At 38.7% G+C, this 144,179-nt stretch overlaps 1 protein-coding gene and 1 pseudogene across 2 annotated transcripts; one reads left to right on the plus strand and one right to left on the minus strand.

Moving 5' to 3' along the window:
* The first annotated feature begins 14,300 nt into the window (after positions 1-14,300).
* Positions 14,301-76,584, plus strand: Map3k7 (mitogen-activated protein kinase kinase kinase 7). 2 transcript variants are annotated; one of them, XM_048353825.1, is made up of 17 exons: positions 14,302-14,649; positions 29,912-30,022; positions 32,930-32,995; positions 34,366-34,411; positions 36,443-36,581; positions 37,509-37,633; positions 40,569-40,697; positions 43,345-43,475; positions 45,195-45,276; positions 47,745-47,875; positions 48,476-48,605; positions 50,872-50,952; positions 58,610-58,674; positions 65,881-65,986; positions 70,526-70,587; positions 71,361-71,476; positions 73,642-76,584. In XM_048353825.1, the coding sequence occupies exons 1-17, from the start codon at positions 14,530-14,532 to the stop codon at positions 73,820-73,822; spliced, it is 1,821 nt and encodes a 606-aa protein (XP_048209782.1). In that variant the 5' UTR covers positions 14,302-14,529; the 3' UTR covers positions 73,823-76,584. The 2 variants fall into 2 exon arrangements, with proteins under 2 accessions (XP_048209783.1, XP_048209782.1); XM_048353826.1 differs by lacking the exon at positions 50,872-50,952 and having other exon boundaries at positions 14,301-14,649.
* A 48,900-nt stretch (positions 76,585-125,484) lies between these two features.
* On the minus strand, positions 125,485-139,056 carry LOC125357555 (annotated as a pseudogene).
* Positions 139,057-144,179: the final 5,123 nt, after the last annotated feature.

The raw sequence follows: 144,179 nt of genomic DNA on the forward strand, positions 1-144,179 counted from the left end.
CTAATTCTATGAGTCCTTCAGGACTAATATACCAATACATGCAATTTCCTTTTAATACACACACACAAAAGATGCAAAGCCAGGTGGGAGGAGAGTAAGGCAAGCAGACTGTTTGAGTCCAGAAGCTTATGGGTAGATTAAGATATATTAATAGGTGGATAAAAGGCTAAGCCAATGGATAAAATAAATATAGTGAAATGCTAATAATAGAATCTAGTTGGTAGATATTTGAGTGGTCACAGTAAAATGATTTCAAGTTTACTGTTATATTTGAAAACTTCTGTAATAAAATATTGGGACCCTTGATTCTCAGAAAGTTTGTAGTTTAAAAGGGGCCAAAATAAGCTAAAACAAGAACTGTTTGTATTGCACTTAAAACTAACCAAGAACCAGAATGGTGGGGGTGAACAAGGCCAGAATATCAATTTGTCTCATTTTTCTTGTCTCTGACTTTTGTAGGGCCATAGAGATGGTTATAATAATGCTTCCATCTGGAGATCAATCTTTCTCTGATATTCCAGCCATTCTGCATGTTAGGTGGTTTGTAAAAACTACACTCTGGAGCCACCTCAAATTCACAGACACCACATGTAAGACAAACAGCATAGAAACAGACACTTGCCTACATTCTTAGTCTCATCATTGGCTTTCATGTTGCTGTTCTTAGCCTCTTCTGCCTGCAGTCAGGCTTGGGATTCAGTTAAAGTGAACCAATGAGATTCTCAGATTATGCTGCCCCTTTCAATCTAGCTTTAGGGAGCTGTAGCTGTAAGGGCTATGTTTCTGTTTTGGTTCCCGTTATCTCATCAGGTTCCTGCAGTCACTTTCCCACTTTGGTGACTAAGGCCTAGCCTACTACATAAATAGATGATGACTGATATACTAGGATGACCCCTAGAATAGGCAGCTAAAGAACAGGACTAGAAAGGGTCTTTGACTCAATCCTCAAGAGCCAAAAAAAAAAAAAATGTTGAGAGAATTAAGGCTACTTCTAAGAAGCCAGAGGTCAAGACACATAGTTACTCAATAATATATTTAATCTCCACAATGAACTAGGCTCTATGCCAAGTACTAAGTAATTTGGGGGAGAGCAAAAGAGATATATAATTTCTGATCTTGCAGAGCTAGTATGGGCAAGAGCGGTAGTAAATAAACACTAATAGGTGAATGGATACATGTGTGCATACATCTATTATCATTGACAAATAGTAAGGAAAGGGCAGGGTAGTAAGAAAATATCAAGCAGACTCACATCAAATGGAGTAGAAAAAATCACTCTGAAAAAATGTTAGTTAATCTGTGGCCATGTGAATTCAGTAGAGGGGAACAGGAGGAAAGAAAGTTAAAGCAGAGGGGAAAATGCGAATGTTTCTGCAATGAGTAATGTTATAGGACAGGAAAAGAATGCTGGTGTAACGAGCATAAGCCAAGATAAGCAAACACAGGTCAAATTTTATCACATAGCCTTAATAAATGTATTATGGCCTTTAGATTTTCAGTGAAGGGAGAAGCATTGAAGGCTTTTAAGCAGGGGAATGAAATCTTCCCAAGTTCTTCCTAGCCCAGACTTGGATAGAATCCTAAGAATCAAATCTTCTGCAATTATACTATGTATATTAACACCAAGAGCACAGGAATTTTTGTCTGCTTTGCTCACTATCACCCATGTTAATAGGAGTTCAATAAATATTTAGAATTAGCATATCTCTCAGAATAATAGATCTTACTTATGACTGCAGATTTGGCGAATGCTCAATTTTATGCCTCTTTTTTCTTTTGAACATCTAACTATGCCACATAGAGAGGGCACTTCTTATTGATCGATAGCAAAGAAAAACTTAAGTTTTGACATAGGTTAAGAGCCAAAGATCCCTAGATAGAGATCTGTGTTTTAATTCTTGTTTCTTTTTGTTGGTGGTGGTGCTTGCATCATAAGTCTTGAAGAGTCAGGGAGAAAAAAAAATGGATTCATATAATCATAATAGTAACTTAGGAAGCCTGTAGATGCAAGTGAAACAGAACTGTGAAAGGTCCCTGAAAAGTGTTAGTACAAGACCTGAAACTTACTATTTCAATTAAATAAGTAGAGAGGTAGATTGGTGGGTTGTCTAGCACCACTAAACACATATGCAGACTGTCACTGGAATTCTATCTCTGTCCCTCCATGTTTTAATTCCTTTCACAGGCTTTGTTCTCAAGCAAGCTCTTCCAAAATAGTCACAAGTATTAGTAGGTACAGGATTACAGACTACCAACCCAGGAATTCTAGCAGAAAGACAATATCTTTCCCATAGGTCTAGCTAAAGTCTACTGGCTCTGACTGGCCTGAATAAAGCACTCAAGTGATGGCAGCAAAGGGAAATAGTAATCGACTTGGCCATTCTTTGATAATTTTCCTACTACTGAAGGGGATTCCAACTGTAATCACAGTATGGAGAGGATTCATTGTCCAAAAGAAAACCAAAACTTTAATGTGAAGAGAAACATCAACTACAGAGTGATAGCCATTATTTCTATGTGCAAACAGTATTAAAAGTAGAAAATGATTAGTAATATTTTTCATAGGATATACATGAATCCATACCTTCAAACAATGGATTCTACATATAAAAACTTTCTGTTGTGTTTCTTCAAGGTTCCTCTAGGTGACAACAACAGGTGAGCACTCCAATCAAAAATGCAAAAGGAATCCAATGACAATAAGAAAGCCACAGCTTTTCATTTATACGTGTTATTCTGACATATGACAGGAAAGCAGTACTATTTGTAAAAATTTTATTTGTTTCACAGAAAGTACTAACTTAATATTTATAATTTTAAAAATATTTTAAAAGATGCCCTAAGTAATTATCTTTAAAGATTAGTATAATTCCTGGCACATAGTAGATGTTCAATAAATTATATTCAGTTAGATGTAATCACTCCATCCATTTGTTGCCATTTATTTATTTATTATTTTTAGATATGGTCTCACTATATAACCCAGACTACCCTAGAACTTGCTATGTGGCTAACTGACTTTAAACTAACAATTTCCTACCTTATCTTCCTGAATGCTGGAATTACACATGAGCACACTCAGACCCACTGACTTATTTCCATTATTTTCAGCTAACAGCTTGAGGCATCACTTGGTGATTTCAAAGGGAAATTAATGCAGCAAAAAATGATGTGAATGTAAAGTTTGTGAGTGTGAATTTACATATACTAATGTTTATGTAGCTATAAAGTTGGAAACAAGGGGCTGGGAATGTGGCCTAGTGGCAAAAGTGCTTGCCTCATAGACATGAAGCCCTGGGTTCAATTCTCCAACACCACATATATAGAAAATGGCCAGAAGTGGCACTGTGGCTCAAGTGGCAGAGTACTAGCCTTGAGCATAAGGAAGCCAAGGACAGTGCTTAGGCCCCAAGTCCAAGGCCCAGGACTGGCAAAAAATACAATAAAAATTTGGGGGGCTGGGAATATGGCCTAGTGGCAAGAGTGCTTGCCTCCTAAATTTGCAAACAAATATTCTCAGCAGGATTCTATGAGTCATACAATAAGATATATGAATTCTCAAACCCGAATAAAATCTTACTCACTATCCATATTTGGTAGAATTTCACTGATATAACCTAGATCTTACTGTTGAACCAGGATAAATTGTAGGGCAATACAAACTTTAGGGTTTCACCTAAATTTTGACCATTTGGAACGGAGTATTTCATTAGAAATGGACAGGTGAAATAGAAGAAGGAAAGGCAGCCAATACAATGTGACTGCTGAAGCCAACACTTCAGCAGATGCCACAAGAAAGCTGCAAAAATCATTCCAGCAGAGTGTAAAGAGCCTGAGTATTTGTACCTGTACCACAGGTGGCTACATTTATGTCCATCACATGGGGAACGCCAATTTTTTCATGCACTCCCAGCATGAATATGAATGAAGTAACTTTTAGTAATGTAAAGGTAGCACTCCAACAAAGATGTAGTTGCTGGCCCTGGGAAGTCAAGTTTGTATGCACAAATAATAAAACAGTCAGAGGGGGTATGGGTGGGGAAATCAGAACGTCTGATACATTAGACAAGTAATGGCAATTTTTATATTGGTTATATAAAACAAAGACACTCAAAAGTAAAAAAGAAAGGATATGGAAATAAAATATAACTATTACTTTTCTTTAGCTCTGGGATAAATAGGTTTTGTTTTGTTTTGTTTTTTTTGGCCAGTCCTGGGCCTTGAACTCAGGGCCTGAGCACTGTCCCTGGCTTCTTCCCGCTCAAGGCTAGCACTCTGCCACTTGAGCCACAGCGCCGCTTCTGGCAGTTTTCTGTATATGTGGTGCTGGGGAATTGAACCCAGGGCCTCATGTATACGAGGCAAGCTCTCTTGCCACTAGGCCATATCCCCAGCCCGATAAATAGTTTTTAAGGGTATTATTATATAATGGTCGTTGATGTGTAAATCACCGTGCTTGATGAAGGAATATATGAATGATTTAATACTGTGCTTTCCAGAAACAGATACTATACACAAGATCAACAGTTATAACTACCTACTTGCTCTGATTTGTGAGTTCTGATTTATTGTTTAAAGTTCATTTCTGACTAACTAGCTAAGAAGAGAGAGTTTTTCCTTTGTGAGAGTCATAAGCTCCACTTTTAGCCATAAGGAACCAAGAATAAAGATTAAACCCTAGTGATCTTCCTTAATATAAACAGAATTATATAGCCAATAAAATTTAAAGTAAAAAAATCTGAATTTAAAAATCACAGGCATTCTAACCACTTATTCTCTACACATACTGAATTGATCGCATACTCTAAGATTCAATGTCATTTCAAAACTAAATTCTTTTTTTTTAATTTTTATTGTCAAACTTTGTACAGAGAGGTTACAGTTTCATATGTTAGGCATTGGATACATTTCTTGTTCTGTCAAAACTAAATTCTTAACACATATTTCCCATCATATTATATAGTCCTGCTAAATTCAGTTTCTTTTCCAAATTTATTTTTATGCTAGCTCAATATGCTTCAACTAAAGGCTAATTATCAATTTTGATAATATCTATTTCTTTATAAATTAAGCTGGAGACCCAGGATATAATATATTCTTTGTTTTCCAAAGAGGATCAATCCCAAGCTTATTAAAGTTGATAATGAGTCCTTTAGAAAAAGGTAGAAATCAATTCCAACCAGCAGAGTGAAGGTAAGCAACATCATAGGAAATTAAGACCAAACACAACTCCATTTTTGTTAGTCTAATAAAGACCATATGTCAATTAAAATATGCTACTATTTTTCTTTTAATGAAGATGGCTTATATCGATTAATAAACTTTTAGAATATCTTAATGAGGAAGTATAGAACTTACTCTCATTTTGATTGATCGAGATTTGCTTATTTTTATCTCAGAATGAAATTTCTCTTTAGGCTGTGAATTTCATACAGTGTTGATCAAGATAATGACATAATAACCTTAAGCAATTGTTATCTGTCAAGAAAACCAGAATTATTTATTAATAAAGTTAAGGAAATTTAGAGATTTAAAGTCCTTACATAAGCAGAATGATAATATTTGCTATTTTCTACTCTTCCCAAATTACCTATTTCTACTTAATACCATGCAGTACTTAAAACCATGGCATTACATTTAATGTACTCATTACAGTATGGGCCACTTTGCTAAACACCCTCAAGGATTCATTACTAGGGATTAATTAACCTTGCACTCTTTAAAATGTTTTACTCTGCTCAAATATCAACTTTAATTCCCTAAAGCAAAGACTCTATGTCCTTTATTCTCCAAATTTTAAGTATAATTGGCCTTAAATCAGTAGTAAATGATCAATAAAAATGCCAATAAGAAAATCACAATGATGAAACCCTAAAGTATAATTATCTTCTTAAATAAGTAAACAGAGAAACCCCCTAGGTATTTTTTTAGGGAAAAGCCATATTCAAAAAAAATCTTCAAATAACAAAGGTTATAATTTATCATTTGTCTTATGAGAGTCCAATATATCCAAAAGACATATAATTATCGGATAGTTCAGTAGATACCTAGAATGGGAAATTTAACTCATTATTTCAGGTAAGTAGGCTTCAGTGGCTTTAAAAGAATCCCCTAGAGATCATTTAAAATGGAAAGCTAGTTGTGTCTTTTCAGTAACCAGAACAATCTGATATGACAATTTCATAACGTATTAATGAGTTCACCTTCATCTGCACCACACATCTTAATATATGCCACTTCTTTCAAGTGTCCTTTTGTTCATCTATCACTATCTCCAGCTTAGCTGGCTTTCCTTCCTCCAGTGCCTCTAGGACCAGTAAATGATCACCAGTGGTCTTAACAAGTAGCAAAGTAAGCCTAATCATCCTTGGAAGGACTTTAAAACTGAGTTACTAAGTGAGAGCCAGTGACTCATATTTATAATCCTAGCAACTCGGGAGGCTGAGATCTGAGAATCGCAATTCAAAACTAGCCCAGGCAGGAAAATCCATGATGCTTTTATCTCCACTCAACCACCAAAAGGCTGGAAGTAGAACTGTGACTCAAGTGGTAGAGCACTACCCTTCAGCAAAAACAAAACAAAACAAAACAAAACAAAAACCTCAGAGACAATGCCCAGGCCCAGAGTGCAAGCCCCAGGACCAACACACACACACACACATACACACACACACACACACACTTACTAAATTTATAAAACCAAAGTTGACAAGATTAGGGTACCACACTGGAAAGTCTCCAACTTTAAACAAATAAACAAAACATGTATTAAAAACAAAATAGAATTATTAATGCCAATCTGTTTTAAACAAAGTAAAATGAGCCCATGATTAAAATATAAACAGTAACTTTTAGTTCTTAAAAGTTAATTATTCAGGGGCTGGGGATATAGCCTAGTGGCAAGAGTGCCTGCCTCGGATACACGAGGCCCTAGGTTCGATTCCCCAGCACCACATATACAGAAAACGGCCAGAAGCGGCGCTGTGGCTCAAGTGGCAGAGTGCTAGCCTTGAGCGGGAAGAAGCCAGGGACAGTGCTCAGGCCCTGAGTCCAAGGCCCAGGACTGGCCAAAAAAAAAAAAAAAAAGTTAATTATTCAAATTTGTTAGTAAAATAAATGTGGTTACTAACATGCGACCCCAAAGGATCTTAACATTAGCTGGACTGTTAAATACAAATAATAATCTAATAATGCTCCTGATCATACCAGACACTTGCTGTATCAGAATTTCTAAAGGTAATATTTATTCACTGAGCTAAATGATGTGGCTGACTTTTTCTGCTGAATTATATCATCTATTTCTGTTTCTCTATATAGCAATGGGCTATGAATGAAATGGACTGCTTACAAACAAGAATGCAAAGTAGGTCCTCTCAGACTTCTAGGTTTCACATTTACATGAACATTTACAATCACATTAACATTAACATTTTAGTGCTACATATTTTAAGCACTTATACTATATAACTTCGTATACAATTTGGTGTACTAAAAGATTTAGGCATGCCTTGATAGTTTAATATTTAGCAAAACTGCTATGATTCAATTTCCTACTAACAACTCAATGTATTTCAGTACTGATAGGAATTTAGCATAACTCATTTAGCTCAATACTTACCGTTAGCATGATTAGTCAGGTGTCAAATATTAAAAGTTTATCAGATTATATCTTCTTAAAACAGTTGAAGCTAAAGCTATTTTCGTAGGTTTAATAGCCGATGCTGAGATTGTCTTTTGCACTTCAGGTAGGCAATTCCATTAGGAATACTTGTCATAATTCCACTTCCTGAATTTCTTTTAGTACTTCTAATATTTCCTCAAACATATGAGTACTAAATATTGATTTCTCAAATTTATCAGGTGTGAGAGAACAAGTGAATACTGATGATCAAACTAAAGCGCTGTTTAAGGATGATTTTCCCATTAGACTTTTTCCCTTAACTTTAAGAATGCCTCTAGGCATAATTAAAAGACCCTGATACTTTTCCTGTACTGGGTGTTAAAGTTTAAGTGTGTTATATAATTGAGTTGATTAACAATTTTTAGAAGATTAATTAGCATCCCAACAGAAATTTAACAGAACTTTTCATTAATACCTTAATCTTGATAGTTCCAATTTCCTTCTCAGAGCACTTTGAATTCCCAGAGATGACTTCTAAATAGGGAACCTCTATTTACTTAATGGAGCTTTTCGACACCAAGAGTAGCTCTGTGGGGTGCTAGGGAGCTCAGAAGAAGATGTGAAATGGGCTGCTTACAAACAAGAATGCAAAGTAGGCCCTCTCAGCCTTGCAGGTTTCAAGCACTACAATATCCCTTCCCCTGATTGCAACTTCAGCAGAGTGGAGTGGTTTGTTTGTTGAAATAATGAATAGTAGATGGCTTCTGTTTTAGTGGAAAGTTTTAATTTGTGCTTCCCCGAGGCTGTATGAAATGAAATACCCTTATTTATTCCTGAAAATGAAGCTAAATTGCTTTTGGAATTTCTTCTGAGAAAGATCACCTAAAAACACCAATTTGACATATTAATCTGTGAAATACATTTCATGAATGCACTTTTGTAGGGAAGAGCACTATTTCCTTGAAGATTATTTTTATTTCTAAAGCATGTTGTTAACTGTTCCAGTTTGTGCTTTAAAAATGAATGTCGAAGTATGTTGTGATGTTTAAGCTTACTCCAAAAGCTCACAAAATAAAAATTTATTTATCTGACTGCATATTTTCTGTTAAAGTGTCAATTAATTCTGAAAGCAAGCATTAATGTTATAGTAACACTTTATCATCAAATTTTAACCAATTGTTTAAAATTGATTAAATAGTATTGTTTGAAAAGAAGAACTGAAGTTTACCCTTTGAGAATTAATGAAGAGAAAGTAACCTAAAACCTATATAGGGGTGGGGCTGCAATCCTAGCCACTCAGGAGGCAGAAATAGATGATGGCTCAAGCATAACCCTAAGGGAAAATCACAAGATCCTACCTAAAAAACAAACAAAGGCAAACAGGAGGTATGGCACAAGTGGTAGAGTGCCTGCCTACCAATTGTAATGTCCTGATTTCAATTCCCAGCACTTAAAAAAAAGGTAAAGATTAGAGAGATATTTAAAATAACAATGAGAACAAAGTATTTTTAAATCCTCAAATACTTTCAAAACAGTTATTACATATAATTGGTAGGCTAACTGCACACATCAATTAAGCTATGTATTAAATCTTTCCTCGTGATATTATACAAAATATTTTAACTTAATCCTCATACGTGAAATAAATTGAACACGATTTACTTAGAACTGTAATCATTTACTTTCAGAAAAAAAAGGTTAGGGGCATATTGCATTTCAAGTGATGTTATAAATCCTGAGATAATGGAAAACAAAACACAATTTCTGCCCCAGTGGAGCTAACATCCAACTGGCAGGTTTGAAGAACTGGGAGGAAGAGGTAGTGGAGGTCAGAAAATAAACATGGGACAAAGCAATTAAATAAGATGGTATGCAATAGCTAAGATGTAGTAATAAAAGAGAATTGAGTAATGGATAGAAAATGAAAGGGAAGGGAACTAGGAAACACTATGACTGTCTCTGAGATAGTGACTGATCTAAGTGGTAAGACAGAGACATCTGTGGGAAATTTAGGAAATAGCAAACCCAACCCAGGAATATCTTTCCTATAAACCACATAAACAGAGCATATAAATAGGAATCAAATAAGTACAAACAAGGTCTCCTAATATTTTTGGGTTCCAGAGAGATTGACAGAGACAGAGGTAGGGGCAGAGGCAGTGAGAGTGAGAGAATGAAAGGGAGAGTGGGGGAGATGGAGAGAGAGAGAGAGAGAGACAGAGAGACAGACAGACAGAGACAGAGAGAGAGACAGAGAAAGAGAGACAGAGAAATCAAGACTTTGTTTAGTCTTCCAAAGGACTGACTCAGGAAGAAACTTGTACATAAAGCTTTGACCCTACATGCCTGGAGCAGAGTTTTCATATGTTCCCATCTTATGAGGAGCATGCTACAAAAGAACTAGAGAAAGACATTTGTAAGTGTGAGACTAAAGAGAATCCTTTTGCTGAAACTAGTAGGTGGAATTGCATGTGAAAAATCATGAGCATGTTTTTTTCCCTTCACTAATCTACCTAAGCCAGCCTCCTCTCCTTCCAAGTTTATACAACTAAGCTATCCTGGGACAAGAATGTCACCTATCATCTGTCATAGGCACTGTTTTCCCCATAATCCCTCCAGAAAGGAAAAATAGAAAACTAGCAATTATTTTACATTTCATTAATTTCTATAAAACAGTCATTTTTAGTTTGCACCCAAATCTTCCATGTTGGTATTGAGTACATATACTAAGTTGGAAGTTTATGTAATTAATTTATGTGACAGAACTAAGATAAGAACAGTGTTTAAGGGATGAAACACAGAAATCCTCATTGCAATTAGTTCACTGACTCTCGTCAAAGTGTAGGGAAACTAGAACCATTTCAAAAGAAAGAAAATAAGATAACCAGAGAAATAAATTTACTTTTGTGTGAAAACATTAAATTCAAATATTCATCTCAGTAATATTCACAATAGGGAGATAATTAGGAACAATCTCAATGCCAACAGCAATTAGATGAAAGACATATCAATACTTTGATATTGATCAGTATCGATTGATCAATATTTTGTTGGTTTCTGCATTTTTGTTTTTTTGCTAGGACTGAGGCTTAAACAGTGGGCTGGGGCACTGTTCCTGAGCTTCTTCTGCTGAGGATTAGCACTCTACCACTTGAGCCACAATGCCCCTTCTACCTTTTTCTGAATAGCTTTTTTTTGGAGATAAAGAGTCTTACAGCCGTTCCTGCCCCAGCTGGCTTCAAACCACAATCCTTAGATCTCAGCCTCCTAAGTAGCTAGGATTGCAGGAATGAGCCACAGGTATCTGGCTGGTTTATACTCTTTTTAGTTCCAAAGATCTACCTTGTCTCTCAAGCATAGACCAGCCCAGATTATGCCATCACCTGAAAATGTACCACATACGAAATAACAAAATCCAAGAATTGTACTTTTTAATCACAGCCAGAGACCCATGCCTAAATTCAAAATCCCCTTGCTTAAATGTGGGTTTAATTCACAAGGTTCTATATCTTGTCTCAAAAAGTTTCCCCCATTGCTATCATTTTGCTCATCTTTCATTTAGTCCTCAATCCGATGCATCTGGTTTCTATCCCCTTATGAAAATGGCCCCAATAAATATGACTGACCTCTGACTCCCTAAATCCAATCAGTACATTTGTTTCAGAATATTTAACTTTTGGAAATTTCAGCACTCAACATGTAACAATTCTTTTCACCCTGACTTGTAAAACATTAAGTTTTTGTTTTCTACCAGTTTGAGGGGAGGGCAGTTCTTAAATCTCCACTCTTACCCCAATCATTTTATTTCTTAAGTGGATATACTCCCAAATCCAGTGAGGTCTGGCTTCTGACCTTATTTAATGAAAGCTAAAGAAATTAAGGGGATGCAAAGTCAAAACTGAGGTGAACCAAGATGAACTAATCAGCACTGTTATTTCTCTGGACTCAGACATTGCTTGATATTCTTTGGTTGCAAATGACAAAAGTACAATTTGAGCCAGTTTAAATGAATGAATAATTGGAATTTACTAATTTACATAAACAAATCATAGAATGCACTGCATCTTCGGAATGAATGGAGACAGAAACATGAACACTGCTGGGACTTTTGGTCTGTTATAACCTGGGGGGAGGGGGAGGAGAAGTATCAGGTAGACAAAACAATGAAAGAAAACACTGGACTGTACATTGGAGCTAATTTCAGATTAAAATGAATAGCAGAAGTCCAAATCAGTGGATAAAAAGCAGAAAGTTGTCTAGGGCTAATATCAACAATCATGTATGTAATTCACTTGAAAATGCAATGAACAAAAAGTATGCATGAATAGGCAGACTAATAATAAAATGTTAAAAGGTAAAATTTTGGTGGTTATATAAGGTGATCACTTTAAAAAATCAACTATTCTGTATATTTGACACTTTAGGCAAAAAAAGCTTGAGATGGGAGATCAAGCAAAACTCTCACTGTGATGATTAACCTTTATTTCAATCCTGCAGAATTCTAGTTCCTTCTGAAGGGATTAACAACAACAACAACAACAACAACAACAACAACAACAACAACTGATCTTACACTCCAAGGAAAAGAAGAACCAACAAAAGCTAACCATTTTTCCAGAATATATATCAAATTATTGGCAGCACCCACTGTAGTACTAAAATCAAGATGTTAAAGAGAAATTATATATGGACCTTCTGTGATTGCTCAAGAAGTGGCCGTTAGAATTTGGAAATGTTAAAAGAAACAATACTAAAAATGACATTGACATTATCTGACTCCATTTGATCATCAATACACTGTTCATTAATTTGAATGTAGCTTTCTCACTGGGATCACTGACTAGGTGATAGGATCTATTAGTGAAAAAGGAAATGCACAAAAGTATGTTTGTGGTGGGTGACAATTTTTTACCTTTGTTTTCGGCATCTCCAAGTTTAGGTGTTTATGACACATGTAATTGTAAATGACCATTTGGGCCAGAATTCAGGAAAAGTCTGAGTATTAAGATGGAATTGGGAATCATCATTGAAATGTTGTATGGAAAGCCAAGATCCTAGGAAAGAAATCCAGGAACTGTAAACAACGAGAAGAAATGATTTCTTTTGTCACCCAACAAAATATCATAGCCACTAGGCCTACAAATATAAAAGAACGTTTTTAAGAGCTCATAACTTCTTGATTGCTAAATAGTTAGGTACCTGCAATTCCAAACATGTTTAACTTACTTCTGTACAATTTACTTGTTTGGTTACTTCTTCATTCTCAAGTTCTCCACTGGTGTGACATTTGGGTCATTATTCACTTCCCTACTTTCAGACTGTCCCTTTTTGGTCTCAGAGCTTTTAATTCTCAGGAAATCATCCTTAAATCCACATTTCTAGTCCCATATTTCCCACTGGTTTCAAGTCAAACAACACAATAAAAATTTGTTGGAAGTAAAACATGGAAAATGCTATCCACATTGGAGACCCACTGATTTAGCTTATAGGGACCTAACTGTTTCAGTTTAATCTCTGATTTCTCCCATCCTAAAAACAGCGACAAATACTTAATTTGCAGATACTACTGCTAACATTAATATACAGATGTGTATGGCTACTTTAGTGCTATACCAAGACGCTAACTTCAGTTGAACACTATAATGTATGCCAAATTACTGTGTAAATATATTATCCACATGACCTTTCCAAATCTGCAGCAATTGGTCAGCACTTAACTTCCATCGTGTATCTCAAGTTGCACACAGTAACTCACTTTTCTAATCTCTCAGTCAGTATCAAGGACAAGACGAAAGTAACACACAGTTGTTTCCTTCCACGTACTACAGTGAAGAAATGTTTTGCAAATCTTCTTAAAGAAACAATTCAATTTTGCCTAGGGCTAAAACGGGAAAGTAAATGTCGCCACAAAACAAAAACCCCACAATCTGGAATATAAAAATGGCCCAGATAGTTAAGCATTTAGCAACCCATTTATTGCAGGAATGAACTAAAACTCTATTGTTCATTTCAGTTACATACTTAAAAGTTAAAATTAAGCTGGGGACAGATGGCTCATCCCTGTATTCCTAGCTACTCAAGAGGCTGGGATCTGAAGATTGCAGTTCGAAGCCAGCCAGGACAAGAAACTCCATGAGATTCTTATCTCTAATAAACTACTCAAAAAAGTTGGAAGTGGCGCTGTGGCTCAAGTGGTAGAGCTCTAGCCTTGAGGTAAAAAGGTCAGGGACAGACAGGGTCCAGGACCTGAGTTCAAGCCCCAAGACCGACAAGACAAAACAAAACAAACACCCACAAGCAAACACTGTATTTCGTAGAGAAGTGCAAGCCAAACACTGTACAGGAAAAGAGACGATATCACAAGTTTCATCTTTCCCGCCGGTTCTCAAAGAACCAACCCAACAGATTTTTTTCCGTCTCCTAGCGCTCTACTTCCGTCCGCGCACTTTCATGACGTCATCGAGCCAAATCTCGCGGTAACACCCGGTTGCTGAAGCCCTTTAACAAAGATCTCGCGAAATTTGTTCTACAGTTCCAAGAGCCCGTCTCTCTCCCGACCTCCCCCTTCAACTCCCCCCTCAACTCCCCCCTCGCCCTGTCCTGTCCTTCCTCTGTCTTTCCAAGTCACAAAATTCTGCCCGCCCCTTCCTCAAACTCATATCCCGCCTCCGGTTTCCGATTTCAGACCGGAACCGGAAGTTCCGTGGGCAGGGCCCTAAGCGGAAAACGCTGCTGAGCCGGAGCCGGGACACGGCTGTGGCCACCCTCTGGTCCACCGCCACGGGTCGCCCGGCGGCAACGCGGTACGGCTCCAGGCTGAGGGCCGGCCCGGAGGCGGGTGGGCGCGGGTCTCACCCGGGTCGTCCGGGCGGCACGGTCCCCGGGCCCCCCGGGCGCCACGGGGGATCATGTCTACAGCATCCGCCGCCTCCTCCTCCTCCTCGTCTTCTGCCAGTGAGATGATCGAAGCCCCGTCCCAGGTCCTTAATTTTGAAGAGATCGACTACAAGGAAATCGAAGTGGAAGAGGTGAGCAAGGCCCGGCACCGGGACGCAGGTCCAGCGGGTCCGGCCTTTCCTTGTCTCTACCCTGCCCCAGCATTGAAGGCTTCTCCTGGACCTCTTAATTCGTACGTCTCTCACTCTCACACGCTCTCCTCTGTCTGTTTCTGGTCCTCGCTGCTCCGCTGAGTGTGTGTGTGTGTGTGTGTGTGTGTGTGTGTGTGTGTGTGTGTGTGTGTGTGTGTAAGAGAGGAGAGAGTATGAGACAGAGGATAGGTGTGGAAGAGAGGAGTGTGTGGGAGAGGAATGTGTGTACGTGTGTGTTCACCTTGTTTGAGTAGCTCTTTTTTCTGCTTACTTTCATACTTTTACTGAGTTTAAACTTGATTCACCTCAAACAGAAGGGTAGACTGGTGAAAAAATGTGGTCCACCAGGTCTCTAACTGTAAGTGGTAAATTCGGCAAAGATTGTGGCCGTTGTGGAAAAGTCCACTTTTCTTGACATGGTGTCTCTAAGAGCCATATTTTTTGTTGTTTGATTTCTACCTCACTGTCTCCTATGTAGGGATACGTGATGCATGTTTGTTAAGGTTGTAGATCATCACATCTACAAGTGTTTCCACTAGGAGGAAATGGTTCTCTTTCTGACACCCTAAGGCAGTCCTGGTGCTGTTAAGTACTCTTCCACCAATTGGACTAATATTGAATAATTTCACTATTAGCAACATAGATCTATGATGAAGAGATGGCTCAAACACCATATTTTAAAGTTGATTATGATGACAACCAGAATATAACACCAGACCAGAAATTACGGTTAGAAAACCCCAATCCATTCTTTATTCTACAGTAATTTGCTTTAGAGCAAGGTGTTCCATGGCTTCTTTTCAGATCACAGAGTGGGTAGATTGGTTCTAATCACAACAAATTAAGTAAAAACTGCATATATCTATTTTAGACACACTATAAAACTAGTTAAAAATTTGGTTGGAAATAATATCTTCATAGTTATATGATTTGTCACTTTAAATGAAGCACTTTGTATTACACTGTGGATCCTGATATAATACTACAGACACTGAAAATGCATCTTAAAAATTACTTAGCAGTAACAGCATTTTAAAGTAGTTTAAAATAGCCAACTAACATTAAGTGAATACATTTTTCCCATGAACATTTTGGAATAATGGATTTCTGAATTATATTACTAAATTATACATTGTATATTTTGTCACATAAATTGACTTATAGAACATCTTGTTCATTAACATCCACATCTTAGAAAGTACTGTGGTGAGAAGAACAAGATATAGGGTGTTAGGAATATTCACTACATCAGCTTTGCCGCTTATTAGCTATGTGATTAGAAAGCCAGTTTCCTAACTCCTTTGTGCTATATTTCTTCCCTTAATTATAAAATAAGATAATAATTACTATTTCAATATGTCTGTGTGTAACAGATCCCATTAAACAATCTATACAAAACACTCAACAGATTGCCTGACATACATTATTAAGAAGCAGTTCCAGATCAGAACAGTGACCTACTTTAAGGTCACATTGCTAAAAGAAGACCTGTATTTTGAAGAGGAGGAAAATTTTTGGTGTCTTACCCCCTCCACCCTTTTGAGACCATAATAAATTCCCTTTTCAGGAGTAGATCCAGCCTTCATGTCTAACATTCTTTTTTAAGGATAAAAATTCAGTGAGTCAGTATACAAGAATTGCAGTTTTTAAATAAGTGTTTACGTCTACTCTGGTGTACTATTATGCTTGCGGACTACAAATTGTTATATAATAAGAACTTGTACTTCATGGTTTACCAAATATTTTCACAGACTTGATTTGATTCTTGCAACTCTACTTTTTGCACATGCTTTCTAAAGCTTTTTACATTCTTTCATAGAACAATGCAAGTTACTAAGGAGACATTTATCAGTTTAGTATTCTTGTGTTCCCCCCCCCCATCATTTCATTTCCAGTAAGTTCCTAAGACCTTTCTTTTAATTTATTTATATCTCTGTCCCCAGGTTTGGCATATTTATGACATTCTTGGAAAATAGATTTTGTTTTCAGATTAAAATTTCTTTTATTGGGCAGTGATTTTGTCCCTTTTTATTTTCTGTGTTTCATATTTAGCACTTCACTTTTATATCAAAAATTCAATTCAGACCCTCCTAATGCTGAAATAGTTACATACTTTCATATTTTTCATTTGGGTACATTGAAAGTAATCTGTGTGACACTCAAAGCTATTTAACTTAATATTCTACTGTTAGGTTGAACATGAATAGAAAAACAAAGAAAGATGACCCAAACCAAGAAGTGTTTTACATTGTTTTCAGTATTTCCTATGGGCAAGTATATTGCATTTTACATTAAGAGAATACTGGACTGGAGGTGTATCTTTGTGATGGAGTGCTTGCCTTACATACCTGAGGCCCAGAATTTAATCTCCTAGCATCAAGAAAAAAAAGTAATAAAGTCATCCTCCTCAAATTAAAAAATGTATGTATACTCTATTTCTCAAATAACTATAATTGAGTCAACATTATATAACTAGAAATTTCCAACCACAGTCCAACTATACAGTTTCATAGTAATACATATTTCTTAGACATCAGCTGCTTTTAATCATTGTACTCCTCTATTATTATGACTCAGAATATATTTGGCACTTTTAAAATTCAATTTAATGGGGCTGGGGATATGGCCTAGTGGTAAGAGTGCTTTGCTTGCCTCATATACATGAGGCCCTGGGTTCAGTTCCCCAGCACCACATATACAAAAAACGGCCAGAAGTGGCGCTGTGGCTCAAGTGGCAGAGTGCTAGCCTTGAGCAAAAAGAAGCCAGGGACAGTGCTCAGGCCCTGAGTACAAGCCCCAGGACTGGCCAAAAAAAAAAAAAAAAAAAAAAAAAATCAATTTAATGATCAAATTATGCAAGTTTACAGCCTCAGAAATTTATCTAAATGCTGTTTTGGGCTGCTTTTAATCATTGTACTCCTCTACTATTATGACTCAGTAATATATTTGGCACTTTTAAAATTCAATTTAATCAAATTATGCAAGTTTACAGCCTCAGAAATTTGTCTAAATGCTGTTTTTGTTAAGTCATTCAGTTTTTAGCTTCATAGATCTGGGTGTAGATAATGTTAAAATAAATTGTGAACTGCATACATTGAGGTGACGGAAGCAAAACAGTAATAACTGATGTAGCAAGGTGGGTATTTAGGAAATTTACATGCTTGTACTGATATATTTCTAAAAATTAAAGGAAGTTGTCTTATTTTCCAGACTTGTGATTTCTCTTTTAAACTGAGGGATTGAACAAGATCATTTGAGGTCTCTTCCACTTCTAAAATGAAAACACAGTCATTATTTCCAATATTTTATGTCTGTTTCCACTGTAAGCTTAGAAGCTAAAAAGTTCCTTGAGGACAATGATCATGCTCTCCCAATGGAATTTAGTTGGTGACTAACTAGTATCGAGTAAACAAGCAAATGATAGCCCCATTTCATTGTTATTAACAAATTGTAAAGTTTGATTTGCCAGAAGCCACATGCCTAAGTAAACGTTAGAGCTTGGGAACTTGAGATTTCTAGATCATGAGTCATTTGCTCTCTTCACTGGATTTACAATGTCACTTTATAATGACACTTTATTCTGGGAATGGAGATACAGAATATGATTTCCTTTATAGTAGTTAGTCCTGAACATTTAGCAAGCATTCTACTCTGTACTTAAGTTCCACAAAAGATGAATAAAAGAGTACTTGATTATCTTCTTAAAAGCATCTGACTCATGTCTCCAATAAACAGATCTGTTTACTTCTTTATCAGGATTTTAAGTATGGAATAAAATAAGCACATAAGCCATCATTTGAAAGTTAACCACAAAAAGCTCCATTAAATGGGAACAATTTTTAAACTAGGTTCCAGATACAGTAACATCGTGGGTTACAGAAGTCTAAAATGACTTTGCTTTCGTTACCTGTGTCTAAAATGCTTCCAGAACTTCACTGTTGACACGCACCTACTGGTGAAGAAGGTGGTAAATGTCTGTAAATGTCTCTTCTTCCCTAGGGAGGCTATCCTCAAGCAACCTAGAGCTTCCTTTTCTCTATTATCCAGCCTGTTACCCAGCAGTCAGTTGTATGAGATGAATAATGTAAAGTGTCCTTTTCATATTTGTAACGCCAGTGCCTGGTACCTCAAAGTGAAATCTGGTTCTTATTCCAGTGTTGATTCCATTGCATTCCTGTTATATTTAGTAGATACTGTTGTTTAGCAGAAATAAAAGTTGCTATGAAGAGCCATGTGCTGGGAGTAGGCCAAGCATTGGTAGGGCTTTACTGAAGTACTAAAAAGGCTCTGTTTACAATGGTTGCTTTGTAAAAGAGACCCTGGAGGTTGACCTTAACTGTAGTATATGAGTAAGCAGAGTGGGCACATATAACCACTCGGACATTTACATGTGTTATTAAGCTTCATTTACAAGACACACAAAGGTTTTGTTTCAAAAGCTAAAATGTACTAGGAAGGAAATATGTAGAAAACTTCAGCAATGATACATATTTTGTAGGATTGGGATATAAATATGTGGTCAACTGGTACTAGAGAAAAACCTAAAATTATAGTGGTCTCAAATAGGATGAGTCTGTAGATTGTTAGCCACTATTTATTTGTAGACATACAAGACAAACTTCCATGTGAAACTGTATGACCATTGACTTTGATAGAAAGCTGGACTGGTTATTGTAGTATAGCAGTAGCTTTAGAAATCTTTTTTGTATCTTGCATGTGTAACTTAATTGATAGCTTGAGCATATTATTTGAAGGAAAGGCTTTTTAAATGGCTTAGATGTTTTATGGCAAGCTTTAAAAGACTGCAGAAAAAAAGACTAATGGAAGTTTTACTTTTATGTTATCTAGTTCATCTTGTCAGCAGATGGCAGTTCTGCCCTGCCATAGTTTATTAATAGATATTGAAGCCCTGAAATAGTTGAAGGCACCAACTCCTCTAATAAATGTAAGATCTATGCTTGTTCTGTCATGTTCCAGATTTCTAGCCAGAGCCATCACAGAATAGCCAGCAGTTTATTCACACAGTCCATAGAACAGAGCCAAACCAAAGTAACAGCTATAGTCATTGAACTAAAAATAATATGAATTGGAGACAATTAAGATGAATTATGTTGTAGTAAATTAAGAGCATAAGGGCATATATCCTTTTCCATTCAGTTTTGTTATTTAACCTTGTATGGTGGAATGAAGTAATGTTTTATCCTTAAGAAATTTGTCTTTCAAGTAATTGTATTAACACAACGAAGTCTGACTTTGTTGTGTAAGGATATTCTACACACCATCTCTTATATCCTATTGTATTTTTACTAAGAAATTAAATTTGTCTTTTGTATTTGATGACTAAAGCTGTAGACTCAACTAAAAGCTAAACTGTATTGGGATAAGGGTTAAGACTATCATAAAATAATTACTCTAAGACATTTTAATATAAAAACAATAAACTTAGCAGGAACAACTTGTCTTTTAAACCAGTCCTGTATAGGTTCCTCTTTTGAATACTATTGGGAGTATTTGTAGATCCATCGCTATGAATGAATTTGTATGAAGATACTTGTAACTTTACTACATTGTTTTTTACACTCTTGAGAAAAGTGGTTTGGGGGGAATAACTTAATTGTTAGTGATTGTTAGTGATAATTGTTAGTGATAATGTGTCAGGATCTATGTTATATTCAGATAAGAATATAATCTGAAAAGCACATTTACTTTGAAAGTTTGAATTTGAAATTTGATTTCAAATGAAATGTGGCTTTTTAAAATAGTTTGCAATTTTGAATTTTAGGTTTTTTCATTATCTGATTCAATTGCCAGGCTATCTCAGTAGTGGGTATCCATGCCACTTTTCCACCCACCTACTTTATTTAGTCAATCAAGTGAACTTTGGTGTGCCCAAATTAAGAAACACATAATAGAGTCAGTTATTGAACAGTGTGGACTTGAGGAACCTATAGAAGTTCTAGCTTCCAGAGGTGGGTTAATGTATGTCCTGAGCTTTCACAAACATCTGGATGGGAAGATTTGGCAGTCATGAGATTAGAAAACAAACTGAGAGAAAACAAACAGGCCAATGGCAGAATCCTAGAAAGTATGAGGAGCTAAAATGTGGACAACAAAGAATTAAAAACATGATACTATTTCTTAGCTTTTTTATTAATCACCATTTTGGTTGTTTTCTAATTTTTGTTACTATAAGCTAACTTGAACATTTTTTTTCATACCTGTCTGATTATTGCTTGGAAATTGTTCCAGAAGTAGATTCCTGGGTCACAATGAAAACACTACAGCTGTTGAAGTGTATTTTGATAGCTGTTACTGTCATCTGGCAAGTCAACTAGGATAGAGCATCCAAGAAGGCTCACTCATGCTGCCAGCATGAGTGCCAAAGTCTTCTGGGACCTCTCTTAGACATTTGACCAAAAGCTCAATTATCCTCTGTATAGGATTTACATAGAAGTTATGTTTTTTACAGCATGGTGACTGGGTTCCAAAGAGGTACGAAATGGAAAATGCTAGGCTTGTTGAGCCCTGGTTTTGAAAGTGTGTGTGTGTGTGTGTGTGTGTGTGTGTGTGTGTACATGCATGGTGCCACTATTGATGCTTGAACTCAGAGCCTGAGCTCCATCCCTTAACCTTTTCCACTCAAGGCTGATCCTGTACCACTTGAGCCACAGTTCCACTTCAGTGAGCCCTGGTTTTGAAAGTCCCTAAACTTCCACTTTACTACAGTTTAAACAATCCTGGAGAAACTTCATTTAAGGGAAGCAGATAGCCATTTTTCTTCCCAATTAGGGAGTAGCAAGAATAGAAAGAAAAGATTGATGACCATTGTCTTTGGAGACTATGCAATAAGCCCTTTATATATACAAGCCTCTGCTAACATCACATTATTCTTATTTCTTAAAGAACATAGGCTTTTTAAGACATCCTTGCTAAACAGTTAAAAAACCTATTTTGGTCAGCTGATCTTGGCTACTCAGGAGGCTAATATGTTTGGTTTATAGGTAGCGTAAGCAGAAAAGTCACTGAGATGCCATCTCCAAAAAACAATCAGCAAAAAGCCCAGTAGTAAGTATAGTTCAAATGGTAGAACACTAGCCAAACAAGCAACCCAAGTAAGTGTTCAAACCACAGTACTGGTGGGGAATAAAAAACAAAAAAAAACTTTTGAAGGGCTGAATGTGTAGTACAAGTAGCAAGCACAAGGTTTTCAAGGAATGCACAAGGTTTTCAAGGAATTCCGATTCTATTATCTCCAAAATTCTTTTGTTTTTTTAAAATTTATTTATTCTCAAAGTGATGTACAGAGTGGTTTCATAGGTAAGGTTGTGAGTACATTTCTTATCAAACTTCTCCTTCCTTCCTCATTTTTCTCCCTCCTACCCCGTTCCCCCCCCCCCCCCCCATGAGCTGTACAGCTGGATTACGGCATATAGTTTTGTAAGTATTGCTGTTGCAAATTTCTGTTTTGACTATTATCTTTTGAAAAGTTGATTGCTGCTATTTCTAGCATCCTTCTGAATAGCCTTTTCTAATGTTTCCTTTGTATAGGGCATTGGACAAGCACTTTCTATATCTGTAGGAGCACTGATGTTTGGTCACCATGAAACACATATAAGTAACTTTAATTCTTGGAGCTTTGTATTTTTCTGAAGTGAAAGTAAAAAAAAATCTAATATACTATCAGGACTATGATGATATTTACATTTTATACTTGTTTTTTAACTATATAATGTTTTATGTTCAATTTTTAATTCATTTAATAATATAATACAATCCTTAGAATTAAGGTATTGGTTTCAGCATCTCTTACAGTTACCAAAATTACTTACATAAAATGGCATGTTTGCATTATAACCTATACTTATCCTCCTATATTCTTTAAATCATCACTAGATTACATAAAGATGATATATAAATAATTGTTACACAGTATTGTTTAGGGAAGGGTAACCAGGAAAAAATCTGCACTGTTCAGTAGATCTGTTCAGTACATATGTACATTTTTTATTTGCTTTTGTTTTTTTGCCAGTCCTGGGGCTTGAACTCAGGGCCTGAACACTGTCCTTGGCTTCTTTTTGGTCAAGGCTAGCACTCTACCACTTGAGCCACGGCACCACTTCCAGCTTTTTCTATATATGTGGTACACTTTACCACTAGGCCATATTCCCAGACCATATATACATTTTTAAAAAATATTTTTAATCCAAATTTGGTTAAATATGTGGACAGAGAACTATAGGATACTGTATATTGTTTAACATATACAAGGTTACAGTATTTTATATAAATAGCAATATTGTACTACTTTAAAATGTTATTTCTTGAAGAAAAGAGTGAGGACTATATTATAATACCTTGGGGTTTTTTGTTTGTTTTTGTCTTTAATGCTACATAGCACTTTCTGCCACCTCTAATTCCCAATCATACTTATTCCCTTAAGGATCATCAGGATGGAATGAGGGAAGACAATAGCATCAGTCTGTCTTCTGTCCAGTTCATTATGGATATATGTGTATAACTACTACTATGACCTGTTATAACCTGTTTGCTTCTTAGGTTGTTCGGAAAAGCATGTGTGTGTGTGTGTGTGTGTGTGTACACGTGCATACGCATATACTGATTACAGTTACTTGTAAGTCCTCCCCCTTAAACTCAGTAAAGCATTTAACCTTGCCATATCAAGGATAACTTGGTTAATCTCAATATAAAATTCATCTTTCAGTTATTTCAAAGTTTAGTTGTATCACGTAAAAGATTTTATTTCTGCCCACCAGGATGTCTAAGTAGTCTTAGAGTTGTAAATAAGATTAAGAAGGAGGGAAGATTCTTTGGTTTATATAATGGCATCCACTGAAGTATCTTGTCTTTATTATTTTGTTAGTATTGTGGCCAAATGCAGTGACTCTGAAACTTATCAAAATCACCTAGAGGGTTTGATAAAATACAGATAATTGGACACTTCTTTCAGGGTTAGCAATTCTGGGTGGGTTGGAGCCTGAGAATTTACACTTTTGTAAATTTCTAGGTGATGTTGATAGTTTCTAAACCAGAGACTGTCCTTTGAGAGCCAGGGCTTTCATTGTTCTGTATCTGCTATCTTGAAATATTTTTTCTCTTGGTCTCATCAGGTTTTCCTGCTGCCTTATTAACTATTCCTTCTTAGTCTTTGCTGTTTATTTCTTCCCTATTTTATTCCAAAGATTAGGATTTTCCAAAGCTTAGTCCATGGACACCAATATTTTGGGTCTTATTTTGGGGGGATTTTGTTCAATTGATTTATTAGAAATATCAGCAACATGCCAAATACTCTCACATTTCTGTTTTTTTTCACATGACTTCTCCCTGAATCTCCTGACTTGCCTTTCCACCTTCTTACTTGCTAGCTACTTTTAGATATCAAATAGGCAGCATAAGCTGTATGTTACTGACACTCAGCCAAATTGTTTAGAAAAGAAAAATCTGCTTGCTTCAGTCTTAACCTCAGGTAAATCTGGACATCATTCATGACTCATCTCTTCTCCACATGTCCTGCTGGTTTGCAAATTTTCAGGAGTCTTGTCTACTCTACCTTTAAAACATACCAGAGAAATATCCAGTTTCTACATTACCCCCAACCTTGTCCTCATAGCTGTTATCTCTTTTGGGGGGCTACTATAATAGAGTCCCTTAATTTATGTCTTCTAGCTTTTCTGCATTTCTCCAGTTGCTGCACAGTGCACCTAGACTGAAGCCCAAACTCCTTTTCCTGGTGCATAGAGCCCCGTGGTCCAGGTTCTGCCTATCCCTCCATCCTTATCTGCCATTATTTTTTACTGTGCACTCCCACTCTGCAACAGCCACTCCACTCACTCTTGAGTAGTTCTCTAGGTCACCACTAACATGCCATCTTTCTCAGTGAGGCCTTTGCCTGACCATCTAAAATGAAAGTGAGAGAAAATGCATACACATGTATGTGTGCATACAATTATCCTCCTTCTTAGCACACTTACTTTCTAAAGTGTATATGCTTTTTTTGACTGAGGGTATGACTCAAGTAAGTGGTAGAGCATCTGTCCAGATAGTTCAAAGCCCTGAGTTCTCTAACCCCAGTACCATCTAACATCTCTAGCTTTATGTTGATTGTTTCTCCATAAGAATGTAAAAACAGCAAAGGCGGGGCTGGGAATATGGCCTAGTGGCAAGAATGCTTGCTCTGTATACATAAAGCCCTGGGTTCGATTCCTCAGCACCACGTATATAATTGGCCAGAAGTGGCACTGTGGCGCAAGTGGCAGAGTGCTAGCCTTGAGCAAAAATAAGCCAAGGACAGTGCTCAGGCCCTGAGTCCAAGGCCCAGGACTGGCAAAAAAAAAAAAAAAAAAAAAAAGCAAAAGCAGGGATTTGGTCTGGTTATTTGCTGCCATGTTATCAGTACCTAGAATGTTGCTACCCAAGATATGATTCAGATCTCATTGAATAAGGGATTAGGTTTCATTTCTCCTTAGAGTTTTGCATTATGGTTTGTTCTCATCCTGGTTGATTTCCCATTCATTCAAGAGTCACATTAGTAACTTCTTCAACTGGTCTTCCCTTCCTACTAGTGACAGACAGTCAAGACTGTCAGCTTAATTGAATTGAGAAGCTCCTAGGAGATTATCAAGGCAGCTGCGTGTGTTTGACAGGGTGTTTCCAGGGAGGACTGAGGAAGATTGGAGAGGAGACTTGCCCTGGATGTGTGCAGCATTGTCAGATGGGCTGGGACTGTGGGTGGCACATTTAGTCTTGAACTTCTTAACCTTATTTAGCATAACATGCAGGTAAGAGGAGAGGTCTTTGGTTCTTTATTTCGTTTTATTTATTTTTCAGTCCTGGGGCTTGAACTCATGGCCTGGACACTGTCCCTGATCTTCCTGAAGACTAACCACTTGAGCCACAGCACCACTTCTGGCTTTTTCTATTTATGTGGTACTGAGGTGATCCCAGGCCTTCATGAATGCTAGACAAGCATTCTACCACTGAGCCACATACCCAGCCCTGATTCTTTATTTTTAAAAATGTTTTTATTATTATAAAGATGATATACAGAGAAAGAGAGAGAGAGAGAGAGTATGTGTGTGTGTGTACACATTTTACCCTTGATCTCGCTATATTTATGCCATTTGAAAAAGTAAGACTTTTTTGTCGATTAGTCATGGGGCTTGAACTGGTGGCCTGGGTACTGTCCTTGAGCTTCTTTGCTCAAGGCAGCTCTCTACCACCTTGAGCCACAACATCACTTCTGGCTTTCAGGTGGTTTATTAGAGATAAGAGTTTCATAGACTTTCCTGTCTGGGCTGGCTTTGAACCATGATTGAGTGACTAGTATTATAGGCATGACCACTGATGCCCAGTGAGAAGTCATTTTTGACGCACTGAAATTTAATTCCTTAAGCATTCGAGTTCATGTTTATAAACTTCTTTCATTTATAGCTATTATTTCTATCCTATATTTTAGTAAGTGTGTACTATCTAGGACATTTTGCCTTATTGTCATTTTAGATCCTGTTATTATACTATGTGTAAAGTGTTACCACTAATGAGAATAGAGGTGTCTTGAGACCATGAACCCTCATCTTTCATGGATGTGCCTGTTTTGTTTTTTTATTTCATAGTATTCTGGACACTTGCATATTTCATTCTCATGGTTTTAAGTTGAACGCTTAGAGTAAATCATCGTCTCATCACTAGGTGGCACTTGTGGATCACAAGTAGTCATATGTACCAAACACAAGCTTTGTGATTCGTACACAATCCACAAATTTAGACAATATTTGAAATGCCTGTGTAGACATTTTTCATAATAAAAATGCAGTAAGAGGAGGCTTACTAAGTACTGGTTGCTTTAATGTATTTCCACATAGTTTAGTATATTAAATTCTTTGTAATCATTAGTTTGTAGTTGGTGATGATAACGATAGGCTAGTCCCAACCTATTGTGAGCATAAAGTTAAATTTTAGAATCTATTTATTAAAATGTAAGAAATCAATACTACAGCCTCTTATTCTGATTCATACCCAACTCTGAGCACTTTTGTAGTATTTACAAAAAGGCCTGTTTGTAATTTATGAGCTCTGTAGATAATAATTAAGGAGAATATAGCATCTTTGCTTTACTGTTGAAAACAGAAGCGCAAAGGCATTAACTGCTCAGCATTAAGAGTTAATAAGTAGACAAACTATACTCAGACTTAGATTCTGTCTGTTATTCTCATGGTAGCTAGTACCTATTCATACCAAAGTAATTGCCAATGCAATGACAGAAGTTAAATTTAGAATTTATTGGTAATTCCATGCTCTAAGCTTCAGATTTTGTCTTCTCTGAATAGTTTCTGACCAAGTGATCTTGGGTAAATTGCAACCCTGTAGCTATTTGCTTATCTTTGTATTTTTTTTTGCATTGCTAATTTTTTGACAGTAGTGATATTTGAACTCAGAGTCTTACTTGCTCTTTACTGACCTTTTAAATGGAAGAGGGGGTAAATGTACTAATTCACAAAAAGCCCATTCAGTAAATGTTAATCACTTGGGTGGCTTTACACATTGAGCAATATGAGAAATGTTCTTACTGCTTTGTATGATTTATGAAGTTTTAGCCATGACTAGAGTGTTCATGTATCCCAGATTATAATTACTGTCCTGGTGCGGTCCTTCGTGCCCCCTTACTACTCTGTGAAGTAACTCAATATTGATAATAAGTCATTAACTCTAGGTATAGTCAGCTTTATTACAGGCAAGTTTTGTGGGGGCTTATCTAAAGTGAAAGGTCCTCAAGGGAAGATATAACTGCTTTCTGATGTAAGAAGGACATTCATTATATATATTACAAATTAGTATTACTAACATTCTGCTATTAAATTGTGTAGCATTAAACTATATATTTGCTAGCTCTGTACTCATGAGAATTAGTTTACTTTTTTAAAGGTGGTTGCTTCATCTGTAACATGAATATAGCATTAGTACCTCCCTTCTAAAGCTGTATAAATGAGGCAGTCAATGTAAAACACTTAGTCCAGTGCCTAGTGCATAGAAGATACCTACAACAGGGAGATAAAGGCCTGATACAGGGCTTAGATGCATTGAAAGTTGAGAGATGGGAGAAGATGGTACTTAACTAAAGTACATACAGTGATAAAAATCTAATGATTTTGTTCTAACTGGTATCAAGCTAATTTTTTTGGCTCTATTGTTTTTCAAGCATTTCTAGAAATACACCAGCTTAAAAGAACAGTTAACCCAAATGATACATAGGCTTGAACAATAATATAAGACTGCTGTCTGTCTGTCTGTCTATCTATCTATCTATCTATTTCTTTATTTTTATTTTGTACTGGTCCTAGAGCTTGAATTCAGGGCCTGGGCACTGTCCTTGAAATTTTGTGCTCAAAGCTAGCACTCTACCACATGCACCATAGCTCTACTTCCAGCTTTTTTGATGGCTAATTGGAGGTAAGAGTTTGACAGACTTTCCTGCCTGGGCTGTCTTCAAAGTGTGATCCTCAGTTCTCAGTCTCCTGAGTAGCCAGGATTATACACAGGCATGAGCCACTGGCATCCGACTTTTTATTTTTTAATTTCTTAGGTACTGGGGCCTTGAACTCAGGGCCCAGGTGCTGTCCCTGTGCTTTTGTGCTCAAGGCTTGCATTCTACCACTTGAACCACAGTACCACTTCCAGCTTTTTTGGTGGTTTATTTTAGATGAGAGTTTTGCAGACATTCCTGTCCAGGCTCACTTCAAACGACAATCCTTAAGTCTTAGCCTCCAGAGTAGCTAGGATTATAGGAGTGAGCCACTGATTTCTGTCTTTATTTTTATAAGATCATGAAATTTAATCTATCTGATGTACATAGTTCATAACTTTTGCAAATTTACCTAGTTGTCAGTGTTCACAATGATAGGTTTTTGAACCTTGATGTGATGCCTGCTCCCCATTTACATTAATTCCAATTTTTACCCTCAGCACTAGCCTACTACCAATCTACTCTATTTCTATAGATTTTTTAATAGATGTTTTATATGAATGATGTCTGGTTTCTTTCACTTAGTATATTTTTAAAGTTCATGATGTTGGATGTATCAGTAGGTTTTTGTTTTATTTGTTGCTGTTATTTTCTTATGGTGGTGCTAGGAATTGAACCCAGGATTTAGTGCATGCAAGGCAAGTACTGTACATTAAGCTATGTCTCTAGTGTAGTAGCTCAATGTTTTTGTTCAATAATTGTAGGCTGGAAGTATGTGACTCACTGCTATAATCTTAGGTATTCAGAAAGCTGAGATCTGAGGATTACAGTTCAAACCCAGGCAAGAAAGTCCAGAGAGTCTTATCTCCAGTTAATGTCCAAAAAAAACAGAAGTGGTGCTATGACTCAAGTGGTAGAGCATCAGCTTTAAGTGAACATGTTAAGGGATAATGTCCAGGCCCTGAGTTCAAGCCCAAGTGTGCGTGCGTGTGCACATGTACACACACACACCAATAACAACAATATTCCATTGTATAGATAAGAGATGATAGCATATTTTGTCTTTCATTCATCATGCACTTTTACCAGCTATAGTTTTTTTCTCCTACTCAGTTCTCTTTCACTACTGTTACTTAAAAGCTGTTTTTAGGGCTGGGGATATAGCCTAGTGGCAAGAGTGCCTGCCTCGGATACACGAGGCCCTAGGTTCGATTCCCCAGCACCACATATACAGAAAACGGCCAGAAGCGGCGCTGTGGCTCAAGTGGCAGAGTGCTAGCCTTGAGCGGGAAGAAGCCAGGGACGGTGCTCGGGCCCTGAGTCCAAGGCCCAGGACTGGCCAAAAAAAAAAAAAAAAAAAAAAGCTGTTTTTAACTTCATAACTATAATAGCATAAAAATTTTATATTTATCATATGTTCTTGCTTTATATTTTTCTGAACTACCTTCTGACCCATTTATCTTGCTTCTTAAATATTTTTCTGTAATAAATAAATTGCTTTGCTTCTTCCTTGATGAATCTTTTTTGTTTGCTGTTTCTAGGTTTACTTGTGAAGGAAAAGGTATCTATGCCATAAACCTTTAAAAAATGAAAATATATTTACTTCTCTCTTCAGTTTAGTGTATTTAATAATAATACTTAAAAAGATTAGCTTTAGTGTTATACACCTGACTGACTAAATCTATTGGCTTCTGTTAATTCTTGTGGGTTTTTCTTTGAATGCAGGTTGTTGGAAGAGGAGCCTTTGGAGTAGTTTGCAAAGCTAAGTGGAGAGCCAAAGATGTTGCTATTAAACAAATAGAAAGTGAATCAGAGAGGAAAGCTTTTATTGTAGAGGTAAGTTGAGAGGCCATTTCTGCTGGGTGATTCTTTATATAAGATACTCTGAATTTACAACTGTGAAAGAATTACTTCTTGGTGATGTTTTTCTATATACTTGAACATCAATAATTTGGCTGAAATGGAGTAATACAGTAGGAACTTTTTTTTCCATAAAGTTTTAAAAAATATGTGTTTATTGATATTTTTCAAGTAACAATAATAAGGAGATTGCAACTTAACATGTCCGTCTATATGTATAAATGCATCTTGATTAGAATCATTCCTTCCATCATTTTTCCTTCCTCCCACCTTGCCCCCACGAGTGTCACCAGATTTTCTCGTTCCATTTTCACAGATATACATTGTCTTGTGATTTCACCCACCATTCCTCTTTTTACTTACCCTCTACCCCTCCCTTGCTCTAACTCAACACATGTTTCAGCTTCCTGGTCCTCACTGTATTAAACTCTTTCCATTTTTCAGTGGGATTACATCATAGGCTCTCATTCAATGTACATACGTTATTTAGTCCCATCATTTATATGTGCATATGACCACATAAGAAAAAAAATGAGACAAAACATACATACACCCTTTTTATTTTCCCTGAGCTTGGCTTACTTCACACAATATGATTTTTTGCAGATCTATCCATTTCCCTGAAAATTACAAATATTATTTCTCATAATAGATGAAAAAAATTCCAATCAATGTTTTTAATCTCTTATCTAAATATATAAATGGCCTCTTATAAACTTGGAAGTTATTTAATAATCAAGATTTTAAAATATACTTTATGGTATTTTTAAATATATGACATGGGAAAATGAGAACTTAATTGTGAAATGATAGCAGGTCTTATAGTTGGCTGAGTCAATTGAGAATATAAATGAATGGTTTAATGCCATCACGAAGGCAGTACATCCAAGGAGTCTGTCCTCAACTTTGTCTCAATCATAATTTATATTTATGGCTACATACAGTTAATACTGATAAAATGTCCAGTTGGCAGTTTTACAAATATGGATGAAATAGCATGTGTTAAATGCTACAATTCAGAAGTCAAAAAGATAATAATGGAATGGGAAAAAATATAATCAAGACTTACATATACATGTAATTTGAAGGTCAGGCCTGAGGATGTGTCTCAGTGGTAGATTATTTGCCAAGCTATGAAAACCTAGGTTCAATCTCTAGTATCACAAAACAAAAATAAACCAAAAGGGCGGTGGGCAGGGACAAGGTGCTTTCCCAAGATTTCATAGTACAAGTACAGAAGCTTAAACTACCAATACATACCTCTTCCTAGCTAATTTTCTGCTTCCCGGACGTAACTACTGTTAACCCTTCATTACTGTTTGGTACTATAGCAATCCAGATGCTATTTGCTAGCTACTTTCTAAAATAACAAACCTACTTTTCTGCTGGGATGCAATAAATTATTCATTGAGCTGTTTGACATCAGGGAAGGGATCCTTGGGTTTGACTGTTTAAATCATTTTCTCCCCAGTCCCATGTATTAATCTACATATATAGGTACTTGAAATTACTCGCCACTCAGTCTCTTGAAAATTGGATGAAATGAAAAATCTGGTTTTGCTCACTCCCATCTTATAATTCAGCTGTTAAGTCTAGTATCAATTATTGCTGCTCATTAGCTTTCTACCTCCAGAAATGTGCTATTTCTCATTCATATTGCCTTTGTCATTCTGATTTGCAACATCATCTTAGTAAAGTCTAATAAGTGCAGGAAAGAGCCAGGTGCTGTTGGCTCACACCTGAGTAGCTAGGGCTGCATAGGAGGCTGAGATCTGAGGATCACAATTTGAAGCCAGCCCAGGCAGAAAAGCTATGAGACTCTTATCTCCAAATCATCACCTAAAAACCACAAGTGGAACTTTGGGTTGAAGTGGTAGAATGCTAGCCTTGAGAAAAAAGCTCAGAGACAGTTTCCAAGCCCTGAGTTCAAGCCCCATGATGGACCAAAATAAAACCAAAGTAGCAAATAGTTACATTAACTTTCTACAAAGCAAAAGTCTAAAGGTATTAGTTGTAGATACACAGTAGCATGTAGTACTATAAAACTACAAGGTTTGGAGGTCTTAGTAAGCTTAATGTAAGTTTGCTGCATATTGTCAAAAATAAGGAAGAGGAGAAAAAAAGCAAAAAGCAGCTCTGCTTGGCCATGGGGGAAGGGTACATTAAGAGAATGTTTGAGATATAGATCAAGGGAAATGAGTACAGCTAGTGCCCTTTTTGACCTTTGTGAATTACTGGGTCAAAGAAGATTTAAAACTAGAAGAAAGAAGACCCAACAAAAGAAATCTATTTAAATTGCCGTAGCAATTCTAAGGCAATGAAACTCTTTACCCTAAGAGATTTTTTTTAATGGAATTGGAGACAACTGTCCACAAATGATATTCATTTTAAGTCAGATAAGCCAAAGTTTAAGTCATTAGCTGCAGGATTTTAAGCAGCTCATTTCATCCTCTCTAGACCTTAACTTTTAAGGTGTCATCTTTCAAATGGAATGGTAACTCTTACCTTGCAGAATTACAATAATTGCACAATATCTATAAAGTAAAGCAGGACCACACAGAGTAGGGAGACTATAGAGCCATTGCTAGGAAGGCAAAGGTAACCTAATGTATTAATGATTTTGGCAAAGTTAGTTTCTCCTATGTACTCATCAGAACTTTCATAACAGCATTTTGCATATTGCTTTGATTATATACATATCTATTTTCACATTTAAATTGTTGAGGAACAATGACTGGGCCATTCTGGGCAAGCACCTGATATTTCTAATGTCTGTAGAGCTTGCTACATGTTAACTATTAATTATTGAAATAATTTTAGTGATGCTGTGAAATCACAGCCTCAAAAATGATCACTTTTCAAAAAATCCTTAATTTGTTACAGCTTCGCCAGTTATCCCGCGTGAACCACCCTAATATTGTAAAGTTGTATGGCGCCTGCTTGAATCCAGTAAGTTTGTCACTTTTCTCTTGTCATCTTTTCTGTGAAAAATAACATTGCAGATGTGTAGTTATGAAGTCATTTTGATCTGCTAGCATAGCTGTATTTTTGAAAATACTGCTGTATTTTATGCAGTTATTTGTTCCTACTCTTTTAGCAAAAGAATACATTGGAAATGTTATTTTAGGCTGTCTTACTCAGTAACTTCATCTTCTTTTGATAGCCTGTGATAGTATCTACTTACTAGTTTTAAAAATAAGTCCCAAGGTCTTTGCTGGGCTTAGCTCTACCTCCGTCCTCTCCCGTGTGGTCCTCTATGGCCCTCGACGCATCCCCTGGCCAGTAGGGTGTGGTTGCGGGATGCCCTGCCCCCTTCCCCATACTTCCCAAGGAAAACAAGGTGCGTTGGGTCCTGGAGAACCCTCAAGGGGTGTTCTGGTTTAATAAGGGGGAGGGCAAATACACTTATACCAGCAGTGACACGCGAAGGAGAGGGACTGGCCAGGTGCCAACGATAGGCTAACCAGCGTGTCCATCACGGTGATGTCAGGGAACTTCCTGCAGAGGTGGAGACCTCTTGGCTCTGCCTCTGGCTCAGCCCGGCACTATCCTGACACACGTGCTTGCCACAGCGGCTTCTCTTCCACTTCTCTTCCGGTTTTGGAACCGGAAGGAGATGGGAAGGGCTAGCTAACAGCCTCCTCCGTCTTAAAGGAGTAGCCATCCCCTACGGGTCTTGTGATTGTTTTCATGTTTTTATTAGCATTCTTAGTGGGCTCCTAGAAGACAGGTCTTAGGTCTTAAGTTCCTTTTTTATTTTATTGGAGGACAGATTTATATTATTTCTGGTTTCAAGAGCTCAATCCATCATGGTAGTGAAGGTGTGGCTAAACAGAGCAGTTAACATTATAACAGATGGGAAACAAAGCTATGAAATGCAGAAAGGGACCAAGGCAAGATAATAATCCTCAGTGATGCACCCCCTGTGACCTACTTGCCCCAACTAGGCCACAATTCCTACCTTTCACCATCTGTTAATAATGCTATCACATTATGAACCCATTAAGAGATTAATTCATTTATTAGATTAGAGACCTCATGAGCTAACCATCTGTAGAAACTCATGAACCCATGCAGAGATGTGCTTTCCTGATCTCCCAGGTATTTTCAGTCTTATCAAGTTGACAGTTAAGGTTATCCATTACAAAAACCACAGACATAGATGCCCTTTATCTCTCTCTCTCTCTCTTGCGCCAGTCACATATAGACCAAAAGGATAATTTTAAGTGCATCCATAAGCTTACTGGTTGAATTCAGCTACCTTTGCAGGGCCTTAAGATGCTATAGCTCTGGTTAATTCTGATATATGTTTCCTTCAGGTGTGTCTTGTGATGGAATATGCTGAAGGGGGTTCTTTATATAATGGTGAGTGTCATTAGACTATCTAGTTTAATTTGAAACCTTCTAACATAAATTAATGTTCTTCACACCATTCATTCCAAAGGTAGTTATTTTTTTTAACTACAAAAGAGTAAAAACTAGAACAAGAAAAATGCTATAACATTAGTATGTGGTGTTTAGAAATCTGTCAGTTTTCTCAAATGATTGTACTTTTTATTGTACTAAAAGCATTTAAGCAAAGTAAAATTTGGTTTTTTTAAAATATATTTTAAGGTATCTATACTATTTTAGCTTAGAACTTCCTATTTCTAAAACTCTGGCTTTACTTGCATTTCATTCCACTTTATTTTGCTTTCATTTCAATAACTGAAATTGTGAAAACTCACTTCACAGAACATTTTAATTATAAAAATAAAACTTGATGAACCATTTATGACCTTTGGGAAACAAAAAGGTTTGTTGGTTTTTGTGGGGTTTTTTCATTTTTTTTCTGTTGTTTTTGCTTGTTCTGGGGCTTGAATTCAGGACCTAGGCACTGTACCTGAACTTTTTGCTCTACCACTTGAGCCAGAGCTCCACTTCTACTTTAGTCTCAGGGGCTTTCCTGCTTAGGCTGGCTTTGAGCCCCAATCCTTATCTTCCAATTTCTTGCATTGTGAGGATATAGACGTGAGCCACCAGTGCCCAACAGAAAACAAATTCTTTGGCCCTAAAAATGCCATCTTTTTCTATAAATGTATTTTCTCAGAGAACAAGTTACATTCAAAATTATTTTTTATTTATTTATTTATTTATTTTTATTTTTTTGGCCAGTCCTGGGCCTTGGACTCAGGGCCTGAGCACTGTCCCTGGCTTCTTCCTGCTCAAGGCTAGCACTCTGCCACCTGAGCCACAGCACCCCTTCTGGCTGTTTTCCATATATGTGGTGCTGGGGAATCGAACTGAGAGCTTCATGTGTAGGAGGCAAGCACTCTTGCCACTAGGCCATATTCCCAGCCCCCAAAATTATTTTCTTTTACACTGAAGGTATTTATTGCAAGAGGATTTCTTTCTCATATTTAAGTATGTCATCAGTATTTTGGCGGCAGCCTATGAACTATTATGCTTTTAATTCTAGCAAAGTTGAGGGTAGAATAAATTTCCTTCAAAATTATTTTTAACATTATTTTAATAAATGTTTCTATTTATTGCCCATATGTTTCCTATTGTTAGTGCAAATCTAGTATTTCATTGTTATGTTTGGCAAAAATACAGAATTTTGGCCACGGTACAGTTGCAACATCTAGACATGTCCGGCCTTTTATCTCCCATGTGGCCCCTTTCACCCTCACGCACGAGCTGCCTGACCAGCAGGTAGCAAAGCTGGAGTGAGGGCCATGTGAAAGCCTCGGACCCCTGTGTGAACGCGAAGACGCCCCTCCCCACTTTACTGGCTAAGAACAAAGGACGCAGGATGCGAGGGCTTCTCGGGGAAAGCTCCTTGGAATTCCGTTTAATAAAGAGAAGGGCAAATACATTTATAGCAGTAATGACATGGATCACCTAGCTAGGCATTAGCGTTTGGCTGATAAGCTGTCCATCCAAGAGGGTTACCCTAGGACCTCCTCCAAGGTTAATGTCATGTCCCCCTGGGCTCCGCAGGAGCCATTGTGGCACACATGCTCACAGATGGAGGGCCGGGCTGGTTTGGCTACCTCTTCAGGTAGTAGCCCAGTAGCCCCGGGGCGGGAGAAGAGGCAGCATCTTGGGACCACCCTCTCCCCTTCAATGCCAAGCTGATGCCCAACATAGACACACTCATCACACCTATCAATTGAAAAACCTGTGGTAATGTTTATTAATTTTACTTGACTGGCAGGTTACTCATATGACAGTTATTTGTTAGTTATTTTTAGATTTTTTCATCTTTTTTTAAACTTAGAAATGAATTAAAAGCACTAACGGGAATACATGTCGAAAAGTACCCAGTCATGTGTTCTGACAGTGCTTGCATTCACGTCGTATCTTTTGTTATATGCAATAAAGTTCTTTTTAGTTTGTGTGTCTCTTTTGCAGTGCTTCATGGTGCTGAACCATTGCCATATTACACTGCGGCCCACGCAATGAGTTGGTGTTTGCAGTGTTCACAAGGAGTGGCTTACCTACACAGCATGCAACCCAAAGCTCTAATTCACAGGGACCTGAAACCACCAAAGTAAGTCCTAATGCCACACTCTACCTTCTACCCACTCTACCTAGTTGAAAGTAATTGTTACATGTGACTTTTCTTTTTCCCTTTGGACTATTCAAGAAAGTTTCATTTTTAAAACTCTCCTTCATCACTTAGTCATTTAGTCTAACTTGAGAGATTTAGAACTTAAATATATAACTACATATAAAAAGTTAATAAAACTTATAATGAAAATGAGTCTCCCTATAACTGCTGTTGAATATTCCTATTGCGTATATGGCAGTTTTGTTACCCATTTCTTTTTGTCATCAAAAGTAAAACCTAATTGAAAGTAGCTACTTGGTAATTATAGTTGTTACAATAATTGGACCTAAAGAATCTTGAGTTGAAGTGCCTTCACAATAATGAAATCTAAAATAGGGAACATTGGGATGCAAAAAAAAAAAAAGCTTAGTGTTGGCTCTTGCCTAGCACGTACAAAGCCTTGGATTTGAGCTACATCAGGGGAAAAAATAAGCACTATTGTTTTTCTTCTGTATTTATTTTACTTAAGTTTCTTCAGTTAGCTTCTATAATGTTAATTTTTTTAATAATATGTGTTATGATTAAACTCCTGTTTTAGGACACTATAATGTTAACCTACAATAAATGTTTTAAACCCCATGTTTATTTTAACCTGAAAGAAGTTCATGAAAGATTATGAGCTAGAGATGAAGACATCAAAATGTTCATCTATAGTGTTCCTAAGAATTCTTAAGTTATGTTCTATTAATTTTTACTGATTTTCCTCTGAACTATTAGGCTGTTAAAAAATGAACAACTAACGTTTCACAGAAGTTTCATCACAACAGCCATTTTAACACTTGTCTGTCTCCACAAATGTCTCTTTATAAAGAATTAAATATTTTCTTTGCATCTTTTGATTGATTGGTTCTTTTTTTATTGTAACAGCTTGCTGCTGGTTGCAGGGGGTACAGTTCTGAAAATCTGTGATTTTGGTACAGCCTGTGACATTCAGACACACATGACCAATAACAAAGGGAGTGCTGCTTGGATGGCACCCGAGGTGTTTGAAGGTATATGGCAAAAGTGTGATATAACTGATAATCTATCACTCCTTATGAATATACTACTAGATTGTTCCTCTTTTACATGGCTTTATTTGTTCACTATATCTTATTATAAGACATACTGAGTCCAAAAAGGTATAAAATACAGCCAGTGATCCCAAATTTTATGACAAAGTTTAAATATTTTTGCATTTTTTACATAGATTCAAGTATACATGTAGTTATTGTTTATAGATTCCGAAATTGTAAAACTACCTACTTGCTAAAGTTTTTTGCAACTCCTAAATAAATATGTCTGATGTTTTCATAGTTATTTACAGACACTGCATATGTACACAGCAGTAAACATTTTGAGTCACCCACATTCCCTAGTGTGAAGTCAAAAAAGGCAATGCTTTGCCTTTTTAATTTTCAGCCTATTTAGAGCCCCTTTTCCCCTGTGTGATTTTTGGTGATTTTGCTCTTGAGAATGGCCTCAAATATAGTCTACCTAAGTAAGAACAAGAAGGCTGTGAATGTATACATTCGTATCTGAAAATGTATCTCTTAGATAATGTTCTTTCAGGCATGATTTACAGTGCTGTGAGTTCAACATTAGTGAATCAGTAACAGATGGTGAATAATATGTCTTTAAACTGAAACATTCATAAAACAAGGTTATCTGTTGACTCCTTGACAAAAATTTCATGACCAGAGACACACAGAACATATAACACTGTACTTCAATGATTCTGTGTTCACTATGACTTAGTAGAACCTAAGTGATACAAAAATGAAAGTCAGCTGTGTTTTTTCATCCTTCATATTGTTTTCTAACAATTCAAAATGAACAACCCTGAGACACTGGTTTCCAGTTCCCACTGGGATTTTTCTGAGTGGCTTTTACTTCTTCTTCACTAAAGAAGCTCATTTTTACCTTTAAAAAAAGAGCCCTCAATTTAAGCACAAATAGGAAATTAAAAACTAGTTCTAAATTAAGAACCAGTTCTAAAAGCATAGTTCATGTGGGCTGGGGATATGGCCTAGTGGCAAGAGTGCTTGCCTCCTATACATGAAACCCTGGGTTCAATTCCCAAGCACCACATATACAGAAAACGGCCAGAAGTGGCACTGTGGCTCAAGAGGCAGAGTGCTAGCCTTGAGCAAAAAGAAGCCAGGGACAGTGCTCAGGCCCTGAGTCCAAGGCCCAAGACTGGCCAAAAAAAAAACAAAACTAAACAAAAGCATAGTTCATTTGCTAGGTTTCTCTATAGAAACATCAAATTATCTTCTAAATAAGAGAATTTAAACTGAGGGTGAAGTGATTTATTTGCTAGGAACTGTGAATACCCACAAAAAAACAGACTGTAGTTATGCTTTAGTTTTTATTTTTTTTATGAGTTAAAAACTTTTTTATTTGTTTTAACCACCCCAAATAAGAATGTTATGCAATCATTTGAATAGTTATTTTACTCTAAAATTCAGTTAAAAAGTGACTACACATGTAGGTGTTAAATCAGTAATAATTTAAGTAATGCCTTCTGTTTCATACACAGATTTCATATATATATATGGAATTTTTAAAAATCATTTATTTAATATTCCTTTTTGTGAGTTACATTGTCTCGGTGTTACTATAGGAGAGCAAAGAAGATTTGTTTATGCAGAAGAGTAAATATTACTATTATTTAATATCACAAAGGCTGAACCCTTGTCTACATAAATCTCTGCATTTCTGAAAGAAGTCACCAAGTAGCACCTGGAGTTCAAATGAGATTACAGTGCTGTTGCAATCCTACATTGTTGTGTACTCTTATCAGTGTATAATTACTCACTCTTAGATTTGGTTTTGAAGGATATTTTTGTTTAGTTAGTGTTAAGGAATTTTGGGCTGTTTCTTGTGCTGTTTTATCCATCAACTTGATATTTCTGTGAATTTTGCTGCATAAACTTAAATGTTAAGGTTTTAATACTGAAGGAAAAGCAACAAAAACAGAACCATCTTTTGTTTTTGCTTTAATACTAGAATAGGGATCCATCAGAGAATGGAAGATTTTATTTAAGATTAGCAAATTACAAAGCCTAGGAGTTGAACACAGTAGTAAAATATATATGCTTTGAATTTTCAAATGAAAGGCCCTAAGTTTGATCACCAGCACTACAAACCAAAAAATTACAGAAATGTACACATCTCATACTCTGCTCCAGAAAAAATATGGGTATACATCCATAAAAAGGAAAGGTTATGGCTCTTTATGAAAAAATAGAAAATAGCTGGGCTGGGAATATGGCCTAGTGGCAAGAGTGCTTGCCTTGTATACATGAAGCCCTCGGTTAAATTCCCCAGTACCACATATGTAGAAAAAAACCGGCCAGAAGTGGCACTGTGGCTCAAGTGGAAGAAGGCTAGCCTTGAGCATAAAAAAGAAGTCAGCGACAGTGCTCAGGGACCCTGAGTCCAAGGTCCAGGATTGGCAAAAAAAAGAAAATAGCTGACTTTTAAGTGATTTTCTGAAGTTGCTGTTGTGTGTGTGTGTGTGTACGTGTGCATGCATGCATGCGTGCACACATGCACACACACGCACACTTCCTCAGCCTTTTCATTCACGTCTTGTACTTTACCACTTGAGCCATGCCTCCAGTCAGGCATTTTGTTTGTTAATTGGAGATGGGCTCTCAGGGCTTTTCTGCCTAGTCTGGCTAGCTTCAGACTGTAACCCAAATTTCAGCCTTTTAAGTAATAGAGAATGCAATGTGAGCCACTGACATACTCATGATACTTAATTTATTTCAAAAGATGCATTTCTTAAAGATTTAAGGTACTTCAGAAATAGTAATTTCTGAACTCTATGGTCATACCTTGTTTTTGTTCAGGTTAGCCATTCTTAACATATATCAGAGCAATTGTTTCTGTAAGTCATAAGGGGAAATGTCTCAAGATTTTTCTGCTTTTTTTTTCTAGGTAGCAATTACAGTGAAAAGTGTGACGTCTTTAGCTGGGGTATCATCCTCTGGGAAGTAATAACACGTCGGAAACCCTTTGATGAGATTGGTGGCCCAGCTTTCCGTATCATGTGGGCTGTTCATAATGGTGTGTAAAAGCAAAATTTATCTCTTACGTTGAAATATATAATTCTAACTGGGCTTGGTGGCTCATGTCCATAATCTCAGCTACTCATATGAGGCAGAGAAATGGGAGGATTTGGATCAAAGTCAGCCAGATCAAAAGACTTCATCTCATTCAAAATAAGTCAGGCGTGGTAGTTCAGCTGTGCAGGAGGCATAAATAGAAAGATGGCAATCCCAGGTCATCGCAGGCAAATATGAGACCCTATCTGAAAAATAACCTGAGGGTCAAAAGGCCATGGCATGGCTCAAGTGGTAAAGTTGTCTGCCTAGCAAACATAAAGTCCTTAATTCAACCCCTCCCGCCCAGTATGTATGCATGTATAATTTTTTGTAACCAGACTACTTTCTATTTCCAGTCTCTGTCTCTGAGCCCTAGAATCCTGCAGGACGGTGCTAAAACAGTCTTGGTCTCCACATGGGATAGAGAACATTTATTGGCTGTGCAATGATTAGGGAAAAGGCATCAGTGCTTATCCAGAGCCTGTAGTCTTAGATATGGAGAAGCATTGAATTGTACTCTGGAAAAAATAAAGGTATAAGTAAGGGTCTCATGTGATGGCACGCACCTACTTTAGAGGTAGAGACGGGAGGATCATGTTTTGAGACCAGCCCAAGAGTTAGTGAGTCCACATCTCAGCCAATAAGCTGGGCATAATTGTGTGCATCTGAAATCTAAGCTGGACATGAAACACAGGTAGGAGAATTGAAGTCTGAGGCTACCTCCAGGCAAAAACTCAAGAGTTTATCCCCCACCAATAAAATGAAGACAAAAGAAGCCTAGAGGCATGGGGGTCAGTTTGAGTACCTGCCTAATAAGCACAAGGCCCAGAGTTTTTAAAAAATAATATCTCTTGTGTTCTTAAGCTGTTGGCTCCGCAGCTCTTCCTGTAGCCTCTGCCTCCTATGGAAGCAAGTGCCCCGCCAAGAAGAGAAAGAAAACTCCCAGTAGAGTTGTTAAGGTCCAAAGAACACAAAGTGCCTCACTACCCCATTTTTTAAAATATCCACACTTATAGTATAAGCACTGTTGCCTCCTTTCACAGATTAGGAGCTTTGTTAAATGACCTGCCAGAAGATTGTGTCAGAAGATTGCTAATGGGCTGAATTCAACTCTTGGGTTTTTTTTTTTCAGAATCAGATGTTCATATTTTTAAGTCACATTGACTTACAGGCTGTGTTCTTGAATCCCTGTGATCCATTTATAGCTCTAGTAATTATCCATATGATGCTAAAATGTATCTTCATTAATAAAGTTACCCCATGTTTGTTTTGGCAAACTTTATAAAAAATTATTTTGCTGACCTTAGCATCAATCTGTTTTCTATTACTTCGTGGTAATCAATCCTGATGAATGCATTACGCTACACTATTCCACAAATGATAAAGACAGAGGTCTGCCTACTTGGGTCATTCATAGAATGGCCAGACAGTACCATTCTGTGCCACTTCTTAGTCATTTTCCTAGCTCCTGTTCTGTCTGTGATGTTACTGCCTATGGTGTCACTGCAGACAGCACTGGGACCTGAATGTCAAGTAAGGAGTAAAAATACTTCTTAATTGATCAAATTACAGAATCTCATTATATTTTAAGTCTTCCTTAAGTGGGGACAGTACTAATAATATTATAGGTGTAATAATTGTAAATTGGCAGTTTTCAACTAGTGAAATGATTGATTTACTGCAGTCAAAAGGTCTGTTTCCCACAAGAGGCTCATTTGCAAGTTGCTACCTTATCTGACTACTTTTTGATATGAAAGATGGTTTTTTTGAAACATGTTTGCAACTTAACAACTTAAACATTGTGGTTCTCAATAATGTGTTACAAATATTTTAACTTTTTTTTTTTTTTTTTGCCAGTCCTGGGCCTTGGACTCAGGGCCTGAGCACTGTCCTTTGCTTCTTTTTGCTCAAGGCTAGCACTCTGCCACTTGAGCCACAGCACCACTTCTGGCATTTTCTATATATATCGTGCTGGGGAATCGAACCCAGGGCTTCATGTATACGAGGCAAGCACTCTTGCTACTAGGCCATATTCCCAGCCATATGTTAACTTTTGAAGAGTGTAATTTCAGGCTAGGAGTGAGGGCTCTTGCCTGTAATCCCAGCTACCTGGGAGGCAGAGATAGGATGATAGTGGTTCAAGATTAGTCCAAGCAAAAATTTGTTGGCAGGACTCTCTCAGCCTAGCATAGTGCCTATAATTCTAGCTATGTAGCAAGTATTGGTAGGCTGATTTACCCCAAGCAAAATCATGAAGACTGTATCTGATAACTAAAAGCAAGTTCTGTGGGCATCAATCATGGCCCTGAGTTTTCAAACTCCATTATCACCTAAAGAAAAACAAAAAGGTTTCCTTTTGTGAAGCTATACATGGATAGATTAAAGGACAAAGAAAAAGTACTTTCCATGATCGAGAGAGAGAGAGAGTGTCTGTGTGTGTGTGTGTGTGTGTGTGTGTGTGTGTGTGTGTGTGTGTGTGTGTGTGTATTACAGCACATCTTAAATAACAAGATGTGTTAGAGTACTTTTTTGGAAGTGCATTTAAAAAAAAAACCTGTAACATTGTTTGGGTAAATGCTTGCTTTTCCTTCTCTAATTTTTAATTATAGGTACTCGACCACCTCTGATCAAAAATTTGCCTAAGCCCATTGAGAGCCTAATGACTCGTTGTTGGTCTAAAGATCCTTCCCAGCGCCCTTCCATGGAGGAAATTGTGAAAATAATGACTCACTTGATGCGGGTATCATCCTTCTTTTGAGGGGCTTTTGGTTTAGGGGGATTAAATATAAATTGAGTTTTACTACTTTCTGCTTTACAAGCTTTTCTGTATTTTCCAAGTTAACCTAGTCATTTATTATGTATTAAATCAGAAGACACATTTATTTTAGAAAAAAATCTACTTCTTTGTAATGAAAAGCTAGGATTCTAGGCTTATTATATAATGCTTATCAGATAGTAATGTGTTTGTTTCTGGACCCATTACTCATCTGTAACATGAGGGAAACAATTAGAAGATACTGAATTATTATCTGATAAGTAGGCTAAATTATATTGAAAACCTTCCCAAGACAGATATATTATGACCAATAACATGCTAAACTAAATTTTAAATTTCCTGATAGATTTTCATCAAAAATCAGTTAGTTTTATAGGGCACTAGAAAGCTTGCATTTTCAGGTACATTTATTCCGGGAAATTTTGATATTTGAGGTTTTTTTCTTACATTATTTTGAGTTTTTTCTTATGACAATAAAAAATAAGATTTTTTTCTAGGACATATGGAGCATTTTAATTTCGAACAAACCTGTTTAAAATAGTGGTCAGATTTTTCTATTCTACAAATCAAAACATGAGGATTAGTTGAAATAGTATAGGCTGTTAGTGTTTGGAACATTACAAAGCCAATAAGATTGTGTATCGATGAGCAAGTATTAATTTTGGAGCTTCTTTGTCAGAAGAATCTTGCACTCTTCTAAAATACAGACTAAGAATTCCTAAAATGCTCAAAGGTTTAGTTTCATTCAGTTGAAAATAAGCTAGACGGGCTGGGGATATGGCCTAGTGGCAAGAGTGCTTGCCTTGTATACATGAGGCCCTGGGTTCAATTCCCCAGCACCACATATACAGAAAATGGCCAGAAGTGGCGCTATGGCTCAAGTGGCAGAATGCTAGCCTTGAGCAAAAAGAAGCCAGGGACAGTGCTCAGGCCCTGAGTCCCCCCCACCCAGGACTGGCCAAAAAAAAAAAAAGAAAAGAAAAGAAGCTAGACAAAACAGCGTGAACTAACTGATTAAAGTTCACTACAGTATTTGAATGCTAACCAAAAGCATATAAATAATCCAGTAACTTAAAACTTTTGGCTGTATAAATTGTTCACGTTATAATTATATTCACATGTTTTTGAGAGTAATACTCTTTTCCTAAGTTCTAATTTTTTTATCCAGCAAATTTCATGTTTCCAACTCATAAAAGCACAACCATAATTTTATCTTCTTAATATTGAACCTATTAGTCTTAACAATTATTGTGTTACACCAGTCTCCATTACCAGACTAACAAATCATTGCAAAAATTTGGTAGTTTATGTCACTGTTAAGTGAACATCAGTGGTTACTACAATTATGAGGAGTGATATATTCTATTTCATATGTTCCTCTAGAGACTATGGTGTTTTCTTCAGGACTATCTAGACTGCATGTAACTTAGATGCTTAGGTAGGTACATGACATTGTCCACAGTTGGCTTTCAAAAAACAGTGTATTGTTATCATCTTTGTAAAATTACAAATTTAATATTCTACAAATTTAGTGTGTTCCTTAGGAAAAAGTCAAGTAGCATCTTTACTGCATAAGGTCAAATGTCACAACAAGTTAATTTTGATATACTCTTCAACTTAACTTTAATAGGATTTAATCCATGTAATGGAAATTTTAATTGTGATTTGCTTTTTTACATACAGTACTTTCCAGGAGCAGATGAGCCATTACAGTATCCTTGTCAATATTCTGATGAAGGACAGAGCAACTCTGCCACCAGCACAGGTAAATGGACAAATAGATTGGGAAGTAATATCCTGTTTGTTCAGGGGATATTCCCTTAAAATCTATTCCCATGAAATTATAATCAAGAAGCAACAGATGATGTTCTTATTTGCATTTTAATTCTTTCAATTTCTATGATTTACTGAGTTTGAGTTTCCAGATGCATCATTCTTCATGAAGTTGCCTAGTTTAAAAATTGTTTGAAACTGACTTTCAAGTCAGTCTTAAATTAACTTGCATAGTTAAGTCTGGAAAGATTAGCTATTGTATTGCTGTAAATGTCATTCTTAGTTTGAGAAACAATTTTTACATAGATACCGCTAGATCAATAATATTAGAAATCATTGCAAATGTTAGAACACATTTCTTGATTACAAAAACCCTGCTTCCTGGTTGTCTTCTAAAAAGATTCATTTATGAAGCTATGTTACAATTAGAAGTTCCTCAGTTTTCTAAAATATGAAGTGGTAGTGAGAATTGGTAGTTTGTAGTTACGATAAAATAATTTAGGAAAAATGTAATTCTCAAAATATATGACATTACATGATTTAATTACATTAAAGGTATGTGTTCTGATGGATCAATTGATCACACATACATATATTTACCTTGAACATAAAATTTCATTTTTATTGATAAATATGTTTACTAATCTATTTTCCCTGTACCATTACAAATAGTTGTATTTGTTTTAAGCTGCTTTACTGTTTTGCCAGTTATTCTCAAATTTCACTTTTACTGAATACCTTTGAATTGCTCTCAATTCTAATGTGAACTTCTCTGGAATCCTATCATTTGTTTATTCCCTTACCTTCAAATCCTCTTTTTGTTTCCATATTGTAACTTTCAGCCCATTGATCTTCCACCTTTTCACTGATCCTCAGCCCTCTTAGATTCTTTTTCCTTCATCTGTACACTTAATTCTAGCCAACTATTGTACTTGGCTTGGGAGCAGTATTCAGCTGCCTAGACTCTTTCTCAGACTTGCCTGACTAAATCACATGCCTTATTAGATTGTCAACACTAATTTTACTAATTGGGCTGTAGCTGAATGTGTTTGAGACAGCACATGTTGGCTATTGTCAAATGCCTATTTAGTGCTACTGTACAGTTGTACTGTACTCCATCTCCTCTCTCATACATTACTTAATTTTATACATTAACCTCTTCTGAAATTTCAAACACCTCTTCTCAGTTTTAGATGACCTTATTTGCTATTGAGAAAAATGTAGTAATCACAAGACAACATCTCTAACCTCCCTTGCTATGTCCACCTACCTACCTACCTGTATCTGAATCCATCTGTTCTTTTCTCTTGTTAATATGGCTAAACTACCCCCCCTCCCCCGTGCTTTTAGCCAAAAGCAGGTTTACTGCTTGTACATTAAAACCCATCTGCTTTCCTAGTAATTCTCTTTCTTACCTCATTAATTTTAGCCTTCCTAATGTGCTCATTCCCAGCGCAGATACAGTCTGTATTTGCATTCACTAGTTTCTCTCTTGCCATTCTCTATTGTATCAGTTCCACTCAGACTTCTTTTGCACCACTAGTCCACAATTGTTCTTGTTAAGGTTACCAGTTATCTCTATATATTACTAAGGAATAGGATTACTTTTAATTCTCATTTTATTTGATACAGTTCCCCCCCCCCCACTCACTCACACACACACACACACACACACACACTTTCTTTGGTTGTTCTCTTGAATACCATATTAGCCGAGTTTCCTCTTGCATCTCAGGTCATTTATTCTGTGTTCTTGTTGTAGTTGACTAGTTGGTTTGTTGCTCCTTTTCTCTTCTTCCTTCTTATTATTTGTGTGTCATTCCCCACTCCCAACTCTACTGTCTCTCTTTTCACTGGTTGGGATTCAAATCCAAGATTTTACTCATTCTAGGCAAGCATTCTATCCTCCCACCCCCTTATTCTTAGTTTTCGTTGCTGATTACTCCTCATCTTTCCAACCTAAAAATGTCAGAGTTAAAAGGCTAAGTCACTGGTCTTTTTCAACTATGTCCATTTCTTGGTAATCCATTTTACTATGGCTTTTAACACCATCAATTTTCTAAGCTTTTTCTCCATCTTCTACCTTAACGCCACACCAATAAATCCAGCTTCCAACTTGCCATCTAACAGAAGTTCAGACTTAGTATTTTCCAAACTGAGTTCAAGCTTCCTTCAAGCATGTTGATTTTCTGCTCTTCCTCATGTTAGTTAATTTCCTTCAGTTCTATAGCTTGAGGTAAAATCCTTGTTTTCACTATGTAGACGACTACTTGACTCCTATTTGTTCCATCCATGAATTTCATTTCACATAGGCTTGTTTAAGTGTCTTCATTATGTGAAAAATGTTATTTTATTCCATTCATGTCTTGCCAGTTTGGAAAAGAATTTGAATTACATGCTAGTCAATGAGACATTTATATTATTCTCAACCTCTAGTTGTAATTGTTTCTGATTTCCTAGGCTCATTCATGGACATCGCTTCTACAAATACCAGTAATAAAAGTGACACTAATATGGAGCAAGTTCCTGCCACAAATGATACTATTAAACGCTTAGAATCAAAATTGTTGAAAAATCAAGCAAAACAACAGGTTTGTTATGTTATTAAAAGTAAAATTGTATTGATGCCTTAGTAGTAGTCACAATATTGCCTATAATGTAAATCCTGCATTCTCCTGACGCAGACATATGAGTTTAAAGATAGAGGAGGTTTTCCTGCTGTGTATCACAATAGTAGTTTTTTTTCTCTTCTAATAGTTACTGTCTTTACTAACTGTATTGCCCTCTCTTTGTACAAAATGTCTGACTTTAATCATTAAAATTGTAAAATGAATATACTGTGGCATTTTTCTAAATCTATCATTTAATCTTGTGGAGATTTGTTATATTTTAAGAATTGACTCCGTCCATGTTTAGTTATTTCACTAATTATTCAACGACCTTTCATAAAGTAATTCCTGAACTTTCCCTCCCTTCCCCTAGCTAGGGTACTAAGTTGGCAGGGATAGGGTTCTTCCTCCTACGCTGCTCCAGAGGAACCTCAGTAATTCTGACTGACCTCTATAATTTTTTTTTCAAATTTTTACTATCAAACTGATGTACAGAGAGGTTACAGTTTCATACGTTAGGCTTTGGATACATTTCTTGTGCTATTTGTTACCTTGTCCCTCTGACCTCTATAATTTTGACAGAGTGAATCTGGACGTTTGAGCTTGGGAGCTTCCCGTGGGAGCAGTATAGAGAGCTTGCCCCCCGCTTCTGAGGGCAAGAGGATGAGTGCTGACATGTCAGAAATTGAAGCCAGGATCGCTGCGACCACAGGTAAATAGCAGCTGCCATGCTAGAGGAGTTAAAAAAAGATGTGTAAAATCCTTTGGGGCAGGGTAGTTGGAATTGTTTTAGTGAAGATCTTAGATTTCTTTTTGTCATACATTTTTAATCTGGAAGTAGGTTTTACAGTATGCTTTCTAATAAACTCCCTAACTATAATTATATATATACACACATATATATATCAAATTCTAAATAAGGAAAGCATAACTTTCAAACATTATTTGGATTATAAAATATATCTTCTTAGCTATAGATTTTTTCCAAGTATAATTCTTTCTGCTCATACCTGTGCTTAAAATCTAAGTAAAAATTGAAATGTGGTTAAAAGTAGAATGTTTACAGGGATTTTAAATTATTTTCTTCTACTAGGTTTTTGTGCTGAACTCAAATAATAAAAAAGCTTAAGTTAGCCAAAAAATACCCTTCAGTTATAAATATCATTCAGCTTTGCTGTCTGTTTTTCTTCCTTCCAGACAGCTAAGTTGGTTGTGGTTAATTCATTTAATAGTGGAATAAAAAAGAGTGATCGTTTTATTGGATCTTGAAAAGTTTAGCATTTACATTCCATTGAGACCCAACAACTTTTCCGGTCAGGTTTCATTAACCAAAAACCTCCCATAATGCCCTACTCTGAGATAAACACTTAATTGTTTTTATGTATTTGCCTCTAGACTTTTCACTATATATTTTATGAATATATATTTCCATGTATATTTGTGTATGTGTGTATTTTTTTTCCTTAGCTAACGAGGATTTCTTTTTTAGGTCTCATTTTCTCCATTTGTTTTTTCTGAGTAGACTATTCTAATTGTATGTGGAGCTCTTTAAGCAGTCCAGGTGGATGTCATACTTATCTTTAACTAATCTTGATCACTGAATTTATCAATTACCACTAAAATCCATTATGTAAAACAAATAATTCAAAATAACAACGTCTATATCACAAGCTTTTTTTTCACACATAAAGAAGATGAAAGTACACTCACTCCATGGTCATCAGACAACTGATCTTCTGTTTCTCCATGTCGCAATCCCTATTGTATTTTATCCTTCGGATAACTTGTGGCCCCAAAACAGCAATTATGGTCTAGTTATCATTGCCACATTCCAGACAGCCGGAAGGAGGATATAGGGAAAGAGTGAGAGGACAGCCAGGCTCTTTGAAGGAGCTTTTCCTGACAACTTCCAATCAGTGGCAGTGGCCAGAGTAACATGTTTAGATAACTACGCAGAACTTAAAAGGAAGAAAGGATCTGTAGTCATTTTTCTGGGAAGAATGCTGTCCTAAATAAAGCCAAAATTCTGTGGCTAAGAGAGAAGAAAAGAACACAGATTGGCAGACATTGCTATGCGAGATCTTGTAAAGAACTAGGGGTCTCTGCCACAGGTAGATCTTCAGAATCAGTCAAGTTGAGCAGAGACTACCAGCCATTGACAAACCCTCTGCTCTTCATGAGTCACAGGTATTTGTGTGAAGTGGAGTTAATGAGCTCTGTTCATAGAGACATACCTTCACACTTTGAGGAATTTTTACTATAAATGTCAATCAAGTTAGACTTTCTAAATACTGATAGTACCCTAAGACAGACTATAGTGTTATAGAAGTTTTATGTCTTTGCTAGCATTATTTTTCTAGTCAAAACCCCATTTGTGATTATTCTTTATAGAATAATATTTGACTAGGTTTAAGAATAACCACACACATTAAAATCACCTTGTCTTCTCCTCCTATATGTAGGATAAATGCTGTTGTACATACTTTTACATTTATATTTTGATTCATTAACTTGCTTAATCACTGAATTTTACTTTATAGTGCTCTTCAAGAAAAACCTAATTTTAAAGCCTATTCCTGTGCTTGTATAATTAAAACAAATATAGAAGCTTATTAACTCCTCTCTTCCCTCCCACTTTCCCTCCCCTTCCCTCATTACATATCAGTGGGTTCACTTAGGTAGATTGTTTCCCAAGAACACATGGGGACTTTAGCTTTCTCATTACCCTAAGGCTTTGTCTTTTTTTTTTCCTCCTGCTAATTAAAATCATTATGTGATACTTCTTGTATTGTTAGTTGTTTGCTCTTTAATCATGCCTTTCCTAAGCATGAATAAAAAGTGAGATAGTTCTGCATGCCATTCTGCATGAAATGTTATTATTAACATAACTGTCAACTATTCTGTTTTTGTAGTTACTCATTTTCTGTGTTACTATTTGTGGTTGTTTGCATGTATACTGTATATATGTGTTTTTGCAGCCTATTCCAAGCCTAAACGGGGCCACCGTAAAACCGCTTCATTTGGCAACATTCTGGATGTCCCTGAGATCGTCATATCAGGTATCATAGACCACCTAAGGTGGTCTAATCGCTGTGGGACCGGAATAATGATCCCTGGTACTCTTACAATGCTTCTTGCTCCAATTTTGATAGGACATGAATATCAATACCCTTGCATGCAGTAACTAGGGAGACAGATTGGAATTACTTAAACTGAAGTGAACTTGAAAATACAACCTCACATCTCTAGGAGGAACTTCCTTTTTCTTGGAAATGGACACATGAGCCTGAACGTATATGTACCTTTTTTGCACCCAGCAGAAAGAGGGTATGACTATTTGAAATTTTAGTTGCTCTTTGTCTCTTTTTCTTCCCTATGACTCTTTTATGAGCTTCCTCTAGTCTTTCTGTCCCACCTCTTTCTATTGGTAGCAAGTAGGAGTTGCTAAATGCCATTTTGTCTTAACCTCATAAACAGAAACAAAGTAAAACTAAATGAGATTTTCTGTTTTGTAGGGTATCTTGTTCAAAAATTTAAAAAAAAATGATAAATAATTCAGTCTGATTTTCATCAGTTACCAGGGAGATTTCACAAATTACATGTTTTTATACTTAATTTTTATGTGGCATTTTTTGCCTCAAATGTTAAATTGCTTCTATATCTCTATGGTAATCATCTCATAGATAAAAATCACTATTTTTAACTAAAACTTAAATTGCATATTGCCCTTCATTATTGATTAATATGTTAATTTTATCAAAGTTACCACTTATCCCTCTGCTTTAGGTTTTAAACCTCCTCCTCTCTCCTTAAAATTTTGAAAAGGAAATAGTATTTCCCACGCACATTCATATGTGAGACTTGAGTACATTCTTCAGTACTATGTGCTTCTTGTGTGCTTGTACTTTAGCTCAGTGTTTATACTGTGGCTAACATCTCATTATTGTTTTTTCCCCTATTAAATGTAAATCTCTGTAAGGACAGAGACTGTGTCTATTAATCATTATTGGTTGTGTATCAATAGTTATTAGTTCTGTGCTTCACATATTGATTATACTATCCAAGGGAATCTTTGTTCTGCCAAGTGCCATTTGGATATTTATAGCAGCATTTGAGGGCCATAAACAATTATCTAGAAAGGCAGACAGGCCTCTGCAGCTGATGAGAAACATGCAAGAAGTGTATGTCTTGTACAAAATGATATAGCAGCCCAGATACTTCCCATCCTCATTTAATAAGTAGGTGTTTATGAAGTAAATGAGCAAACCACTATTGAGCATCTTTCTTAGAAACTGGTTACAAACTACAATTTTATGGGCTAATTTTTTTCATACAATGCTATTTTGCATTTTTCTCTATCAAAGTGGTGTCTGGTTTTGAAACATTGTCAATATTGCTGTTCAAGAGTTGTGTTAGCTGGGCTGGGAATATGGCCTAGTGGCAAGAGTGCTTGCCTCATATACTGAAGCCCAGGGTTCGATTCCCCAGCACCACATATATAGAAAGTGGCCAGAAGTGGCACTGTGGCTCAAGTGGCAGAGTGCTAGCCTTGAGCAAAAAGAAGCCAGGGACAGTGCTCAGGCCCTGAGTTCAAGCGTCAGAACTGGCAAAAAAGAGTAGTGTTAGCCCATTTCCCACATATAATTTTTATTTGAAAAAGGGCTGCTTTAGAAATAGACAGTATTTGTAGTCATTTTTCTTCCATAATGCAAAGTATGCTTTAGAGGGAATGATACTCAGACTTAAAAATGGCAGTGCTTGAATTTACATACTGCTAAGCTATAATACTTCAGATGTTTGAGAGAATCAGGAAACACTAGACAAATAACACAGCATTAATATATGTCTTACAGGTAAACAGTAAAAAAAAAAATTCTATGACAATGTAGCCAAAACTGTAAGGGGAAAAAAAATGGAGGAGGAGAGGAAGAGAAAGAATGCTTGTTAACAACTGGCAGAATCTCATGGCGTTGTAGTAAGCAGAAGACAGGAATCCTACTTAACATCCTGCTAAGTACAGACAGCCCTCACAACAAAAAAGGTTAACAGTGCTGAAGCTGAGAAAACCTGGTGGGAGGCTTTTTGTAAAACAAGTAGTTTAACCTAGCCTTAATTGACCTTCACTGCAACTATGTAATTAGGTTACCAGATACAATTATAGCTATTTTACAGGTGAAGTAGTTAGAGCTGATGATGAACAGTTAAGTGCAAATTATTGATTAATATATATGGCGTTTTACTGACTTCATGTATAGAAAGTTTTGCCAGGTGCGACAGTTGATACCTAAGCAAAGCCAATATAAATATCAAAGTTTGTTGACTAGGATTTAGACCATTCCAACTACAATTTTATAATACATTTGTCTGTTGAAGATTGTAAAATCATGAGTTAGAATAGGTTTTGAGGCAAGAAAATGAGTTTTCTTAAATGTTTTCTATTAAAACTTGACTTTTAAAAGCATAATACTTTTTATAACTCATTATACTTTTATTTGAAGAAAAGGGAATATGTGACCAATTATTAAACTGATGTAAGTTTCTGTTTTTCCCCTTTAAGAGGACAATGAAATACAGGTCTTAGTTTTGCTTGTACTTTGTTTTCTCCCACATTGTTTCTTTAAATGTTACATTCTTTTTTTTTCCTACAAAATGAGATGGTTGTGACTGAGAAACTATATATATCATCACTACAATATCTAAATTTTACATTTTAAATAATTCCATTGTCAAAGATGAATAAGTGAGATGACTAAAATACACATAATCAGAATAAGAAATTACCTTTTCTAAATTAAAACAAATTAATTAAGAAAACGAATTTTATTAATAAAGAACAGCAGTTGTGCTGCAGTCTTTGCAAATAGTTGGTGCACTCCAGGAATCAGCTATGATTATAATGGATGTCAGATTCACTGGGAGGGCTGGGAATGTGGCTTAGTGGAAGAATGCTTGCCTAGCATGCATGAAGCCCCGGGTTCGATTCCTCAGTACCACATAAACAGAAAAGGCTGGAAGTGGCGTTGTGGCTCAAGTGATAGAGTGCTAGCCTTGTGCAAAAGAAGCTCTGGGACAGTGCTCAGGCCCTGAGTTCAAGCCCCAGGACAGAAAAAAAAAAAGATTCAATGGGGAAAAAAAGATACTATTATCCAATTATCCATGCATACACACAACCTGTAAAAGATCTCATTGAAACATTAAGCTTCTGTACCTTTTCCCACTCTAATTTAAAATTAATTCAACACAGTTTATACTAGCTTGATTGCTATTATAAAACAAAATGAATTTCCAGAATTGATTTACAGAACCAAAACTAATAATGCAATTATAATATAAATAAATCTTGAGAAAATTAGCTAAATTGGAAGCTATTACAGACTTACTTAAGCAGTTTTATTGACACTATTGTAATATCAATAACTTTGAATTTCTCTTAATTCAGACTAAATTATAATACTTGATTGCATTTTAAAATACTTGAACATTCTCTAATTCATTGTATTAATACACATTGCCTTAAAGTGCTACAATTTGAGAACTTTGAACAGTATTGCTTAATTATACCTTTTTTATTCCTAAGCCTAAAATAATATGGCATAACGTTTATGAGTGATAGAATGAACCAGGCACCAGTGGCTCACGTCTGTATCCCTAGATACTCAAGAGGCTGACATCTGAAGAACGTGGTTCGAAGCCAGCCTAAGAGGCTTTTATCTCCAATTAACCACAAAAAGCTGCTAGTGGTTCTGTGGCTCAAATGGTAGAGCACTACCTTTGAGCACAAAAGCTCAAGGACAACACCCTAGGCCTTGAGTTCAAGCCACATGACCAGCACCAAAAAAAAAAAATCATCATTGGAGGATTTTCTCTCTTTAATATTTGTAAGGATATGAGAACAAAAATTGAATATATTGATGGCTTTAAGTCTTATTGCAGTATAAGACTTTGAATTTAACTGGTATTCATTGCTCATAGTAACATTCTCAAAGCTGAAAAGGAACCTGAGAGTTTGGGGTTTGTTTTTCTTTTTATTCAGTGCTGGAGTTCAAAATCAGATCTTATGTGTAAGTGTCCTTATGATTCCAGCTCTACTTAAGTCTTTTAGCTGAAAAAAAAAAATCATCCAGTATTCACTTTTAACTTCAGTTGAAACATTTGGCTTTTATTATTTTGTCAAGAGTATGTTGAAGCAATAACATGGATTCATACATAGAATAAGGAAGTCCAAACATGTTTATGTTTAACAAGAGAATAGATGGATAGCTCGGTTTCTGATACTTAGATGTTGCTTTCCTTCAGAAGTTATAGATAGCTCAGTTATTGAGGGTGAGGAGGGCTTTGTAGTACATCAGGCAGCTGAAGGCAAAGATGCCTTTCAGAGACACCAGAGTATTATTTTCCTTTCTCTTCATAGGATGAGAATATAATCTAACACTGTATGTGGTCCAAGAACAGCTATGTAGACATGATGGAGCCTACCTCAAATCTTAGCATTCAAGGGCTGAGGCAGGAGGATCACGAGTCAGAGGCTAGCCTGAAGTATACTTTAGTCAATTCAAGGATACTTGGTGAGATCTTGTCTCAAACACCAGAAGTATCCATTCCTTAGATGGGAAGTGTGTGAATTGTTAAATATTTCCCTTTAAACAGTGTAGCATATGAAAAGACAAGAGAAAATGGAATAAAAGGAATTAAGGTTTCCTGCAGATAATGTCATCAGCAATTATAAACATTGGATTAGCGATGCTGGGAGCCGGAGAGACACTATATTAAGAAGTGTGATACCTGTTTCATATCTAATAAAATTTTACATTTATGATTTATTAAGTGGGAAGTTAACTTACTTTTTAAAGGTAGATTTTTGCAGTCTCCTCACCATATTGTAGACTACCAAGGTTATTAATATTTTTTGTAATCCGAAAATCAGGCTCTAAACTAGTAACACTGGTTATTATAAGGTCTGCTCACCAGGAAGTAATCATTTCACTGCTTTGACAGAGTTTTTAAAACCCACCTGAAGTTGTGCCTTCTAAGGAAAAGAAGTTGGTTTTTATCAAAATTAGTAGTGTAATATAAAACTTGTGGCAGAAACGAGTACATTTTAAAATTATATCTTCAGTTTATCATGAAGCAGTAGTTTAATACTGCAGTGTATAACACAATAGAAAGTTTTAAATTATATTTTTACGCATGAGAGACAGTTTTGTAATTTTTCATAGTCATGGCAGAAATTGCAATTTCCATCGGTGTAAGAGAAGTTTTTAGGAAAACTTAATTTTTAAATGAAGAACGTTTTAGGTACTTTAAAAAAAAAGTGTTAAGGTCAGAAAAATTATAAATTTATTTAAATCAGTTTTTTTTTAGAAAAACAAGAGTAAGCTGTAAGGCAACTATTTTTTGATATATTCAATGATGATTCAAATCCTTGATCAGGGAATCAGTTGTACTTAAGATAGCAATTTCTTTGAAGAGGTGAGTTCTGTCTTTGTGACATTACTTGAATGTCTGAATGGATAGGTAAGCTGCTATTCTTGCCTCCTTTTTTTGTAGGAGGATGGGGCAAGTGGGTAGTATAGGCAGGCCATGTGAAGTGCACTTTCTGTTCCTCCTACTTAAAAGTCATTTCATATTTTTCTCGATTATAAAGCCATGAAAGTTCCAGAATTTACCAAATAAAATACTCAGGGCATTTTCAGGCTTCAGATTCTGTGAGATGACATCTGTTTATATCATTTTGCTCTCAGTTCTCTCTCTCTTTTTTTTTAACACTACCATGTGTAGTAAAGGTTGCACATATCAAAGATACATAAAAATATAAACGGAATGCCTTTCTGAATTAATATGCAGTTGCAGAAAATTCAGAATCACAATTTTAAAAACTCACCCAGCAATTTTCATTCACAATAATAGGAGATTGATTTATTTTACATTCATATTTCAGAATTGTCTGACTTTTAAACTTAATATTGGAGCAACAAGTATTTGTTGATTGCAATCCTTTTTTGCTTTGTCTGAACCATTTGCCAGATGGTTTCTGCCATGGTTATGCTAATTAAAATGCATTGCCTAATACCGCTTGTTCTGACTCATGCTATAGCTGAAAGATTTCTCATTTTATGGCATTTGTTAACTGTCAGCTCTTTATCCTACTTCCTTGAAAGTTTTACTCTCTTCTCCTCCCTCCTTCCCTCCCCCATTTAGTCTTGAATTCATTTTCATTATTGTGATGGTGATGTAATGGCTTATAGACACTTGTGCTGGGTGGTTTCTCAGATTCACAAATGCTACTGATCTGAAAAGAGAATTCCAGACACTTTTATAAGACTGTCTCATCTAAGCTAATTTTAGAATGAGTGTGTTAAGTGAAATGTGCCTAAAATTGCTTATTAGTCATAGTAGATGGTATCCTTTTTGTCCTTGGGAAACAAGAATCATTAAAAGTATTCATAAAGATATCTTAGTGTGTCTGATTCAGTATGTGCACAGTTTGTTGTTTAAATTTGTAATGAACAGTTGGGATTTGGGGGAATGAAATGAAATTTGGAGTTCATTTGAATGCAGATTATACAAAGAATTCTAAAACCTAGCCTAAAATAAAAGAAAGTAATGATGACTTTTACTTTCTAGAGTAGCTATGAATTTTGCTTCTTGTATTCACTACACATATTATTGCATTAAAAGTTCTTATTCCATTTAAGGTCCATTTAGTTTTGTGCAAAACAACTAGGTCACATGGTTCAAGATGCTTAGTTTTACTGTTTTTTTTTTTAAGATAAGATTTTTTTTTATACCAGGATCAACAAATGTACTTTAAAAATGAGTTATTTGCTCATAGGATCGCAACTATAAGAGAGTATGTTCTGGATACTCCTCACTAATTAAGAAATTACATAATATAGCTTTCAAAGTCAAAAGAATTTTGAGTATTATGTCAGCTGTTACTCGGTATTTTAGTGTTTCCTTTTAAACAGCTGATCTCTCATCTTAGAAGATCCTGTATAAACAACCCTATTCCCAAATAAAGGTGCTGAGTGAAGCTCTTCTTTAATTCATTCCACTTAAATTTGTAGGATTCTTTTTTATTAAATTAAGTTTGTAAAATATGATTAGCATAGAAGTTCCACACTGTATATTTGAGAATGGAAAGAAAGTCATTCATCTCTGAGAGGAAATTGAGCTGTTATACACAAATACTGAATTACTCCTTTAGACAAAGACTAATAGGATTAATTGTAACTCCATGTAACAAATTTAAACCCAAGCATCCTCTTTGGCCCTAAAAGAAGATACTGCTGCCCACTAAAATCAGTTGTCCTACAACCTGCTAGCTGTCTTGCTGTAAAAACTGTAACGTAAGGCCCCTGAAATAGATGCCGTCATCACCTCAACCCCCAAGCATTCATCTATTTAAACACATGACAGAAGATGGTAGAAGACAGCTCCATAGCTGTTCGTGTGCTAGGAGTGTTATTGTATTAGGACATACTTCATTGTAAGCCAGCACCTTTTGAGTTAATGTGCTCTTGCACACACACACTCTCTCTCTCTTCATTTCACATTTTGAAAGATGTGTTTACAATAAACTCACTCATTTTTCTTGCCCCCACAAGCAATTATAGAGATCCAAGGAACAGCAAATTTCAACTTTCTGTTGTAGCAGTTACACCCTTATTACCTTTTTGAGTAGATTTCAGTGTTTTAATTTTTATTTTTTGAAAGGCAACGGACAACCAAGACGGAGATCTATCCAAGACTTGACTGTTACTGGAACAGAAACTGGTCAGGTAAGACTTCCTTTGAAGACTAATGGTAGAAATTAAGAATTAACTATAAGATATTTTGCAAAATTAGTTTATTAGTTGACCTGAAAATATGGTAGAGAAACTCACTGGTACTCAACTTACATACTTAATAAAAAATTGCTATAATTAATTTTACGTAAGGGGTAGTTTGCTTAAAACTGCATGAGAATGTAAATTATTCAGTAGTATTCTCTGTATATTATATGTTTTTCACATGTCTTAAAGTATTCAGTGTTGTAGTTTAATAATTTGTCATTGGCATTGTTCCTTCATGTTACCTCCTTTTCCTGATGAGGGAAATAAATGTTTCCTCAGTCAGATGCCCTTCTCTGGAGTCATCCAGGGCATTAGCAACTCCTGGAGAACTCTTACATCCTTTTAGTTAGCATACCCACTGGATTTGTGTTTTGTGAAATATTCTCAAGAAAATATTTGCTAAGCCAAGGGATAATCGTAACTATCCCAGGTGTATATTCTCTTTATGTCTCAGTGTTCTTGTAAGCTTCCACTGCCACTTTATCTTGATTTCTCTGAGGTATCCCGGACAGAGCTGTATCTTAAGCCATTATTGACTGTAGTAGTTGTAACTACCAGTTATATACAAGTAGCTTACTCATTGCTTTTTTCTGTTACTCAGCTTAATGCTCTTGACTTATATCATTTGTTTATCTTTTTCTCTAAAACAAAGGACTAATTAGGGATGTTTTTTGTTGTATGATTGAATTTATGATAATATGCATAGTACTTTAAATCTTAGAAAGTTGTTTTCTTATTTTCACTTTTTTTAAAATTTGGAGATTGTTGATAGTTCCTAATAAAAATTTGAGTCTTTTATACTCATCAATTATAAAACAAATAGTAAATGTCTTTGATTTTTATTTATTCCTGGAAGCATTTCATATACAACCCATAATGCTGACACACATGTACACATCTATCCTTAAAATATAGAGATACAGACACATTTTGTTATAGGTTTTGTGATTATCGGCTTGAACTCCTTATTTCTTTTCACTAGCAGTGTTTTCACCATACCTTTCTTTGAGAAGCCTCAGAATTTTTGGCTGTTGTTTCCCCTTTTTCTCCCTCAAATACTTGAAAGCTTTTGTCCATTTAGTAGCAAATAGTCTGACATCTACTTTGATTCTGTAGAGGCTTCATGAGCTCAGCCTTTTAAGCTCTGTTTACTATGGCTGTTGACATTCCAGTTATGAGAACCTCTAGCCAAGTATCTTCCCTTTGACTAGGAATGAGAAGCTTGCTCTACGACACAGCAGGAGTGGCTGCTACTGTGAGTGCTTTTCTCTTGACTCTGAATAAAAGCAGAGTTGTAATTCAGGACTTGATATCCCTATGCTAGGCCTTAGTCACTTCTTCATAAGTCCTGTGTAATCGTGATTATTTACTGTTTAACTACACCTAGTTAAACACGGGAGGCAAAGCTTTGGTTATAGAACAGTCATTTGCATGAATTGTCATAGACTAGTTAAAAAGATTTGGAACAAGGAAATTTGACATAGCAATAACACCTGTTCTAAAAGTGGTTGATAACAACCATTGTACAACTCGTGCTGAAAATCAATGTATTTTTTCAAAATTAAGTATTAAGTAAAGTAGTCCAGTGTCCAGTTCAGGATAAGAGTGGCAGACAGTAATGCTAATATACTATGAAATCTCTGATAAGTAACCAGTAATTTAGATCTCTTTAGTACTACAAAGATAATATGTATTATTTTAAGAGGAAAAGTATTCACAGTGTGAATTTCTAAAACTTGAAGGTGCAGTTCTTTCTGAAATTTGTCAAACAGTAATTAGGCAGAAGCTCAAGTTCTTTTGTTTCTGGCTTTTTGGGTTGTTTTTTTTTTTTTTTTCGTGGCCCTGGCAATTAATAAGGAACCTGAAGAAAATCTGGCCCATCCAGTACAGTTATCAGAGGAACTGGGAGGACTTACCAATAAAACTTAACATTATGGTAGTGTGGCTTGATTGGAGTTTCTGCTTGGACTCTTGTGATGAAATTTTAATAAAATCCTATGAACTTTTCTTCTATACACTGAAATTAACTTGGTTGGTTTTTGTACTTGTATTTTTTTTTTTGCACAGAATAGCCAACAATGCAAACTTCTTAATTAGCAATGTAAATCTGCATGTAAAAGATTATACCTTCATACTTTACAACTCACTTTCAAACATGGTTGTAATTAATCAGTTTATTAAGCACACTCATAATGTATTTGGCCTTCTCAGGGCTTTGAGAAAAGAAAGAAAGAAAAAGCCCTAGACAGCCAAGAACTGATCTGACACTGAGGTCTCAGTACTGGGCTTTATTATTGTCCTGTTTGACCTAATCTTCCCAAACACCAATATTAAAGAAAATTACGCTGAGACCATGGTAAGAAATGAGACAGAGCAAGTCTATTTTTATAATGTCTAAACAAAAACAAGGTGATGCCACCCATAAAATACTGAACATTGTCTTTCTCAATATGCTGCTTCTTCACAGTTTGGCTCCCTCCGCATCTGGTCTGATTTCTGTATGGAATTTGTCCCTGTTATTGACAGCAGGCAGTCCAAAGGGAATGGCTCCTTCTCTAAATCCTTCCCAAGTCTAAGTTCTCTAACAGCGTATTTCTAAAACCACCTTGTTGAGATACCTTTGAGGACCCCATCGAGAATGTTCTCTTTCGCTGCAACAAGCATTAAACGCAACTCTTTATGTTACTGATATATTCCAGGGAGCTTTTGGGGCAGATCAGAGTTACATGTTCTATTTTCTTACCATATAGAGAACTGTCATAATAATAATTGCCATTTGTTATACAGCACTTCTTATCAAGCAGGTCCTTAATTAATTCTCTAAATAGCAACCCTGTATAATGGGCACTTTGTATTTCTTCATTTGTCAATGACAAACTGAAGACTAGAGAACTTGAACCTAAGTCTCTGTCTTCTTTCATACTTCCAGTAACTTGTTATAACCATTTTTTTAATCTGAATTTGATTCCGCAGCTCAGAAACTATGTACACTATCATTCTGTCTTGCATAGAAAATTGGGTGTAATGTGTGATAAAAGTAATCCTTGTAAATGTTTAATATTTTGGTTTATGGAATTCTGCATCATCTTTTAAGGAGGTTTCAATGAGGTTTCATTATGCAGGGCTAACCCTTAATAGTGATATGATACAAAATTTGTACAGATGGCTGTACAAATCATTTTTATACATCTAAAATATGTATTGTCCAAGTGTGCCTTCGTACCTGTTTTGGTATCCATTAAAGATCTGTATTCAAAATTCCTCCAGAAGCAGCTTCCATCAGTGAAAAATCATGATTTCATAATGATAGTTATGATTATCTCAATGTTTAGGCACATTGAGTTTCTATATTGACTTGAGAATTTGCTTTTACTGGTCAAGTACATGACTTTGGGCTCCTTGATTCTCCCGAGCTTCCACATCCGTCTGGAGAGACTTTGTTACCCACCCTTTAGTTCTCACCACATGTGCAAATACCAGATACACAGTAAATGCTAGTCCATGTCTGCCTGCCTCCTAAGAGGCGAGCCTCCAATGGCCCTTGCTACAGCTTCCTTGCCCTCATGATGGTATTATTACTATCCAGAAATAAAATGAAAACAGCACTAGGGAAAAAAAAATCTTCTGGCATTTCATTCTTTATATCATGAGAAAATTTGTATTAAGGATCATGAAAAATATTTCTTTTCACTACCATTGTCTCATACCATTATACATTTCTATCATTATTTAAAGGATAGTTTATTATCCTACTTTGTCCATTTTCAGTCTGCATTTTAGTATAAATAAATAGCATGATGGTTTTGAAAAATTCTTGCTTCATAATCACCTTTCTACTGATTAATTTAAATAATAGTACAATTTTCTTGAAAATAATTTTAATTTAGCCAGAAATAAATGAACCTCATATCATTAGATTAGAAAGAATTCTTTTAGTAACACCAACTTGAATAGATTTAATTGAAGTGCCTGTGACTTCCATTATGGAGAAGTACCATGTGAATCCACTTTACCACTTACATCCCTTTTTAAACTATATTATGGAAATGCCACTGTAAATCAACTTTTAATCTCAGTGATTTCTGCTTATATAATTTTAGCAGCTGAGACTTCTGAGGGCTTTAAATATCTTTAAATAGTAGCACTGGGCAGAAGTTCTTTACTTAATGAAAACATTTCTCCAGTCTTGCAGGTGAGATATAACAAGCCTCAGTTTTATTTCTGTCTGTAAAATAACTCCTAATTCCTTTTTATAAATATACAGAGAAAATTCTTTTCCAAAGCCAATTCAAGTTCGTGTCTGTGGATGGTCATTTGTCCTGTAGTTTAAATTTGGCTTAGTGTTCCTTTGCTGGGTTCTCTGCTGGGTGGCATTTCTGTATTCTCTTAGCAACTTTCACAACCAGTCCTATGGTAAGTCATGTTCAATTTATGTCTTGCAAACCTCACAGTTTATATGGAATAGAATAAAGTAACTGTAAATGCCTTGAAGAAGAGCACAACTTAGATGAGTTCTAATAATTTGTAGCCCTCAGGATTTGGCCAGTGAAATTTAGAAATAGCTACTTTAAGAATAAGATGTTTTACATAATTGCTTACAAACAATAACATAAATTTATCTACAGACTACTTTGTTTATTAAAAAACATTTTTAGATATTCAAAAATAAAGTTTTGGTTTATTTTTAAGTATTTCTTTTGTATTTATTAATATTATCTTTGTCCATAAGAAATAGAACTGTTGAGGAACCAAAAACTTGTATAAAGCATTTTATGCCCAAGTTTATGATGGTATAAAAACTGACTCTCTCTCTTCATATATGTGTGTGTGTGTGTGTGTATATATATGTCCAAAATTCAAAGAGAAAAATCCTGTGGTACAGTTTAATCACTTATGTGCTTTATAAAAGGTCTGTGATTACAACGTGAAATTACTGATGAAAATCACGTGTGTCCCAGTTACATACATACCATATGGTTCTTGAATACATGTAGATCAGGATTAGAAGCTGGGAAGAAAGCAATGGCATAAAGAGATGGCTGGGAATGTGGCTTTGCAGTATAGTGCTTGCCTAGCATGCATGAAAGCCCTGGGTTTGATTCCTCAGCACCACATAAACAGAAAAGGCTGGAAGTGGCACTGTGGCTCAAGTGGTAGACTGAAGAAAAAGAAACTCCAGGACAGTGCCCAGGCCTTGAGTTCAAGACCCAGGACTGGCCAAAAAAAAAAAAAAAAAGGAGAGCGTCTGAGTGAATAACATCTACCTGTTGTCATTGCTGGGTGAAAATTTCAGAAGTGAATGGTGACAGCCAGTGTGTAAGCAGTGCATTTAGTACAATGTTAGGCATTTTTCATCAAATACAAGGTCTGACCATGCACAAAGGATGAGAGCAGCAAGAAGGATCATGTAATAGTGAAGGGAGGCTGAGGAGAGGATGAGGATGACCATGATATACAGGGTACTTCTATAAGGTTATTATGAAGGAAACTTAAATTTTGGAGATGTCTATCTGATACAAAGGTACAAATTACTTAGGTTTGAAAACTATAATACTTTTGAAATATTTTTACTCATCTTAAAACTAGGAAATGAAAGTCAGTATTCTTGCTTATACTATTCTTATTTATATTTATTTTATTTGTTTGGCAGTTCTACAAATCAGTCATTGTTTTAGTCACTAAATATTTTCAGTGTGTATACTTAGGCCTTTGCTTATAGATGATAAGCTTAGTTGTTGCTTATCTGAGAGAGAGAGTGATATATTGACTTCACATTTTTGTTTGCTGAACAATTTGAGGTTGGCACAAATTTTCTGGCTTCTTTTTGCTTAAGGGTAGCACTCTGCTACTTGAGCCACAGCGCCACTTCTGGCTTTTTCTATATATGTGGTGCTGAGGAATCAAACCCAGGGCTTCATGTATACGAGGCGAGCACTCTTGCCACTAGGCCATATTCCCAGCCCCTTCTGTAGCATTTAATAGATATTATTTCACATTTTTCTGGGTTTCCTGTTGCTTTGGAGAATCTTACTTGTATTTAATAGTAAGGACTGAGTACTCCTCAGTTGATATTTATGGGGCCAGTTGTTTATAGTCTCATACTTTGTTTTCAGATTTTGAAACACTTGCAACTGGGGATGAGACTCAACTCTAAACATGAAGCTCATTTATTTTTTATATGTACCTTATGCACATAGCCTGAAGGTCATGTTGTGTAGTGTTTTATAGTGTGCTTGGGTTTTCACTATTACTTGTCACATGAGGTCAGGTGAGGAGTTTTCAACGAGTGGCATGGCAGCAGCGCTCAAAAAGTTCCCTGTTTCAGAGCTCCTTTCCCTCTTTGGGGGGAAGGGGCCAGCAAGGGGAGTAGTGGGTTTCATTATAGTCCAAGCTGACCTCAAACCTAAGATCCTGTGTCTCAGCTCTCTTCATGCTAGTATTACAAGCCTGGCTTGCTGTGTGCTTTTGTTGGTAAATTTTTCTTTTCCTAGTTTACTTTTTTTCTTAGACATAACTGATCAGGGACTAATGGCTCACACCTGTAATCCTAGTTATTCAGGAGGCTGAGATCTAAAGATTGAGATTCAAAGCCAGCCCAGGCAAACAAATTCAAGAGCTATAATTAACAGCCAAAAGCCATAACTGGAGGCATGTCTCAAGTGGTAAAGCACCAGTCATGACTGAAAAATCAGAGCAAGAGCTTGAGTCTTTAAGTTCAAAAGAAACTTGCTCTGAGTTTTAGCTTTAAAGATTTCTCCAGTTCTGAAGAAATATTGTATATGAGTGCATATAAATTTCTACATATACATAGGAGGGTTTATTTTTGTTTTCCAGGCATGGTGTTTCAGGTCCTCTACTAATGAAAATTGAAGTCTGACTTGCCTCTAAATGAAAATGATGTCAAAAGTTACTTTTGGAGCTGGGTGCCAGTGGCTCCTGAGCCTGTAATTCTAGTTACTTAGGTGGTTAAGAACCAGACTGGTTCAAAGCCATATTGGGTAGCAAACTCTTCAAGACTTCTCCAAAAATGCCCAGCTGAAGGCATAGCTCCAGCAAAGTGAGCAAGGAAGGGTACTAAACAGAAGGTCCTGATTTAAAACTAGTTCCAACAAAAATGAAGTCACATTTTCTTCCTCCTGTCACTCCTTACAGGTGAGCAGTAGGTCATCCAGTCCTAGTGTCAGAATGATCACTACCTCAGGACCAACCTCAGAAAAGCCAACTCGAAGTCATCCATGGACCCCCGATGATTCCACAGGTGACCTTCTACTTCCTCACTGTACTGTGAAATTGAATCCATCATGATATAATCATGTGCATGTAGGCCTGGCATTGGCCTTTACCAAGACAAACATTACATAGTCATTGAGATTCTATATTAATAACACCAGCTACTTAGCAATACATTCTCAAATGTTGTTTTAAATACTTTGAACTATCTTGACCAACTGTAATTTTGCTTTCAAGAGCTAACATCTATTTTGGAGATAGTTAGGGAGTTTTTTCCCTAGTTAAGAAGCATATTTCGTTTAGTTTTTTTAGGTTTGAAAGGATATTCTTCATGCTTCAGTCTGTGCTTTTTTCTATTATGAGCCACGCTCCTGGGTGACAGTCAAAGCTTCAAATAACTAAGATCAAAATGATAAAAACAACCACCATCATCTTCATTTCAGTCTTAAGGACACAGATATCATTTGCCTTAGTGAGAATACGAATGTCTGATTATTAGTCTTATGAATCATTTTTACTGATAGGGAAACTTCATTACATAGACCTTTGAAAGCCTATTTGAGCCATAGAATTTCCCAAACATGAATAACTTGTCACAATGTTAATATTAAAACCTACCTGTCTGAAGGTACAGATGGAATCGTTTTGTGTTGGCAAGCAGCGAATACTACTACATTTAGTAAAATTAATTCTCACCTAACATCAAGAGAACACCATAACAAATACCTAGCAGTTTACTGAAATGAAATTTTTATTTATATTTTATTAGATCAGAGGAGGAAAGATGATCTCTTAGACCTTGGAAAATGAAGCCATTTGAGGTTTTACATAAGATCAGCTATTTTATTAATAGTTGCAATTAGATTGAAATTTAAAAGTCAGCTTTCTGTCTTCAGAAATGAAAATACAATACAAATATTTATAGGTACTTTTCATGGCTTAGTCAACTTTAAAATTTAATTTAAAAAATTAAGTGGGTGGCTTTTTTTCTGTGTCATGTACGAGGGAACTATGATTAGCCAGGGTGTACTATCTAGTTTTAGTAAGTTTAAATTTAGTGGTAGAAAACTCCTCTAAATTTCATCCCCATCACAGCTCACTGCTACTCAGCGCATTGTACAATTTGTCATAGTCATTCTCTTCTCCAGTGGTGAACAGGGAAATGATCTTGCCAGATGTTATCATTAACATTCAGGTGCTACCACCTCCTTTTGGTTCCTGAACTGAGAGAGTACTCTGCCTGACATTACAGCATTTGTTCAGATCTGGGATTCAAATTGGCAGACTTCCGCAGTTCAGCCTAGAATAGTTAAGACACATGAATCAACAATACAGCAGATTGTCAGTCACAGGAGTAGAATCAAGATTTCTTCAGGCATTTCCCATTACTGCTGTATACTCCTACCCTTCCACCCCGTCTTATTCTTTTCCTTTCCCATACCTAAAAATGCCACATAACAGCAATAGCTGAAAATAATGTGTGAACCCAGGCTGCTGTAGCAACTGAATTTTGTCTTTGCTTTGAAATGTTTTTCAGATGTCTCCCTACATACAATAATTTGCCCCTAATAAAGTATAAGGAACAAATAGTTAAGATGTTTTTCTTTGAAAAATTGACTGAACCAGGAAAAATTATTAGCATAAACATAAGTTAAAACAACCTACTTAATAAAGTATTTTTATATAAATATATGTATTTTATTTAATGATTTCTATGTACTTTGAGAGGAAAAACATAATTTAATAATCATAGCAGATAATGAACACACTTTAGTTTTAATTTATGTATAATGAATATATAAAGAATAACATCATCCCCAGGGGATCAATCCAGTGAGAGAAAAACCTAGACCAGCAGAGGGAGCTACAGCATGTGAAGTTTACAGAAAACGGAGCTGCTTCTATGCAAAGTACTTAGACACATAGGAGACATGGTCCATTCTCCATAACTATGATACAGCTATAACACACACTAATGGTTTACTCATCATATTACACTACTAAATTTACATTACAAGCTGAGTGCTTTAATAATTAAGAGAAAAAGCAGTTAAGATCTTGCATACTCCCATCCCTCTTTTTTTTTTTTTTTTGTGCTCATTAGTCATACAATAGAAAGGAGAGGCAGTATTCTCACATGAAGGGAACTCACTCTCAAAGAACATGAAATGACATCAAAGGCTGTATTGGGAAGAACAGAAAAGAAATTTTACCTAACTTAACCAAATCATTCTAAGTCTTAACATTTAAGTGGAATGTTAAATTGTATTAGCAGCTGAAACATTAAAAAAGAAAAACATACTTTTGGCCATAGCTCACACCTATAATCTAGCTACTTGGAAAGCTGAGCTGAGGTTGAGGCCATCTCAACAGAAATGGATAGGTGAGGGCTGGGGATATAGCCTAGTGGCAAGAGTGCCTGCCTCGGATACACGAGTCCCTAGGTTCGATTCCCCAGCACCACATATACAGAAAACGGCCAGAAGCGGCGCTGTGGCTCAAGTGGCAGAGTGCTAGCCATGAGCGGGAAGAAGCCAGGGACAGTGCTCAGGCCCTGAGTCCAAGGCCCAGGACTGGCCAAAAAAAAAAAAGAAATGGATAGGTGAGATGTGCACATCTGTGATCCCAGCCATGGTGTAAGATATAAATCAGATTTTGGTCCAGGCAAAAAGTAAGATCCTGTCTCAAAAACAAAAAAAGTGGCTCAAGTGGTAGAACATCTGCTTAACAAACTCCATTCCAAACTCAAACTCCATCACTACTATATGCTGCTATCATGTGACTAATTGTAGATATTACAAGATGGATGTTTAATTTCAATTTAGCTACAAGTGAGAAAGTGAAGTCTTAAGAATTTGGAGGAGGGGGGGATGAAGTTCACTTAGTTCACTGTGGAAGAGAATCAATTTAATATTTAGTTTGTTTTTCTTTAATCCCCAATGTAGTGAGATACTAATGTATTATACTTAGTTGTAGAGTGTGTGTGTGTGTGTGTGTGTGTGTGTGTGTGTGTATGACATCATAATGAGTTATATAAGGTGTCAGTAATTTAGGAAAGAACCACAGGTGTGGAAATATCAAGTTCAGAATGCAGAATGCCTTTTCAGGATACATAGTTTTTAGAGGAAAGTAGTTTCTGCTTAGGAACATAGGTTTGAAATTGCTCTTGAGGGCTGGAGAAAAGGTTGGCCAGAAAAATAAACCAAGTGTATTTCTTGTTTAACACTTTAGAAATATATGTGTGTTATTTAGGGTAAATGCCTCAAGGCTCTACTCCTTTTTTCCGTGGCATTCCAATATTTAACAAATAATACTTGCCCCCATTGAGCGGCTAAGATAGGATGATTGTGAGTACCAGGTCAACCCAGTAACCCAGGAGTCAGGGGACATTTTAATTTGAAATATAACCATTTTTAAAGTATATATTTATTAATCTTTAAGTTATTGTACAAAGGCTTTTCCGTTCAACATATTGGTTTATAAGTACTTTGTATCTTGATCAATTATCACCCCTTTAAACAATTGTCCTGCCTGCTTGGCTTCATTTGGTCTTTACCTCATTTTGTATAATTTTGTTTACTACCTTATTAGCACACTTAGTGACTGCTTTGTTCTTACTGTGGAGCCTAGGCTGACTTCCAGCCTACAGTTCTGCTTCTGCCTCCCTGAGTAGCTAGAATTACAAGCACACAGCACCACACCCAGCACAGTGGCTAAAAAAATGTCTAAGGGTTGGAAGCATAGCTCAGTAAGGGGCACTAAGTCCATTCTCCAGGACTGCAGATTTTTAGGAGAAAAACCTAGAATATCAGTCATCAATGAATTAGGAGATTTGTGAATGATCGGACCGCCTTAGTTTTTCATTGGGGTGAGTCCAGTGCCTTCACTGTTACCTCATCTTGTCTTTATCTTCACCGATCTTGTAAGTACTGTGGCAGTTTTACCTGATTGGAAACATAAAAGCCCTACATTCAACTTGTTCAGTAAGATTGGCTGCGTGCTTGAATTAACTTGTATGATTTCTGAACCTCCATTTACTTTCCATACTGTTTGTATGTTTAATAGACTCTGATTTTCTTCAGTGACTCCTATTAGATTCTGGGTAAGGACTTCACATTAAAACCTATATAAGTTGGAAATGAACCACTGAAAGAGATTATTTGCTTTTCCTCTTTTCCTATGGACACTCAGGTTGACCGTGCCAAGCACGCCTTCCTCTAAACTGAGCATGGTAACGAAATGGAAATAGAAAGGTCACACATCACTGCTTTTATTTTTGCTTAAACAAGGCCTTATTAAGCTTTAACATACTATGTTCTATTCGGTCAACTTAAATTTTAGGATATGCTTATACTTTATAACTGATATCCTCTGTTTTATCACTAAAATTCAGAAGCAGACCATTTTTCTTACCAATTGTAATACTTTTTATTTAATGTGTTACTTTAGGGGAGAAAATTATATTCTGTGTTTTCTTGCTTGAGTGTATCCGACAGGAATCATTGAAGTGTAAACTTATACTTTCCCTCACATAAATCCAAGTATTACTATTCTGTTTGAATTTCAGATACCAATGGATCAGATAACTCCATCCCAATGGCTTATCTTACACTGGATCACCAGCTACAGGTAAAGGAACACTTTCTCAGTGGAAGTTTGCTGCTTTCTTCTTAGGTAGTTTATGAGGCTGACAGTTGTGTTGATTTGATGGAGGTTGATAATTGCATGTTGATTTATTTATGCTTTTACTTGGCCTCCTTAAACCTTAAAATCAAATGAAAGGATTTTTAGTTAAATTAATCAGGTATAAAATTAACAGAATCGTATGCTTTTATTCTAACAGTCATCTTAAAATTATTTTCTGTCTTCAAAATTGCCATGGCATTTTCACTCTTTAATTCTAGTGCATCCCTAACATATGCTCATTCCTATTTAATACACTTTCTAATACATTCTTATATAAGAATACATTTCAGTAATTCCTTCTGGATATAAGAGCTGTGAACATCTCTTAGGAACCAGACATTGTGGTACAAGGCTGTCATCCCAGCTAACTTGGGGGCACTGAGGCAAGAGGATTAGAAGTCAAGGCCAGCTTGAGCAACACAGCCCAGTGTCCCCCCCCAAAAGCATTTCAGTATGATACAGTTTGTCCACCTGAAATATACCAGAGGTTTCAAGTACTCTAATCATAGCTCTTTGGAACAAAAAGAATTAAAACAGCAAACATCAACTTAAAGTCTGGGTTAACACTAAGATTTTCTAAGGCCTGGTTCATGCCTTATTTTTAAAAGAGAATTGCTTTGTGCTGTGAAAAATAAATTAACAATCTATTTCTTAATTCTCAGCTAGATACTGAAGTTGGATGTAATGATGTTTTAACATTCCTGATTTCTTTACAGCCTCTTGCACCGTGCCCTAACTCCAAAGAATCTATGGCAGTGTTTGAACAGCATTGTAAAATGGCACAAGAATATATGAAAGTTCAAACAGAAATTGCATTGTTATTACAGAGAAAGTAAGTTTTTTTAAATAAAAATAAAAACATAGAAGTATTTGGAGCTTAAAATATAGTGAGATGACAGCCTTGTTTAAAGACACAAAAACTTGAATTTTAGTATTAATCACTAAACATTTCAAGCTTAAAATTTATATTAAGTTTTAAGGATTGTAAAATATTTTTCATGCTAAATGCAGCCCTTTTGAAAATATCGTATTTATTAGTGCTAAAGAAAGTAAACTAGTGCTATGAACCCAAGAGTCTTATAGTTAAGATAAAGGTGTTTAGATTTATTATATAAAAGTGTTTTGCTTCATCCAGGTACTGGTGGTTCACACCTGTCATCCTACTTAGGAGGCTGAGATGTAGGGATCACCATTCAAAGGCAGCCTAGGAGGGCAGGAAAGGCTATGAGACTCGTATCTCCAATTAACCACTGAAAAACTGGAAGTGGAGCTGTGGCTTAGAGTGGTAGAGTGCTAGCTTTGAGCAAAACAGCTCTGGGACAGTGCCCAGGTCCTGAGTTCAAGCCCCACAACCCGGGGGGGGGGGGGAAGATGTATTATTTCCTTAGCCATACTTTATATCATACCTATTTTTCTGAAGAATGTTATATGTGTTTTTCTGAGATAGCAAAACTGCTTTCTTCTCATCCCAGGCAAGGTGTGGTAATAAACACCTATAATCCCACACTTAGGAAGCTGAGGCAGGTTGATCACAAGTCCAAGACCAGTATGGGCTATGTAACAAGACTTATCTATAAAAAAAGAAAAAGAAAAGAAAGAAATCCAATTTAGTCCAATTCCCATTGTATGTACTTACAGCTTTTAAAAAAAACACAAAAAGGTATCCATTTTCTTGAGTAAGTCACTTAATAAATTTTTCTACTTAAAATGCTGATTTATGGGTAGTGACTAAAATAAATGTTTATGTACAGTAATAGAATCCTCCTTGTTAATTTTAACCTAAATGAAAATTTTTACTTTCCAAAGTGGTCTGTGGAATTTTCTCTTTTTGCTTCAAAAAAGAAGAAAATAGGGGGCTGGGAATATGGCCTAATGGTACAGTGTTTGCCTTGTATACATGAAACCTTGGATTTGATTCCTCAGCACCACTTATATAGAAAAAGCCAGAAGTGGTGCTGTGGCCCAAGTGGTAGAGTGCTAGCCTTGAGCCAAAAGAAGCCAGAGACAGTGCTCAGGCCCTGAGTTCAAGCTCCAGGACTGGCAAAAAAAGAAGATAGTTTTGTTACAATGTATTGATTTAAATGAAATCAATTTAGTTTGTATCCAAAAGCTAAACCTAGGTAAGAAATTAAATATTGCAGTCTGGAAATAATCAAATTAATTGTAGTACTTCTAGCACTCTGAGAAAACCCTCCATTTCTAATTCCACACACACTTGCCCTACTTGAATCATCTGAAACAAGATCCGATCTGTGCTGGGGAAACGTGGGTGGAGCTGTGGGCTGTGAAAACCACAACAATTCTCATCAATTTTAAGTACTTTCAAACGAGAAATACTAGGAAGCTACTGTGTTTAAAGGCTTTGTATTAATTTATTCATTTATATCCAATAATCTCCCTTTAGAAACTAATGGTTAATGTCACCCAAACAAAGAGACTTCAAGAAGTTTGTCAGAGTATAAAAAGAATTCTGAGGATCTTTTGTGAAAAGTGTTTGCCAGTATCAGTTGCTTAAATGTAGCACTTTGTATTCATCTCATTGTTTCAAAATAGGAACTTCAGTGAGTTAGCATCCCTTTTAATTAGCTTTTAAATGCTCTGTTAGCAACCACTTACTGCTGGAGTTTCATAGGATTGTGACATAAGGATATGAACTTGAAAATATGGGAATAAAGAAGAAATATAAACTACAAAAACTTCAAGTGTTATTTCCCTATAATGAGATAGTTCTGAAACTTATTTTGCCACTTTATCAGCTTCACTAATTGTCCAAGTGAGGGCACGTGTTGACAGGATGATGGTATTTGTGTGGTTGCACCAGAGGAGTGGGTGATAGTTTCCATTCTAGCCCATAACCTCACTTGAGTAGTGTACTTAAGATCCAGAATGATAGACTCGTAAGAGAAATTCTCATTAATTGCTTGTCCATCATCACACAAGTTAAAGCCATGAATTTTTCCATCGTGTGTAATGCTTATTGTTGGTATTTGTTTTTAGGCAAGAACTAGTTGCAGAATTGGACCAGGATGAAAAGGACCAGCAAAACACATCTCGTCTGGTACAGGAACATAAAAAGCTTTTAGATGAAAACAAAAGCCTTTCTACTTACTACCAGCAGTGCAAAAAACAACTAGAGGTCATCAGAAGTCAACAACAAAAGCGACAAGGCACTTCATGATTCTCTGGGATTGTTAAATTTTAAAATATGCAAAGAAAGACTTTTTTTTTAAGAAAAGAAAAACCTTTATGACAACTCATGAGGGTTAGCTTTTTTGGTGTGTTCTGAATGCCAACTGCCTATATTTGCTGCATCGTTACATCGTTTATTTTCTTCCCGTGGCCAATATGCAAGTTCACTGTCTCATTGCATAAATGATGGCATCTGTGACTCAGATGCACAGCCATTCTCAGCTTCAGAACAGATGCCGTGTACTGTGGCTGTACATGCATGCTCATTGTGTGGAGGCTAGCCTAACCAAACACGGGAATCGAACTAGCTGCTACATATGCAAACATCCTTGTTCCCCTATGGGAGGGAGAACCTCAAGAATGGTTTGGTTTTTGTATCTCATCTCAAGAAACTAATCACTGTTTTTCCAAAAGATGGTATGCACCAAGTTAAAGACAGGGTATTATACATCTAGAGTAATTGGTGGCACATTATAGAAATACAGAACCTTTAGTGTGAGTTTAGAGCGAGGGCTTTGATGGCAGCACATCCTTGGGCCAGCCATGAACTTGGTCCCATTGTTTCCATCTGTAAAATATTTACAGGTAAGTGGCAGCTGCTATATCTAATGAAAGCAATTTGCCAGTTTTTCACTAGACTAAAAATTGTGATATATTCATTGAGCAAAATAGAGCTCTTTTTTAAAGACAAATATTTTTAATTCTGTGAGTGTTGAAACAATAAAGCTTTTGTGGCTAGTATTAATATCAAGTGAAATTGAAATGCAAAAGAGGATAATCTAGCTTAAATGATCATGTAATGATTGAATTGTTTTACCATATATTTGAAAATACTGAAATCATGGAAGATAGAAATTATTGCTTCCGGTGAATGGCTTGTGTTTAGATTTCTTTTTGTTATTCTAAATGAGGAATAACGCAGGCAACAGAAGTTAACAAAGTAAAAATAAATGAATCAAGTATCTTACTTAGCCTAGACATTAGAATCTGGCAAGCCCATTCTGCAATGCCTGCTGCCTTTCAGCACTTGTGAGAGAATTTCAGCACTTACAAAGAGAATGTTTATATTCTTAGCAGTACTTTGCTACCAACCTTCAAAGTAACTTAAAGGTAATACTATACTATCACTGAAATATAAACTATACAAGCTCTATTTTTTCAATTGGTGTTAATGTAAGTCATCGTCAGACTTGTTTTTATCATATTAATGTTTTATGGAGAGAGAATTAAAAATGAAGCCTAGTTTCTCAGATGGCTAAAATTTCATCATGATGGCATTATAGTTTTTGCTCTGTTTCAGATAAGCAAATTGATGAAGTTATCAAAACTATTATTAAAAATGCTAGAGCAGGCATTATTTTCCTATCTTCCCCTGAGTTTTATAATGAATCCCAGCTGTATACAAGCAATAAAGGTAAAGGTATGTTTTTACTAAGTTGTGTCATTTGTAGCTTTGGGGAACGAAGTGTCTTCTATCACTTAAGAAAGAGGAGGGTTATTATTCCAGAATAATTAGATTACTTAGCTGAAATTGGTATTGAGCTCAACGTTTTAGTGGTGAAATAAAACTGACATAGAAAGTAACCATAGCAAAGCCAAGCTGGTCCTGGCACTAGACATTAGTACATCTGTCACTCCACCAGAAGGGACCTGGTCACCTGTAACAGCATATCTAGATATGTTCAAGTGTGAATGCTAAGGCTTAGCTTTTTCCATTAGTATTTAGCATTACAAGTTTCAAATTTCTAGTCAATGATGTGTTTTGCTCTATCATAACATAGTTAAATGGAATTGTTATTATTATTATTATTATTATTACATGCAAACACTAAGTTTAAACTATCCAAATAGGTAAATGGATTAAAATGGTAGAGTTAGGCATAGTACCAAATACAAAAGGCTTTTGGGCAGTTGCTTATTTCTTTACAATAAATTCTTGGCAATTTTCAGTACTGTAGTTGTCCTGAACATTAAGCGCAGTTCAGCCTTACTCTGGTTTTAAATCATTTCATTGCCAGTTGCATACTTTCAAGTTCCAATTATCTCAAATGATGGCAAAATGACATGAGGCATCCTGGAAGTCCACAGCCAGTTTTATCAGTGTCTTCACACATCACACCTTCAGACATGTTTTCAAGGAGCCAGACTTGTTTTCCTACTACTCGTTTAATCATCTGTTTTAACTCTTGGGGAGCAACAATAACAGGAAAGCAAACAAGTCACTAAACTGTCCTAGTCTAAGATACTCAACCCCTGAACAAATACTAATTACACTGTAGTGGCATCTCCAGGGAAAGCAAGCAAAGCTTTTATCTAATTGAGGGAAATACTCAGCCGTAAAAATTGCTTTTTTGAGGTTGAATAAAAAGTCAGTTAAGAATGTTTACTTGATAACAATACAGCATATTGGAAAGATTTGTTTAAACGTTATTTGCTAATGTTTGACTGTTTTTTTCCTGAAGTATTTTAGCATATTAGATGTCGTTTCTTCAAGTTCCTATCATGTTCCTCATTTTAGCTCCTGCTCGTGGCCAGCGATCACAGGTCTGTGAAACTTTGGTTTCTTTCTGTAAATGTGTGTGGCTTTTAGTGCCCAGCACCTCTCTTCACTCGATAGTAAGTTCTAATTTTGTCATTCAGAACATTTTATGTAAAATGATGTAATGCAGAAACTCTTGTGCATAGTATGTAATGGAAGGAAGCTTTTTAGATTTATTTTTGTTTTTAATAAAATTCAGATTGTTATTCTAACCTGGTATGTAAAAATGGTGACTTCCTTCTAGCAGTAAATGAGCGATGAGGTGTTCTGTTTGTGCAGAAACTAAAAGAACCAAAATACCATTGTTCATAGGATATCCAACAGTGGGGTGCTGAAATAATTTTTGAGATGCTGAGTGATTAGCCAGTTCAGATCTTAGAATTAAGTGGGTGTTCTTCACAGTTCTAGGAATGTTTATATGAAATACAACACAACGTGTAAGTGGTTCTTGTTAAGATCTGATTTCCCCCAGTTTACCTAAGTTACAGTGAGTATTTCACTTCTTTGTGAACTAAACTAGCCTTCCGATTTACAGGTTGGCACTCATTTTTATAATTTTTGCCTTTACTTTTGTAAATCCATATATTGATTTGCTTATTTCTTCACTGTTTATTGGTCACCTAAAGACGCTGAAATTCTATGTCATGCAGAGTTTTGTGTCCATCTCAAGGAATTCCTACCTACAAGGTGCTAAAGACTAGCTTATTCTGTAGCTGTTTTTTCCATCATCTTACCTGATTTAGGTGGAATTCAAGCATGAAAATTCTGCCATTCAGCAGCCCAGGCTAGGAAAAGAACACAAGAAACATTTTCAGTTGAATGGCAAAGGCAGGGAATTAAGAGGTTTGTGGCTGCTCTATTGGTAGCCACAAAACCAGCAGTGAGAGTCCTGTGTCTTATAAGTCCACTCTAATCTGTGTCATTCTAGAATTTAAAATTCTCTTCAAGTTCTGAGCTGCTCCTCCTTTTGTGTTCACTTTATTTACCACTTTTCTCCCTTTCACCTGAAAGATGTGCCACAAATGGGCTATACAAATAAATGCTACCATGGGGCCTGGTCTGTAAACAAGATTTGTTCTCCAGTCTACAGGGAATTGAGGCATAACCTCCTCACTCACGCCCTCCCCCCCCCCCCCAACTTCTGTGTTTCTTGTTTTTGCTTCTTTAAAGAGGGGTTCTTTTAACTAGCAAGTGGTTTACATCTCACAGCCAACTGGGAAGCCTTGAGTCTGTCAGAAGTCAGCAAGACTCCATATTAACATACAAAGCCAAGTGTTAAGATTCAAGTCTGTCATCCAGCTACAAAGGGCATAACTAGGATTGTGATCTAAGGCAAGCCCAGGGCTAAAGAAGATATCCTATCTGAAAAATAACAAAGCAAAAACAGCACTAAACCTGTGGCTAAAATGGTAGCAAGTACAAGGTCCCGGGTTTAAACCCTCAAACCACCTGAGTTATATTGAGTTTTGACACCTGTCAACTTGCAAAACCACTCAGTAATCATCCTGAGCCTGCCCACTGTCCTCCACCCCTAAACGTTCTGTGTCCCTTTGCAGTCAAGCCCTAGACCTCAGACTGACTGGCTGACGTGCTTTCTAGTGACACACAAATGGCTTGTGTTCTCCAAAGTAGTACAGAAAGTAGTCTTCACTTTTTAAGTGTCCTTCTACTTGAATAGTTTAAATTCTTTTCATAGAAATTTTGAATTACATTGCATCTAGTAGCACTTAAAAGTCAGTGTTGGCCTTTGAGAAAGATCATCTCATTTAGAAGGCTGTAGATGTGATGAATATGGCCACTTCTGGCCATTTTCTATATGTGTGGTGCTGGGGAATCGAACCTAGGGCCTCATGTGTACGAAACAAGCACTCTTGCCACTAGGCCATATTCCCAGCCCCTTTGAAAACTTTTGAGGCACTATACAAAACCCTTTTCAGTCATGGTAGACGAAATCTTAAAAAAACGGTTATCTGAACGAGTCTGTGATGGTGCATCCTGGCTTGGTGCTCCATGGAAAGATGTGGTTATTTTCAGAGTATGTCATCCCTGGCGTTGAAGCGCCTAACTTCTGCTTTGTTCCTCATCTGCCACTAGGCAGTTCCACCAACACTGAGCTTCTGTTTAAATGAACTCCCTCCTCTTCATCTTTTGCAGCCTTTTAGATCAGTTCTAGCTACACATAACATGGGTCTTCCAAAATACATTAGGCTACCTTTCAGTGAAACTTTTGAGAAATGAATAGATAAATTTGAGTTGCATCAGAGTTTTTAAATTTCCAAGTCAGAAAATGCATTCTTAACAGGCACTAGTAGCAGATGCCTATAATCCTAGCTACTCGAGGCTGAGGCCTGAGGATCGGGCCTCCAAGCCAGCATAAAAGTCAAAAAGGTTCTTTTTTTCTTGGTCAGTCGTGGGGCTTGAACTCAGCATCTGGGCACCGTCCCCGAGTTCTTTCACTTAAGGTAGCACTCAACTACTTTGAGCCACAGGACTACTACCAGTTTTCTGGTGATTGATTTGGGATGAGTCTCATGGACTTTCCTGCCCATGCTGGCTTTGAACCGTGATCCTCAGATCTCAGCCTCCTGAATAGCTAGGATTACAGGCTTGAGCCACCGGCATCCGGCTTTCCAAAAGTTTTTGTTGTTGCTGTTGTTTTTATCAGTTCTTATCTCCAATTAGCCATCAGAAAGCCAGAAGTGGAGGTGTGACTCAAGTAGTGGAGTGCCAGCCTTGAGCATAAAAGCCAAGCCAAAGCCCTGAGTTAAAGGGGGGAAAATGCGTTCTTTTCCTCAGAGATGCTACAGAGCATCAGAGTCACTGATTTAAAAGCACCAGAAAATTACTGAGCAAATGCTGGATATTTATCTACTAAACAGCAAAAATGTAACTACAAAATGCAATTACTTTTCAGATTCTGTGTGTTTCTCTTTATGAACAGAAATAGAAACTTGTTTTCAATGGCCGTGTCATTCATCAATGGACTCACTCACTGAAAGAAGCCTGAAGGTGGGTACACCTTGTATACTTTGTATACCTTGTATACCTTGTATGGTTGGAGAAAGCGTGGTGATCCTCTTAGCATATGCTTTCAATCACTTTTAATCATTTCCCTACAATGGTCCCAACTAAATGCCCACTTATCGTGCAGTAGAATCATTGCAAAAAAAATGGTTTTTGTACATGAACCATGAGAAGCTTTTAAATAGTTCTTCTTTGAAAACTGACACATCTTTATCATCTAAATTGCATATGAAATCAAAGAACTTGTGTACTTAGAAAACAGATCTGCTATTAGCACATTCTTGGAAAAGCTCATGTCTGCCTACATTATTGTCTTCCTACTCGGGACTCTTAAGTCTAATGTGGGAAGATTGAAAAAGTGGTAAAGATTTCCTTGGCCTAAGCAACACATTTCTTCCCCTTCCATAGCTGTAGCAGAAAATTCTTTAATCTCACTGGTCCAGACCATACACATAATCTCCCCATATTCATTAGGACATAAGCTTGGCTGCTATCCAAAGCAAGGGCTTGAACAAGGTAGTTCTTTTTCCTAGAAGAAATAGGACTGGCTCAAATAGTTCTTATCTGAATCAGCCAAAGGGGAGAGCAGTAAAAGTAAAGGTCATTCACATCCTTTGACCAACACCCAGCCAGCTGCATGGCCACGCCTAGTTGCAGAGAGGCTGGGAAATGCCATGATGGAGTGGTATCCTTTGCTCAACTATGAACTTGGAGTTCTGTCAAGGAAAGGCTGGAAAAACTTGTGTCTTACCTGATCGTCGATGGCAATGATATCATTGAGTAGATCAGTTGCCAACAAAGACTGGGAGAGAATGGTTTCAGATGTTAAGCATTGCAGGTTTCCCCTTTTAAAAATTCTTTCCCTTTTAAGCTGAGCAGAGGGAACAGACATCCATCCCTGGGCTAAGACAAGAGGAGCCTGAGTCCAAAGCCAGCCTTAGACACCTAGCAAGGTCCTGCAAGGGGCTGGAAATATGGCCTAGTGGTAGAGTGCTTGCCTTGTATACATGAAGCCATGGGTTCAATTCCCCAACACCACCTATATGGGGGGGGGGGGGGCCGGTGGGGGGGGAAGCCAGAGGTGGCACTGTGTCTCAAGTGGTAGAATGCTAACCTTGAGCAAAAAGAAGCCAGGGACCATGCTCAGACCCTAAGTTCATAGACCCAGAATGGGCAAAAGAAAGAAAAAAAAGCAAATCATTTTCTTCCCTTTCTAATTGTTATCTATGTGGGAGAAAACCTTGTGCAGTTCTCTGACAGGTGTCAGCACCTGGGGCATTTGAAAAACAGCTGAGCAGGTCACAAACCCCCGGGCCCTTTGCCATGGGCACCACAGCTGGAACCTTGACATTCATCCCGCAGGGTGGGACTTCCTTTCCACTGCCATCCCATATGGCTCCTATAGGTAGGGATGGATTTGGGAGTGGGGTGATCCAGGGTATTTTCATAGTTTGGAGGGGAAGTATCCAGCACATCCCTAGTAAGAGGAATAAGACAATGAGCAAAAACTAAGATGTCAAAGTACACATTCTGTGGAAATTCTGCTTCAAAATGAGAGTGTAAGACTCAGCCTGTGACTTTATTCCAGCTCCCCAGGTGATTTGTGTTACACAAGTTTGAGAACTATGCACAACTGTAAGGCAGATAATGTGGATACCTTGGGTGTAAAATTTCCAGCTCCGATCTCATCTAGCACTGTGAATGCTGGGAGGATGTGAGAGAAAGATGAAGTATACCATATTCCTGAAATGCACAGAACGAGTGTACATGGAAGGCTAAGAGGACAGGCCTCAGCTGAGACAGCTTTCACCAACTATAGAAAGGCAATGCAGGATGTTTGTGGATACGTGAAGGCCTGGGAAAATCAGCTGTCTTTGTAAGAAAGGAAATGGGAACATAAGGAAACAAACAAAAAAAGGTTTATATATGAACTGCATCTTTTCTAACACTCCCAACCCTATAGAATAAGCATGTAAAGCCATACATACAATGACATTAAAAAAAAAAAAGAACTGAGGTTGTAGCTCCATGGTTGAGCACTTACTTGCTTAGCATGCTTAAGGCCCTAAATTCAGTTCACAGCACTGCAAAAAAAAAAAAAAGGAAAAAATATTAACATTGTGTTTGTCGTAGCCATGCATAAAGAAAGAACAAATTTTTACTAAGTAAGGTTAAAGTATAATAAAACTATGCTGTGTAATACTGGGTCATCATTGAAAAGTATGATAATAATTCTGCAATTGATATGTAACATCACCTATCCAAATTGAGTTAAATATTGACCATGTTGAATCCCTCAAAATATTAGAAGATTGACCTGCCAGGCATTAGGGTATATGACAATAGCACACATATTTTTTATGTGTCTTTAACTCATTGTGTAAATATTTAAAGGAGAAAACCTTATAATTACATAAAAACACTTATTTGATAATGTAAATATTACAATTGTAATGGAATTTTTCAAACTCAATAATTAAGACCAGCAGCCTATTAAATATGGAAAATTACTAATGTTGTTTTAGTTAAACTTGAAGTAAAGATTAGGCAAAGATGCACTTTTTCTATCATGACTCAACACTCACTAACATTTTAGCTAAATAAAAATAATTCCTTCTAGAATAATTAGTAAAATGCTGAAAAAATTTTAAAGTTAAAATTCCCTCAGAATATAAAATTGTATAGAAAGTTCATGAGACTTTAAATACTAATAGAAAGAACAGAAGCTGAGCATAGTAATATACATCTGCAATTCTCACTCAGGAGTCACGAGGATTATGGTTCAAAGCCAGCCTCTTCATGCATACAGGTAGTTTTCATCACTGCAGCCATAGGTGGTACACACCTCTCATCCCAGCACAGATAGGTGGATTGAGGTCCAGGCTGGCCTGCACATATGAGATCCTCTTAAAATAGCAAAGTCAAAAAGGGCTGAAGGTGTGATTCAAATGGTAGGCTGCCTATCTAGCAATGCAGCGGTCTTGGATTCAACCCTCAGTATGACAAAAAAAATTTAAGAGAAGAATTTGATAATATGGCTGTATCTACTTCTGCTACTTATTAACAATAGTTTTTCTCAATACTATTAATCAGAAGTAGAAACAAGATTTTTAAAAATATTAACTGACTGTAACAAATGAGAAAATACTTAAACTTTTTGATAGGTAATAGGAATTGCTCATGGTCTCAATGAATATAAAGCAAAACCTAAATTTAACATTTTCCTAAATGAGAAAAGACAAAATCTTTATATATATTTGTGTGCATGCAGCTTTTTAGTCTAATTTCAGAATCTAATGCAGTTGCAAGTAGACTTGTTTTAGATAAAAATGATTTCAAAATGGAAGTAAAATTTACATACAAAATATACATATTTAAATCATACAGTTTGATAGTAAGTATTGACAAGTATGGATAAATATCTACGAAACAAGATCCTAGGAATTTCTCCAACCCCAGAAGTATCCTGAGAGCCATCAGTAGCCCATGGCTCCTCCACCCTCATCCTTAGGCAACCATTGATCTGTGATCTATAATCACCTAGAATTTAATCATATAAGATAAAGACTTTTTGGCTTTTTTAAAATATTCAGCATGATTTGGGTATTCACCCAAGTTATTGCATACATTGTTCCTTATTATATTTACCCAGATTCCATTTATACAGGTCTAACTAACTTTATGTTATATATTCATTTATTGGTAAATCAAAGTTGTTTTCAGTTTGGGCTCTTATAAATGAAGCTGCCATGAATTTTGTGTAGATGTGCTTTCGTATATGTTTTAGTTAAATAGGTACTCAGAAGTGGAATTACTGGGTTTTATTTATCATAGGTGCATGTGTAACTTCTTAAGAAACTGCCAAACTTCTTCAAAGTGGCTGCACAATTATATATTCCTCACAGTAGTGTAGGAGAGGCCCACCTGCTCTCTTCCTTTCCAGCACATGGTATGGTGGCCAGCTGATTCATTTCAGCCTCCTAATAGATGAGTTATCTCAGTGTGTCTTACATTTGCATTTCCCTGATGATGAAGCAAGTTGAATATTTTGTGTCATGCGTGGCTTTGGGTGTAAATCATAAAGTGTCTTGAAATCTTTGCCCACGTTTTTAAGATTGAGTTGTCTTTTAAGATTCATTTGTTAGGTATCTATATCTATTACTCCTTAACAGCTCTCTGTCTGATAGTTGTGTTGTGAATACTTTCTCCTTATCTGTCATGCCCTATTTTCTTAATATTTTCAAAAGGAAAAAGCTTTCCTTTTTCATGAGTTTGGTTTTGGCTTTGTGTTTTGGTGTTACTGGAGTTTGAGCTCAAAGCTTTTGTACTTGCTAGGAAAGCCTTATACGAACACTTGAGCCACCCTTCTGTGCTCTTTGCTTTTAGGTTATTTTTTCAGACAGTGACTTGCTTTTTATTCTGAACCAGTCTGGAACCTTTATTCTTCCCTCTCAGTACCTGAGAGAACGACCAAATCCTGTGTTGTACCTTGCCTTCTTGACAAAGAAATGTAGTTAAAATTCTTTAATCCCTGAGTAAAAATGCCCAGTGTCTGGCTGGAAAGTGAGTATGAAGCAAGTTGCCTTCATATTCCATGCCTTTACCATCTAAGAAGTGGCTTTTAACTCTTTTCGACTTGTAAATGGGAGGTTTTGATATAAATTTATCTGCTGTGATTGTGGTAGGTTGAGCTTATTTACATTACAACAAGTCAAGCAACACCTCTTAGGGTTACAGCAGTGTAAGCAAGCCGCCATCATTTCCTTCTTGGGTCCTTCTCTCCTAAAGAATGATACCCACAAAAAAGGAGGAGGTGTGGAATTTACTCAGGCAAAACAAAACAGAGCTCCCAGGTTTGGGGGCGTCCCAACAGAAAGTTGCCAGCCAAGTGACTGCGTCTAAGGGATTTTATACCCTGTGCTGCACTCAAATGGGTACCAACGAACACACATGAGGCACAAAACAACCAATCAGAAGAGATGTGACATCACAGTGGACCTGTAACTTCAATCCTCATTCAGGTCCATTCCTCAAATTCCCACTCCAGGGTAATGGAGAAGCTAACTGGAGAGAATGCAAAATTAAGGGAATGAAGCCAGGAAATAATGTTCTCTGCAGCTGGGATTTTTTTTTTTTAATGCAGTTTCCAGGGTCTGATCTCTATTTATGAGATGGGCAGTATTTCTCTATTGCGAGGTGTTTGCCAGGAGCCTGAGGCCCTGCCTAATCTACCTACTATTTAACTAGTTTTAACTATTCAATTCCATGCTGTGCTTCTGATCAGGCCCTGCGGACAAATGACTCTTGCCAGAAGTAGAAAAACACTGCCAAGTGATATCTTAGTTTAAAGTTAGCTTCACTTATTTTCCTACTTAGGAGGCAACATATGAATCTCCTCTTTCCCATCCTAACCATGCTACCACCGTTAAAATTGTGCCACAAACTTAAGGGGCTTTATCTTAAAATCAACAGAAAGCACACTCTGGGATGGTCTATAAATCTAAATATACAAGAAAAATGCATTTCTTTGTCTTGCCCAAACAAGCTCATTGCTGAGCCAGCTCTGCTGCCTGACATGTTTAAGCACTGTTGCTGTCTACCATTGTTCCTTACAGCTTCATGTGGGACAGGAGCAAGCTGCCATTCTCCGTAAATAACAACCTGTCAGAGTGACAAGTGTGGAGGTGGTTGGTCTGAAATGCAAAGTATTTAGGCAGGCTGTGTTTTAGCAGAGTGTTCTGCTAAAGGTAAGAGGCAGATTCATCAAAATAAAAGCCATATCTGCCCCCAGAGACAATGCGTTTATTCTTTGAATGTGGGGGAAATATCCTATTTTAATACTTGTTTAATGAAACTTAGAAGTACTAAATATTAGGTATGTAAATAATTTCTTTTACTACCTTTGTCTCTGATTCTTTTATTCTGCTTTTAGGAACAGCAATTTGTCATCCATAAAGTGTGGTATTTTGCCTCTCAAGACTGTCCACTTCAAGCTCATTTTGAAAGCACATGATTTTCTCCTTTTGATTTTCTCTTGAATTACTAACATTTATCTTGTTAGGTTGGTGAGTGTCTGGCTAGAAAGAAGAAGTGAAACAGAAAAGAGCTGTCATAATGGAAACCAGGGTAGACTACTCACTGGTACAACAGTCTTTGATTTTTATGATTATAATTCCAAGAGGCGTGCCAGCTACTGTATACTTCTGCTTTCTCTTATATCAGCATTCAGAAAATTGCTGCAGGACGCAGGCAAGGAGCTGCAGTCATCAAATGAGGTTTGCTTTCGAGTCTGAACACAGACATGGTAGCTGACTGTGTAAAAAAAACAAAGACTTGGACAGAAGACTGGTTCAGATCCTAGCTGGCCATTAAGCTGTGGCCCATATCGATAAAATAAACACAGGGGGCCTAAGTCTGATTATGAATGTCTGTAAGTGCTCAGCATTGATAATGTTACCTTCATTCTCCACTAGGCCAATACCTTTCCTCTGTCACATGTAAGTCCAGTGTAGATGATAACAATATCAAAATTTTGCAGTGGAGGATAGAATTAACATGGACACATTGCTTCTTCTTTTCAAAACAGTCTAAAGCCTCTCAGACAGGATTTTGTCAACATAAACTCGGCACTTTTCGAAATATTTCTTTGATCTAGCATCAGTACATACCTTGTGAACACACTGAAGATCAAGCTCCCTGGGGAAATGTCTCTCACTACAAGGGAAGTCCTTAAGCCAGGTCATCGCTGCTGCGCTGAGTCAGGGATACATTTTCCAGGGCAGCAGGATGGCAAGTCTGGCAGATAAGATGGCAGGGTAGCAATTCCAGGTATGATATAGGGCCCTGCAAAGTCTTGCTGTGATAAAGAAACCTCAGGGATACCAAGAGAAACAGCTGTTTCCAAGTGTAAATTCAGACTGAACCTCATGACTTTTTAACAATTGTGGTGAAATTCACACAACAAAAATTAGCCATTTTACAGACTACAATTCAGTGGCATTTAGATCATTTACAGTGATTCAACCAGCAGCTTTAGCTACACCACATTTCCCAAATCCACTCACCACTAGTGGGTATCTGGGTTTTTCCATCTTTTGGCTGTTATAAAGACTAACTGAAACACTCACATGCTAGAATTGGAGAACCTGTTTTCAATTGTTGTGGGGAGCAATACCTAGGAGTGGAGTTGCGTGGTTGTATGGCAATTCTGTGCTTAACTTTTTGTGGAAACACAAAAATTAAAAGAAAACTTTTCCCTATTGGCCAAATCCCTTTCCTTGTTTTTTTTTTTTTTTATTTTCTTGTTTGCTTTGTGAAATTTCTGACCACATCTGATTTATTCTGCAGTGTATCCCCTAAGGCTAGTGAAGTGGCACTCAAAAATATTCACTGGCTGGAGAGAAATGAATGTGGGTGGGCTAATTCATAGTTTAGGTTACCCTGGATTGATTAGAGGAGCAAATATGACAGAGCCCATTGGGGGCTGCTGAGTTAATCACGGGTCTGTCTGGGCTTCTAAACCAGGGAGAGACCCACTTAGAAGCTATCATTCATCCCAGAGCCCAGCTCTGACTCAACTCAGGGCGCTGCACTGTTTGCAGGCATTCCCCTCCCCCACTCACCCATAAGTTCTTGGACAGCATTAAGTTTTCTTTAAATTGTACTGAGTAGATTCTAAGATACTGTTTGATGAATGAATATGAGCAGAGAAGCAGAAGCTATCTGACCTTGGCCAAGACATTTTCATATCTTAGTTTCTACAATGGTCAAAGACAGGGATGGTCCCTCCTCTTAGGGCTCATGGGGAAGATAAAAGAACCTGACAGGATCAGGACTGTCCATGGCAGGTATTCTCTAAGTGGTTCCCTGAATCCTTAATGACTCTGAAAATGTCATTAGAATGAATGGGGCTACACAAGGGCTCAACACCAACATTCTGGTGTAAGCTTGATGACAATAAGACTACCTGACTTGTTCACTTTGGTATCCCCCGGTAGCTACACAGTGTCTAGATGAACTGTCTGATAGATGGATGTTTAGTGATGCTCAGCAGAGAAATGAACAGTGTGTGAGCAAAAGAACAGAATTGGAGTCCATTCCTCAAAGACCCCGTGTCCCTCTGTCAGAGGGACAGGCACAGGAAGCACAGCGATCACTATGGTGCTCACATGGTTCCTGTTCTTTGTCCCTCCTGTGAGAAAACGGAGCAAAAAATACAAAAATGTCTAGAAATAAGGGCTTTTCCCAAGATCTTTCTTGGGAACATGAGCTTTGGGATGTTCCTAGTAGCCAAGTTTAAGGAGAAAGGAGACATTCCAGAAAAGCTACATGCCAAAGATGCACATGTAATTGGTTTTGTTTAACATCATTTTTTGTAACAACAGCAGACACATTCACAGATTCCAATTGGAAAGCATCGTTTTTGTTGTGGTTAAAATATGCAAAACCTAAAGTAAAGCAGTTTAACCATTTTCTGTGAATGGTCATGTTGAGTGCACTGGTTGTCACACACCATCGCTCTCCACCCATCCCCAGAACATTTTGATCATCCATTTTCAAAAATTTTTTTTTAAATATTTGTGTCTCACCTAGGAACTCTGTTTAAAAGTTGAAAGTTAGGAACCTGTCATTTTTTTTTTGTAAAAGCAAAAGGAGAAGCAAGAGAAAGAAAAAAATTCAGTATAATCATATGAAAGTTGCTTTCAAGAGGAATAAAGTGGCTGAATTTCCTGAGTAGAAAAGGTGCTCTTCAGATGTTTCCTATGCTTATAAACTGTCATTTAATTGTCATTTCTTTGAGGATCTGAGATTAAGAATGATACAGATCTAATGCATACCAATTACATTGATCAGCTAGCCCCTTCCTTCCCCCAACCTTCTAAATGGAGACATAGATACATAGATGCTACTTGAAAAGTTTAGACCATCACTAAATGTAAGCTGGTGATTATTTGTACCTTGTTTGTGCTACAGTTGTAGTCCAAGACTATAACCAAGCGATGATAGTAGGATGTCATAGATAAGACTGGAAATCCATTGACAATGAAAGTCATTTTTGCCAACAGAGCTAGTTCCTTTGTCTCCTACAGCTGACCTCACAGGGCACCTCCAAGCAGCCCAGCTCTGTGTGCTGCTTCTGCAGAGCCCATGCATTGAGGTGGGCCTGGACTACACAGACTCCTGGTCACTCCAAAGGCTGTACTACCACCCTACCACAGGACCTGACCAGATGCACAGCCTGCCAAATAGAGTAATTAAAATCAGCAGCATATTGTTTTGTTGTGCTTCCTACACTGGACAGAAACAAAGTCACTAAATTCAGAAATATTACTGAATAGCAAAGGTGAATGAAACCAGCAACCAGTATCAGGCATAATTTCAAAAGCAACTGCCTTGCTAAACCTTTAATAGAATTTCCTAGTTTACAATGCTGAAGATGAGAGCCAGTTACCATGGAAACTAACAGTCTCTATAGAGAGAGCTGGGTCTTTCTCTCAGTCTCTGTTCTTTCCAGAAAAGCAGAGGAGGAAGCAGGAAAAGACAGGCCAAGGATCTGGTACCAGAACAATGAAAAGAAGTTCTCATTAGTAAAATTTTACTAGGGATATTCAAATGGAGCCACAGCTCATAACCATGTCATTTTTTACTACTACAAAACCTTGAGTTAGCTATTAGGGGACACTAGAGCAAGATGGTAGTTAATTGACAATTTCTTTAATTGTTATTATTCAATTTGTAACATGTAAGACTCTCCAGTACAATAACATAAAAAGCAAAGAAGACTCACTTCTGTCCCTGCACACACCCTCTGAAGTAGCAGCCTATCTTTTCTGTAATTTTACCTTGTTTTTATGTACACTGAAGGGATATTAATATACAAGCCAAAAAAAAAAACCTTGTTAAAAAATGAACAAAGCTGGTGCAGTGGTTCAAGTGGTAGATCAAGTGCCTATCAAGCACAAGGCCCTGAGTTCAAACTGCAGTACCAACAAAAAGCAAGCAAAGAAAGGCAGGCAGGATGGTCTATACCTATACTCTCATCTTCTCAAGAGGCTAAGTTAGGATGATCACCCGAGTTCAGGGTATGAGGACAATCTGGTAAGATAATGAGATCCTATCTCAAAAGAGGAGGGCGTTGAGCAAAAGACTTCATTAGACATTTCTCTAAAGAAGATATTATCAATAGCCAATAAGCACCTGGGGGCGGGGGAAGCTCATTATCACTAATCATTAGCAAAAGACAAACCATGAGATTTCACTACACACCCTTTAAGGTAGCATATCATATCCATAGTATGTACATATGTGTGTGCATATAAACAGACACATACATACAAAGAAGCAGAAAAGTACCAGATACTGGCAAGGAGGTGAAAAATTAGGCCCCTTATGCACTGCTAATAAAAATGTGAAATGGTGCAGCTACTTTGGGAAAACAATTAAAAACAGGTAGGGCACTGGTAGCTCACTCCTCTAATCCTAGCCACTCAGAAGGTTGAGGTCTGAGGATCAAGGTTCAAGGCCAACTTGGGCAGGAAAATTCATAAAACTCTTATCTCCAATTATGCACCAAAAAAAAAAAAAAAAACAGAAAAAGCTGGAAGTGGCACTGTGGCTCAAGTGGTAGAGCTCTACCCTTGAGCAGAAATGTTCAGAAATGGCCCCTAGACCATAAGTTCAAACCCCTGCTCTGGCACCAAAAAACAGGCAGTGTGCACATACAACGGGATATTAATCTTGGAAATGACGGAAATTTTGACACATGCTGTAATAGAGACAAACCTATAAGATTTTGCACCAAGTAAAAAAAGCCAGTCACAACAGGACAAATGCTATATGATTTAACTTCAGAGTTCCTATAAGTAGTCAAAAGTCTAGTCTAAGTCAAACTACACAGTCACAATCTGGGAAAGTTGGTGGTTGGGGGGGGGAGGGTGAGAATCTGAAGATGAATGCTGGTAATGGCTCCTCTGGGAATTCTCCAGGAAGACTCAAAGACTCACATAACTATGCAGGCACTAGAATCACCCAGAGATTCTTCACGTGCAGTCTGGTAGTTCGTGCTGGGTGTGCACTGGCGTGTAACCACAGTGCCTGCACACGGGCTTGGCACGAGCTGCTGCCACTTGCATTTCCTCAAGTACTGCAACCACATCCAAGAGCCAAAAGGCAGAACAATACGAAGCACCGCGCTTTTGCAAGGTCTTCATGAAAGCAAAACCTTACACAAAACTGATTTCGCAAACTTTACTTGAGCAAAGAATGCTTAGAAAAAATTGGACCAATCTGAGAAGCAGAAGAGAGAGAACTACTCCATCCATAGCATGGACAATGAGTGTTTAGTGACAAGGCCAAAGGAAACAAGAAGTAAAAGGTAGACTGCTTGTTTCAAATAACATTTTTTAAAATAAAAGTTAAAGCAGACGGATCCTTACTATGCTAAAATAGCCTGTTTGGGTATTTCTTAATCTCTCTCCCTCTCCCTCTCCCTCTCCCTCTCTCCTCTCTGTCATCTCTTGATTCTATTTTGATTTGGTCTGGTGGCACCTAATGTAGGACTTTAGTCCTCTCAAAGGCCTCCGGTAATGCTAGCACTGATACTCCATCTCACCCCAGTTCAAGTGGCCATCACCAAGAATATAAGCAATAACTGATGCTAGTGGGGATGCAGGGGGAAAGGAACCCTAGTACACTCTTGACAAACTAGGATGCAACCTCTGGGGAAAGCAGGAGATTCCTAAAAAAAAAAAAAAAAAAATTAAACATAGAACTACCCAATGACCCAGCCATACCACTCGAGTGTGTATCCAAAAGATTACACATCAGGATACAGTGGACTTCAACACCCATGTTCATTGCTGCACTATGTGCCATAGACAAGCTATGAAAACAGCCCAGATGCCCTTTAATAGACAAATGGATCAAGAAAGGGTGATATATGTATAAATATAAAATGGAATTTTATTCACCCATCAGGGAGAATGATATTTTGACATTTACAGGGAAATGGATGGAATTGGAAAAATTTTTATGTTAAGTGAAGTCAGGCTCAGAGACAAAGGATACGTGCTTTCTCTTATATGTGGAAGTTAGATCAAAAATATAAATATATATGTACTAAAATAGGAAATACTTTGGAAGATTCCTATAGTGTAACTTCTCTGAACAACTAACAGTTTAACAAAACAAAAATCCAAGAAGCTGGAACATGTGTTATTGGAAGAGGGTTGACAAATGGAGGGAGGAAGGGTGGACACATGTAGTCACAATATTCAGTGTACATTTGTGAAAATGGAAACAGGTAAATTTAGGGGGATGGTTGGGTTTGGGAGAGTTGGAATGATGGAAAGAGTGACTGGCTGACATTGATCAAGATGAATTATGATAAACTGACATATTGAATATAAACTGCTTAAGGATAATATATTTTAAGTAAGTACAAAGAGACATGTAAGTATATGTCAACCTGTTGAGGCTTTCTTGGAGCTTTGCCTTCTCTGGTGAGCACAAAGCCAATCTAATACAGATTCTAGAAAAATCCCATTGCGACCAAGTGATCCTTACTTCCATAGTTGTGGGAGAAGCAGGTGACTTCCTGCCCAGAGAATACCAACCCATGAACCTTAGCCCACTTCCCTGTAACTAAGGCTCGGCTTTAGAGTTTCATCAGAATACACAGAGCATATGAAAGATTCTGGAAATCAGAGGTTCGCAAACACAACTCCAAAAAGCTGCTGATTTGCATTGATCCTCAGTGAAACACGGAAAATAACAATACTGTGAGTTCATCATAAAGCCTAATGGAGTCAATTTTTAAAGTCTAAACTTTATTCAGAGATAATTCCTTAATTTTAGTGTAAGGTATTTTGTTACTGCATCAATCTGATCATAGTGTTTTTATGCAGTCCTAAATTAGCAAGCTAAAAAGATGGCAATCCTATATTCATCTCTCTATATAAAGTTGCAAAATTTTAAGTGATCTGGGATTCTGAAAGTCTAGGAAATAGCAATTGGCTCTGAGTGGCCTAATAGTGAGTCTGTGGGTTCCAGGAGCAATGTTTGACAGAAAGGATTCTGGAGGAGAACCCCAAATTTATGCCCATGATAGTCCAGTTGCATGAATAAGCCCTGAGTAAGTTTGTTCCCAGAGTCTCTTAGTTTAACCAGCAAATCTAGTCCAGAATGCTTACTCTCTCCCCTGCCAGTGGGGAGGGCTGAGAGACTTGCTTGTTACACTGGTCAATAGCTGCCTAAGTGCTGAGTCGTATTGTGCTTCTCAGCAGGTCCTGTCATCACTGGAGCAAAAGCAGGAAGAGGGATCCTCCAACCTCTCAAGCATTTCCCAGGGAGTTCCTCATTTCCATGAGAAGAATATTCTCTAATTAAAATGCCACCACATTAAAAAAAAAAAAAGACAAATTGCCATCTAATTTCTCTTTGATCCGTTCTTTTTCTTTCCTCTACTTGGGTTGCAAGGTTTTACAGAAATTTCCCAAATGCTTTGAGTCTGCAGTAATTTTATTTCATTCTAATTAAACTTCAAAGAACAAAATGCAACACCACTATAACAAGCTAAGCTTTCTTTTTTTCTCTCACGTCTGCAGTAAGTGTTTTCAAGGCCTGCACTAGTTCCTGACATTGCGCTGAGTATGGGAGATTAAAAGATGATGGAAGAGCTGGGCACCAGTGGCTCATGCCTGTAATTCTAGCTACTCAGGAGGGTGAGATTTAAGAAACCTAGTTTGAAGTCAGCCTGGGCAGGAATGTCCATGGACAACCCCGAAATATAATAAACACCCCTGAAGAAGCTGGAAGTGGAGCTGTGGCTCAGTGGTAGAGCACTAGCCTTGAGCAAAATGAAGGTCAGGAACAGTGCCCTGGCCCAGTCAAGCCCCAACCCCCCCCCCCACACACACACACTCATAATGATGGATGGATAAGCCATGTTAGTAGTGGCTCAGACCTCACCTGTAATCCTAACTACTCAGGATGCTGAGATCTGAGGATCATTCCAAACCAGCAAGGCCAAACTAATCTGTGAGATTCCTGTCTCCAGTTAACCACTGAAACATTGAAAGTGGAGTTATGGTTCAAGTGATAGAGCTTCCGCCTTAAGTCAAATAGCTAAGAGACAGTACTCAGGCCCAGAGTTCAAGTCTTAGTTTAAAAAAAAAAATTATGGATAAATACTCCTTACTGGGCTCAATCATACGCAGAGCATTGTGACTCTGTGTGACATCAAATGCTACTACACCACACAGCCATTTTCTGCAGGGCTGTGTGAGAGTGACATGAGGCAGTAGCTGGCTAACACTAGCAATGAAGCTTGGAAGATGCCTAACACTTAGCAAGAGGCAGCAACCACAGCATCCCAGGCAGAAGAGGGATGGAAAATAATGTGGCCTGTGTGGCTACATGTGTGTGCATGTGTGTGTCTGTGAGTGTATGTTTGTGTTTCTATAATCAGGAAGGATCCAAGTGGCTGAAGTTTTGGAGTACTGAGTCCAACCACTTGCTCTCCATGTGTCCCCCTCTCCGCGCTCCCCCCCACCCCACTCCTATGATCTTGAAGAGATCAGAAGGCACTCACTATTTCCAACTCTACAGAAAGAAGGGCTGGGGGGAGAGATCATGTCAGATTCTCTCAGCATCTGAGGCATAAGGTGCCATCAAAAGCAGCTTAGGTCCTCCAGGGTCAGCAGAGGGGTGATTAGCACATGACTGTGTCTACAAGAAGGCCTAGAACTTAAGGGTGAGATGAGGAGGAAGATAGAAGGCACCAGATGAATCTGGGGCTTACATAGAAAATGGACCCTGATATGCCTGTGATAAGAACTAGATCCAATATCACAAGACCAAAGAAGGACATGGGAGCTTGGGCACAGGCTCATGCAAATCATGACCACTGCATTGATTCATCATGCTTCTACATTTCATCCTTCACATGAAGTTCTTGCAAATAGGTTTAAGGCCTCGACAATAGACAAGCAACTTGCAATCAGTACATGGCCTGACCTCCCAGTTGGCACACGATGGAGCCAAACAGTACTCACCCAAATCTGTGTGATCCAAAAGCCCAGGTTCCATTCCTCAGCACCACATAAACAGAAAAAGCCAGAAGTAGTGCTGTGGCTCAAGTTGGCAAAGTGCTAGCCTTGAGCAAAAAGAAGCCAGGGACATTGCTCAGACCCTGAGTCCTAACTCCAGGTCTGGGGGAAAAAAAAAAGTAGATGAATGTGTGTGTGTGTGTGTGTGTGTGTGTGTGTGTGTGTGTTTCTGTAGGAGTCTCAATCAAGAACTTGGCAACTAATGAAATAATACCACTTCCTTCCTCTTCATTACTGCTGTCATGGGCTACTTCTATGAATTGCTAGCATTGCAGTAAGCAACTCCCTAGAACACACACAGGTGTGACTACATGTGAAACATTACTGAGCCACTAAGTCCAGTAAGGTCCATCCAGCTTCCCGACAAAGCAGCATGGGAATGGCTCAAGAGTCCCTGAGGGGGGAGCGATGGTGCCTTGCTCACATTCAGAAGTCAAGCTGCAGCAGACACGTGATCACTGGATGCCATCTTCTTCTTCCTCATCTTTAAACACATGTTTCTAAGCTGGGCACTAGTGGCTCACACCTGTAATCCCAGCTACTCAGGAGGCTGAGAACTGGTGATAGAGGTTCAAAGTCAGCTGGGGCAGGACAGTCCATGGGACTCAGCTCCAATTAACAAGAAAAAAAAAAAGCCCAAAGTGAAGCTGTGGCTCAAGTGAAAAATCATTAATCTTGAGCAAAAATGCTAAGGGGCAAGCCCCAATACTGGGGAGTGCATGCATGCAGACACACACACACACACACACACACACACACACACACACACACACACACACCGTATTTCTATAGAAAGAACCTGGTATTGACATGCCTACTACTCTTCAAAAGCTCTGTCCCAGTGTTCTCCCCTATGGAATGGACATTCATGACCAGGAAGCTGTCACAGAACATGACTGTGAGGCCCAAACAAGAGAAAGAACAGAAAGAAGGGTTTAAAACAAAACAACCATTGAGGCACTACACAAGAACCTCGATGCTACTCTGCAGGTGTCTTACCATTCTTTTTCTAATTTAGAAATTATCTTTTTATTAACATCCTATTATTATAACTCCATGTTTCTTCTAAACTATTACAGGTCCTCTGAGGAACCCTCTGTCATTCACTTACATCCATTCAGACATCCAACAAACAGGTCCACATAGAACCTAAAGCAAGATTGCATGCATTCAGATGGATGTACAAAATATGACATATGCTCTCAAACATACTTATTCCTCTGTACTAAACTCAAAGGACTACTTGCTAACTCAGGTGAGAGGAGAAAGAGATTTGCGCCATCCCTTTAAAAGATGATTATTTAAAAACAGAAATTGCCTGGAGCAATCGACTGAAAATCATCAGTCATTGCTGCAGCTCAAATGGAAGGAGCCATCTAATTCTTAGATATGTAGGCACTCTTCTAGTAATCTAGCACACACACACACACACACACACACACACACACACACACACACACAATGGGCCTGGTTCAATCTTCGACTCACATTTTGATTATTTAAAAGGATATCACGGAATTTTATTTTAATGGTAATTGCAAACTCACGCAGAAAATGTAAATGCCCATTTCATGATTAGCTTGCAGCATAAACCCTGGCTCCTATTAATGTATTCCAATTTGTAATTCTTTTCACAGTATGAGATTTGAAAGCTGTGATTAAAATTAATTAGGTTAAGTAAAGTTTATCCCCCCTGAGCACTGCTATTGGGAACAAGCAAGAGGAAAATGCGAACTACATCTGGCTCTGCAGGAAGCAGTGTCTTCACAAGAAGGCGGCTGACTCGGCTCCCCCCACAGAGGCTGCATGCTGCTTATTTGGCATATCTCAAGCACTGAGTATCTCCTCAAGGAGCTAATTGAACTATTAAACTATTCTTTGCTGGCTCACAAAACCACATAGGCTGTGACTACATCTTCTTCAAAAGGGATATTCGGTAGATTCATCAATGGTTTAAACACAATGGCTCTTGGGGTGGCAGTGTGCATGAGGGGTGAATATCAGATACACCTCAGGTAACAGTGGGCACCATGGGAGCGGGGCCAAACAATAACAAAACCGAGCACTGCTTTGTGCATGACTGTATTGGGTAGAGCTCTACTTGCTCCCATCGGCCATCCTGACCAGGATTCCTTATTGAAGTCCTGTTTCACAGGAGGATGCTGACTTTAAGTGATATGCTTAGGATCGGAGTGCTGGAGATTAGATCCAGGACACTAGCATGCCTTTCCTGTGCTCCACTCTTTCTACAACTCTAGTTAAAACAAAATCTTGCTAGCCACTAGTGGCCATGCCTGCAATCCTAAGCTACTCAGGAGGCTGATATCATGTTTCAAAGCCAGCCAGGATAGGAAAGTCTGTGAGACTCCAATTAACCACCAACAAGGCATAGGTATGGCTCAAGTGGTAGAGTGTGGAGTGAAAAAGTTTGGGGACAGATCCCAGGCCTTGAGTTCCAGCCCTCATACTGGCATATGGGTGCACATGTGCGCACACACACACACACACACACACACACACATCTCACCCTATACCGGCTATTTACTTTTACAACAGGTTAATGCCATTAGCAAGTTTCAGCTGACAGGAACTAAGGCAAGGTTTAACAACTCCAGGATGATGTCATAAACCCATTACAGAGAACATAGGGTTTTGGAGGCCAGGCCAAGACAGAATGAAAAGGAACATCTCACTTTGTATTCAAGATCTTCATCAGGCACCTCAGTTACAACTCCCCAGCTCTGTATTTCAGCAGCTTGGCCCGTTCCGGGACAGGCCTCTGGCTTCACAGTTGCCATATGAAGGAGGAAATTATTCACAGAGAAACCCACAGAAGCATTGCTGGATATTCTTAGGGCCAGGCATTCAATTAAACAAGCCCACATTAAAATAAAAAAGTCTCTACAGATAAAAGTACATTCCCTTGAAATCCAGAAGTTAAATGAAAGATTGTTTTCATACGGGATCATTAACATAAAAGGAAAAATAAACAGCATGCACTTAGAAGTCATACAGATATGAGAAAGAGAAGAAAAGACGGCTACACGGTCAGCTCGTAGCCACAATCTAAGTGGATGTGGGGTTAAATTGGGGTGGTTTTCCTGCATGCTTGGCAAGCACACTGCCACTAAGCTCCACCCCAGCCCCTGGGCATGGCTGACTTCCATTTGTTCTAAGACAAAGCTGCAACTGCTGTTCCAAAGTTATCTTGAGAGTTGGTGACTCCTACCTTGATGCTCACAAGCCTTTCAGTGCTTTGAAGAAGGAGCGATGAAATTAAACGAGGAAGTTGGCATGCAAAGCTTTTAATAAAGTATTCATGTTATCAACTTTTCTGGAGGAAGATGCTGATTCTTGGTGGTAATTGAAAAGTTTTCTGTCAAGTTCAGAATCCTCCTCTCCAGGCCAAGCCTTACTGCTTATGACCACTAGGGGGCAGTAAAAGTATAGACTTCCTATACCTGCTTACCCACAACCGCCCTGGGCTATGACAGCAAGTTTTCTGGGATAACAACTCTGGGCTCATGATGTATGTTTCAGTGTCTGGTTACCTGGAGTTTACCAGGTGGTGTGTGGTGTTGCTGAAATGCTGAGTGTGGTACTTAGGGAACCTCTACTGAATTGGGCATAATGAATGAGGGAAAGGCTTAACTGGACTCCCCATACTTGCTTGCCAAGACAGCTAGCTCCAGCCCTGTGAGTGAGCATGTCAGCTCAGCTCCAGGTCCCTGTCATGACCAAATCAAGCCCAGGCTGCAAGCATGCCAGCTACAAAATATGTATTATGATAGAGGAATTGGACTCCAAAATAGATTTGCTAGAAGCAGATTTCTCCCAGTATGCATTCTCAAAGAAGGGCACCTGTGGGGTGACTCAGCCTGCTTGCCACTAAAAAGTAGTGTCAGAGCCAAAGCAACAGTACTACTGTTACCTAAAACATATTGGACACCCAATAACTGCTATGATGTACTATGCTTGAAATAAATTGCCTCCTTTAATCTCACAATAACTGTAAAAGGCTAAGGGTGGTTATTGTCTCATGTGAAGGCAGAGGAGTGGAGAGGTAATGTAAACTTGCCCAAATCCTAGCATTTCATCCAATTTTTCTGACTAAAAGCTGTAATATTTGTCTCACTGTGTTAATCCTTAGTACGGTCTTTCACAGTGCACAATGTGTTCCTGTGCCCATCCTGTCACAGAACGGGGTACATGGAGCTCAGATGCCAACATAGAGGCCAGGGGCTGGCCCTCGCCACCAAGGTGGGACTGTCAAGAAATTCCCACAGCCTGGCTCAGCTCAGAGTCAAAGCTGCTCAGTGATGGTCACTCTCAGTCCTGAACAGAAGGCCACAGTGTGGGAGCTCAGCAGCCATGTGCAAATATTCTTGAGGGCTCCTCTAAATCTCAGCCAGAGGTTTCATCAAATCCAGATTTTATCAAGTGGAAGCCCCTGCCATTCCCTTGTGCTGCTGCTGGAGCCCTACGCAGATCTGAATCGCTTTGGAGGCAAATAGCACAAGGCCAGGGATGTTAACTTCACCTTTGGAGACATCTTGGAATTGTACATCCTTCTCTAGGTTTGTTTCTGTAGGATTGTTCTCTGTGTTTGTTACTGGCCAGCCTCAAAATGAGAATGGATGCATAATGTGATCAGTTCTCCATAAAGCTTCATTTGTGAGATTTCTTTTGTGAGTCTGTCTTTCCTATTTTTTTCTATAGTTAAAATACTTCTCCCAGGGATCAATGGGAGTTTATATTTTGGTGACATTCCCTGAAAAAAATATAAGCTTGGGAAGCTTATGTTCTTTTATTTTTCCCCATATCCTATCTATCTATCCATCCATCCATCCATCTATGTGTGCTGGTCTTGGGACTTGAACTCAGGGTCTTGGTACTGTCTCTGAGCTTTTATGCTCTAAGTGCTTTCCCACTTGAGCTCCACTTCTAGCCTTTTGGTGGTTAATTGGAGATAAGAATCTCATAGATGTTCCTACCCAGGATGGCTTCCAACAGAAATCCTCAGATCTCAGCCTCCCGAATAGCTATAATTATAGCATGCCACCAATGCCTGAGCTTTACAGACCAAAATTTGAGAACCTTAGCTCTGGGGGTCCTCACTCAACCTTCCTTCAGGTGAGCACACGCTGGTGTGGTTGCTGGGCTGCCACCTAGTGGCCATCATAGCTCACACACACTGACTTTTCTCTTTGATATTATAAATTGATACTGTCTGTGTCTGTGTCTGTGTCTGTGTGTGTGCGCGCGCACACACACACACACATGCATGCACGGTCAATTAGGTGCTGACAGAAGAGATGTGTTTGCATGAAATGATGCAGTCTTTGAAAACTGTCTAGAAATAGTGGAAGAGAATAAGCCTGCCGCAAGCTCATGTGGAGAGAATTGAAAGCAGGTGTGTGGGATTAGCACTCTGTATTTTCCCTCAATATCCCCTCCTCAAAGGCAGAGCACAGGCACACTCAGGCCCAGGAGTGTTATCAGTTAAACAAACAGGAGAAGGAAAGGCAAGGACTTCAGGATAGCACTTGAGCCCAATGTGTTCACAATTTAACAACAGAGGACATCTTAACTGGCAACACCCATCAGCCACTCAAACGTGGCTAAGTATATGTTTCTGCCAGAGCTTGTTGTCCTTGAGGGAATGGGGCTTGCAAAAGTCAGACAGAGCTTGATTTATTGTGTGCTGGTCCTGGGTCTTGAACTCCGGGCCTGGGCACTGTCCCAAGCTTTTTTTGCTCAAGGCTAGCTCTCTACCATTTGAACCATAGCTCTACTTCCTGCTTTTGGGGGGAAAGTGGGTAGTTTATTGGAGATAAGACTCTCACTGATTTTCCTGCCAGTAATGGCTTTGAACCGCAATCCTCAAATCTTATCTTTCTGAGTAGCTAGGATTACAAGTGTGAGCTACCAGCACCTGGCTTCAGAGCTTGCCTTTTGTGTGCCTTTTGTGTGACCTTTGTGTAGACATGGCCTGTCCCCAAGCAGCTAGCACCATCTCTGTTCTCTTCTCTGTGACATTTGCTGGCTCTGGAACTCTCTCTTCTCACCTCTGCCTGACTCCATCCTCCATGCTGACTGCTTACCCACCAGACAAATGATGAAAAGACATTGAAGAGAGATTGAGAGAAGGCAAGGAGAAGAAAAAGGAAGAGAGGGGAGGGGAGGAGAAGCAGGGAGAAAAGAAGAAGAGAGGGAGAGAAAGGGGAGGGAAGAGGAGGGAAGGGTAGAAGAGAGGAGGAGAGGGGAGTGAAGATACAGCAACGCAAAATGAAAGAAAAAGGGGAAGGAAAGAGACCCGGTCCAGGTAGAGGGTCATCTCCTGCGTCTGTCCACCTGCGCGCAGAGCCTCCTATGGGATTCTATAACTCTCCTGGGTTGTCTTGAGTTGAGGAACAGAAATCCAGCTCCAGCTTCTGTATACTGTTCGTTTTGTTTTTGGATCTATTGATGGTCCTGGGGTGTGAACTCAGGGCCTTGCCTTTGCTAAGCAGGTGCTCTACACTTTTGCCACACCCCCAGCCCCACGACTGAGATCCAAGTATACTGATGCCATTTGAAATTTGAAAAATATGTACAGAAAAATCAATGAAGTGCATTGCTTAGACTCCCAGGTTGGTTCAGAAAATCCATTTACCCTGCTCTGAATTTTTGAACTGTAGTTCTGATCACCATCTAATCTCCTGAGCTTTTCCTCCATTGGTCAGGTGGTAAGAATGGGATGTTCTGTAGACAGTTAATTATTGATCCCTTTAATGAGTCTCATTAGGAACCCTTAGCACTTCAGAAGAGTACCAGGAAGAGCAAAAAACTAGAAGCAAGTCAATCCAAATATAAGTAATCATATTTGCTGAGGGGATGTGTTCAAAGAAGGTAGTAACCAAGGGAAAGTCTTCAGATACCCGCAGAATTGCTCTCTGGGCTCCTGGCCATGCGTGCTGCCTGCCCATCACATGCATTCCAGGGCAGTTCTGCACATTTGGGTCTTGCTCACAGTAGGTACTCAGTAAGCATCTGATGCCCTAAGCTGCCAAGGTTTCTATTCTACTCTATATTTTTCAACATATATCAGCCATGAGCAGCCTATATCCTAAGTAACTAGTGGGCCAGTTTTTATAGACCATGGCAGTCTATACCACAGGCCCTCCAAAAAACTGTTCCCATCTAATCCTCTGGACCAGTGAATATTTACCGCAGATGGCAAAGAGGATTGTGCAAATGTGGTTAGGTAAAAGATCTTGGGATGGGGAGATTGACCTGGGTTGTGTGGGTAGGTTCTCCTGAGGAGGCAGGAACATGAGTTACAGTGATGCAGGCCAAAAGCCAAGGAATACAAGCAGCTCTAGAAGCTGAAAATGGAAGGAAATATTTTACCCTGGAACTTCTAGAAGGAACATAGCATGGCCACACTTAGAGGTTAGCCCAGGAAACTGATCACGGAATTCTTCCACAACTGTAACGTCCTGAATTTGTGTTGTGCTTTAAGCCACTTAAATGGATGATAATTTGTTGCAGCAGCAATAGGAAATGAGTACAAGCTGAGTGCAACTCTAGTTTATTAAATATTTTACATAATGCTTAAGGGACATTCAAAAAGTAATCTCAGGGTGATATAAGAGCAAGGATGGAGTGTGGCCAACTCAGTCACCTTATTATCGCTCTACAGATTGGTTTAATAATTCTTTCTTTGCTTTGCTAATCACACACCTACCTGTCCAAAGCTGTATTTTCCTAGACTAGTTTCCAGCATTGAGCCCCGAGGATTTAGGTGCTGAAAGAAGGCATTTTGGTTCTGAATTCCTCTCTGTAATGACAATTGGTAATTAGGAGGAATATTGTTCCTTGACAAGTTCCACTTGTTTTTCTGGTTATAGTACTATGAATACAGAAAGGGTCTATATGAATATAGACCGTGTATGAAAAATTACTAAAGCAAAAAGTGCTGGAGGTGTGACTTGAGAGGTAGAACACCTCCCTAACAAGTGCTAAGCCCTCTGTTACTCTATTAAATAATGGAGAAATCACCACTATTTGCATTCTTAGAGCTTGAACTCAGTTCAAAATAGAACTCTGTGACTGGAGCTCAAACTCCACTAATGCAAAATTAAAATAAATAAACCAGCAGAGGTATGATGTTTCCTCTTTCTATTAGGAAAGCTGAGGCACCAACCTTTTCTCTACTGAGAAACTGAGGCTCTGATCTGGTCAACTTCATTTTACCACCCAAGAATAGGAACCTGAGCTCCACTTCAAGGTTCCCTGGGCCTGGACCGCTGCCTCCCCAAGCCTGGCAGTAGAGAGAGGAGGGGGAACACACTAGCAAGGGGCAGCAGCCTAGTCAGGGGTGAGGGAGGGATTCTGGAGAAACACAGTCAGAATTGGTGGGGTCAGAGAGTCTCCCTTTCTTGAAATTAAAACTGGAGGGAAATTTTTGACAATTGGACAAGTTTCATTTTGATGCTCATTTAACCCTAAAAGTCAAAATGAAACTCTAAGGGTGCAAACCCACAGCAATCAAAATAAAACAGGTTTTCTCAAGACGGGTGCAGAGCTAAATATAGATTTCTTTTAAAAGATAGACCAATTCATCTCTGAATGCAAGACTTTTTAGAACTATTTCAAATATTGTAAAAAAAATTAAAAAGGATGTAAAACAAAAGAAAAATAGTTTCGTGTGGGAGGTGGGTACAAGCCAGGCCTGCGGAAGCGGGGAGCATTTTGTTTGGTTTGAACTCCTCATGCCATGGGAGGTGTCTTGAAATATCACTGTGGTCAGCTCTGCAGGTAAGGCTTTCTGTTGTGGTCCCAAGTAGCTGACTAAGGGTTTGTGTGCGCCCCAGGAGGAAGCTCGCCTGTCCCTGGCAGCCCTTTGCCTTCGCAGTTAGGACCTAGTTGCTGGTTGACGTGAATTCATGTGCGAACTTCTCCCCATCCTAACTTGATGGAAAGAAGCATGAAGACTGGAACCCAGCATCCTAGGCTGCAGCTCTTTCCTTGGATGTAGCCCATCTCACTTTTGCACTTAGAAGGAAAGGGAAAGTTTCTAGAAGGTTCTGTGGCCTCTGAAGTCCTGCCTGGAATCACCTGATACTTGTGTTCACCCACCAGTGGCCTCTAGGGCTCCTTTATTTGTACCGAGGGCTCTGAGCCAGGTGGTTTGAACTGCTGAGCAATTTTGTTCTAAAGACTGAATGGAATCGGGGTTTTAGGCTTTTATTTGTGGTGAGCTGTTTTCCTGCCCTGATTGCTGTGGTTTACCATGTACCTGAGGGTTCAAAACTGCTTTCCAAACTGGCTCATACCTGTAATCCTAGCTACTCAAGAGGCTGAGATATTAGGATCAGAGTTCCAAACCAGCCCTGGCAGGAAAGTCTGTGAGACTTTTATCACCACCAAAAAGCTGGAAGGGAGTTGTGGTTTAGGTGGTATTGTGTGAACCTTGACCAAAAAAGCACTGAAACAATGCCTAAGTGGAGTTCAAGATCAATAACTGGTGCACACACACATTCTCTCTCACACACTCACACACCAATGCTTTGCAGTGGCTTCAAGCCAGGTGCCTTGCCCTTGTCCACTAGCTTGGGCCCTGTGCCACACTGGGACAGGTGCACTGTGACAGGCACACCGTGCCAGAATGACAGGCACACTGGGGCAGGTACACTGTGACACTGTGACAGGCACACTGTGATACCATGACAGGCACACTGTGACAGGTACACTGTGACACTGTGTCAGGCACACTGTGACAGATGCCTTGTGACACTGTGACAGGCACACTGCGACAGGTACATTGTGATAGGAGCACTGTGACATTGTGACTGGCACTCTGTGACAGATGCACTGTTACAAGAGCACTGTGACACTGTGACAGGCACACTGTGACAGATGTACTGTGGCAACGTGACAGGCACACTGTCAGAGGTGCACTGTGATAGATGCACTGTGACACTGCGACAGGTGCACCGTGACCGGCACACCGTGTCAGGCACACTGTGACATTATGACAGGCACACTGTGACTGGTGCACTGTTACAGGAGAACTGTGACACTGTGACAGGTGCACTGTGACAGGCACACTGTGACACCGTGACAGGAACATTGTGAGGCGCACCATAACAGGCACACTGTGACACTGTGACAGGCACACTGTGTCAGGCGCATTGTGACAGGCGTACTGTGACATCGTGACAAGCATATTGTGACAGGCACACTGTGACAGGTGCACTAGGATTGGCGCACCATGACAGGCACACTGGGACAGGTGCACTGTGACAGGCACACTGTGACACCATGACAGGCACACTGTGACAGAAGCACTCTGACTGTGACAGGCACACTGTGACAGGCACATTGACAGGTTTTCTCCAGGCCTGGCCAGGCCTGCGTGGTGAGCATGACCCTCATGCCATTTTGGAAGACCGGTGCTCCCTGGGGAAGGAGCCCTAGCCTCATCAGACCCTAATGTGAGGATTAGGTCGGTGTTAGTCAGCTTTGTGCTGCCATAATGAATTACTCGACACAGAGCAATGATGAAGAATGGTTTATTTCACTCTCACTTTTTTGAGGCTGAAGTCTAAACAGCATGGTGAAAGAACTGGGGACCCCCTCTTTCTCCCCTTCAGTGCAGGCAGGAGGGGAAAGGTCATATCTCAAACTAGGAACTCAGAGAGCTGGGTTAGGCTAAGCTCAGGTTTTTATAACAGGCCCCAGAGAACTACCAAAGGGTCCAAAGTGAATTACCTTAGTCCTTTCCAGTGACCTATGGCCCTCACACATGACCTCGCCTCTTAAAGGTGCTGTTCTGCCATCACTCTGGGGAGCAAGTGTTTGATATCTAAATTGTTGGGAGCATAAAACACAATATGAAAAATCAAAACAAGTCTTCCAGACGGCTAGCTGCGCAACAAGAATTATTCATAAAACTATGCAGTCCAAAGAAATGAGACTTTACTAAATCAAGAGCCTCAGAGTTTTGTAAACCACCTCTAGAGATTTATGCTATAGAAATCATCATTAATCATGCAAAAAAACATCAATAGTCACAAGGTATTTACTAGGACTTTTTCAAAATGAATAGAAAAAAAACATAATTAAGCAATGTGTGATAAGACAAATTATGTTAGAATCATATTGTTGCCATAATCAACAACTAGCATTTATTGGGTGTTTGTTATATGCTTTTTGTATGTTTATTGCTTTATATATTATTATCACAATTAATCCTCAAAGTTACATTCAGAGAGAATCATATGCCCAGAGAGGCAAAGCTAGTTACCATAAACTCAGGATCATGGAATAAACAGCCACGCCAAGATGCATGACTACCTAGAACCTCAGGATGCAACCTTATTTTGAAAGTCTTTGCAGATGTAATTAGCTAGAGATCTTAAGATCTCTGAGGGTTTGGAGTGGGCCCTACACCAATGCCTGGTGCATTATGTGAGAAAGGAGAGTAATCTGAGGCACAGCTGGACATGAAGATGCAGATGAACATTGCAGTCATGTCATTGAAAGCCAATTTCTGGTGGTCCCAGAGGGCCAGAAAGGACACAGAACCATTTTCTCAGCAGCCTCTAGAAGCAACCAACCAGTCAACACCTTGACTTAGAACTTCTGGCCTCCCCAATGGTGAGAAAAACCCATTGCCATTGCATCTAGCTACCCTGGTGGTGGCTGTTAGTTATGATTGCCCAGGAAATGAACACTGCTAGTGAATGGCACACAGGACCAGAATCCGCATCTCCACCTCCAGCCCCAAGAACCACCACACAAGGCTGCCTCTCACAGAGAGCCCAAACTGCATATATAATAGCACATTTGTGCAAAAAGTGGGAACATATTCATAGAAAAGAACTGGAAGACTACAGAGTGAATGCTTATTTCTGGGTGGTAAGATTCCAGATGGATCTTAATTCTTTTGTCTGTCTTTTTTTTTTTTTTTTTTTTTACTTTCTTCCACAAAGATGGGCAATACTTTTCATGGTAAAGTACACGCTGAAACATGTAGGGGCCAAAAGGAAACTATGCTGCAACTTATTCTGAAATAGTTTAGACAACAACAACAACACACACAGCAAATAATACTCCTGTACGCTGAGAAAATGACAGAACAAGTGTGGAGAAATTCTAACAATTGGTAGGTAGGGTGGGCAAAAGAATGTGTGAGAATTCTATTCTTGAAGCTTTTCAGTAATCCTGGGATCATTACAAAATTTTAAAATTTTCAACAAAAAGGTTAATTATGGAAAATGTCCACTTTGAAACAGAAGCAACTTTACAAAGATAAATGCAAGAGAACAGCAAAGAATCACTAACACTTACTTGAGAAATAAAAGTGAATATTTGTATTACAACAAAGATGACTCTCAAAGGGAAAACATACAGCAAGTGAGAGACAAGGAAAGAAGTGATAGAAGAAGGTGTTACCAAGAAGAAGCTCCTGTGAGTGACAAGGTAAGGCACGAGGACAGGAGGGGCAGCCTCACCCAGAGCTCTTTGTTTTGTTTGTTGTTGTTTCTGTTCTTGAGACTGAATGCTTTAGGGCAAGGCTTAGATCAGGAGTCCCAAGCCAAAAATGTCCTGACCTGCAGGGAAGTCGCTGAGGCCCAGGGCATGCCTCCAAACATCCCAACCTCTGAAGAAAGTATTCCATCGCTGCTACTCAATTTCCGCATTATACAGATTCCTTGCTTGAAAGATATATATATATATATACAAGCTGGAGAAGAGTTTTATGGTCTTTTTGAAAGTGTATCTCTATTAACAGACCACTTGATATTTTTATTTTAGTAGGACAGAGATTATAATTATGTGCCAATTTTAAAGCTCATTTCCAACTGACATGTCTAGTTAACCATCTGGGCAAATCTAGGAACAGTATGTCCGTAATTTGGGCTTATCACACAGGGGGAAAAGTCACATTACTGACTGGTGTTATTTCAGAAGGCCCATTTCTCTATCACTAATGTCTATAAAAATCTGTGGCTATTCCAAAATAATAACTCAATGTTTTGGGCATCATTTGACTTTGTACAAGATCTGTGCCAATGAACTCCCATTGGAAGGAATAGCTTTTCCCTTCTACTGGAAAAAACCAGGGCTACTGCTAACCGGTGCTAGGCCATCTTGCTTATGAGTAGCCACACCCTCACACCGTTTGGCAAAAGCATATTGAAAATATTCTGTGCACTTAATTGGATCCAAGCATCACGGGGCCATTTTTATTCCATTCTCAAGTTGTTTCACGTTTAGCATTCCTTTGTCACAAAGGTTTGCTAATTGTTCCAATATGCAGTGCCAAGTAATTTGTGCCTAGTAGTTCCATAAAGGTTTGTATGTCTGGATTCGGGCAAAAAATTCTACTTCATAATGCCTATTATCAGTAGCCATTTGTAGGAGAGCAAGCTCCCAAAGACCTTGGGTATTGGCAGTATTCAGTCCTGTGGTCATGTGGGTGTAATGCTGTATGTCTCTAGGGAGACGGCGGGAGGCACAATGGTGTGCTGGCTGCATAGGGTGCCACCACCGGCCACTCCAGCAGCTACCAGACACAGGGAGGTGTCTAGTAGGAGGCTGGAAATACATATAGTTAATTTGGAGTACAAATAGGAGATTCTTTTTAAGCCTGATGTCATATGGAAAGCAAAGCAGCTTCCTGGTAAGATTCCAGGTCCCCTCACCCCCCTCCACACTGAGCCTTTTTGAACCCTTCCTACCAGTTTTATTAACACTTCCCCATGGTGCATGTTCACCTTCAAGTCTTAAATCTTTTCAAAGTCAAGCCACCTCCCCAAGCCTGGAGTAGCCATGGCATACTGGGTATTTGTTTGTTCAGCAGGAAGAGGGGATTACTGCATGTAATGTGCCCTACTGATAGGAGTAAATCCTGAGCCTAAAAGCTGTTTTTAGATCAAGGAGATGGCTCAATCTTAAGGAAGTATAGGAGATGCTGGGGAGAAAATTAAGATGTGTGTACTGGTAGCTAATGCTTGTAATTCTAGCTACCGGGAGGGGGTTCAAAGCCAGCCCAGACAGGAGGTATATGAGAGAGCTAACCAGCAAAAAAGTCAGAAGTGGAGCTGTGGCTCAAGTGGTCAAGTACTAGCCTTGAACCAAAAAGCAGAGACAGTGCCTAGGCCCTGAGTTCAAGCCCCGTTACTGGCAAACACGTGCACGCACGCGCGCGCGCGCACACACACACACACAAGATGCTTGCATGCAGCCTAGACCCACAATTCTTCAGAGGGGAAGCAGCCATCTGCTACAGTGTTTAGTTGAGCTGATGACAAAACCTTTCTTTTGGGAATGGCACAAACACAGTTATCTTGTCTAAAATGGCAAATGTTTTCGTGAGCTTGGCTGAGACTGTATTTGCATAGTTGAATATATATTCAATACATGTCTTCTCTGGTCTGTTCCACCTTAAAATGGAGGCAAAACCCAGGTCCTTTCATTTCTTTGTGTAGCCCCAGCACCCAAGGATTATATGGCTTGACTATGACAATTTATAACTTGTCCAACTTCAGAGGAAGAATTCTAGAGTCAGAAAAGATGATGTGTGAGACATAATGTGTGAGATAGAAGTGTCTTATTCAGGATTGCTTGTTTTTGGAAGACTTAAGTAGGGACTCTTGGATCTTAGGGCCAGGCTCCAGTGAGTCACACCTGTAATCCCCACTGCCCAGAAAGTTGAGATCTGAAGATCTCTGTTTGCACCAGCCTGGACAGAAAAGTCCATGAAACTCTTATCCCCAATTAACCACCAAAAAGCCAGAAGTGGAGCTGTGATCAAGTAGTGAAGCCTTAAGTGGATAAAAGCTAAGGTGAAGTGTCCATGCCCCAAGTTCAAGCCTGTTAGCTGCCCTTGTCCCCCATTCCCTGGGGCCTTTTCTCTTTCAAAGCTACTATGGAGTGGTAGTTTTAGCTTCTATTCACTTAGCATTTCTTAATTTTAGCTATGACCACACTCTTCTTTACGTTAACTAATAGGCTATTTTGGTATTTAACAGCTCGAAAGGACCAGAAGGCACTGTCCGCCATTCCCTGGAACTCATCTACTTTCTTTTCCACATGGCTTCAGTCACATTACATGTCTCCGTGTCAGCAATTCAATTGTTCCCTTAGCAACCGTCGCCTCTACTGCTGGCTTCCCCAGACAAGCCGCTTTCTCACAGAGCTCACGGTCACAAAATGGCTTGGTTCATGCCAGAAGCTATATTCTAAAAAAGGATAGTATCTCTTCAAAAGCAAATTATATTTTAAAGCAATATTCAAACAGAACACAACAAAGGTGATCATGAGGGGAGACAGCACTGGAGAGATGATGCTCTTGGATTGTCTGAGCCAGACCAAGGGAAGGGGTGTTTATACTCCCAGGCTCACAGCTTTGCTCCCTAGTGGAGGGTGGCATAGGTCACTAGGGAAATCAGCCGTGGAGAAGAGGGAGTCTGACAGGAGGCGGGAGCCAGCCAGCGCCTCTCTTGTTGATAGAGAGATCAGGGCGTTATCTTTGCACCCGAGATCAGGGTATTATCTTTGCATGTGTAGCACACAGCTCTACCATTACTGATTCTTTAGGGGAACATTCTGCCCCTCCATGCATGCGTTGCTTCGGTATTCCTGGGGAATTGAATCCTCTTCTCCGGAATAACCAGATCCACTGGGGTTTGGGTCCCTTCCACAAAATGGTGTTCTACTTCTATATAACCTACACACATCCTTCTATACAAATTACATAATCTCTTCTCTAGATTACTGTTAATACCCAGTACACGGCAAATGCTAAGTAAATACTTGTTGTACTATAGTGTTTAGGGAATACTAACAAGAAAAATAATCCTATTACATACTCAGTACATTCATTTGTTTTTTTTTTCCCCAAATATTGTCGCTCTGTGCTTGGTTGACTCTGAATGAAGATAGAGAATCAACCATATTTTTATAGCCAGGTGAAAGCCAAAACCAAGGGATATCTTGAAGACAGATTCATTTATTATCCGACCCATTATATGGGCTTTCTCCTTGGCATTTCTGAACATGTTTCCTCACCTGTGAAGAGGGCTGGGGACACTGTCCTCTCAGTGCCCTCAGTGGCTATGTTTGTATCCACTGTATTTACATCTACTTCCTTTCCATAGACTGCAATCCTGAGCTTTCCAGCTTCCCAGACCTGCCCCTGGGAACACAGTAATGTCCACTCATTCCCGCTCATAAGAGCCCTTCTTCCCGCCACCAAAGTCTCAAGCAGTGGTATTAAAGGGAAAAAACATGCACTGACTGACATATACAAATATGTATGTATAAAAATATGCATTCTAGGAAAGATTCAAAGGCTTGAGGTGCCCTGGTGTTTTGTTCTCTAATCTCTGATCAATGAGGACTCTTCTGTCAGGAAATGACCCAGTGCACATCTGGCTAGTGACTTGGGGCCCCTCCTACATCCCATCTCTGGCTAGGGGACAGCCAGGGGTGGGAGCAGGTATGGAAGGAGGAGGGGAGAGTCTTTCCAGCCAGCAGCCTTGCTTTCTAGGCTATTGTATGTCCCTTACATTAGATGTGTTGAAGGGTTTGGCAGTTTCTATATAGTCATAGGACAGTTTCATTCAGGACCTGGCCTGCTGCCAGCCCACCTTCCAGTTCCCGTCTCATACTTACAACCTCCTCACTTCCTGTGTAAGAGCGATGCTTTGCAAACAGGAATGCTCAGTGGTGATTTGCTCTGAGTTCAAGTCTGGAGCAGACAGTAAAGCTACTCACTCTCTAGGCTGGCTGATTGTTGTACAAATAGGATCCAGCCTATGAGTCCTAGGGCTTTTGACTTTCAGTCAGGAAACAAGAAACATCATTCTCCCTTTTCCTTGGCCCATCAAAAATGGATATTCAAAACAAGATGGTTCCCATGCTTGCTGGCAGCTTCAAGGATGTGATTTGGTGTCATTTTTTCAAATGATGATCCAGTGCCCAGCGGCTGCCACACAGTGCAGTGGGGCTGCAGGATGGAAGTGTCAGTGCTGACTCTTGGGTGCATCACTGACCATGTCTCAAGGTCATCTTGGCTGTACTTTGTTCAGAGCCATCTTTTGTCTTCTGGATTATTGCATCTTCCTGTGACTCCTGTTTTCCTAGGGTGCTCTACAGTAGCCAATAAGATCCCTTAAAAACATAAAACTGCTCCAAACCTACTGTGACTTTTTTTTTACATGGAGCAAAAGAAAATGCTCTTAGAACATCCACATAATCTGGGCACCAGGGGCTCAGGTCTGTAATCCTAGCTACTCCGGAGGCTGAGATCTGACAGGATTAAGGCTTGAAGCCAGCTTGGGCAAAGGAGCCCCTAAGACTCTTATCTCCAAATAACCAGCAGAGCCAGAAGTAGAGGTGTGGCTCAAGTGGTATTGCTCTAGTAAAATCTAAGGGAGATTATGAGACCCTGAGTTCCAGCCCCAATTCTGGCACACACAAATAAAGAAAGAAAATATCTACACAGCCTTATCCCCTGTCCCGGAGCTCTGCAGTTCATTTGTGTCTTTGACCTACTCTTTTCTTTTCCTGGTGACCCAGCTCCAGCCATACTGGCTGCCTGGACCTTTTACTAAATCATGTGTAGCAGGATGTAAGCACTAGGAAGAATGGGTGTCTGTCTGGTAAAGTAGCCAAATACTTTGTTGTAAGTCAAAGACACTAAGTAGCTAACATAGGGAGAAAGGGAAGCAATTTACTAGAAGAATTCATTTAATTCAAGGGCAGATGGGAAGCCTGGATGCCAGTAGGGTTGAGAATTCAGGGATAGAGATCTTGCTATTCTGTTAACCTCTTGATATCACTTTCCTTCTTCTCTGTGGGTAGTCTGGCTTTCTTGCTTCTCTGGATCCCATGATAAAATCCAGTCACCCTACAACTTGAGTTCTCATCAGCTACTGTTTTCTTGTATACAGAATGTAGCAGGCTCTGGCTTGGGCTGCATCAACAACAGAGCAAAGTGTGTTCCCTTCCTGGAGCTAACATTTGGGAGGAATAGAGAGACACCAACCATCACAAGTAGAAGTTAGAGGATAAAAACTCTGAAGAAAGAAAAGAGGAGTAGAATAAGGGAGATATGAAATAAGAAGTGTAGTAAGATAGGCAGGATTCAATTTTAACATGGGCCAAATGAGAAGGTAAGATCTAAGAGAAGACTTCCAGTTACCATAGAGACCAACTCAGAATCCTGCTAAATCCACAGAGAAAATCTCTGATTGGTCCAGCTTGTCCCGGGTGTCCAACTTTGGTCCAATCAACTTGGTCATTAAAAAAATAATTATGGTTAATAGAAGCCCAACCTTGTGGGTAGGGATGAACAGGTCAAAGTCTATTCCAAAGAATGGGGGATTAACTTGAGCCAGAGCCATCTCCAAATGCATCTGCCACTACAGAGATTTATGGACCCTCTGTTTTTGCAACTAGAGTTCTTGAGAGGACTTTCTACTTTGGTTTTGTTTATAAGTCATATTCCAAATAAGCTGTTCAGATAACTTTATCTGTTGGATGTCTGTGGAAAGTGTCATTCCACTCTGCCACATTAATAGGACAGTGGTTTGTTTCTAATGTTCTGCTGAATTGCTAAGAAAGAGACAGATATGGTGGCACTCAGATCCTATTTGTCCAGCAGGGTCTGAGCATGGTGGTGCATGCCTCTAAGCCTACATGGGAGGTAGAGGTAGGAAGATCATGTACTAAGGTCAGCTGGACAAAAGTATAAGACCTTACCTAGGGCTAGAGATATGAACCAAGTAGTAGAGTGCTTGCCTAGCAAGCATGATGCTCTGGTTCAGTACTCAGTACCACCAAAAGAAAGAAGAGAGAGAAAAGAAAAAAAAAAGGAGGAAGGAAAGAAGGGAGGGAAGGAAGGGCGGAGTGAAAAGTAAAGAAAAGAAGTTCACCCAAAATGCATTGATTCGGAATAACTACAAATGAAGTGCCACAGGCTAAACCACAGGCTAAAGTTCTAAAGGAGGGCTGCTCATCTGTAGGACAAACAAATTGACTTCCCAATTCTAACTGAAGGACTTTCTTGAAAAACAAAATCATAGAGAAGTAAAGGATCAGGAGAGAGCGACACATGAGACACTGGATGATATAATGGCAGAAGCTGTAAGAATCCGTTCATTTCCTTCTACTTGAGATAAAATAAGAAATGGAAAGTTTGATCAGCCCCCAGCCCCCTGCTACTAAGGAAAACCTAGGAGAATTTTGAGCCTGGAGAATGAGTTTAGGGGACTCTCCAATCTCTACAGTCTTATTTGAATGGTTACCCTTGAGAAAGGACATGACTAATATTTTAAACATATGAATTTAGAAATAAACATATGAATTTAGAGATCCCAAGCAAAGTAATGTAAGAATCTTCTGCAGCTTTGTGTAGTTCAGCTAAGGCTATGAGGTCATGCTGAGCTCTAGGCCCACCTTAGAGCACCGAAATTCACTCCCTCAGGTTTGTTAATGGTGGAAACTAAAGCCCTGATAGGTGGGATTCCTTACTGGTGGATTAAAGGAGAGAGATGGCATTGGCACCTAGGCTTTCTTTCTTTGTTATAGCCAAAAGTAGAACACACTCTAGGTCTCTGGAGTCCTTTTTAGGGGCTATCTGTCAAACCCATCCCAGCCTGATAAACAGCAAGTTATGCTCTCTGAAACAGTCGTGATTGTGGCTCCCACCAATCTAAGAAGCCAGAGGCTACACAGTGTCTTAGTAGACAAAGGAGGCTTTGTCCCTGGGGTCATCTTTGATCATCTGCCTCCCTCATTGCAAGCAATTAATGTATAATCACAAGCAAAACTGAGTATTTGCAAGAGTCAAAATAGAAAAAATGTTTTCTGAATTGCCTTTGAGTCTCTGGAGAATTCTAGCACTGACTAGCCTGCAGATCTTGTTATAATTACCTGGGCTTCCCTTTCATGGTTTAAAATAGATCCTTCAGAGACTGTCTCCGCCCACACCTCCCCTCTGAATGTGAAGACCACACAGCAGGGACCTCAAAGGCATTTTGGAGACTGCTAAGGCCATACAGAAATATGGAAATACTAGAGTGTGTAGAGAGGCTGGACTATAAAGACAGGAATCTTACATTATATAGTATAAAAAAAGTCACCATGGGTTATTCAGAATGGAAAGCAAGCCTCAGGGATGCAGCTGGTGCTCTAAAAAGCCTCTGGAAGGGGGCTGGGGATATGGCCTAGTGGCAAGAGTGCTTGCCTCATATACATGAGGCCCCGGGTTCGATTCCCCAGCACCACATATACAGAAAATGGCCAGAAGTGGCGCTGTGGCACAAGTGGTAGAGTGCTAGCCAGGGACAGTGCTCAGGCCCTGAGTCCAAGCCCCAGGACTGGCAAAAAAAAAAAAAAAAAAAAGCCTTTGCCACATCTCGCAAGGACCAGCCTTCAAGGTGATCATACCACTCTATCTGAAGTGGGTCCACTCCCTATGCCAGCCCATAGGCTCAGGCTGGCCTTGAACTTCTGATTCTCTTGCTCTGTCTCCCTGTGCATGACCATGCCAGACTTTCTCTGCTTGTGTCTATAGAAAATGATTGCCTAGTTGGGGTTTCTTCTGGGATCTGGGCTTGATCTTGCCCCTGAAAAAAAAATCTATAGTTAATAGGAGAATCAATACAACCCCTGAATTTTCTCATTTCAGATTATGTGTCTCCCATACCCCAGGGATTCTTTCAGAGATTCTGCGAGGACAAGGACAAGAGACCTGCCACACATTGCACCCATCCTGTAGGAGACAGAAATACAGGGAGGCTGTGACGCTTGGGGAAATGATGTGTAAGTCCTGGGGCAGCTGGCGACCTCTCCTGACATCCCTCAGGAGATGTCTTCCTGGTCAGAGGACATCTTTTTCTCTTGAATAACTTCAAGAAGTTGTACTTGAGCAACAAATAAGTGACACCTGGAGCCTTTTGTGAAAAGAATGCATAGAGTTTGTGCAAATGGTGGTAACTTTGTAGCTATTTATTGCTTCAGGTATAGAAGCGAAGCAGTGGCTGTGTTGGAAAGAACACAGGCCCTAGAGCCATTTGGACATGAGTTCAAATCCTAATTCCTGACACTTCTTAATATTTAACCTTAGTGTGTAGCAATTTTCCCTTTTTGAGTCTTAGTGTTTTGTTTTGTTTTGTTTCTATCTAGTTTGGAGGCAAGCTGGAATGATCAGTCAGCACAATGCTTAATACATACTAAGTAGCCAATAAATGGTAGCTGTAACTTCTGTTGACATTGGGGAGGGGTGCTAGAGGAGGCAGTAAAAGAAATAAAAAAAATCTGGGTGGTTGAAAGGCATATTAACACGACTTCTCTGACCTACAATCCTAGCAATTCCGAAGACTAAGATCTGAGGATGGCAGTTTGAAGCCAGCCCAGGCAGGAAAGTCTAAGAGACTCTTATCTCCAGTAAATGACCAAAAAGCCAGAAGTCGAGCTGTGACTCATGTGGTAGAGCTCTAGCCTAGGACAGAAAACCTCAGGGGCAGCACCCAGGCCCTGAGTTCATGCCCCCATACTGGCACCAAAACCAGACAAAAACAAAAGCAATACTTTCTCTGATGCAGGAAAAGTAAGTTAATAGACGAGGCTAGAACTGTGGAATGTGGTCATCACTGTTGGCTATTCTTTCTTGTTTTTCCTTCCTGTTCCTTTTCCTCTGTGGATACAAAAAAAAAATCTATTCACTTTTCAGCCTTTCCAGCAATGAAAGATAATGCTGTAAGGCATAGTTCTAGCTAAAGGGATATGGCTAGAGCTCTTCTGTCCTGATAAAGGCTAGTCTAGTGTAGGTTTACCTTTCCTTCTTCCTTAACATGATGTATGGAGCTGATGCAGTCTTGCTGTAGCCATGAGTAATAGGCTAACCTTAGAACAGCCACAAGGAAGTTCTTAGTTTCTCATCGGTAACACTCTCTGTCCCACTAGTCCTGGGCTGCTTACTTTCAGGCTTCTTAATCTTCTAAGGAAAATACCTTCCTATTTGTGACTCATGGGTTTTTTTATTTGCTTACTTCTGAAAACTACATTCTTAATAGGATAATTAGCTTTGTGGCAAGTTTCTAAAATGCTTTGCTTACCTAGATAAAAAATCCAGTCACTTTGACTTCTATCAACTCTCAGGAGCACATGCTTTGCTGACATTAATCCTAAATCCTGTAACAAAAATGAACACATACCTATGAATTTATGAACCACCATCAACGTGGAATCCTCTAACACGCCAATGGGCTCCAGCCAGCTCCAGCCCATAGTTTTTTGTTCCCTACATCTCTAGTGAGGTAGACCATCACAAATGCTCCATGGCACTTGTGTGCCAAGTGGTAAGTACGCTGCAGCCATCCTTACGAGGGTCCTCAACAAACCTCCTCTCCTCAGTCGCCAACTCCTCAAAGGGCAAGTGCTAAAGCTGCAAAGGCCTATAGGCAGCTTGATATTAATGTACTATTTTTACTTTATTTTTAATTCAACAGAATTACTGTGTATAATCAAAGAAAGTTATTGGGCTCCATAAAATATAGAATTCATGTATGACTTTTACTGTAAGCTATCTAGGTTCCTACCTTAACTTCATATAGCACACGGTCAGGGTTAACTTTACTTAAGCTGTGCAGGGACCAGAAACAACAGAGTTACTGCATTGTTATTTTATTAATAGATGGTCATCTCGACCAATGGCTGGGTGCAGTAGCTCATGTATACAGCTCAAATAGAGGAGCATGGTCCAGGTCCACCTGGACACAAATATGTTCTATTTAAAAAAACAACTAATACTGGGCTGGTGGAGTGGTTTAAGTGATGAAGTACATGAGACCCTGATTTCAACCCCAGTGCCAAATTTTTTAATCAAGGTTATTAAAGGCAAAGAAAAATTAAAAGGTTATTCTAAACTGAAGGACACTAAAGTTATATAAATGAGGACATGCAATATTTGGACCTGGATTGGGTATTTAATCTGAAAAATCAGTATCTATTGGGACCTTAGATGATGCTTCGACATGGAATGTGGATTAGGAAAAAAATATAATAATAATGAAATAATGATACACATTAAATGTCCTAATTTGTATTAGATTATTGCAATCGTGTAAGAGAGCGTCTTTGTTACTACAAAATGTATATTTGAAGCATTTGGTGTTGAAGGGGTATAATGTCTCCATTTTATGTTCAAATGGTTTGGGGAAATATGCATAGATAGATAGGAACTCATAGGGATAGGAAAAATAAGAAGAGACACAGAAAACAATTGACAAATCTAGGTTCCCCTTTAATTATTCACACAACAATTTTAGAAGTTTGAATTCTATTCTATCCAAACAAAAACTTTCTAAGCCACTGCCTGCCTCTGCTCAGTTGGTTTTCCTCATTTATGTCTTTTTTATAATTATGCATATATATTCAAAATATTTCCACGTAGGACATGGGCTGGCATCTCCCAGGTCCAAGGCTCACATTGTCCATTCTTCTTTCTCAGTTATCCTGCTTGAACCAGGCCAGGACCAGAACGGTGCGTCACACTCACCTTGGAGATAAGGAGCTGAGTTCATACTGGGAATGTTCTTCCCTTCCTCAGCATACTCGTCTCTTCTCCAACTATCAGCCTGACGCTCACTGCCCCACTGCCCTAGGACCCCTTTCTTCCTTCCTTGCATTCACTCTCAGCAAAGAACTGGGCATTCTGTGTTTTGCTTCTCTAACTGTTGGTTTATTATCTGAGACCTTCCTGGAGTGGGAGCCCATTAAAGAAGGTATCTGGCATACTTACAGATGGAGATACTACATGTTCAGCAAATATTTGCTGAATGAAATGTGTGCTATACATTTTTGACAATGCTGTATATTATTTTTTATTGAAATAAGTCTAGTAATAGAAAGAACTTCCTACTCCCCAGTTATGGGGACTCTTTCCTTTGTAATTCTAGGGTTTTCAGTCCTGGGGATCTTTCCAGTTCTGTTGAGAACAATAGATATTTTGTTTCAGCTCCTTTTTCCTAGGGAGCCAAAACTCATTAAGACCCTTTTTCATTAGTACCCTTGGGGACCAAGGCAATTTCTAGGAGGACAATGGCTATTATGTGCTGTGACTTCCCAGAAATGTGCCTGCCTCTCATAAACAGCAGTATGAGGTGATTTTATTTTTATCCTCATTGTTTTGATACTATTGAAATCTCTTCATACCCCAATTTCTATGAGTCCATAAAATAAGTAATAGTTGTTGCAAGTTGGGGACCAAGAGAGACATTTGATCTAGCTGCCTTCTGACAACTCTGAGTGGGGTCTCAAATGTGCTATTTAGGTTCTTTGTGGCAAGTGTTGTTTTGTTTGTTTTAATTTAGGGAGTAAATCTTTTAACTTTGTGAATGAAATGTGAGGTCTGCAGAATCACAAACCTGGTCCCTCTTTGCACTGTCCATCTAACATCCCAATTTTCTGTATTCATTTCATTCATGAGTGGCAGCAAACACTCTTAAGGATTGTTTGTGAAAGAGACTGTTGATCTAGTCCATAAAATGTATACCTGTCATCAGTCAGCATCTGTCAGTTACTCCAAGAGACCTGTTAAAAATGGTCTCTTCAACATCACCTCTAAATACTCAGGAATATTGCCCCTTCCCACTAAACTACATACAGGGAGCTAGCTCCTCCAGAGAGAACAGCAGAAATACTGCTGATGTAAAATTAAGCCTTTCCCAGAGACTGTGATTCCTGAGAGGTTGGTCCTGCTTGTGGTGGCATCACAGGACCAGATGTGACCAGATGTGCCTGGTAAGGGGGTGCAGCTCAGAAGCGTCACTGGGCAGATGGGTTAATCATACCATCTAATGAAAAGCAATGATTTGCTGCAGCCTGAGGGAAGAAAGATTAGAGGCATCCACACACTTGCTCACAGGTGTGCACAGGGATATACGGATGGGGAAAGTACAGATGATGCAGGTGAGAGGATGCTTGTGTTTCTCTCAGGCGTGACCAGCCCACCTGCATAGGGCTGATGACCACGACCTCTACTGCATGGAGCCAGTGCCCCCAGCAGCCACCAGCGAATGTAACCACCAAAAATCACTGCAAATTAAACCAGCACACATGGAAACAATGGATGGAAATTGGCTGTAGAGGACTTAGAAAGGGTACAGTGTGGTAACATCTTGCTTTCTATTAATTGCAAGCTTGATTACCTTGGCCATTTTTATTACCCTCCTAAGCCTCAACTTATAATCACATAGAAAATGGAGGTGATGATGATAGCACCCCCCACAGTTAATGTAATGGTTAAGTGTTAATGCAGTAAATATAAACCCTTAGTTTGGCATATGATAAGACTTCAGTAAGGTAGTAAAGACATTTAATCATTATGCACCTAAAATATCTCAATTGCACCCCTGCTGCTTTAATAAAAGCCAAACACAAATGCAGAAGTGATACTCACTGAAAACTATGTTGAAAATGAACTATATAACTTGTGGGTGGGGATGGGAGGGAAAACTTGGAGAGAATGAGGGAAAAGGTGACATTGTCCAAAAAGAAATGTACTCATTGCCTGACTTATGAAACTATAATCACTCTGCACATCACCCTTACAATAACAATAAAAAATGAAGGAGGATTATGGTAGCAGGTCAGCCTAAATCAGAAAAGTTTCCAAATCCTCTGTTTGCACAGAGTGAGGCTGGATGTGATGTGAGTCCTGTGATTCCAGCAATGACAGGAAACTGAATATAAATGGATCAAGGGTCAGGCACACACCAGAGAAAAACAGGGCTCCATAGTATTATACCTGCTTAGCAAGTATGAAACCCCGAGTTCAAATCCCCATACTGCTCTAAAAAGTAAAAGTCAAACCCTGTTTGACTTTTGTGCAATCTGTTCCCTACCTGTCTCTCAGACCAAATCCCATCTTGTTCTTAACTGTCTACTTGAACAAACTGAACCTCTTTCTTTCTGAGACCAAACATCTTTCTCACCCAGGTGCATGTCAACCTCACACTCACAGGGCTTTTCTATAGATTTAGAAAACAGGCCTATATGCCATATTTATCTACTCAGCCAAACAGCATTATAGTGGATATAAATACTGAAGCTTGAATTCCAAGGAAAGGAGCCAAAAAATAATGTATTTAGGAAAGGAATAAATAAGCTTCACATAAGCCAACCAGGAGTCCACCTCCTGTAAATCAGTTTAGGTCCTAAACCTGAGTTTTAGGGTCTCTTCAATATAGAGAATTACGTTTGAATAGCTACTCGGTGAACTTAATAGCTATAAAACCCTTAAAATTTTGAGAAGAAAATGTTTCCAGAAATTGCTCCTAACTAGTGGAGCCAGATCATGAAGCCAGACTCAACCCATCTACTGGCACAAAGATTTTCAATGTAGCTTCTCCCATCACTTTTAGAGGCTATTAGATCCTAGGCCGTGGGAAGTGCTGCTTCTCCAGGAGGACTCGAGGACAGGTCTGGCCGCTCTGTCCTGGCCACAAGTCCCATGGCTCACTGGACACTGGATCTGCTTGCCCTACTTCCTTTCTTCAATCCCAGACTCTGTGCCTCCACTTTCCATCCAAGGTCCCTCGCTCTCTTCTTTTGCCAAGAATCTCCTAGAAGCAACTGCGTCTCTTGTTATTTATAGTCCTTAGCATCACCCAGGAGCTTGTACAAAAGGCAGAATTGGAGTCCTCTTAATACTTTGAGACTGACTCTGAATTTTAACAAGAGCTACATAAACCTGTTAGGCTTGAGGGGCTGGGGATATGGCCTAGTGGCAAGAGTGCCTGCCTCGGATACATGAGGCCCTGGGTTCGATTCCCCAGCACCACATATACAGAAAATGGCCAGAAGCGGCGCTGTGGCTCAAGTGGCAGAGTACTAGCCTTGAGCAAAAAGAAGCCAGGGACAGTGCTCAGGCCCTGAGTCCAAGGCCCAGGACTGGCAAAAAAAAAAACAAAAAAACAAAAAAACAACTGTTAGGCTTGAGAAGCACCGATCTTAGCCATTTCTTGGCAAAATCAGTGTCAAATCCAAAAGTAATAAACTAACCTGAGCATATCTGTCAGTTTGATTGCACAACCTTTGTGCCATCAGAGCATGTTTCCTCCAAAGACTGGACTTGGCTCTTTGGCAATTCCACTTGGGTTCTCCTCCAGTTTCTTCCATAAACCTGGCCTTTCAGCCCAGAGGCAACTAAGTAGCTTAAACAAACAAGAACAAAATAAGATGAGAGAATGTTCCTTATAAAACTTAAGGTTGGTATTCCCATGTCAAGCAATGTGAGTCAGTCATAGAATATCACTATTATTGCCAAATAATATGTCATAGACCGATGTGAATTCAGCACAGTATCCAGGGATAGAAGAATTTGGTGATTTCCATTTTGAAAATAGAAACAGGAAGCAGGTGCTTAGATCACAGGCTTCTCCTGCCTCTGTTCTGATATTGTCTTGCTAATAAAGCTTCATTTTATTCAGATCAATTGCTTGGTAGAATAATATGTCCAAAAACACAGTTAAACCTACTTGTATTTGTTACATTAAGACATTTCCAGAAATTATGTATTGTTTCAGATATAAAAATTGGAGCAACTTTCTTTTCTTTTTTTCTTTTTCTTTTTTTTTTTTTTTTTTGGTAGGTCATGGGGCTTAAACTCAGGGCCCTGGGCATTGTCCCTGACCTTTACAGCCACAACTCCACCCTCCAGTTTTGGGTGGCTAATTGGAGATAAGAGTTTCATGTACTTTCCTTCCCAGGCTGGCTTTAAACTGCAATCCTCAGATCTCATCCTCTTGAGTAGCTAGGCTTACAGGTATGAGCCACAACTTTCTAAATCTTGAATTATATGCTCTCTAGAAATAGAAGTAATTGGAGTTCCATAATAGTGTTTATTAATATTACTTCTATGTAACAGAAGTCACGTATCATCTTTACCCATATTATGTTCATTCATATACATTTACATATATTACCTCCTTCTGAAACATCCAGATCCAAGCCAATGATGTCAGGATGTGATTGAACCTCGGTAACAGTCCATCCAGATAAACTACTATGTCCTCCATCCATGTACACACACACACACACACACACACACACACACACACACACACACACACATTAAGTAAGAGTTTGATTCAAAATGAGCTAAGAATAAGAATAATTTAGACAATGCAACCACATCAGAAACTTCACATGGAGAAAGTGATTTTCAGAAAAGGGATATTCAGAAAGCCAGATGGAAATTTCCCCTTTTCCACCACCAGTACCACCACTGCATCTGTGATGGGTCAAGAATGATGACTGTTTTCCTTTTAGCTACAGAAAACTCTTTTAAGAAGAATCATGAAAGTAAGTACAGAATTCAGAGAAGTGGGGGACAGGTGATTTTCTATCATCAAGGCCACCTATAAATGATGTTATTTATTTCCTATATAAATTCCATCAACTTACATTTTTAGGTGTTACTTGAACAGTTTTCTCTGACCCTACTTGAGTTTTCTGTTCCATTTGTTTGAGCTGCCTAGTCAAATTAATCACTTATCACACAAAAAAAAATGAGAAGAAATTAGCAAATATTTTCTCCCTCTAACACAGCCAGTGATACTCAGAAAGGCCAAAGAGTGTGTGTGTGTGTGTGTGTGTGTGTGTGTGTGTGTGTGTGTGTGTGTGTGTCCTGGGAATTGTCCCTGAACTTTTTGCTCAAGGCTAGTACTCTCTCTTTTTATTTTAACTTTATACTTTATTTTTATTTTTTGCCAGTCTGGGGCTTGAATTCAGGGCCTGAGAGCTATCCTTGAGCTTTCTTTTGCTCTTATCACTTGAGCCACAACTCTACTTCGGGATTTTTCTGTTTATATGGTGCTAAAGAACCGAACCCAAGGCTTCATGCATGCTAGGCACTCTACCATTAAGCCACATTCCCAACCCTAGGACTCTAACTCTTGAGTCACACCTCCACTTCCAGCTTTTTGGTTGTTAATTAGAGATAAGAGTCTCATGATTTTCTTGCCTGGGCTGGCTTCAAAGCCCTATCATCATATTTCAGCTTCCTGAGTAGCTAGGATTACAGGCATGAGCAACTAGTGCCTGGAAAAATATATTTGTAAATGTTCACTTACTTCTCAAGAATTTTAGAGAAAATAAAACCAAAGTGATAAAATTATACTTTTAGGTAAATATTAAACTATACCACCCCCCCACTAACAGTTCACCATTTCATTCCTTTTCTGTGAAATGAAGTGAATAATTAGAAAAATATGGAAACACCCCCCCAAACTGTTTTCTGATTTCCATTCCTTCTTTTTTGTTTAATTTCCTAAAGTACTTTTTTTTTTTATGAAACTCATGCTTAATGAGGAGCCTTATCTCTTGCCCTGAAATAATTGACCAGGAAGAAAGAGTTCTTTATTTCTGCCTTTTGGAACAATACCTTTGTCTCTTTCTAGTCCATCTTTTGAAAGATGTTATTAATAGAAGACAATAAGAATTTGTGTTCAAATTGCTTAATTTTACCATCATGAATGAAAAATATCCTATCTACTAAATGTTTTGAAACAGCTGCTTATCTGTAATTTAATATTTCAAGCATGCAATATTAGATTAAGCCAAATAAGTTTTACAGAGATTTATTTAGAGCATTTCACTTCTTGTTCTAGCTGAAGATCCTTGGCCTCCTCTTTTCTTCTTTCTCAATTTTTCTTCTCTCTCCCTCTCTTTCCCCCCCCTCTCTAATGTTCTAATGTTTTCTTGCTAGTAACACAGTTAAACTTATATTTGTTGCATTGAGACATTTCCAGAAAGTACATAGTTTCCCAAATCGCAATTAGGTAACACAACTTTCTTTTTTGTAGGTTGTGGGGCTTGAACTTAGTGCCTGGGTGCTGTCTCCTGAGCAATTCTGCTCTCCCTCTTCCCCACACCTCCCCCCTTTATCTTTTTTTTTCCCCAAATATTCACCAAAGTTTATTGTGTCATGATAAAAGACATTTCCTGAGAAAGCTCTATAATTACAAATAATTAGCATCCTCCCACGTAGTATACTTGTGTATACCAGAGAAAAAGCACCACTTCAGTGTGAAAGGCAACTGGAGAAAGATCCCAGAGGGTTTTGTTCAAAAGAGGAGCAATGTCACCAACAGTATTCTCAGCAATTTGTAGTCATGTTCTATTCTGTTCTTCAAGTGACTTTTCTAATCTGTAAAAGTTTTACATTTTCTGGATAGTTCTACCCTGTTGATGACATTTGCCCTATCAGGTAAATTATAATTTAATTTACCCAGCATTCTGATTTATCAAATCATTCAGTCTCTCTTGCTCAACTAACAATCTCTAAAATTTTATCTATCCCTATGTTAGATGGCATATTTGGCAATTCAGTAAAAGGAAGTTGATCAAATTCCAAAACTGCCAAATTAAAAAATACCTAATAACAAAAATTGAATTAATTACACACAGTGATTAAATTCTAAAGAAATAATTGTCTCCAGGAGGATCTTAAGAGAAATTCTGATTAGTTGGGGGTGGGGGGAGGAGATACCCTTAATGACTAGGTTAGTAATAGAACATGAGAAACACTGAAAATTTCTGTACCTATATCACAAGAAGAAGCTATAGAAGGGGGAAGCCAATTAAAAATAATTTGCAAAAGAAATGTTAAGTTATTCAGCTAAAAAATATCTTCCCTTTAGAAAAATTTAAGACTAGAATGACTGATTTTTGTTTGAACTGTTATTTTTGTATCCTATAGAAAAGAGGTGATTATTAATGTTTGAGCACTAAGGAGTAATAGATTTTAAAAAGGTGGTAGGGAGGGAAATCTCATTTGACCTGGTTTTATTAAAAGCTGCTCTAGCCACCTTCATCCAGCATTGGTGTCCAAGTAGGTTGCCAACACAGCTTTGTATCATTCGGTCCATCCCCAATAGGTGGGCAGGATAGTCTTTGGTAATTGCTGGCAAACTACTTCTTATTCTGGGCTGGTTGACTAATTGGCTTTACATTCCAAAAGTATCTTCATTGTGAACAATCTTCTCCAGCAGGCCCAGGAGGAGCCAAATGAACTTTCTGGTAAATGTTTTGATTTTGTGAAAATTTTTGGAATGAGTGTTGCAAGTTTGGGGTCTGGATGTGAAATGCCGAGGAGGTGCTGCTGGATAGCCATGGATCTGATGCAGGTTGTACCTAGGTTCTAGGTTAACAGACTTGTTAATGGTGTGGACTGGTCCCATGGCATATGCTGAGTCTTCAACACCAACAGAACTACATGCACTGGAATTCCAATTCTTCCAGATAGGTGCATTCTGAAGGTCTTCACTGTAGTTTTGTCCTACTATTCAATGTCCTCAGCATCTATTGAATAATTCAGTTGATCATCTGGCCTCATGCCTTCTACATCAATCAAATATCTGCAGATGAGATAGCCAGTTCTGCCATGGGTGCAGTGGACACCAATAAGTTTGCCATTGTCTTTATTTTCTTTCAAAAAACCATTAACAGCACATTTGAATTTAAAAATAGTGTCATCATCAGGCATCTGATGCCCAACTGTAAATATTTAATTTAATTTAATTTATTTATTTATTTGCTTATTTATTTATTTATTTATTTATTTGGCCAGTCCTGGGCCTTGGACTCAGGGCCTGAGCACTGTCCCTGGCTTCTTCCCGCTCAAGGCTAGCACTCTGCCACTTGAGCCACAGCGCCGCTTCTGGCCGTTTTCTGTATATGTGGTGCTGGGGAATCGAACCTAGGGCCTCGTGTATCCGAGGCAGGCACTCTTGCCACTAGGCTAAATCCCCAGCCCTGTAAATATTTTAAAATAAGAAATAGTTTCTGGCAAATCCTTTATTAACCTGGCATGGTGATGCACACCTGTAATCTCAGCATTTGGGAGGCTGAGGCAGGAGGAACTTGAATTCAAGGCTAGTCTGAGCTACACAGCAAGACCCTGTGGTTTATAATATCGCTGAGTATATGTTAAATCAATAATCAATCCAAGCTCTTCATTTTGTTCCTGGACTCTGTTAAACAGATCCAAAGGGGAAAAGTATTCTGGAGCAAGATTCACTTCAAACTTCTTTTGCAAAGGAACTTTGAAAGCAACAAAATGAGTCCCAGGCATCAGATGTCCAACTGGTAAGTAGTCTTTCCACCTTTCCGGGACCTGGTTTCCGCCTTTCTTCTTGGCTGAGGGACGTCCGGAAAAGTAGCATCCCAGACCCCAGCCACTGCAGATGTGATGACACATGTTCATGCAGTCATCGAGATATTGCCTGCCCTGTGCCAGACGGACCAAAGCCGTGTTTGCAGCGACCTGCGCAGCACAACGAGAAGCTGGGTAACCCCCCTTTATCCTTTTCTGGCAGTATTAGGGCTTCGACCTTAGAGCCTTGTGCTTGCTAAGCAAATGATCTTAATCTGTTTTTTTGCACTAGTTACTTATTTTATCTCATTGCATATTTCATTTTATTTTGTGTTGGTACTGGAACTCAGGACTTTGCACTCTCACTTATTTTTGTGCAAGTCTATCACTCTATCACATGAATCACCTCTACTTCCCTTCCTCAGTTTTTCTATCTGCCATGCTGGACATCAGCTCTGAAGGGCTGCAGAAACAGACTTAGATGCTATTTTAGTAACTTTACACTAAACCAACAATGCAATTTATAGCATTTACAAGGAGCCTTCCATGTTCCTATCAACTGTAGCTTCTTTGCTCTGGAAACCAGCACCAGATGTTACATTTCCCATGAGTCTTTGACTACCACAGCACCAATGGACCAAATAGAAATTGCAAAAGCAGCAAAGACATAAAGCTTACTTTTTTCAGCTCTGGCTTCACACTGGTCTAACACAAAAGAAGAGGTGAAAGTTGCATGGGGAAGTTGGCTATCAACAAATGGCTGGTTCTTTGAGACTGATCTGAGTCTTCCACTTGACAGGCTTTTAAGTACTCAAAATGCAATGCAATACCTCAAAGAGTTCTATGCAGTGGCCCGTGTTCTTAACAAGATGGCCTTGAAGTGCTTTACCTTTCAAAATAAAGCTGAGGTCATAGATCTTGGAGAGTCCATTGCTGTGCTCTGAAAGAATCTTGCTTGACACATATCAGATATTTTTAAGGATAGAAACTTAAAATGGCCAAGGTAATTCTGTTTCAGAATAAGACAGTGATAGAAACCACAAATCATTTTTCATTAGATTATAGTATCTAATAAAGAGGAGTCTGGATTTAAATGGTCTGCCCTTCAAGCGCTACACTAAAGCAAAGCCATCTGTTTTATGAAATGCATGCAGTTCAGACCACTGAAAGTCCACCCCTTGCTTATACACTCAGTCTATTTATGCTTATCTGCCTCTTCCTGGGCCCAAGCCCTTTGCACCTGTTACTAAAGCTCAAGTGCTTAACTTCATGCCAGGTAGATAGGGACCACAGTCTAGGCCTGGAAAAAAACATAAGACATGAAGAAAGGGAAACTGGGAGACACAAGTACCCAATCTTAAAGTATTGGTCATGTTCCATTAAAAACACTCATGTTTAGCACAAGGGTTTAAAATAATAATCAAACTGGTAGCTAACAGCCATACTAAATATGATTGGGTGGCTCATGAAATCATCACCGTTGATTGCTTTTCTTCTCCATTCCTTGCTCTCCCATCCTTGCCAAATGTTTCCTCTTCTTCCTTTGTTCATCTTTTCCCCTCTGTTCCAAGCCCGAAATATAATTTCACTAAACATAGTTTTAGTTATCTACTTGTGTCTAGTCCTTTTGCTTTCATGTTATGTGTAGCATCATTGAATTATTTTCTTAAAACTCCATTACGTCTTCTTGTTCCCCTAGTTAAGAACTAGCACTAGCCTCCTGTTGTTTAGAATCTTTGTACTGCAGCACAAAAGTCTTTCCTCATTGGGCCCTGACTTTATTCCATGAGTCATTCCCCACCACTTCCTTTGAGAGAACAGCCCCCCCCCGCCCCCCAACCCCCACCCCCGATTGTCTGTAGGACCATTTTTCCATTGTAAGTCTATCATGTTAAGATTCTGAGTGGCCAACTTTGATGGGACAGAGTACAGGACACCTAAATCACCTGAAGGGCATGTGTTGGTACTCGGAACAAGGGAAAAGCAATTGTTTGTTTAAGATACACCAAATATGTGTGCTCTCTACAGCTACTGAGAGTAGATTAGAAAGAGAAATCCAGTAGGGTATTCCTGGGAGGCAGAGGTTAGATTCTGATCCTTCTGTTGGAGCAGGCAGACAGCAGCCTTGAGGCAACTGGCTCTAGCCCACTGGCTACAGAGAAAGTAAATCCTCCATAGTTAGGTTGCCAACCCCAGATCATGGAGACAGGCTGAACACCATCTTAGCCATGAGTGGGCAAAGTGGATGCCATCATCTCTGGAAGTTTTCTCTGACCCGTGTCCTGACTCCACTGAGCTCCCTTCAAACTCCACCATCAGCTATAGCACAAATATTGGGCCATGTATGGGAGTTATGTTTCTTCACCTGCCTCTGTTGCCATGAGAGCTTGTTGAGCAACATCTCATAATGTGGAACAGTTCAAGAAATGAGCCAAGCACTTGCAGAAAGCAAAGTCAGGGGAAGGTTGGTTGGAAACCCTCCTTGTAAGCAGGATTGTGATCCAGCATTCCTCCACAGAACCGGATCCAGGATGCGCACAAAGTTAGGGACTTGCTGAGTCCCTAATGGTATTTCCCACCTTGTAGGGTCACCTTCATTTCTTTCTCAGATTAAATACTAAAGTCCAATATTGTTACCATAGAAGCTTTAGGAATTTGATTTTCAAAACAAATGGTTTGAGCTATATGACTTATCATGGTTTTGATTTTCAGGGCTTCTGTAGTGCAAGTTTTCAAGTCTCCATGTTTCCTTCTTATCTCTATTTTTCAAGCATGTGAAATTTCAGAATACTTCCTTTCATAATACCTATTACTCTTAATTTTAAAAAGTCAACAATTCATTCTAAGCATTTCTTATTTTTTTGTTTCAATAAATAAAATGTTCATGTTTGTATCATTGTAATTAGCAGAAGTATGAAAGGACAATGGTGACTTGACTGCTTTGCCTACAGGAGTCTTTTCCCCCTATTTTAAACTTATTTTTAATTATTTTATTTTTTATGTACTAATTTGTACATAGTAAGGAATTTCAGTGCAATGTTTCCTTGTGTACATATTATGTATTGTATTCACCCTTTCTATTACTGTTTCTTATTCTCCCTCTTCCTTCCTCTTCTAATAGTTCCCTGCTTCTAATAGTTCCCCTTTACTTTCATCACCATGGTTTGTTTGGTTTTGTCCCACCACTATCACTCCCTACACCTCTGGAGCTTCCACAAATGAGATAAAACATGCCATGCTTGTCTTATTTCACTCAACATGATCACATGGTATTTTCTCAAAAAGATAAGTAATGGTGTCCATTTTTAGCTATTTATTTGTATATTAATTTATACTGGGGATCAAATTCAGGGACTTACACAAGCTACCACTGAGCTACATCCTAGCCCTAGTCTTTTTAAATTAAAAAGTAAGTTTTATCCAGATGGCTAAGTTTACAAAATAAAGACAGTGAAAAGCCATCCCTTGGTAATCAAACTTGCAAAGAACATGAGTTCAGTTCAGTGTGAATCTTAGCCACATGCCCAAGTGCTATACACATGATTTGTAAACACAATTAAGTCACTACTTTCTCTTTACTCCAAGCAAATGAGTCTATACTGTACACTGGTATGCTGCAATAAATAATAATTATTAACACATATACCTTTATATCTTATTAAATTAAATTAATTAATTCTGCCATTTGTGGGTCTTGAATTCAGGGCGATGACACCATCCCTCAGCTTTTTTGCTCAAGGCTAGTTTTCTACCACTTTGAGTGACAGCTCCACTTCCAATTTTCTGTTGGAAACTTGGAGGCTTTCCTGCCCAGGCTGGCTTCAAACCTCAGTCCTCAGATCTCAGCCTCTTGAGTAGCTGAGATTACAGGCATGAGCCACCAGTACCCAGCTTTTACCTTTTCATTTTACATGAATGAAGACATTCTCACATTTTTTTTCTAGAAGAAGTGCAAATTAAAGAAAGTCTAAAATGCAAAAGAAAAATTGCACCAATCAAATTGTAATTTGAGGCTGGAGATATGGTTCAAGTAGTAGAGTACATACTCAGCAAACCCAAGGCCCTGAGTTCAAAACTCTAGGACTTCCAAAAAAATAAAACAAAAGGTACAGCTTTTGTGCAATTACCTTAGTGTGAAGACAATATATTTAACACTTTATGTTGAGGTACATCTGCAAGGCTTTCTGTGACTTGATTTCCAGATGGAGCTACAGTGCCCTGTGGTAGCTCTCCTAATTGGATATGCTGCTGAGAGAGACAGAGAGAAGGGAGGAGGGAGGCTAGCTTTTTGCCTGTTTAGAGCACATGGTTCTCTGTGAACTCTAATTCAGAGCACTGCTTAGTCTGCTGGTTGGAGGAATCTGGCCTGCAGGGCCTGACTTCAAAAACAGAAATAATGAGAACTCCCAATCCTGGTTTCTACTTTGGCCTTAAACTAGCTCCTATTGTGCTCCATATGGCAGGACATATGTTTCTTGCTGCACACATTTAAAACATCTGAAAATAATATTTTCCTGATCGAGCAGCCATTAGGGATGAGGCAGCATTTTCTGAGCAAAGAATTGAGTCCATGGTGAGCCTGAGAGGCAGCATCACCCAGGCATCAGGGGACCAACACCAGTCCCGCCCCCCACCCCTCACCACCGCCCATCACAAATACAAGGGCTCGAAAGCCTCCTGGATAGGAGTCAGCAGAGCATCCTCAGTCTCTTCAGCTGTCCCCTCACTCTCTTCACAAGCTCATCATATCATCACTGCCACACAATTTGCCTTACAATAAGAAAAAGAATGAACCACACATCAAGTGTAAAAGCAGTAGTGAAATGCACCTATTTTAATAGATGCAATTTTGTAAATCATAGCTGTATTTTTTTTTAACAAAGAAAGTTGAAGGCCCTGGAGATTCCCATTTACATTGTGGGTGAACACAGAACACCCTTCTCTAATTAGCTTGGATCAGGCTGCATTGGGCCTGCCTGGAATTCTGGGAGACAGACCATTGAGTTTGGCTGATGGTGTGGTCCTGTAATTCTGCACGATTTAGCAGTGAGGATTGGATGGCAAGGAGATTGAGGGCACTGGATGGGGGAAATGAGATGTTTGAAGATCCATGGGTTATGAAAGGGTACAAGACAGACAGAGCATTATGCTTCTACTTTGGCCTTGATTAGCTTCTAGTTGAGTACAAGAGAGAGGCTGATTCATAATGGAGGCTGAGCTAGCATGGCTGAATGAAGCAGCTTAGCAGGCCTTGGGGAGGGAGCATTTGAATGGAGTTCCTAAGTCAGGAGTTGGTAGAAACAGCATGCAATCACCCTTCAAAAGTAAACTAAGCTGAGAGAGGTGCTCAGGGAACAGATAGGAAGAAAGGAAAGGAAAGAGGAAGGGAGGAAGGAAGGAAGGAAAGAAACAAGGAAGGAAGGAAGGAAGAAACGAAGGAAGGAAGGAACGAAGGAAGGAAGGAACGAAGGAAGGAAGGAAGGAAGAAAGGATGAAAGAAAGGGAGGTAGGAAGGTAAGGAGGGAGGGGGGAAAGAGGGAGGGAGCAAAGGAGGGAGGGAAGAAGTAAAAGAGAGAGGGAGGGAGGGAGGGAAGGAGGGAGGGAAGGCAAGCAGGCAGGAGGCATGAAAGAGGCAGAGGAGTGGTGGGGAGGGGAAAAGCACATTAGAGGTCAAGATGCAACTGTGGCCTGTCTGACCACTTTCACCTTCACTGCTCAGTCCCTGCTCCTGAAATGCTGACTTTCATTCATTTTACTTTTTCCTAGAGGTCTCCTTCATCTCCTTCCCAATCTTTACTGGTCCTTCATGTCAGCTCAAGATATCCCCCCTCTTTTTCTAAAATTTTCTAGATGTCTTTGGTCATAATTGACATTACTCTCTATTCTCAGCTCCCACATAGTTCATTCACTTTCCTCTTCTATGTTCCATTAGAGTGATTTGTCTTTTTCTCTTTCAAAAGAGAGAGTTTTTGTTCCTAAAGAATTCCATCTTTCACTTCAAAGTGTTCATTCAGTATGTGTCAAGGACTGTGTCAAGGGTTGTGTCAAAGGTATGTGTCAAGGGTTAAGAAGTAGCAAGACAGACAAAACTCTCATTTTATGCAGTTTACCTTTAAGACTTGAGGCTCCAAGTTCCATCCCAGGATCGGGAACGCTGCCAGCATCTGTCAGCTTCTTGGAAATACTCAGTTCCCCATAGACCTAAAGAAGCACAGTCTGCACTTTAACAAGCCCCCACTCCCACCCTCACGTGGGTTCATGTTCACATCAAAGCTTGAGAAATCCTGCTTTAGAGGGACAAATGACAAGCAGGTAAAACAGGCACACCAAAGATCCTGGGAGAAGCACTAAAAATAAATCGGGATGAGAGGAATGAGAAAAATGGTGGTGGTCAAGGGATTCAAGCAAGGGAGATTTTGCTGAGAATTAATGAAGCATCTAATACAGAAAGCTATAGGCAAGGTAAAGTGGCAGTGTTCCATCAGGAACAGGTAAATTGAATTAGGCTAAGTGTAGCACTAAAGGGACTCAAGCTAGGGGAGAGTAGCAGTGGGGAAATCAAGCTACAAAGAGAAAGGGGAAAGCAACCCAGGGAAGGCTAGGAAGGGAGGCCAACACCCCAAGCCAGCTTCAGGTAACAGAGGAAGGCCATCCTTCCTGCTTTCTCTGAGGTGTCACCAGCGCTTCCTGTGCTCTAGTTTTTCATCATGCCATGTGCTTTCTTTGTTTTTTATTTTGTTTTTGTTGCCAGTCCTGGGGCATGGACTCAGGGTCTGAGCACTGTCCCTGGCTTTTTTTTTTCTCAAGGCTAGCACTCTACCACTTGAGCCACAGTGCCACTTCCAGCTTTTTTCTATATATGTGGTGCTGAGGAATCGAACCCAGGGCTTCATGTATACGAGGCGAGCACTTTTACCACTAGGCCATATTCCCAGCCCCCATGTGCTTTCTTAAGTTGCTTTCTTACTCTTCACCTAGGAAAGCAACTGTATGAAGACAGAACCTAGTATTTGCACTCATTATGCTATGATAAATGTACCATCAATCAGGTGAAGGAGAGATGGCAAAAAGGCAACAAGGAAACTCATGAAAGTAGACTTGTATGAAGAGATCTGTTCTCAATAGCATGTGGCAATATTAAGCTGGGGGCAATAGCTAGCTCCCTGGTGAGGCAAAACACACCCATCTGAGGCCACTTGATTCCAAGAACAATACTATAAGGCAAGTAAAATGTTTAGCCTTACAGTTTATAGAACCAGAAAGTAGTAGATAGGTAAAGAATTAGATGAAGTCATCTGGAAGTCCTTTTAATATATGAAAGAGGATCAAGTATAGACAATACTATATAGCTTAAATATACTCTTATATTTGGTTCACTAGTTGTAGAAGTGGTTTCTAATTATTAGCTAGAAATAAACTTTGTAAGTGGCAGAATTCAGCTGCAAATGCAAATCCAACTACCTAACTCAGAAATCCCAAGTTCAAGGGCAAAGCCATTCCTGGAAGAAGGACACCACCTGGGAGTCCTGTTATTAAATCTCATTATAATATTCATGCAGTGAGGAGAAGGAGAGCATAGAGAATTGGAAATAATTATCTAGGTGAGCTATAGCCATATGGTCTTCCCCAAATACCTCAATTTTAAGATGAAGGCTCCTTAATCAGCCTTCCAAAGGAATGAAATTCTGACACTTGTAGCCACATAAATGAACTCTAAGGTCATTGTACTTAGGGACATAAGCCAGACAGGAAAGGAGAAACAGTGTGGGATTCTACTTACAGGAAGTACCTATGAAACTGGGATTTAGACCTCAGGCCCAAAGTGAGGAGTCCCAAGTTAGGTCCAGCCATTGGCCCCCACATGCTAAATAAAGACACATGGTGAATGTCATAGAAAGGGGATTTAGTACCTGGCAATCAGGGGAAGACAGTATTTCAGGACATCTTAAGCTGTCTTCTGAGGTGCAGTCATTGACTTCAGGTTAAATAGGGGGACTTGGGGCAGGAGGTAAGAAATGTATGCACAGTTGAAGCAGTCCCAGGTCACAGATGGGGCCTGGTTGATCATTACCTCAGTCTTTGTCCCTGGAGGAGTTATGGAGAATTATTATCACTTTATTACTTGAACAGAACAGAAACAAGGTAATCTCCTGAGTTTTTGGCTGTCTCCTTTAAGATGATAAAAAGAAGGCCCAGTCTGTTTGAGGGATAGTTTGCTTTCCACATGAGATGTTTATCAGTAATTTTTCTCTTTCTCAGAACCAATATGATTGCAAAGTGACTACTGCAGAGAATAGTTCAGATTAAAAAGGCACACATTAAAAAGGCTTTTATTTAACTCATAGAACCCACAAAAAGCATCTTTCAGGTTGCTCCTTGGAATAGTCAAATTCAAAAGGACTGAAGGTGGGAGGATCCTGGCTGGGAATGGGGAAGGAAGAATTGGAAGTTAGTATTTAAAGCATACAAAGTTTCAGTTGAAGATGAGAAAGTTCTGGATATGAACAGTGGATACTCACACAATAATGTGAATAGACTTAATGTCACTGAACTGCTCACTTAAAAGTGTCTGAAGTGGTAACTTCTACACTGTGTTATTTGACCACAATGGAAAGGAAGGTTCTTGCTTCACTTCAGACTTATCATAAGCATTTCATCATAAGCATTTGTTGAAGTCTTCAATACTGAAAGACAAAGTCTCCTATTTCAAGTCTGTATGTTTATGTCACATACACACAATCATGGGCAATTTGTAATAATGATAAGGAGAGGTAATGCTTACTGAGTATCTGCTGATTTAAATGTTGCACATGTGTTAATGCACTCAAAGTGCAGAAGAGGGCTGTAAAATGGGACTGTGGAATCTGCTTTTGTTCCATACTTTCTCTCCTATAGTGTGTGTGTGTGTGTGTGTGTGTGTGTGTGTGTGTTAGAAGGCCTTAGTCTTTCACTATTTCAGAGTCTCCTGCTGAGCTTCAAGAATAAACAACTCTAAGAAAACTGATGGAAAGGTGAGATTCTTGGAGCAGTCCTGACTCAGGTTCTTAAAGTAAATAACCATGTGACCCCAAAAGATTCCCCTGGTTTCTACAAGTACATTCCTTAATATTTATATCATCAGAGCTTTAAACATGGGACCTCAGAGAGGCAAGGGACTTATAGTATTATAGTGAAAATAATCTACCTAACTGCATGCTGATATTCTCACAGTGTAAAAAGAAGACTGAATAAAACTTGCATACGTGTATATATGTAATTTGTTTGTTTGTTTCACCCAATGCAGTATCACAAGAAGGGCTCCATCTTCTTAGATGAAGGAAAAGCATGTCCTGGTCGTTTGCAGCTTTTCAATATCCATGGTAATATGACCACCTCTCACCTTGTCTTGACACGCTCATTAGAAACAGGACTTTGCAGGTTGACTTGACCAAAGCATTGTTTTAATTCTTCTGACATGAGTGGGAGTAGGACTGAGCTAAGAATTCTCTGTCATTGTTGCCGCTGCCGTGTAGGAAAAACAAAAACCTAGAAAATAAAGCAAGGATGATTGAACCTCTAGCCTTGGCCCTGCAGGAGCAGGTGTAATGTCTGTCAGCCCTTGGAGAGTAAAGCAGCCTACCAGCACTTACAGGGCCTGCTGTTTTGCAAGAAGTCTTAAGTGAACACAATGAGACACAAGGCTGCTTTGTGGAAGACAATGACATCCATTCAAGTGCCTCTCATTAGCTCCTTTATACTCCACTGTTTCGCTCAGACTTGTATCCAGAATTATTCTATTTTATTAACTAGCCTTGTAGAGGTTCAGAAAAAAAGACACTTAAAAAATGTGGGGTGGGAAGCTGAGAATAAAAAAAAAGAAAGCCAAAAAGGTAGTACTTTCACTTCATTCAACCCTGGTGTTCTTCGTTCACTGCTTGTAGAAATGCTTTCTAGTCACCATTTCTTCCAGCAGTGCTTTGATGAGAAGAGCCAACAGCTTCCCAGAAGCACAAACTCCCAAGTGTATGCGTGAGGTTTAAAATAAACTCACTTCTCTAAAATGAAGTGGCCCCCATAGGTGGCAAAGAAAAATGCCCATCTGTTGCTTTTCTTTCTATACTTGTTAACTTAGTCTATTTTCTGTTGCTATGATCAAATGCTACAGATTGAGTAAGTTATAAAGAATAAAGGTCTGGGAGTGGTGGCTCACATCTGGATTCTCAGCTCCTGAGGAGAAAGAGATTGGGAAGATCTTGGCTCTCTCAGTTTAAGTATGGCTTTAGGCAAAAGGGCAAGATGTCATCTGAAAAATAACTAAAGAAAAAAGACTGAAGGTGTATGTCAAGTGGAAGAGCATCTGACTAATGGGTGTGAAAGTCAAAGTTCAAATCTCAGTAATGCTAAAAGTAGAATAAAGGATAAAAGTTCCTTTATCTCCAGGTTCTGCAGGTTGGTAAATGCAGGATCAGATGACTGCTTCTGGTGGGACAATTCTTGCTGGGATTTTGCATTGAGTCCCAACGTAGCACACGGTACCACATAGTGAGAGAATGTCTTCTTCTGGTACACTCACATTCATATTGAATTAGTCCTCCCTCTACCTTAAATTTGGCCTCATTTACCCTTTATTAACCCCTTGAAAGTTTCACTTCCAAATAGCACTGTCAGATTCCACCCTCTCGATGTAGCTGGCATTAAATTGCTGTAGGAATTTTCGTGGGAACTTTCAAACCATAGCACTTTTAAATACCCCTTGTTACAAAAGTCCTGGAAATTGGACAGGAAAGCAGTTCATTAAGTCTCTGGCTCATTCTGTCTCTATCCACTTCCACAAATTCCTCAGAGATCAATTCCACTGAGTCTTAACTATGATGAAAGAAATCATGCCCAATACTTCCCAAAAAGCCCAGTCCACAATTTGTAAGAATGTTTGTGGTCAGGAAATTTAGATTTTTGTTCTGTGGTTTGAGCTTATTATAGTTCAACTCCACAGTGTGTAAAGGGAAATAGATGGCAAAAAGGTTGTGTCCTGCCAGAGCTGTCTGTGGAGAAAGGGAACAATGGAAGAACTTGGCTAACTACTGAGCTAGGTGGGGAGATGGGTGTGATGACCAGTGCTTCCTGGGTAATGTCCTGGGGCAGCCACTGAGATAAATCTTCGGGTAGGCAGCCATTATAAAGAGTAGCTAGGACTGGGTGCCAGTGGCTTACATCTGGAATCCTAACTGCTCATGAGGCTGAGATCTGAGGATTGTGGTTCAAAAGTCATCCCAGGCAGGAAAGTCTGTGCAAGGACCCTTATCTCCAATGAACTTTAAAAAAAAAAAAAAAGGCAGAAGTGGAGCTGTGACTCAAGTGAAAAAGAGCTAGCTTTAGGGGAAACAAAAAGCCCAGGAATAGTGCCCCAAGTTCAAGCCCCAGGATTGGTACACACTCAGGCACACACACAACACACACATACAAATGCAATGACTGAACAGTTGGAAACACAAAGCTTTGTTGCCAGTTGTAGTGGCAGAAATGAACATATTTCAGCCAACACCAGAAAAGAGTAATCTGTTACTGGGCCCTTCTGAAAACACCTAGGCATGTTCATGTAGAGTACAGCAGCAGATTAGTACATCTGGTTCTACCCACAAATGATAATTTGGGAGGATTATTGTTTAGATATGAAATGTCCTCCAAAAGATTGTGTCAAAGGCTTTGCTGCTAGCTTATGGGCTTTGAGAAAGTGGTTAGATCCTGAGGGCTCTGACCTCATCTATTGGTTAATCTATTAATGGAAGCATAATTGGATAGTATTTTGGGGAAGTGGGTGAAACAAGGAGGTATGGAGGAGTCGGAGAAAGCAGGCCATGCTCTGGAAGGGTATATCTTGTCCCTGACCTCCTGCCCATTCTGTTCCCTGGCCATCATGAGGGTAAAAGCTTTGCTTCACTGTGTGTTTCTTGCCATGATATTCTACCTTACCATAGGCCCAAAAGCAATGGAACCCAAGGACTGAGACCTCGGAAACTATGATCAAAATAAAGTTTCCTTAAGTTATCTCAGGCATTTTGTCATAGTGATGAAAACCTGACTGACACAAGGAGATGTATTTTGGCACTTAACAGACAAAAGCTTGTGTTTATCTATGTGATCAATTCATTCTTCATTTTACCAACCAGTGAATACAACAGAAGTCATACATATTATTATGTCTAACTTATAAGAAGTTCAAGCTCTAGCTGCTTTTGGATAGAAATTCAGTCATTTCCAGCACAGCTCTCTGCCAATATCCCTGTTTCAGGGAAGTTCTAATGCATCTATAGACTGGTTTTCATTACCAATTTCTTGCAGTGGCTGAGGAAATGCAGACAAGGCCCTTTCCCCGCCCTCCCAGTTACATGCCCACTCTGCACCTCCGTCATTCCGTGGCAGTGGAAGCTAGAAGTCCACTGCTACTGAGGGCCAGGCTGAAAGCTCCCGCAATCCAGCCATGTGACTGTGACAGAGACATCCATCTGCTGACCCTTGTGCCTTGCTGTCTACCCTGTCACCACCTCCATCAACACAGAGCCTTCCATCTTTGCAGCCCCACTGCATACACCTGAAAGTTTACCTAAACCAGCATGGAGCCTGGTGTAAGAGTATTATTGTCTCATTCTGTATTCTTTCCAGAGATGACCCACAGCAACACAACACTGCTCGCTCTCAGTGTCACTTTTCCATTTAATATCACAGCTCTCTTAATTGCCATATTCACAGAAATTTTTCCAATACTCTAGGCCTTATTTCCCCATACAGAAGAGAAAAGATTGGTTTAATCAAATGAGTCTAGAATGTGAATAGCACCATTATTCACAGGAGTCAAAAGGTAAAAAGCAAGGCCAGTGTCAATCAATGGATGCATGGAAAAACAAAATGTGGTAAACACATGAATAGAATAGTGAGCCTTTAGAAAGAACAAACAACATATTGCCACATGAATAGACCTTGAAGATGTGCTAAGTGAATAAGTTGGTCACAGGAAAACAAATATTACAGGATTCTCAGTCAATGAAGTACATGGAATACTCAAATTCACAGAGACAAGAAGGGGTAAAAGCAGAAGAGAAGGGAAAGTTTTTCCAGTGGAGGAAGGTGAGAATGTTCTCGAGATCTATGGTAAAGATGGTTGCATTACAATGTGAACATACTCAGGGCACCAAACTGTATGCAAAGAAAATAGCTAAATGGTAGATTTTGTATTATGAATATTTTACCACAGTTTTAAAAGAAAGATTCAAGCCATGTAAGATTTATGGTATGGTATGTACTGGTACTTTAAAAATAAAGATTTTAAGAGGTCTGTTGTAGAAATTATATGATGTGATATGATTCAGTAATTCAATCTATGGCAGAATTTTTTCAAAACTATGATTGAAATCTCTGTGATACCTGGAACTATGAGATTTTGCAGCTTTAATATAGAATCTTTCACTAATTCTTTTTTTAATTTAATTTTATTGTCAAGGTGATGTACAGAGGAGTTACAGTTACATACGTAAGGCAGTGAGTACATTTATTTTCTTTTTTCTTTTTTTTTTTTTGCTAGCCCTGGGGCTTGGACTCCTGGCCTGAGCACTGTCCCTGGCTTCTTTTTTGCTCAAGGCTAGCACTCTACCACTTGAGCCACAGTGCCATTTCTGGCTGTTTTCTATATATGTGGTGGTACTGGGGTATTGAACCCAGGCTTCATGTATACAAGGCAACCACTCTTGCCACTAGGCCATATTCCCAGCCCACGTAAGGCAGTGAGTACATTTCTTGTCATACTTGTTACCCCCTCCCTTGTTTTTCTCCCACTTCCCCCCCCATACCTCCCTCCAAGTTATAAAGATCATTTCCAACATATTGTCTTGTGAGTATCGCTGTTGCATTGGTTCACCCTTTGTCTTTTGTCTCACCATTTTCTTGTTTCCCTTCCTTTCCTTAATGTGTATATACAATACACAGGGTACCAGAATCAAATACAGTGACAACAGCGGATAAACCATAGGGGAAAAATGAAAGAAAAAAAGAAATAACTTCACACAGTACATTACAAACAGCAACAAAGAAAAACCTCGTTCTCATATCTTGGAATTCATTTCAACTAGCATCATCTTATATGGCCATATGTACGTAGATATTGCATTAGTGTGATCCTCTTCTCGGACTACTGTGGACATACACTAATTATTACAAATGAGGGAAACCATGGAGTCTATCTTAATATGATTTTTTCCAAGTCTTTCAATTTCCTTATGAATGGAGTGATGCCCTTCTTTCTGATGGAAGCATAGAATTCTATTATATATATATATATATATATATATATATTATATATTTTTTTTTGCCAGTCCTGGGCCTTGGACTCAGGGCCTGAGCACTGTCCCTGGATTCTTTTTGCTCAAGGCTAGCACTCTGCCACTTGAGCCACAGCGCCACTTCTGGCCATTTTCTATATATGTGGTGCTGGGGAATTGAACCCAGGGCTTCATGTATATGAGGCAAGCACTCTTGCCACTAAGCCATATTCCCAGCCCTACAACATTTTCTTGATCCATTCATCTACTGAGGGGCATCTGGGTTGGTTCCATATCTTAGCTATGGTAAATAATGCTTGCACTAATTCTTCTGGTTTGAGATAGATTCTCACTGCATAATTCGGAGTAAAATTCATAATCATCTTGCCTCTGCCTCCCAAATAATGGGTTGATAGGCATGTCCCATACTGGGTTTCTTGGTTTAATTCTCAAACACTAAAAAGGAGAAAGAAGAGGAGGGGAAAGACTAGAGGGGAAACACAAGGAGAAGTATGTGGAAGAGGAGGATAGAGAGGATGGGGGAGATGAAGACAAGAAGAGGAGGATGAGGAGGAGGAGAAAGACAAAGATGAACACGAAGAAATATAGATGAGCCCATCACCTGTTATTGTGAGTGAAGTTTCTTTTCCTTTTTTTTTTTTCTGGTCCTGGGACTTGAATTTGGGGCATAGGCACTTCCCTGTCCCTGAGCTTCTTTGTGCTCAAGGCTAGTGCTCTACTACTTGAGCCATAGTACCACTTCCACCTTTTTCCAAGTAGTTTATTGAAAATAAGTATCTCACAGACTTTTCTGCCTGGGCTGTTTTCAAACCAAAATCCTCAGATCTCAGCCTTTTCAGTGGTTAAGAGTACAAGTATGAGCCACTGCTGCCTGGCTCATGAATAAAGTTTTACTATGACACAACCCCACAGTGGGTACTGCATGGTTTATATAGCTGATTCTGCTTTTCTATCACAGAGAACCAGAGACTGTGTGACCTGCAAAGCCCCCACCATCTGGAAGCTACAGAAAAAAATGTGCAGAAGTCTGTTCTAGATGTTTGAATATGAGCTGTTTATTACACAATAGCATTGCATTAATGCTTAATTTGCCTAGTGTGCTATGGTCACTAATGAAAATATTCTAGTTCTTAGGAGAGGATGATGAAGATTTATGGTGATTAGATAGGTAGGCAGGTAGACAGACAGAGAGACAGGAATTGTGGCAAAATTAACTGGGAGAGTCTTGGTGAGGAATGGAAAGATGGAATAGAGTTTCCTTTAGTATGAAGTCCTTCATGCTTATTCTTACAGCTTTGGGAGCACAGATGGCTTCATAACTTGTTTGGGACATGAAAAATGGACAAGAAACAGGAACAAGAGCTGGCCCCCTCTGTTACACAGAGAGTACATGCCAGTCTGCCACACCCATTAGTTCCTGAATACCTTCTGGTGTTCTTTCTTTTTCCTTTTGAATAATTGTCCTTTGGACTCTCCACATGCTGCATAAGTAATGCCAATAAATCCTCTTGTCGATAGGCTACAAAAACAACACATAAGGGGCCCAATTTCTTGCTTTCATCTCTATAGTCATTCAAAATGATGGAATGATTCTTCTAAAACTCCACTTGCTACAGAAAGCACTATTTGTCTCAATGGGTGACCTCAATACTCTATTTTTTTGTTTGAACTACAATTTGATTGTATTGCTCCCAAATACACACACACACACACACACACACACACACACACACATATACACGTACACCCACATGCACATACACATTAAGACATATTTGAGGACAATTATCAAGGTACATACAAAGTTATACTGGCTCTCAACAACTAGAATATACCCAAATAATATTTTAAACAAAATCTATAAAGTGCTAAGTACAAGGATTGCAAGATATTTGTAGTATTGGAAAATTAAATGTATAGTAAAAGTGGATTGGTAAAATGTGCTAAGTGCTCATTCTGGAGTGCTCAGTGCATACCTGTAATACCAGCCCCCAAGAGGCTGAGGCAGGAAGATCTCAATTTCAAGGCTAGCCTGGGCTACACATTGAGACCTTGTCTCAAAGGACAGAGGAAGAGGAAGAGGAGGAGGAAGGGGAGGAGGAAGAAGGCAAGAAAGAGGAGAGGAAGAAGGACAGCATAGGTTTGTGCATAAAAATATATACACAGTGAGCATAGAGATTAATGAAATAAATATGGAAAGAGTTATAGGCAATAGCACAAAAGCATACATGGAAATTAGAAGCATGTGCACACAAGATACCAGCACACATTTTCCAAGAGCTCTAAAAGTTAAGCGACATACTAAGTACTTTAAGATGATTGCTAGTGGAGAAGAGGGCAACGTGTGTGTGTATGTGCATGTGTGTGTGTGTGTGTGTGTGTATATATATATACAGTTAAAGAAAATCTTAACATGTTTTTGAAAAGATAGAAGGATCTTACAGCACCAATTGTGAGATTGAAGGAAAAGAACAAAATAACTTATAAGAAGAGCCAACTAACAACACAATGTATAAAAGCAGAGGGGATAGTTTATTGGAAAAATCTTCTGGGAAAAAGTTTTAACACTTTATCCTCCTCCCATCACCATTGTCTATTAACACTTCTATTGATGTAAAAAAATAGCTATAACTGTCACATAAATTAATAATATTTAATTGACTTGCTTACCAAACATGCACTCTTACCACTGTGCAATGATTCCAGTCTTGGTTTGTGTTGGTTATTTTTTTTTTTTTCTCAAATTTTTATTTTCAAACTGACGTACAGAGAGGTTACAGTATCATACCTTGGGCATTGGATACATTTCTTGTACTGTTTGTTGCCTTGTCCCTCATGCCCCCTGTGTTGGTTATTTTTGAGATACAGTCTTGCTTTCTCCCTAGGCACATGTCTGGGTATGATCTACCTATGCTCAGCTTCCTGGTAGCTAGGATACCAGGCCTGTGCCACTGCTCATAGCTTGTCACTGAGAATAGGTCTCCAAAACTTTTATCTGCCTGGTCTGGTCTCAAACCCTGATCCTCCCAATCTCAGTCTCCCCAGTAGCTAGGATTACAAGAAACACCAACCAACACAAAACACAAAGTGCTTTATAAACTTTCATTTAGTGTCCAAATGCATTCCTGAATAAGTTTACATATGCTATTTAATTTAATGTTGTGGGAACTCTTCTGAGTCAAGGATTATCATCATTCTCTTTC

Source organism: Perognathus longimembris, chromosome 9 (assembly GCF_023159225.1).
Source record: "Perognathus longimembris pacificus isolate PPM17 chromosome 9, ASM2315922v1, whole genome shotgun sequence".
Lineage (NCBI taxonomy): Eukaryota > Metazoa > Chordata > Mammalia > Rodentia > Heteromyidae > Perognathus > Perognathus longimembris.

Excerpts from the sequence above, each read along its gene's own strand:
- Map3k7 (XM_048353825.1), top strand. The coding sequence starts at position 14,530 with ATGTCTACAGCATCCGCCGCCTCCTCCTCCTCCTCGTCTTCTGCCAGT. Across the intron at positions 43,476-45,194 it reads TAATGACTCACTTGATGCGG|TACTTTCCAGGAGCAGATGA; the intron begins GTATCATCCTTC and ends TTTTACATACAG. Across the intron at positions 70,588-71,360 it reads CACTGGATCACCAGCTACAG|CCTCTTGCACCGTGCCCTAA; the intron begins GTAAAGGAACAC and ends ATTTCTTTACAG.